Here is a 144,179-nt window from a genome sequence, read left to right on the forward strand (position 1 = left end):
ACAAAGAGCAGTACTTAAGAGAGGGCAACTGGCTGGAGCTCATATGAGATGTAATCATTACCAATTTTTGAAGAAAGATTTGAAAACTTTAAATCAAACCACAAATTATGATGCGTCACCCTTCCATAAATCTTAATTGTGGTGACTTCATTTGGTCTTAAGCAGCAAGCAATATGCAACTTCTCAGTGAAATTTATAGTCAGTGTATCTCCTCACTTAATGGTACAAATTTGCAGTTCATTATTATTATTTTTTTATTTTTTTTTTAGCTTTCCATACACTTATTTTATGGCTCACCAATCTAATTTGACGCATATGACATGATGTCTTCAGAGCAGGGACCTACGCAGTTCACTGTACTTAATAAACTTGTACTAAATATCCATTGCTTGACTGACATATTGAGTTTTAGCTTTTTGGATCACAGCAAGACATTCCATATTGATTAAATATCACCTAATATAGAGTCCATATTCACATAGCTCCAATTGCACATGAAAACTCCTTTACAGCTATTTTTAGCTAGCTTTTGACCTCTAAATCTCTTATGACAAGAGAGTTTCTTATATTCTCATTTGTTTGATCATAATCTTCTTTAATCATATTTTGGCAGAGGTTGAACCTTTGTCCTCAAAAGCTAAGAAGGAATTTCATCCTCTAGCTCTTCTCTGTGGATAAGAATTGGCACAATTTGTCAAATCTATTGTGTGCCCAACACAATACCCTGTCTCCCACACAGGTTCCAGGTGAGGTGTGGGGAAGGGCAGGCAGTCTGTGTTCCAAAGCTATCCTGTGAAAATCAGCTATAAACACAAACTCACTCTGGTAATAAGAGCCTACACCTTGGTTTAAAAAGTAAAACAAAGATGTGAATACAGCTTGGTGTTAATAATATGTGTGACCATTTCCCACTTAGCTGATTTGTTGTTTTTTTTGTTTTGTTTTGTTTTGGTGAACTGCTAACATCTGCCACATCACCCTGAGAAACTCAGGTCTTTGCCTTCTAATATCAGCTTAGTAGTAGCCTTTAGGTAAGTCACTCAAAGTTTCACTTAAGTAGGACCAAAAGACTCAATAATTGAAGATAGAATTAGACAGATCCACAAATTATGTACCCCAAATTCTTCTTTTGTTATTTGGCGTCTCCCCACCCCCATCTTCCATATTTAAAATGTTTGAGAGTGCATGTGCGCCAGATGACTCATCCAAGCTGCTCTGGAAGTTGTCTCCGCTGGTGACAGTAAAGCTGATCTACCCTTTGCCTGCCCCTCTGTCTGGTGAAAATGCAGAATATCTGTCTGTGGCACTGCTACCATTGTGCTGTGGCCTTCTTTATTCAGGTACAATGCTCTTAGGCAACTTGCTCTCACGCGAAGCTTTTTATCTGATCACATTTCCTCGTTTCCATCTGCCTGTGCTACCCAAAGTGGGCGTGCTCTAAAAGAAGGTGAGGACCCACAGGTCTCTAGGGTCCTCAGAACCCACAAAACAGGCCCCTCCAACAAGTGGTCTCCTTGCTCTACAGTCTGCATAACCAAGGAGACTAGATACCTATTTCCCAGCTTTATCAGTGCAGGAGCCTTCCTCTCTCTTCCTGCTTCACTGAGATTCTCCTCTGCAAAAAGGTGCCAAAAATTATTTTCTTTGAACTTTCAGTAATCCTGGTACTGACTATATCAACAGAAATTCTGAAACTTCTGGTGGTACCAGCTCCTGGATTTCTTTTTACAACATGTGGGGGGCAGATCCCTGTTCTAAAGTTCAGGCTAACCGCCCTAAAAATGACTGACAGTACTTTAGTGGGAATTGCCCTTTTCCCCTCCCTTCTCCACTATCTATAGACTTTCACATTCTGGAGGAAAGCCAGTCTTTTTTTTTTTTTTTAACTGTAGATCTTCAAGCTAGCCCAAGCAGGCGTTCAGCTCTGTCTCCCTCCTCCCTCTTCTTTCTTTCCCCTCCTGGCTCCTGTTCAATGACTAAAGCTCTCCAGGAGTATTTATGGACCAGGGTATCTATTGTGACCTTGTGATTGCAATAATCCCTTGGCTCGAGGCTGCTCTGCACGGACTGTCACAGGGTGCTAGGGGTGGGACTGAGAGGAGGGTGCATCATCCAGGAGTGGTGTGTGTATTTATAGAACAGGCCTTGGCCTTTCCTTCCTAGAGTTGTCTGTCAAGGCAGCCGTTGCCGTATCCTCACAAACTTCCTTTGGGAGATAGATGATGGAGGCCCAGGGCTCCAGAGGTAAAGGCTAGCATTCTTGGAGCCAGGGTACCAAAGGACTGCTTCCCCCACCTCCATGGGACAAACCCCAGGAGGCCCAAGTTCCTAAGGATGAGCATTATAACCCTCAGAGCCCCAGCAGTGCAGCCAAATGCTCCTGCCTGGGGACACCTGACTCAATAGCCTCAGGGGGTGTGAATCAAATTTCTGGGAAACTCTGACCTCATTCTGGATGCATTTGGGGTCTGGTAAGCCTGACAATCTTTGGGGGGTGGGGAGGTGGGGTCTTTGAAAAGCAGGCTGGGAAATTGCTGTTAGAGTAAGAAAGAAGAAAGATGAAAGGGGGCCTGGCTTTGTCTGTTTTGTAGAACGGGATTACCACTATCTGGATTAAGAAAAAAAGAAAGAAAACCAAACAAAACAGGACTTCGGGAAAGGAGTGCGAATGAAGGCCATCTGAGTAAAGCCAGAGGAGAGCTCTTAAACTGACAAGGCCTACTTAGCCTCATCGCAACTTAGCACAATGTTATATGCCACATCAGGCGACTATGATTGCTTCTTGTGTTCCAGTTTTGACTCAACTAGACAGTAAATTATTTGATGGTGGGAACCTTAGGACGCAGAGCTGGATGCAAAACTAGTGCTCTGTAAGCCCTGTGAGTTCTCATATGTGGATTCTTCCATAAGTAATTACTAGCATTAACAAAAGTTTTTGAAGATGATGCTGATGGCAGAATCCTACAATAGGCAGGACCCCTGTGTTTTTTTTATTTCTCTTTTCCCTCTGCCCAGAGTGTATAGTATACATAGTAGGCTTTCAAAATCATTTGCTAGATATTTACTAAATAAATGATGATTATAATAGTTTCGTGTCTATCACATAGTACTTTTAGCCTGCTTAGTGGTGACTTTGACTGGGCTTGAAGCTTTTCTCTCTCTTAAAAAAAAAAAAGAAAAAAAGAAAAGAGAGAGAAACTTCTGTGCCTGGTGTTCGGTTCTCCCATATAGTCCCGCTGGACTGTGTGATACCGTAGGGTAGTGAGTGGTTCTCCAACTTGAGCCTTGCCAGGAAAACCAGCCTCACTTCTTCTCCCACCCTGCGTCTTGTGTAAGCACCCTGCCCTGGGCACCGTCTTCATTACCAGAGCTGTGTCCTTAGTGTTTTCTACTCTGTGACTTGCCTGGCCAGGTTATAAAGGGATCAGGAGGCAGCAGGACTGGTCTTTTGAATCCCTAATGCTTAGCGTACTGCCTGGATTGCAGAAGAAGTTTGGTGAAGATTTGTTGAATGAATGGAAATTGCTGAAGACTCAGAGGTAGCAGACCTCACACGGTCAGTAATTACATTGGAGACATTCTGATATAGAACAACAGAGGAAAAGAAACACAACAGAAGAAGGTAGGGGAGATTTGCAGGTTAGGGAAATTAAGGGAAATGACTGGGAAGAGAGGTGGGTACAATCCCCAGTATTCCCTTTAAGTCACTGGCAGTAAACTTCATTCCTCCAGCCTTTGCTTACCTGAAGCACAGTGACAAAGGTGGGTTCAGAAACAAAAAAATGAAGCTATAGAGGGAGAACTTTAGGCTCTGGCCCACAGTGGGGACAGGAAGTCGGAGGTTTTGCAGAAAGGGAAGTGGAAGCCTCCTGAAATTACAGCACCAGTAAGCATGGCCTCCTTGCCAGGCCCCTTAGCTCACGCAGCCCCTGGCTCCCCAAGCTTCCTTTCTTCTGGCCTGAGTGGCAGCATCTTTCTCATTCCCTTTTGATTTGATGGCCTTAGGTGGTGATGAGTGGCTTAGAGATCTGAATTCTATGTGGCACCTGGAGACATGAGGCTTCTTATTCTGCACTTAGTATATAAATCAACTTCATCTTTGAAGCTATTTTTATACTTGCAAGGTTGACTTACATTCTGTAGGATCAAGTTAATAATAAAGAACAAGACTGGGAAGTGGGAAACCGGTTTCTCTCTCCTCCAGTGCCTAGCTAGCTGCTTGCAGTTGGGCAGATGTATTTTCAATTTCCTTCCCTGCTGTGACAGTACTTACTAAGGCTGCCCACTTGGGTTTATTTATGACCCTTTCAAACCGACTGCATAGCTGTTTTCCATTCCTAAGATTGCGTCTTAGAAAACTTGGACCTGCTTTCTAAGTTCTCTCAGTGATATGACTCTCCGTGAACGCTAATGGCCAGGAAAGTATGATAAACAAAAGCAATCCCAGAGAGAGTTTCTCAAGTTCCAAATGTTTGATCTCAAAATCTGGCTGAATTTATCAGCTGAAACCACCATTGACAGAATATTTCTGGCTGACTTCTCTGCCCTCTGCGCCCACCACCCCCATTCTGAACACTGAGCTTCTCAGCCCTTCTATTAGCATCTGCACAGATACCTCCCCTGGGAGAGAGCCTATGTTCTTCCTGGAACCAATTTAAACCCAAAGGAGACTTTAAGAAATATATTTAATAGTTGGAGAGGATCCCTCTCCTTTTAACTTCTGAGCTCATTCCCTCTGGGAATCAAGTGACATTTAGATTCCGGTGTGCAAGTTGTTTTTTCTTTAGATTAGTTTTTGTGTAAACATTCCTCTGCAAATTATGTTCACATTTTAAGGAAACTTCTTTCAAGTGTCCAGTCAGACTGATTCCTAGTGTGTTCCCTTCACTACCCCCAACTCGACTCTCACAAACCAACTTCCCCATTTCTCAACAACTCAAATTCAAACTGATTCTACTGCTGGTTAAAATATTTCCCCAACTTTCTGGAATTTCCATTTTTCAAGGTTATCTCCCCTGGTCTGCAGCCAAAGGTTGGCCCACTGAGATGAATGAAGCTAGCATTGTTCTGCCCCGGTGGGGTCAGCAGGAGGCCAGAGCTGCCCTGAGGATGGGACTCAGGACCAACAGGATAGGCCCCCTGTGAAGCAGAGCACCAGCACCAAGGCCAGGCAAATGGGGTAGCAGCTTTCTGTTAAGAGGCTGACAGGAGCTTGGCAGTCATATATAGAAAAGCAGGCAAATTATGTCGTCTTCTTCAACCAGGAATTTTTTTTTTTAATCCCAAGTGGTTTATTGAAACAAGTTTCACATACAAGTCCAGGACAGAGGGGATGGGGCTTATAAACAGGAATCTGGAAAGGGGGCCTGAGGGCTCAGGATAGAACCCAAAAAAGAGTGAAATAAATAGAAGAAGAGAGTGGAGGGCCAGGAGAGGAGACTGACAGACTATCACACAATGATAACGACATGGGGGAGGGGGTGGGAGGGTCAGCCAGGAATTTGATAGCTCTTTGTAATTGGCTCACAAGAGTAACCTCTCCTCATGCCTTTTCTTCTAACGTTGCCATTGAAAACTTTGTCTAATTGGGTGTGATTTTTCTTATACAAATTCTTTATCTCTCAGTTTTATGTAAAACATGTCCATTTATTAAGGTCACCATGAATAGCCACATGGGCTAGTCACAACTCTAGGGGTCATCATTCACATAGACTACAATATAATTATCAAAATAACAAGCCACTTTTCCTCTTTAAAACTTAGAAACATCTTTCATTGTTCTTCTGTATGTTAAGGAAGGTAAAATAGTTGAGAAGTGGAAAGAATACCTAAGTAAGTCCTACGACGTAGTCACAAAATTACTATGTGGCCTTAGATCACTTTGCTATCCACGTCTCTCATCAGTAAAATAAGGGGGTTGGACTACATCATCTCTAAGGGGCTTGCCCTCTGGCAACAATATTTTCTCATCAGCAGAAAGTGACATCTTTTAGATCAATAAGTTACATGATGGAGAGTTTTTGGCTAATCATTTTCTTCCATTGCTACTCTGGCATTTTGAGTTGCTCAGCCTGGTTATGCTACATTGCAGATTTTGAAGTCCAGTGAATGTGGACTTAATGTGCCAATGCTTTTCCTTGATTTTTCTGAGCTTGGGTCTTTTCTGCATCATTAAAAACAGAGGCACTAATTTGAGGAATTAATTGAGGTGGTCACTTGAGGTCATATAGCAGCTGTGGACCTTCAGGGTCTCACTTTTGCAAAGAAACACACACACACACACACACACACACAGAGGCAAGAAGGTTGACCAGATAATTTCAGAAGCTTAGGAAACAAAGCATTCCATTCTAAGTTTTTAGCTGTGGGGACTGACTCACAACTTCTCCTGGGTTTTGTTCCCTATCAAATCACAACTTGGCCAATATTTTCTGGCAAAGATCATGGCCAGTGCTGTGGAGGACAGTGGAGAAACACTTGCTCGACCAATCCCAGACTAGTTCTGCAAAACCATGTCTCAAGAAGCAGGTTAGGGGGAGAAGTCTCTTTTTAGTTGGCTGCATTCAACAAGTCTTTGTCAAGGAGCTCTAGCTGTGAGGACACAAGTCTGGAAAAAGTACCCTAAACCTTGAAATTGATTTGTACTCTAACACATGTGCCAAATTAGAAAATTAAAGCAGTGCTTCTCAATCACTTGGAGGGGGTGGGGTGGGGGGATATTGCAAGTAATTTGTTAGTGCTATTGATACTTAGGGCACTACCGGTTCAAAGTGATTGTTTTGAAAATATACATTAGAATGGATTTAAGGTTATCTTTCAATATTCAGATTTTTTTTTTAAGTCCTCTGCAGGAATCCCTCTGAAGGAGGAAATTGTTTTTTATTTAGGAAAATGCCTTAAAGACACATTTAGGTATTAAAAGATGGGCTAGAGCCTAAAACAGCAGATCCAGTGGAGGAATTATTGAACTGGTCTGCATAAAAAGGGGGGAATGTATTTTTTGTTGGAAATAAGTAAACAAGAGGTGGAATGATAGTGTGGTCTCAGGAATGTGACTTAAATGAAACTCGAGAGGTAGGTTACCCAGGTTCACATCTAAAAAACCCACCATGATGCACCTTGAAATAAAGTAATTTCGATATAAGAGAAATGGTGCTTGGCTTCCACCCTCTGTCCAACTCCCATTTTCAACTAGGTTTAAGCTAAGGTTCTTTTTTTTTTTTAAAAAAAAATTGTGGTAAAATGTACATGACATAAAATTTACTATTTTAACCATTTTTAAGTGTATAGTTCAGTAGCATTAAGTACATTTACATTGTTGTGCTGGGCTGAGGTTCTTATTTTCTCTGGGGGAGAAGAGAATATGAAGGGAAAGGTGACACAACCTCAGAAGACAGAACACTGACATCCCCAGTGTCCTCCCAGCCCATCTCCACGGCACCACCTAACTAGGAGATTCCTGAAATTGCTGCTACCATCCTGGAAGTCCAGCTAACCAGAGGACAAGGAATTGGCTCTATTAACATTTAAGTCAGAGTGGCCAGTCACCACCAGGTGGATGGTGCCAAACCATAGCATGGAGTCAGCACAGCTGGACCTCTGGAATGCCCAGCCAGCAAGTTGCACAAGCTTACCCCAGTCACTTCAATAACCCCAAAATATGCAATCCTGCATTTTGGGAGACTGAAAATTTTGGACTCCATATATTTCTTATGGATGGGTCTACTGTGTGTCTAAATATTTAGGTAGTAAGTAGCACATAAGCACTCAGTGAGTACTGGATATTACCAGGCATATCTAATATTCAAATTTATGTTGTTGCATTCCTACTTTTTCTGCAGTAGTTTTACATCCACAGGATTTCTTTATTATTATTATTAATTATTATTACTTTCACGAAGATTAAAAAGAAGGTACTAAGGCATATATTTGAGTAAATGCAACTAAACAAAAAGCCATTAAACCGGTCAAGATGGTGGAGTAGGTAAATGCTGTGCTCACCTCCTCTCAGGACCACATCAATTACAACTAAACCATAGAACAACCATTATTGAAAATCACCTGAAGTCTAGCTGAACCAAAGCTCTCCAACCACGGACATACAGAAGAAGCCACCTCAAGGCTGGTAGGAGAGGCAGAGACAAGGAATAGGCGGGTATCACACCTGCATGTGATTGTTTAAAATTGGGAGGGATATCTTCACTGTGGAGGTCTTTCCCCTGAAGAGCGAGGGGTCCCACCTCCTCCCAAGCCCAGGGTTTCAGTACCGGGGAGAGAAGACCCAATAACTTCTGGTTGTGAAAACCAGCAGAGATTGTGACTGAGTGAGACAGAGGGCGACAGCATCCCAGGTGCTCCTTTTAAAGGGACTGTGCATGGACTTACTCACTGACAGACTCACTCACTCTTGCTCTGAGCTCCAGCGCTGGGGCAGCAGCTTGAAAGGCACCAGGAGCTGATGGGGGAGGAACTGAATTATCTAGCTTTAGGGTGAAGGTTGGAGGGGCAGCTTTCTTCCTGATGGATGAGCTGGCATTGTTTCCTTGTTGAGCCCTCCCCCTTCAAGCGTGGAGACGCACGCAGACGTCTTCTCTGAGTCTCCATCAAACTGGCCCCACCCTGAGACAATGCCCCACCCTTCAGGCACACCAAAGCCGTTTCCAGTGGCTTTTCCATGTAAATGATCTGTCTTGGTTCATGCTGAAGACTTTCCTAAAATCTTCACAAAACCCAAACAAGCAGCACCTGGTTTTGGCAAGTCCCATACCTCTGGCTGAGCAGCCCTAAGCCTGGCACTAATGACAGCTGGCTTTGGTCCATGGCTTGGCCTCTCAAGGCACCTCTAAGCACAGTGCGGGTGGCCACCATCTCTGGATTGCTTTGTGACTCATGCCAGGTGGCCCCAGGCAGGGCATAGACTGTGGCTGAACTTGGCCTACAGCAGGGCCCCTCCCAGGAGGCCCTGGGCCTGACAGTGCCAGTGGCCAGCTTCACACTGGGCAGAGCATCACCCAGTCACCTCCAAAGATGATACACCCAAAGGACAGACTAGGTAGTCTCCAGAGCCCTGATAGAGTGGACCCTGCTCTGTAGGGTCAGACACTGCACAACAGCTCCTACACTGTAGTCACAGTCAATACTTACAACCAATCAGCTTGAGGGTCGACCCCTTCCCTTGACTTCAAGTAGCAATCAAGTTTCAACTACAACAGGAGGGCACAACCCATACAAGGGACACACCTGGAGCACCCGGCTCTGGTGACCAGGGAGACTGCACCACTGGGTTCCCCAGGACACCTACTACATAAGGCCATTCTACTAAGACTGGGAAGCATAGCAGCCCTACATAGAAACAAACACAGGGAGGCAGCAAAAATTGGGAGACAAACAAACACATCCTAAATGAAAGAACAGAACAAAGCTCCAGAAAAAAACTAACAAAATGGACACAAGCAATCTATCAGATGCAGAGTTCCAAACACTGGTTATAAGGATACTCAGTGATCTCAGGGAAAACTTCAACAAAGAGATAGGAAACATAAAAATGGAGATAGAAAACATAAAAAAGAATCAGTCAGAAATAAAGACTATAATAACTGAAATAAAGGATACGTTAAATGGAATTAACAGTAGATTAAATGAAGCAGAGGATCAAATCAACAATTTAGAAGGTAAGGTATCAGAAAACACCCAATCAGAACAGCAAAAAGAAAAATGAATCCAAAAAAATGAGGAGAGTTTTAAAGGGGTCTCTGGTGCAACATCAAGTGTACCAACATTCTCATCATAGGGAAAGAGAAGAGAGAGAGCAAGGAATTGAAAACCTATTTGAAGAAATAATGACTGAAAACTTCCCAACCTGACAAAAGAAATAGATATACAAGCCCAGGAAGCACAGAGTCCCAAACAAGAGGAACTCAAAGAAGTTCACACCAAGACACATCATAATTAAAACGTCAAAGGTTAAAGACAAAGAGAGAACCTTAAAAGCAGCAAGAGAAAAGCAATTAGTAACTTACAAGGGAGCTCCCATAAGTCTTATCAGCTGATTTCTCAACAGAAACTGCAGGACAGAAGGGATTGGCAGGAAATATTCAAAGTGATGAAAAGTAAGGATCTATAAGCAAGATTACTCTACCCTACAAAGCTATCATTTAGAATCGAAGGACAGATAAAGAGCTTTTTAAAGATAAGAAAAAGCTAAAGGAGATCCTCACCACCAAACCAGTATTACAAGGAATGTTAGAGAGACTTCTTTAAGACACACACCAAAAAAAGATTTAAAAAATATGAATAATAAAATGGCAATAACTACATAGCTATCAAAAGTTACTTTAAATGTAAATAGATTAAATGCTCCCATCAAAAGATAGGGTAGCTGAATGGATAAGAAAAAGAAAAGATCCTTACATATACTACCTGCAAGAGACTCACTTCAGATCAAAAGACACATACAGACTGAAAGTAAAAAGATGGAAAAAAGATATTTCATGAAAATGGAAATGAAAAAAATAAAAGCTGTGGTAGCAATACTCACACCACATAAAATAGACTTTAAAACAAAGACTATAACAAGAGACAAAGAAGGATCGTATAATCCCACTTTTGGGTATTTATCTGAAGAAACCCAAAACACTCCCTCAAGGGGATGTGTGCATACGTATGTTCATTACAACATTGTTTACAGTGGCCAAGATGTGGAGGCAGCCTGGGTGTCCATTGATGTATGAATGGATAAAGAGTAGGATATATACATATATACATATATATATATATATATACACACATATATATATATACATACATATATATATATGTACTGTTATAATATTCCATTATATATATAATGGAATATATTCCATTATATATATAATGGAATATTGCTTGGCCATGGATAGGAATGTGTTCTCACCATCTGCAGCAGTATGGGTAGTGAAGTACATCAGAGAGGGAAAGACAGATGCAATGTGGTTTCACTTATATGTAGAATCTAAAGGACAAAACAAACAAACAAATAAAACAGAAACAAACTCAGATACAGAGAATATTTTGATGGTTGCCAGATGGGAGGGGGGTTCGGAATGGGTGAAAAGGGGGAAGGGATTAAAAAGTACAAATTGATTGTTACAAAGTAGTCATGGGGATGTAAGGTATAACATAAGGAATATAGTCAATAAAATTGTAATAACTATGTATTGTGTCAGGTGGGTCCTAGATTTATTGGGGTGGTAGATGGGAGGGGAATTGGGGGACAGGGTAAAAAGGGTGAAGGCATTAAGAAGTACAAATTGGTAGTTACAAAATAGTCACGGGGAGGTAAAACATAGGGAATATAGTCAATGATATGGTAATAAGTGTGTATAGTGCCAGGTGGGTACTAGACTAGTCAGGGGGATCACTTCTTAAGTTACATAAATGTCTAACCACTAGACTGTACAGCTGAAATTAATATAAAATAATACTGAATGTCAACTGTAATTGAAAATTTTTTAAAGCGGGGGGAAAAGGTGAAGGGGAATAAGAAGTTCAAATCTCCAGGTATAAAACAAATAAGTCATGGGGATGTAACGTACAGCATGGGGAATGTAGTCGACAATATTGTGATAGCATGGTGCGGTGTCAGATGGTTGCTGAACTTATCATGGTGATCACTTCTTTAGGTATGTAAATGTTAAATAACTACTGTGTACACCTGAAGCTAATATAATATTATATGACAGTTATATTTTAATAAAAAAATCTTTTTTTAAAAAAAGGAGAAGAAATAGCCATTTTATTTGAATTGAAGAGCAAAAATTCACTGGGGGAAGGAAGCTAGATGTGAAGCTCACTGTAAGAAGGGAAAGCGCTGTAGAATTCTTGGTGATCTGGGGGAGGGCACTGGACTTTCCATAAGCCATGGCATGGAGAAACAAGTCAATCTTATCTATGTCCTCAAGTGTCAAGGAGACGCCTGGGTGGTAGTTAAGCCATGCACGTTTGATGCTTTCTTTAATGGAAGAGAAGGGAGTGCCCTATGAGAAGTGTACTTATCCTACGTATTTTGCCCAAGGGGGTATGTGATGCAGATGAGTAGCATTCATGACATGCACATAGTACAGATACTCTGAGCCAGACTGTCCGAATTCTAACTCTGCCTCTGCCACATGCTAACTTGAGTCCTTGGGCAAGTTAACTGGATTGCTCATCTCTAAAATGGGGATAATGATACAAGATATCCATAATGTCTGGAAGCGTCAGTATACATAATGTCATCAAGAACATCTTCGATCTATAAAAAAAATATTTTATGGACACACTGTAATACAGAAAAAAAAGTGAAAAACTGAAATAGTCCAAAAAGAGCTTAGTGAGTGCTCACGTTAGCTCACCCATCTCTGTTATCTCCACATTTCATCTTTGAGTTCCTTTTCAACTCTGTGAATTGCAGACAACTGATACTAATGAAAATTATTCTTATTAATTAATTAATGAGTTTAATAGAAGGTTTGACAGGTGTTCATTTTACATATCTGCACGCGAGTGATGGTTATACCCTCTTCTAAAAATTCTTTTATAACACTTCATAGGGCCGTTGTGAAGAGGAAGTGGGTTAATGCTTATACAATCCTTAGAATAGTGCTTGGCATATAGAAAGCACTAAGTATTTGTGATTATTGTTATCATCTATATTAAGGCACTCTATATACTGTGCTATATTGTTAAGGCCTCTCTCCTTCATTGATTCCCTCTCTCTCTACAGTGTAAGGTCCATTAGGATAGGAACTTCGTAATGCCATCACAGAGAACAGTAGAACCAAGCACCAAGAAAGAACATTGGAGACAGTCAATAAATTGGTTGGAATAATATAACAGAGGTTGGCAATTTTACTTATTTATTTGTTTGTTTGTTTGTTTGCAGAGGACCAGACTCTTAATACTACAACCTGGGGGTCAAAAGGCCTCTGTCACAACTGGTCACCTGCTGTTGTGGTGTAAAGGCACCATCAACATTACGTAATGTTCAAGGCTATATTACAATGAAACTTTCTCTATGGACACTGAAATTTGAATTTTATATAACTTTCACATGACATGAAATATTCTTCTTTTTAAAAATTTTTTCCAACCATTTGAAAATGTAAAAACAATTTTTATCTTGAGGGCCATAAAAAAGCAGGGAGTAGGCCGGTTGGCGCCAGCCATGGTTTGCTGACCCCTGAATTAGATAATGGGTATATCATGGGCAAGAATTATGCCTTATTCATATAACCTTTAGTATAGTCCTCATGTAATAGATGTTCAAATAATGTTTGTAGAATTAAGTAACAAATGGATAAAAGCAAAAGGGAGCGATTTAAGCAGCGTGACTTGCTAAATTGTTTCAGAAAGACTCAATTTGTAGTGATGACAGGATGATGGCTGGCTTGGCCATGCCTGGCATATGGGTGGGGTGGCAGTGACTGGTCCCAACTGCATCAACCACGTCCTTTGTCAAAATCACTCCTAACTGAAATCTAAAGTGACACTGATGGCTATACTCTGCCTATAAACTGCCTTAAATCCTTTTTAGAACAAAATGGAATTATAAATAAGTCTAAATAATATCTGCTGATCAAAAAATATAACCAAGGGAGGGGGTTGGGGATGGGTAACAGAGAGGAAGGAATTAGGAAGTACAAATTGGTAGTCACAAAATAGTCGTGGGGATGTGAAATATGTATGGGAAACATAGTCAATAATACTGTAAGAACTATGTATAGTGCCAGGTGGGTGCTGTACGTATCGAGATCACTTCATAGATTATATAAACGCCAACCACTGTGCTGTCCACCTGAAACTAATATAAAATAATATTGACTGTCAACTATAATTAAATATATATATATATATATATATATATATATATATATATATATATATATAGTTACGGGATGTAAAGTACAGCATAGGGCATACAGTCAATGGTATTGTAATAGCTATGTAGGGTGTCAGATTATCACTTTTGAGGGGTGTAAATATCTAATCATTATGTTGTTTTGTACATCTGAAACTTATAAAAAAAAATTATGACCAGAATCGCATTACAAGATACCTTCTCCAGAGAAAGTAGAAAAATTGTCAGACTATATTATATTGGCATTGGTCAATTTCATAGACCAAAATTAAGAAATTTTCCAGAATTAGGACAATGGAAGAGGAGTGTCCAAAAGCACAGATAGGCCCAGAATTTGATCCACCTACAGACCTGAAATGGCGCCAGCTGGAATCTACAGATGCCGCCTGCTTTGCCTCCTGGTTTTCAGCCTCCCTCCCCCTCACTCATATTGTCTCCCGCAGAACAAAAGCATTTGCCTCCAGCCGAGTGAACCTCTCCTCCCTGAAGATGGTGTTACTGAGTTACTGTCGTTACACACAGACACACAGGTACACCTGTATTTTTGCTTAACGGTTCTTAATTCCATTTCTTTTTTTTGTGCCTATGATCTGATTTCATTTGGGGTTCAGGCAAATGTTCATTTGGTTGGCAGACTATCAAACAGGAATTCCGTAACAAATAGCATTTCTCAATGCAGGACTACGACCAAATGAATTAGGAGAACAGCTGTGACAGAACACATCTGGAATAAAAAGGAAATCGGAACAGAACTTGGAAAAGGGCTCAAGTTTAAATTTAAAATGTTAGAACACCTGAACACCTAGGGAGTTGTAGAAACATAGAGTCATTGAGTGAGTCCCAACTTCTGGTATTTTGTAGGTGAGGAAAGAGGTCTCCGGTATCACGGCGACTGTCCAGAGCCGCAGTGGTACTTGTAGGCCAAGTCCTGAACACAGCTCTCTTCTGAATTTGCCTCAAGTTCTTTGCATAGAAGATGCAGGAAGGAAAAGGAAAGGGGCCTTTCTTTCATTCAGGTGAATTATCACATATCAATTTGTAGCTTTGAAAAAAAATATTAAGGTACTAGCTTTTATTGGAAAAAGAGATTGAGCACAGTACCACACTTAACTATAAGCACAGTAATGCTTGTTTCTAAAGTAGAGATGAAGCACTCATAGTCCTTCCTCGTCCCTTTCTGCAACATACCACATAAGTACAATAATGCTTGAAAGAAGAGGTGGGCTGGTGCAGGGGAAAGAAATGGGCAAAGATAGCTTTCTCCCATCAGCACCTATCCAGGACTTGGCACATGGTAAATGCTCAATAAACACGCAAACCCTGTTGGAACCCCATAACCGTGGGGTGAGAAACAAGGAAGGGTAGAAATAGAGATCTAGCCACAAAAGAAGGAAAAAAAGTGTATAGCACCCTTGCCACTCTCCTGTAAATCTAATGTTATTCCAAAATAAGTTTAACATGTTTAGAGAAACTGGTGGTTACAAGTATTTCAACAAATATTCCAATTGACCAATTATTTTACCAGACCTCTGGAATTCTCTGCTTTCTACCTATGTGACATTGTGGTGAAACTCCTTATTTTCTCCTTAGGTTTATTTCCTTAATTCAAACTCTTGGATTCAACTTTAAATCTTTCACAGTTCTGAAAATATGTAGTAACGTGACTAAGTCACTTATTCATTTAACACACGTGTATGAATTCCTTGGGGTTACTCAATGGAAGGATAGCATTACTGGTAACAAAATCACTCAAAAGTAGTTAAGCTTTAAATAAGAGATCTTGTTTACCGTGTGTACATTTATAATTTAGAATTGAACAGTGCAAGAGAGTTAGGTATAAGAACCTGTAATCACGGAGAAGTCTTGCTTCTAACAAAGGAGGTTTCATTTTTTTTCAGATGTGAGTCAAGTCAGTTTTTAGCAGTAGTAGCAACACAGAAATGGGGCTTTGAACCTAAGTAGCCCACCATCTGCTGCCACAGGGAGGAGGAAAGGTTTGGGGGAAGGTAAGAATTTTGCTTTTCTTCTTCTCTCTCTCTCTTTTTTAATAGATTACTGTTTTTAGAGCAGTTTTAGCTTCATAGGCTTTTATTCTTCATATGCTTTCTTCCTAACTTCCTCTTTCCCTCTACACTGAGCATTAGAAAGGAATTTTTATGTCCTGTTTTCTGAATGCAACTTCATGCTCTTGTTCTAAAGTTTGGATTTTCTTCAAGTTACTATAAACTGTGATTGTTGATTAGTAAGTGTTCTAACTCTGTAGCTTACTTTTAAAAGATGGGTATCGCAATCATTTAGTTATTTTTTCACTCCCATAAAACTCTTGACTGATTCAACAACTCCTCTCCCTCATAATCTAAAATGAGTGACTTTCAAACTTTCAAAACTCTTTTTTTAACTCTTTAGGTTCCCAAACTAAGACATTTAAAATTGCAATCCAGTACACATATGTACATGTAAGTGAAATAAAAGTTCCATGAAACAGTACTTACCTTCACTATTTACTCTCACAACAAGTACTCTTCTATTCTCTTCTGATTCATATCCTCTAAAATAGGTTTTGACCAGTTTAAAACACATGGTCCTAAACACTGTAAGTCTTTGGGAGTGGAGCCCCCCAGTGACCATTCACACACATTTGCACTGGAAACTGATGGAGGAAATAAAATCATATTTCTGACATCATATTTTTGCCGAAAATTGGTGGTTGCAAAGATCAACTGAAAGGGAGAAAAGAAAATGTGTCTGGAAAAATTAGCACTTCGAAAATGACAAATTGCAGTTAAGTGCCAGTCTTTTGGTGAAAGAGAAGGCACATTTATTATTGCACATCACCAAGGTCTGGACTGGCCTGTCTGGACTCTTTTAAGATTTTAGTAAAATATTGTGATTATACCTGAATACACCAAATTAGCTAATGGTGCTGTCATTTTTGGTGTCTAGAACAAAAATGTGTTTCTAAGTCTGTACCATGTCTTACAATTGAGTATTTGTGATTATGAGTTTGCACATCTTAAGAACTCAACACATTTTGTCAATTTATTCTCATAAATGCAGACAATCTAGGCTGGCCATCCTCACAGGGCATGCAACTGCACCACTGAGTTTGGGGGTATATTGCTGGGGAAATGTTTAGCGTGTGTCAGCGTGAGTCATAGGAGGGGTGGGCTGTGAGGACACTCTCACTCTTGGGAGAGAACTTAGAGGATATAACCCAACTTCTTCATCCTGCAAACAAAACTGAGGTTCAGACTGGAGCAGTCGACCCTGAGAAAGTGAGACTACACACATGGAGGTGGGTTTGGGGCTTGAAACCGGGCCTTTCCCCGTCCTGTGAGATGTGGGCTGGAATTCACCTCTCTGAAAGCTACAGCCACAGTGGACATGGCAAAAAGTCCTGTAGACTCAACATCTGTGGCAAGTCCACTATTGTCAGTATATCTCAAGACAGGCATTTTCAGAATGATTTTGAGAGAGAAACTGGGGGTACTTCTGCCTTAATAGTTAGCACCTAAGGCAGACTTGTAAAATCACAAAATCACAGGAAGGGATGTCCTAGCTTTCTCAGTCCAAATGAGAGTGTTAAGGGCCTGCCCAACACAGTTGTCAAAAACTATGTAGGACTAGAAGCCATCTCAGCTTCCCATGCCAACGCTTTTTCTGCAAAACAAGGCGGCCTGAAAGGAGAATAAGAGTTCTGTTTTCCCTTAATGGTGCCTTTCCAATACAGTAACGAATTATGCATCTTTGATAGGTTTCATGTTCTCACACTGTTGAACTTTGGTGACATGATTCTGCAAAGGTTTCTTGGATATCCACTGAAATACTCCCACTTGAGATGAGAAAGAGGCAAGAAAATTCATTTAGTGAATACCAAGTCCTCCTTTGCCCTGTGAAGTGGGTCCCAACATGGAGTAGCCTTATGGAGAATGGGATTTGAGATCAGTGAGACCTGAGTTCATGCGCCAGCTCCACCTTCCTAGCTAACTGACCTATGCTATGTGCTTTTTAGACTCATTTTCCTTCATTGGTTAAAACAAACAAACAAACAAACAAACAATTCCACCTACATGGAATTGTTTAAGTAACATATTTGTAAAGGCACACGGCACATAGGAAACTCAAATGTCAATTATCCTTTTCTTTAATTGGCTAAAAAAGTGAATTCCTGTTAACTGAGTTGTATCTTCAGTCTGTTCTTGTATATGTATTTCCATGGGAACCAAACTTTGAAGGATGTATATCTTTTGCAAAGGAAAAATAGAGATCATAGAAACCTAGTATTTCATGGCTGGTACAGGTGTGGGAGTCTTGGAATTGTCTGGAACACACAGTGACTTTCATTCTCTATTTAACAGTTCAATCACCCCAACACTGGGCTCTGTCTCCAGCTAATCCTCGCTCCTCTACCTTCTACCAATCTCAAATAAAAGAACAAAGGTAATGCTTAAGTTTCCAACTCTTTATTTTTCAGATGGCTAATAAAACTAACAACAGTCATTTGGCTCTAAGGGGGAAGTCTTAGAAAATTTGAAAGTCATAAACTCGAGGTTTTCCGTGACGATAATCACTATCGTTTAAGGACCTAAGGCACTCCGCAGCATTACTGCTGAGTCCTCACGACCACCTCACAAGGTGGGAACCATCATCCCCAGTTAGAAAGTTGAAGGCCAGGAAGGTGAAATAACTGAGGCCGGGCCTCTCTGCTCCACCCGGTTTGCACGTCCTTCCCCACATCCAGTCCCTCCTCCCCGACTTCTGCCACGCTAAGTCTGTGTCACATGACTTCACAATTCCATGCCATCTTGTCCTATTTGGGGTTAGATTTATCTCCTACTTAGATTGTAAGCACCACTGTGTCCCCATCCTCAAGCACTTTAAATAATCTACAAGTCACAACTAGGCTAAGAAACGTAGAATAGAGATGGCTTTCTTCTGGAAAAAATAAAGGTTTAGTTAGTATATCGCATATTGTAATGAAGTTTCAAACTTGAAAACAATTTCTCTTTAGCTAACTAGCCTCAGAAACTTTTCATGTTTCACTTTAAACTTTGCAAACGCACTACTTGGTAAATAAATGAATGAATGTAGAAAAAACGTATTTGGTTTTGATTGGCACTTAAGAGCCTACAAACTTAGAAAATGATATAAATATAATACTATCCAAATCTGGGAGAACTTGGATTTAAAGAACTGGAAAAGGACTAAGCGGCAGTTAATTTTGTCCATTTGGAGTGAGGATGACAGTACTGATACACAAGCCGAGCGATCAGCCACGTCACTTCTCTCTGCGACTCCCTTTCTTCAACTGTAAAATGACTAACTTTAGTGGATCGAATTTTTTCATACTTTGACCACTAGCCATAGCAAGAAACTAATTTTCATCATGACACACATTTATATCTGAAACAAATTTCATGAATAACTTCACTTGTGAAATGCATTTTCATAATTCCTGTCATATTTTCTCTTATTAAAATACTGGCTGGCACTCACTAAAATGATCCCCTGATCCTCTATTTGTTAAAAGTATAAAAACACTAAGTGGTCTCGTATTATCTAAGAATTTTCTGTAAGAGAGTAGAAGGTAATTTCCATCTCATTCTTCCCAATAATTCTTAAGACAATGATGAGGGTTTTACTGTCTTTAGTATTCAGTAAATGGCAGTGTCACTTCCTCCAGTCATTGTATAGGATTCCCCTCCTGGCAGTTCAAGAGCACACTAGTGAAAAATGTTCTTTTTAGGAACTTTATAGGCTGTAATGTCTTAAGATGCAGCAAAGAGTAACAAAGTGACAGTGCTGATTTTTCTTAGTGCATTCCCCACCTAGGTAGTAAAATGGAGCCTCTTAATTTATCTTTTCCTGTAATAAAAATCATTACATTTCCTGCTCAGTCCCCTAACCCTTTAAGCAGAGAGTTGGCCTGGGCAGTACTGAAAATGTTTTTCCTGGTATTAACCTAGAAGAGACATCAAATGTCGACTGTTTTCTGTGGGACATTCTGCAATGTTTACAGTTCTAACTTGTCCCATGTCCTCCAACAAGTCAGAAAGCGTGGGGTGACTTGGGTTCTTATGCCTTGAGAAATGCCAGGGCAGACAAGCAGTCTCTAAACAAACCCAAGAAGCATCCAATTAACTTTGTTTACACAGATGCAAAAGCACGGAAATTTCTATGGTAAGGTCCAAATCACAGTTTTTGTTTTTAATTACACACCCAACCAAGTGCATAAAATCGCACAAAACAGTGCAGCAAAAATGTCATCTTTTCTATTTTCAGACTGGAGCTCGTAAAAAGCGAGCCTGTCATAAATTTTCACTTGGGGACAAAACGACTTATAACCAGGGGAAAAAAAGGCAGACACACACCCACATCTAACAGTGGTAAACAGTTTTTAATCAGGCAATGAAACATGGGAAAATATATTAGTAATCATTATAATAATTTCATTTGTGTGAGTATAACTTTTACAAATATTTACCTGACATATAAAAGGGAAATTACTGTGCATATAAAATTGACGTAGATGCTTCTTCCACACAGGACGATCCTGATAGCAGTAGTCAGTGCAGCGCCCGTCCCTCCTGACGAGAGGCTCCTCACACACTTCACGGCACCCGCGGAAACAGTGGAAGCAGATGTGCAATTAACACTTACTTGTTGGCACATTAGTACAAATGGGAATCTACTGGCAAACACACACTTGCTAACAACAACACTGAAAAGTTTACTGCTACCTCTGAGATTTGAAAGAAACGCCTGGATCCCGTCCCACCAGGTAAGAAGGACCAAGGCTGAGGCTGTGGGTGTGGTAACCAACAGACTGTCCTGGATCTGGGCTGGGGCTGGTTTCTAGGTTCAAAGTTTTATATGTTCACTGGAAAATTATTCATAAATATAGAATATAGGTTAACAGTGTGACTAGGAAATTGTTTTTGGAGTACATCTGACACCACTACAAGGCAGAGGGGGAGGAAGTGGCGTCTTTACAGTTCTAACGTGAAGCATCGATACAGGGAAGGTTCAAGCCACACCTCAGCTCCATGCCTGGCCTCCTCCAAATGAATTAAGAATGCCAGCCGCGCACGCAACACCTCCATATTAGAACTAAAACCAGAACATATATATGTAATAGCTGTAACCATATTATAGTTAATAAAATCATTCCTTAGGAATCTTGTTTGTCCAAATCTAACTGCATGCTAAGAGGCACAGAAATGGGATTGCATTTGGACGAAGAACTACGAAAAGTGCAATCTTTAGTCTCCAGAATGCTAGCTCTGGGCACTAGTAAGTCTTCCCTGAAATGCTATCGTTTCTATTACTATCTTCCAGAGGAGATCCTTAGAGAAGTGTCCAATTTCTTTACCTTTACTGTACGGGAGACTCAAGGCTTGAGTAATAAATTGCTTTTTAACACTCACTGGAATCTGGAGGCCAGTCAAACCTTTTTGGACAGAAGTCTCCTCAAAATACTTATTGATTAAATCTTTGAAGATCACTTCTTTGACCTTTGGCTTGACATTCTGGGATTCCCAGATTATGTTTGTTCTTTAATAAGCAAATAATAATTTTCTCTTAAATTCTTCAGAGTATATACATCTTTACTTTAAAATCCTTTGCCTGAATCATTTAATCTTTCAACACCTAGTTTCTCTCTCCCCAACAAGAGGATAAAGAAACCCAAGTCCGAGAGCAAGTGCACATGGTCACAAAACTACAACGAAAAGACAACAGTCGTGTACAGTTCATGAGATGGCCACTAACAGTAGTGAAAAACCAAAAGGAAATCAAAAGGGAGCTTTACAGCTTTTACACCGCTAGAAAAGGATATGCTAAATCTTTCCCAGCCAGTGTACACAGATTACCAATGCTTACTCTTTAAAAATTCCCTTTTGGGCTTCAGAGCCCGCAGTTACCTTTATTGAAAGTGAGTGCTTCACTCTGGCCGCTGTGAAGCAGCCCAGCAACATCTGCGGCAGTTGACTCTCCCTGTTTACAAACAGGACTAACTCAGGGCTGTCTGATCAAGATCTACGTATTTGTGTGAGAGTTGCACAAAGTGTGGGACAGATAACTGGCCAGAAAGAAAAGTCAACTTGAGCGATCCCCCAAAACCAAACATAAATCTTCCCTTAGATTCCGTATCATCCTGGAAGGCTGCCAGATCCTCAAGAGTTTTCACCATCATGTGCTTCTGCACTTCCTAATTTGGGCTGGGTCTGAAGTAGCCAGAAACCACGTGAGAAAACAGGGCTTTTCAGAATTTCCAGAACAGTTTTACAGAACACAAGGTTTGGGCAGGTCACCAGCCTTCAAGAGCTTCTCCTAATAGAGTAAATCTTGAGAGGTCTGACTATAAGTGACCAGCCAACCAAGTTACAAATTGTTCAGTCTCCACTTAAAATACTTCTAGATAAAGATTATCTATCTACACTTTAACAAAGTCAAAAATTGAAGAAATGGCTCTGGACCCAGCATCTCAACAAGATCCCCCAATGCTCTCAAATAACGGTCTAGACCAGCAACTTCATCTCTTTTCACTTTTGTAACAGGGTTTACTATTGACTAACTAACAAGTAACCTGGCCCTCTAGGGGCCAAAACACTAGGCTATATTCCTCCTCTCCAGAGTTCTAAAAGTTTGGGTTTTGTTTTTGGGTTTTCTTTGCTTATTTTTAAAGAAAAATAAACAAACATACTTCATTCTGTCCAGTCTATTATCTTAATTTGCCAGCTGCACAAACTACATATTTATTCTTGTTGGAGAATATCCACCTACTAAATTAGAAGGAAGAACATTTCCTTTTCAAGGTCATGGCTGAGAGGACGGGGGCAAATGTTACTTAACAAGGGCCCTTTCGTAGTCCTCGTGCAGCAACTTCATTCTAGGGTCTAATCTTCAAGGGGGTCTCTTTGACCAGCGTGCTAGGGAAGGATTGTCGTCACCTGTTTTTAACACATAGCTCCTTTTTTAAAAAAATATACAAAAAAGCCTATAAAGAGGACTATAGATTTATAATGGAGGCCACTACAAGCCTTTTATGCTTAAAACAGGTCAATATAAAACAAGTAAACATGGGTATGTCACCAAAACACAGCAGCAAAAAGGCTTAGCAAAGTTTCTGCAAAACTCAAAGTTAATTTCCCTAGTAGGAGAGGACGGAATGCGGAAATTGGCTACACCAGCTGGAGACAACTATACTCCACTGCTGCTATGACCACAGCGCAGCGTTCACACGAATCCAGTGACTGTTTTCAAAGCCCAAATGATTGTCAAGTCAGTTCTCCAACCACAGATCGTTTCTGTTGTTCTTTTTTGTATAAAGTGGTTAAGACAATAGGCTTTAAAATACAGCCTAAGCACCAATGATAACAAATGCATGTTGGTAAAACAAGACTTCTGGCGTTAAAAGACATTACTGACCTCCCTGGGGCTAAAGATTGCACCCACGTGAATAGTACACATCTAAAGAAAAATTCAGGTTTCAAGGTCTATAGAGGTTCTCCACTAGGCACAAGTTATTGATGAAGGTGGATCATGCAATAGTTTTACAAGAAAAGTACGAAAACTTACATGTACTGACTAGAGTGCATATCACCATGAGGGCTTTCAGGGTGTTACGATTAAGACAAAAGAGTGCTTTGAAACACTTACATGGATTTGGTTCTGCCTATCAAATGCTAGGGAATTCACTGGCATTACACGGAAATTTTCCATTTTGGGGTTAATGGCCCCACCACTCTGAACCAAGTCCAGGAAGGGCTTGAGGAATTTGGTTTTGTGAGTGTGGATCTGCTCCCTGCACTTCTCTCCTCCAGTATTCAAATGGCCTTTGTTTAAAAATATTCACAATGCGTTGATTTTTGGAGTGGTTCGCATGATTTCTACTGCCCATTTTATTAAAAATTCTATCTCAAGTTTGAAAGGACTTTTTTTTGTCTTAAAGAAAAAAATCTGAAGAACGAGGTATCACACTGGTGAAAAACCAACTGCTTCTCCAGCTTGTAATTGCTAATGGGGCTACAGATACCTTTTAATTATATACGATCATCTAAACCTTTTACCAGATTTTCTTGGCATATTTCAAAATATAAAGATAATAAGGAGTAAATATTGATTCTGCAGCAACAAATGGAAGCAGAGGAGATGAAATGGCTCTAGAACAGCCTCACCAAACCCCAGCTCTCAGGGAGCCCCACTGCTGTTCATGCAGAAGGCAGACACTTTCCGTCTGAGGACTAACCCCAAGGGGCTGCATTCACACTCATCAAGGCTGAGGAGTGTCCACATATCAGGGCAACGAAACATGCTGTAAAGTTTTCCCTAAAAGGGAAACATGAGCCTGGGGTTATGAGTCATGACAGACATGAGTCTAGGGTCTTCACATCTTCAATTGCCCCAAATTCTGAAGTTGGCCTTCTAAGCCAGAACTCTATCGCCAAATAGGGTTTTACATTTTGGAAAAATGCTCTTCAAATGTTCTTATTTGACTGTGCTTCAGAGAAAAATCAGCAGCACATGTAAATATATATGTAAGTGTGTGTGTATACGTGTATAAATGGGTACTGAGAGTCCTTCTTGTTTATAAACTGGAAGTAACAAAAGCAAAAATATCTCCTCAAATAACACAACTAATATTGAAAATTAAATTTAAAAGATGAAATAAATAGGTCACACACAAAAAAATCAGACAGGTGAACAGGAGATGATCCCAAATAGTAGCCATAAAATCATAAATTTAACGCACTTGGAAAAGTAGAAATGACTTTAAAACGAATTAAAGATAGAGAAATCACAAACCCAAATTTAGCAGCCTGTCTACCTGAACCTATTGACGGCAATTTGTGACAGACTGTAAAACTGTCGGATGCCATTCCTTTGTGACTGTGCAATACTCTAGGGTTTCCTCCTCCATGGCTGTTGCATCGGCAGCAAAGCGGGACAGTCAGCAGTAGGCATGTGCTTTTTTTTAGTTTTTTTTTCTCTGCAAAGGGGTGATTATTCCTGGATAAGGCAAGATAAGTGTGGTCACGAGAGAAGCAGCCAAATGCAGATCTGCCGAGCGAACAGGGGAAACTCAGTCAGTCTTTCCCAGCTTTGCGATCAGCTCGTCACAGATTTTCGTCAGTTCTTCGATTTCTTGGTTCTGGAAGACAAATGACACGATTATGCAGGTCATTTGTGTCCTGAGATAAAGGCAATTATAGCTAAACTGTCTCAACCCTCACTATACTCTACCTAAACCTCTTAACTCAGTGGTTCTTAACTTTTCTACATCAGAGACCTTTAGAGAAAGGAGAACTCTATACTTCTCCCCTGGAAATGTTCATGTGTTCACAAACTTATGCTTACATTGAGTAGAGGGTGTGGGTATCCACTGGCCCACTTTAGCTTGTACATGACCTCTTGAGTTCCCAAATTTTCTTGTGACCATAGGAATTACCTGGGGTACCTGTTAAAACGCAAGTATCTGGGCTCATGCAATCCATCAGTATCTCCAGGGACCTGCGATTCTGGAGTCCCAAGTATTCTAGGAACACTGTCTTAGGGGTTATGTGACCCCATGGCAAGAACGCTGTCCTAGCTGAATGGATGTCATAGGCATGAGTACTCAACTGGAGACAAATGAAAAAAAACACTACAGGCATACAAAAAAATGAAGTCCAGGAATCGCTGAGCAGTGAGAAATAGGAACCGCTGCTACCACTGATTTTTATTTATCTACTGAAGTCCCTGGACCGCGGCACCACGGGCACTTTGGGCTGCGTCAGGCGTTGTTGTGGGGGCTGCCTGTGCACTTAGGATGCTTGGCAGCATTTCTGGCCTCTACCCACTAGAAGCCAGTAGCATCTCCCAGTCGTGACAACCAAATATACCTCCAGTCATTGCCATATGTCCCCTGCAGAGTAAAACTGCAATGAAGGGAGAAGACGGCTTCACATATTACATAAAAAAAAAAACAGAAAGAAAGGGAGGCTCAGAGCCCGACTAAGCAGCTTTTGGTCCTCTGAACTTCAGCTAACACAACTTCCTTTCTGCACCCCGCCTGTGATGGGTCCCACCAATACACCTCTGAGTTTCACAGTTTGCCTTGTTTGTCTCCACCAGACTAGATGTCTGGGCAAAAAGGCAGGGCCTCTTTCATCCAGATCCGCGGCAAGCTAGCCACAGCCAGGGATGAAAACTACATGTCTCTGTGCTCACACCACACCCTTCTTGTACCTTCTGCTGAAGGGCCCTTTCCAGGGACTCCACCTTCATCTGTTCTTTCCGGAGTCCTGCGTGGAGAGCTGCACTCTCAGCCTTTGCTTTTGTTCGAACCTGAGCAATCTCTTCATTGGCTCTGTTTATGGTGTTTTGTTTGTAGAATAAAGGGACAAAAAGCACACAGTTAGTCATCAGTCCCACCTAAAAGAGTCAGGATATTAACCACTGACAACTATGAGACACAGACCTAAAAGAACTGAGTTCATGACAAGGGAAAAAATAGGATTCGGTGACCTAAGTAATTCAATTTTAATTTATAAACACTCAGCTTATAAGCAACTGCTAAGGAAATTTCCATGGTGCAAACCAACAGAATTAATCTCAAAGGCCACATTGTCCTTTAAAATTCATGTCACTAGAAAAAGGAATCACATGACAGTTTCCACAACAATCAAAAAAGTTTTTTAACCCAGTACAATAGCAGGAAAGATCATCTTTAGGATCATCATAGCTAAAGAGCCAAGATACTAACCACTGACATCTATGCCACACAGTCCTAAAAGTGACTTTATTCAGGAGGTGCAAAAGGAAATTAAAAAAACAACAACGTACATGTCAGTTGATAAACAGCCAAAGAACTGATGAAAGGATGCTAAAAACTCACTACTAATCAGAGGTATGCAAATTAAAGTGATAAACCTTTACAATTTATCAGATTAGCAAAAAGTAACAAGGATGATCTTGTCCTGTAATGGCCAAAATGCAAGGAAACAGATGGGCTGGTGTGCGAACTGGGGGAATGAAAACTGGCACTGTCTTCATGGTAGGAACGACTGTAATTTAAAATGTGTACCCTCCGCCCCGAGCCAGCAGTGAGCTTTTAGTCATCTACCCACAGCAATGTCCCCACTTGGCACAAAGGTGACTGCACAAGGATGCTCTCTGCAGCGCTGTTTGCAATGGAAAAAGTGTGACACCGTCTAACTGCCCCTCAGTAAGGAATGGAAGTCCTACAACCTAATGAAAATCAGACTGAACTATATGTTCTGACAGGAGAAAATGGCCATGATATACTATTAAGTGAAAAAGGAAACTTGTACTGTGACTCCAGTAATATATATGAAAAAAGAAAAACTTCAGAGCCATTTTGGGTAGTATTTGCAAAGGCACAAAGAAAGACTGGAAGGATACACAATAGACTTTAATAACAGTGCCTCTGGGAGTGGGAATGGGAAAGGGGGAACTTAAAAGGTTCCCCCTTAAAAGGAAAATGTACAAGTATGTATTACTTTTTAGTTAAAAAATAAAGTTGGATGCATCCTTCAAACCACTCCTCAGGATAAATTCCAAATGTGTCAGATTTAAGGATTTAAAAAAAGTAATCCATAAAAGTACTGAAAAGAAAACATGGGAGAATATTTCATATTCAGCAAGGGGAAGATATTTGTTACTATGACAGGAAATTCAGAAGATGTAAAAAAAAATGACTGATAAATTTTGCTGCATAAAAATAAATTTCTGCATATCAAAAAACACTATAGGCAGAGCCAAAAGATAAATGACAAACTGGAAAAATTATCCACAACTCATATCACAAAGGGCTGGCTTCCTTAATATATTTATATATAATATATAAAATATATAAACAGACAATAGAAAACTAGGCAAAGAATAGTCATTCATAGTAAAAAAAATATATGTATAGACAGCTGCTAAAATGTTCAATTTCACTCATAAGATAAATATGAATGAAAACTACACTGAATAAAATAAATGCTCTGTTGCTTGCTCCCCTCCCCCCAAACCCAACCAACTAAACTGAAATACCCTTTTTCATCTATCGTATTTACGGAAAACAAAAATTTGATCTGTTGGCAAAGCTACAGGGAAGAGACGCTCTCATACAGTGTATAGGGATATGAAGTCTAATGAGGGCAATTGAACAATATTTATCATAATTATAAATTCATATATATTTTGGCTCAGCAATTCCTTTTCTATATACAGATAACTCACATGCGTGCCTAATGATAATCACAAAAGATTACTTATTGCAGCACAGTTTGTAGAATATTTTAAATAACCTGAATGCCCAACAGGAGGGAACCCGTTACATAAATGATATATTCCAACAATTGAACACCACACAGCTGTTAAAAAAAAAATGAGGAAGCTGTTCAAGGATTGAAATGAAAAGACTTCCAAAATATACTTCTAAATGAAACAAGCAAGGTATGTTATCATCTATATAACTAAGGAGATTCTCACATTAAAAAAATGGTACTTATGTGACATGATGGAGGTGTTAGCTAACGTTATCACGGTGCAATATATAAATATATCAAATCAAACACACTGTACATCTTGAACTTATGCAATGTTATATGTCAATTATATGTCAGTAAAGCTGGGGGGCAGGGGAAGAAGGGGAAAAGGATATCTGGAAGGATAAAACTGTGATTACCCCCAGGTAAGAAAGAGGTGGGAACTCAGTGGATGGATGGGGTGAAGGGAGACACTGTGTATCTTATTCTTCTTAATGTTAGAACCACGTTAAAGATTATACCTACTTTAAAAGTTAAATACACACACACACACACACACACACACACACAAATGTAATATGGAGTTGCAAGACAGTGATTATTTTCCTTGCTTCCATCAATCTTCCCACAATACCGTGAAAAGTGAAAGTCTTATGTGCAAGCTCTTACTTGTCTAGTTTTTCTTCTGCGTGGATTTTCAGGGCCTGATATCGCTGTTCCTCTTGTTTAACTCTGGCTAAGTAATCCTGAGCACATTTTTTCAAGGCTTCTTCATTCTGTTCAAAAGTGACAATTTAAAATAAACAGGACATTTTGTTTTTCTCCTACTAGTAACATACCATGTATCAGAGTTCTCATTTTCTAAAAAATGAGAAAACCCAATTAATTCAGGTTCTTTACATTATACTCTATGGTAATTTGAAACAGGCACAAATGATTCCCATTGAAGAAATTCTAGAAAATTTATTCATGTATTAATTTTCAAATCATACAGTAAGGTTCAGTTACACTGGTATGCCTACTTTAAGAAGGTGGTTATTCAAAACTGAATGGCAATCTGATTCCCACTTTAGATAAACTGGTCAGTCTCATTTTTATTTTAATGTGTAAAAAAGAGTGTCCACTGTTATAAATGTGTCTTATTAATGGTTTGCAACTAAATTAAATCAATATGCGCATTTACATCTAAATTTGAAACATTACACTCACTTACTCTAGAATATGCAGCCTTAATTTTTCAGTGGTATGGCTAGAATCCCTTTACTTTTACTAATATTAAAATGGTGAATTATCAAAAAGAACATTTCTATAATTCTCCTAAAGTCTGAGGGTTCCACAGTTCTTAACTCCACACTACACTCTCGTTGTGTATGGGATTTATTAGCCTGACCCAGGAGAGGAATGAATGACACAATACCCTGCAGGCCAGATGCCTAAAAAAACCACATAAAGAAAAAAGGGGGGAAATTCTCCAGCTTCACTGGAATACAAGATACAAGGCCAAGAGGGGCCCTGAGTCCCTATTTAAAAGGCTACCCACACCCCTCTGGTATATATGTTTGAAGGTCCACTACCACGAAAATATACTCACAAGGAGATAAAAGGAAAAGGATATGCTACCTTCTTGAACCCTTCCAGAACGCCTTTCAGGTTCTCATATCTCCTGAAGAGATCAGAAAGGGACCTTTCCACAGAATTAAGGTCAGCCAGGGCCTGCTCTTTCTCCAAGGTCAGTTGCTGGAAGCTTTTCTGAGAGGTCATACTTGTCCTTTGTTCATCTTCTGTGAATCACAATCAAAAGCAAGGGCATACTCATTCAACAATAGTTAACGGCTGTCTTCCTGGAGCTAAGCAGTGTTTTAGGTGGTGGGGACCCAGCAAACAAAGTCCCCACTCTCAAGACTTACATTCTAGTGGGGGGGGAGATAAATGGTGATAAGTGTTGAGGGAAAAACAAAGCAAGGTAAGAGGGGTGGAGTTCCTTTTTTATACAGAGAGGCCTCACTCAGAGGAGTGATGTGAACGTAGACCCAAAGAACTGGGGTGAGAAGCTCCCTGTGAGAAGAATGTTCCATGCAAAGGAGAGGAACAGCTGTGACAAAGGTCATGTGCTGGGAAGCCATTAGGTGACGTGGAAGTAGAAAATACCATTTCAGTGCTGAAGTGCAGAAAGGCCAGACTATGATTTAGGACTCAGTCCTTAGAATGCTGGCAAGAAGAGGTTCTAAATTCAGCGCAGGAAAATCAACCACTGTCATTTCGGAAAGACACCAACGGGTCTGATACAAGTCAAGGAGAGCTTGCAGTGGAGTTAAGGCCACTGCACCACAACCAGAGAGATCCCACCTGGTGGGGGCGGGGAGCGTAATGAAGGACGTGGCTGGCTGGGCCACCAAAGCTCTGGGTCCTGGGTGGAGGGACTTTTCACAGAATCTAAGCATCTGCCATCCTCTAAAATGAACCTAACTACAGTTGATCCTCATTATTAGTGGATTCTGTATTTGTGAATTTGCTTACTCCCTAAAATTTATTCATAACTCCAAAACCAATACTTCTGGTGCATTCCTGGTCATTCACAGACATGGGCAGAATGGCCAAAAAGTTGAGTCACCTGATATACAATACACATTCTCAGCTGAAGTTGAACAACGTGACACCGTCTTGCTTTATACTGTAAACAAGTATCCTTTTCACAGTATATGCAGTGCTGGTTTCTTTTTTTGCATTTTTGTGATTTCTGTTGGTATTTAAAACAGCTATTTAAAACAGCCCCAAGTATAGTGCTGAAGTGCTTATCTGGTGTCCCTACGTGCAGGAAGGCTGTGACATGCCTTACGGGGAACTTACATGTGTTAGACAAGCTTCATTCACGCATGAGCTACAGCACTGCTGGCCATGAGTTCAATGTTAATGAATCAACAATATATTATATATCAAATAAAACATCTTCAAACAGAAACACACATAAGATTATGTACTGACAAAAAAGCTATGACTAGAGGCTTGAAGGAATCTAACCTTGTATTTTCCCTAGAAGCAGTATTTCAGTATTTGCTAATTCTGTGTTTGTGGCAACTTTATAGACCATAACTACCACAAATAGTGAGAATTAATTACATCTAAGTGATGGACAAATTGAAGTTTGTATCCTGATTTGAAAATCATCTATGGATCGTATGGTTGATACCCTAGAAAAAAAATTTCCTTACCAATCATTTGGGCAATGGTCTTTTCATATTCAGCCACAATTTTCCTTAAAAATAAAAAATAATAATAATAAATTATCAGAAGAGAATTTTTAGACAATGGAAGTTGGAGAAATGCTGCCCCAATTAAACACAATAATATATACTGACAAATTTACATTACCCACTTACCTGCTTTGGGCTTTCTCTCTTTTTTTAATGTTAATGCAAGATTTGTTAATGTTCAAAAGTTTTTTCTTAAGATTTTATGTTTAACAAGCCTTCATTCTCTTTGTAGAAACAAACCTCCTCACATTTCTTTGCCCCTATGTGAACGACCTCAAGGCAATAGATGAAGTTTGACAAATCAATCTTTCACAAAGTAAGTTACAGTTGTCCCCCTTTATCAGTGGTTTTGTGTTCCGCGGTTTCAGTTACCTGTAGTCAACTACAGTCTGAAAATATTAAATGGAATATTCCAGAAATAAAAAATTCTTAAGTTTTAAACTTTGTGACATTCTGAATAGCATGATGAAATCATGAGCCACCCCACTTGGTCCCACCTGGGAGATGACTCATCCCTTTGTCCAGCATTTCCCTACTGTATACACTACAAGCCACTTAGTCACTTAGTAGCTGTCTCCATTATCGTATCGACTGTTGTGGTATCACAGTGCTTGTGTTCAAATAACCCTTATTTCACTTAATAATGGCCCCAAAGTGCAAGAGTAGTGATGCTGGCAATTTGGTTATGCCAGAGAAGTTTTGAGTGCTTCCTTAAAGCGAAAAGGTGAGTATAGTACAATAAGGTATTTTGAGAGACCACATTCACATAACTCTTATTACCGTACATTGTTGTAATTATTCTAATTTATCATTGGTTATTGCTGTTAATCTCTTATTGTGCCTAATTTACAAATTTAACTTTACTGTAGGTATGTGCCTTCGTATAGGAAAAAACAGTATATATAGGTTTCACTACTATCTGCAGTTTCAGACATCTACTGGGGGAACATATCCCCCATGGATAAGAGGGGCCAACTGTAATGACATTATTGGGGCTTTTCCTAAGAGATCTAATCTGAGTTCAAAATTTCCTGACCCCAATCTACCCACTATTTCAGGCATTCTGTCCCCTCTGATTCAGTGACAAGTTTTATTGTACTGTCTTAATACCAAAAGTACTTCAGTTATTGAAAGACTTGAAAGATCAGCCTGTCGTGCTAACCTTTCTTTTAGCAAAATGCAATGTTTGCCTGATCCTGCCCAGTGACGGGCGCTCTTTCCTGTGACCCCCTCCGTGAGAAACGATGGCTCCCCCAGCCCATCACTTTGACCCCGCATCCAAGTTTCTTATGAAGGCTTTGTGAGCTCTCCAAGACAGGGGCCATCCCTTCTTCTCCACCACACACAGTACAGGGCCTTATTCCCAGTAACCATTCAGAAAACAAAACAAACCAATAAACCAACCACAAATTAGTGTAGACATATTTAAAATATTTCTTAATCATTCAAGTGCTGACTGTACAGTATATAAATTATACTTTTTAAAAATCTTCTTTGATGCCATCTTTAGTTATTTCATAGCTCCCGACTCCCTTCCAGGGAGTGAGCAGAAACATAAAAAGATTTCATTTTAAAGATGTCAGTCAATTCTGTTTCCCATTAACATGCTTTTTATAATCTCTTTGGTGGTTAAGAGATTTGAAGCTACCGCATATAATTAATTTTAGAAAAGTATTAGGTTGGTGCAAAAGTAACTGGGGTTTAAAAGGTTTTTTAAAAAAAAAAATTGCAAAAGCCGCAATTACTTTTGCATCAACCTAATATTATGAACTATGATGCCTCCATAACTATGTCAGTAAGTCTTACTACTCTGTGTTCCAAATGGATATTCTGGCACAAATTCTTTTTTCAAAAGATAAGAATTATGTGGGTCCTGCTTATTTGTAACGTACTGAACACCCCAAAATAAGATACAGTATTTGAAAATATAATAACTGGTCAGCAATACTCATGAAATGACATCAATCACAAATTAAGGTACAAATAGCAATGCCCTCAAATTCTCAACAACTGGTTCTTTGGTAAGCAAATACTTTCACCTCTCTATTTGTGTTAAGTCTAATAATGCATAAAAATATCCAACCCCATGCCCGAACCTCCACTCTAACCTCATCTCCAAGACTTCTTGTCGGGTTTCTTCGTATTTTTTCTTCCATTCATTTGCTTCAATCTCTTTAGTGATTATCTAGATGATAACAGAGATAAAGCTTGGTTTTACCTACTCAATCTATTGCAATTTAAATTTAAGTTTGGAGACTAAAAGAAACACACAACCAGGTCCATTTAAGACGTTCAATATACATTAAAAGTATAAAACCTCAACACATATATAATGCTCAAAAGCATTTGGAAAAATGGACTCTTAGCCACACAGGCTGCTGGAATGTAGCCACCAGAATAAAAGTGAATAGAACATCTCCTGGGAAAATTCCAAGTGGTAATTATAATCTCTATAAATTTTACCTCAGTCCAGGGTCTGGCTCTCAACTCTGCAGACCCAGAAAACTGATCGGGACAGGACACCAAGAGCAAAGCCATCCGTCTGGCAGAGACTCACCTTACCAAAGTAGACGCTAGAACACCAATTTTAGCTAGGATGAGAAATGAAACTGCCACAAAATCAGAGTGTTAGGAGTTGGCATGACCAGCATATTCTCTTTCTATAGAGATTTCTGATTGCTTGATAAGAATGGAGTTAGAAAGAAGGACTCAGAAGTTCAATGCCTCCAGCCAGATGTACCCATCTCACTATAGGCAGGATCTTGTTAGTCAGACCAGAACCCATGTCCCTATTTGGAATGTCCTTGCTAACTCAAAAGAAATACTCTAAATTCATTGCCTTAAACTCCATTTGCCCTGGACAGGGCTTAGATGGACATCTGTTGTTCTCCTTTTATTTTACTTCTCTGTGCTTCTCTCTTTCTAATTGGTACATTTTTCATTTTGGTGCTTTTAACCAGGATCTCAAGATCCTAAAACCAGTCTCTCTGCTTCAGGTTACTAGGCGCATCTTTGCTTTTATCCATTAGGTGGTCATCTCATAGTTTAACTCTCAGGAGGAAGATGAAGTTCTTTTTCTCATTTACAAAATTTTGGTGGGCCTCCTTACCACTGCTCCCAAGTTTGGACAATAGGAGTAGCTGACATCCCTCATTACCAACCTAATACTTTTTTTTAAAGCTTTAAGAGACCTATATCAGAGGTACTTAACTACTCTCACCATATTATAAAAGTAAAATTGCTACACCAAAGGAATTACCTTCTTTAAAAAATGGTGGAATCATCAAGCAACACACAAACCAAATATATAATATGTAGCAATATATAATATATATTATAAATAAATATATTATATATTATATATAATATATAATATATAATGGGAGAGGGGCAGTAACTGACTAATAGTATATAAAGTGTTTCGTATTTTTTTGATCACCCAAGAAAGGACTAGCAGTGACCTATTTTGAACAGAGACTGCTCAAGAAATACAATATAGGAATTTGGGAGTTGAACAGTTTAACTATAGAATGGATGAGGGTAGGCAACAATTTTATATTACTGCAAGTCTAGAATTTAAGGAATTTTATGCATGAGCATATACCCTCTGTAAAATGAAGACACTGATTTAGTTACATATGTGGATAAAACTGGCAAAATTCTGTATTCAAAACTTCAAGGCTATGCACCCTATGTTTACTGCAGCACTATTTACAATAGCCAAGATATGGAAACAACTGAAATGCCCATCCATCGATAATTAGATAAAGAAACTGTGGGACGTATATACAATGGAATATTACTCTGCTATAAAAAAGGATGAAATCTTACCATTTGCAACAACATGGATTAACCTAGAGGGTATTTTGCTAAGTAAAATAAGTCAGACTGAGAAAGACAAATACCATATGATCTCACTTATGTGTGGAATCTAAGAAACAAAATGAATATACAAAACAGCAATAGACTCAGAGATACAGAGAAAAAACTGATAGTTGCTACATGGGAGAGATTGGGGGATGGTGAGAAAGGTGAAGGGATTAGGAAGGGATTAGGAAGTACAAATTGGTAGTCACAAAATAGTCATAGGTATGTGAAAAACAGTATGGGAAATATAGTCAATAATGATGTAGAGATTACGTAGGGTGTCAGATGGGTACTGGACTTATCGGGAGGATCACTTCATAAATTATACAAATGCCTAGCCACTGCACCGTCCACCTGAAACTAATAAAATAATATTGAACGTCAACTATAATTAAAAAAATATATAGTCATAGGATGTAAAGTATTATACAGCATAGGGAATATAGTCACTAGTATTGTAATAGCTATGTGCGGTGTCAGATGGGTAATAGACTTGTTGGGGTTACCACTTTGTGAGGTGTGCAAAAGTCTAATTGCAATGTTGATTTATAAACCAAAAACTAATAATAATAATAACAATAACAGAAACTTCAACACTAAAAGATAAAGAAGGGTACAAAATTGTTAAGGATATTTCAAAGCGTCAGCTTTTTTCCCTGAACAGCAGAATGTCAGGACTTCAGCACAAATGCGATGTTTTACAGGGAAACCTTTATATGAGCTGAACAAGCTGTGGGAAATAAAAACTTCCAGCCGGGGATAACTTGGGCCAACAGAGATGGGATCTGCCTGCTGGCACATGGGCTTTACAAAGAAATGGAGTGATAAGTGGACAGAACAAGAAAGCTTTTACCTCTTCTCTTATCAGGGTGAGCACGGCTGTCTTATCTGATTCACTGAGGCAGATGCCATCCAGGGGGCTCTCACCTCCACAGGCCACAGACACGGGGGCCTTCTCCATAGGGGACTCCAACAGTCCCTGTGGGAGGGGAGAGGTTATATTTAATATGTTCAGTCTTCAGCTTCTTAATCCCAAATATTTCTTCAATGACATCCTCATTTCTAAATTGATCACAAGGTTTAAAAATATGTTTGAAGAAAAAAACTGAGGTTTTTAAAAAAATAAAATAAAATCTAGTTATAGTGTTATCTAAAGGAAAAACTTGTTCTAATGATTATGGGGGGGGGCACTTAGCTTCTGCTTAACAGATAGCCTAGAGAAGTATTATTCTTATCTCAAAAGGAGAAAGTGTAATTATCATAGTGGTCAGTCACCAAAGGATTGCATGCGTAAAAGAAAAAACCATCCATGGTTAATGGCTCATTTTTCAAAGGGTTTCTGGGGATGATGTGTTCCATGTAAATAACTTTTCCAAAAAAGTGTCAACTGTCTTTTCTTTCTTTTTTTTTTTTACATATTGATGCTTTGTGTGTCTTTTTAGTGACTCTGGATGGAAATGTTTCTAAAGTGTATTACTAACTTGCAGGCCTAAGGAAGTGGAAATGGCGCATGTATCTGAACCCTGCCCTACCTGCACCCCCGATGATTCAGGATCATCAGGACTTTGGATGCTCTGCAGTGATGGGTGGTAACCCCGCGCTGCCGTCAGGTGTACACCATTATCTGCTCCTTACAAATTGGCCACGATTTGCCCCTGCACGTCCATTTTTGGTTCTTTCTTGCTATTAAATTTTCAGTTCCCTTCTGGTTGCACTTCACCTTCTGATGTAACACCTTGCTTTTATCATAAACTCCTCAGGTTCCAGAGAGCCATATTTGGTTAATATTTTGTTTTTCACAAGAATACAGATTTTGTACTATTTTCATTCTTAGAAGGCATTTTTGGGCTATTTCCCTCACCTATATAAGTAAACCTTTTGTATAAATGGGGAAAAAGCTTCTCTATTAACATCCAAAATGCCAGCCAAAATGACTTGGGAATAATCTTAAATGTCTGTATAACTGATCAATTAGTTATTGATTAAAATCAATCAGTTCTGATATCTTATTTGAACCAAAACTAAAGTCCAAGGTCAACTTAGACCAGCGGCTTTTAAACTTTTCAGGGTTATTATAGACTCACTGTCTCTCTAGAAAATGCTCAAAAACACACACATAATATTTGCATACAGCTTCACATACCTCATTGAAGGGCCCAGTAGAGAAACTCTAGGCTTAGGCCACAGAAAAGGGAAATGCGAAGCCATAAGCTGGCAGTGCCCATTTCCAGCAACATTTGCAGGGAGGGCAGCCTACTATGCCGACAGAAGTCCTAGGTCCCCCCAGAAACAAACTCCCTATCTTAGGATGTATCGATCACTAAAGCCAGAAGTCACTGGTGGTGGGCAGCCTCTAAAAGGGCCTCAATGACCCCGATCTCCTGGTACCAATGCTCTTGTGCAATCTCTTCCCCTCAGCTGGACCAATGACTCACTCCAAAGAACAGAATATGGTAAGTCATGGAACATCACTTCTGAAATTAGTTTACAAAAAGACTCCAGATTCTATACTGAGAAGCTCCAAGAAAAGGCCCAGGTGGCAAGGAACTTGTTTCTGTCAACATCTAGGACAGAGATGTGGCAACAGCCATGCACGTGAGCCTGCAAGGAGACCCACCCCACGTCGAGACTGGAGGTGACCGCAGCCCGGGTCAATACCTTGATCACAGCCTGTGAGAGACCCTGAGTCAGAGGAACCCAGCAAGCCGTCCCTGGGTTCCTGACCCAGAAATGATGAGCTAATAAATGTTGGTTGTCGATAATTAATACAGCCCTGGACATTCCAATCATCTCATGAATTTCCTGTACCATGTTTCTGAAGAGCCTTTCTCTCCATGTAACTTGCCTGCAGGGAGATAATACCCTAAATTAAGCTGACACATTTGGTTCACCTTTACTGTTACATTTCTGACCTAAACTAATACATTTAAAGAAGTCTTTTGTGAATGTTTATTATTCTAAGTCAGAATCCCCAAGTCAAGTCAACTCTAGGAAATAGTCCCCCATGCCTCCTGTGACCCTTATGTTAGCAAAAATTTGGAAAATAAGCCACAAGTTTTATTAGTAAGGAAAATATCAACATGTATTCCGGAGTTCAGCATCTCCTTCATTTGTTGAGGGGAAAAGGGAATTCAGTCCATCTATGACATCCTTCCAAAAGGGTCCCATTTCACTGTCCCCTAATCCTTCTCCCTGTCCCACAAAGCATCCTCAGCTGAGGACTAACAAAGACTTGTCTCTAGACAGTGGAATTCAACGGAGTCCTGGTTGCCAGTTTACAATGAGCACAGATGCCACAAAGTAATTCTCTGCTCAAGGCTTTGCAGGGAGAGAATCAGCATCACGTATCTGCCTCAGCGTGCTGCGTGTGCTCATCGTCAATTGTCTTTGAATCCACTGAACAGGACCACCCGTGCACGCCGCTTCTCCAACAGCGACATGCTCAGAAAGGCCAAACAAGTTCAACTTTTAAGAAGTTTAATAAGACTTCTTAAAAAAAAAATTAATTGATTCCTAAGTGAAAACTGCTGCAAACCAATAGCTGAGAAGCAAGAGAGACTTAATGCCCACCACTCACTCTACTCTGGCCTTAGTTATTTTGCCCTGGCCACCAGCTATGTTGGGCATGAGAATGCAAAGGAACGTGATTGTGCTTCAAAGCAACCTAGAGAGACTTAAAACAGTAAAGGCTAGGTTAAACAGATTTCTTTATTCGACGTTTAGAATATTGCCATTTATTTATGCAACACTTATTCAACATTCTAAGAAGTAGAAAATTTATTTCAGGAAGTTCAACTGGGGTTACTTTTAAAAGACCACAACATACATATGTTCTTTACCAGATGGCTCTAGAGACAAGTTTCTCCATTTTTCTTTCTCACTTTCTTTCCCACCCTTTACCTAGCAACATCACACCACCTTACACTAGTCGAGCACTTTACGGCTTCAATCTTCCATGCCATTATTTCATTTTATCCTCACAATCACTCCAATAAGGCAGCTAGGTAGAATCCACTAATAGATTCCATAGAATCCACTAATTCTATGGATGACTAAGTTGGGAATCCAGAAGTTTAACCCGTCTGTTTCAAGAATTGGGTAAACCACCTAAATCTGTAGCCACACAGACCAATGCTTGGTGCACTCAGTACAGCCCTCTTCAATCATCCTTTTGCTATTTTCACACATTGAAAACGCTCCAAGTGCTCCCGTGGTACTTGGGAAACTTCACAAGGAAACGGTTTCCCCAAGTGCACAACCAAGCTGTTCTAGTGGAGTGTGGAGTCTCATCGGCTCAGGCGTGGGGACGGAAGGCACCCCTCTCTCTCACAGGCGAGGAAACCCAGATGTAAGCCCATGAGTGGTTGCACTGGGATTACATGGCCTGGCTTCCAAACAAGCTGAGGATCAAATGAATTTCTAAGCAAAAGTGATTTTGTCCAAAAATCAATGTCTCTAACGTGTGAGGCCCTTGTGACCGGACAATGCTCCCAAGTCCCTTCATGTTATTGGCGCGTCTTTCTTCTGCTCACACTTCCACAGGCTCCTCCTCTACCATCTACCTTCATATTTGCTCACTCTACCTCCTCTAGGGAAATACTGGGGTCACAGCCCAACAGTGAATCCTGAAAACAAGCCAAATGAAAAAACATTCTGGGCGAACAGATGGCTCAGTTGGTTAGAGCACGAGCTCTCAACAATAAGGTTGTTGGTTCGATTCCCACATGGGATGGTGGGCTGCGCCCCCTGCAACTAAGATTGAAAATGACAGCTGGACTTGGAACTGAGCTGCGTCCTGCACAACTAGATTAAAGGACAATGACTTGGAACTGATGGGCCCTGGAGAAACACACTGTTCCCCAATATTCCCCAATAAAATTTATGAAAAAAAAAGATAAGACATTCTATAAAACAACTGACCAATACTCTTCAAAAGTGCCAAAGGCAGGAAAGACAAAGACAGACGGAGGAACTGTCGCAGATTAAAGGAGACTAAGGACGTGAGAACTAAATGCAATGTGGGATCCAGCACTAGAAGAAAGCCATCACTGGGACACTGATACAATTTAAATATGGTTTATGGATTAAATAATACTTTATCAGTGTTAGTTGATTTTGGTAACTGTACTGTGATTATATAAAATGTTACTATTCGAGGAGTGAAAGACTTACAGGAATTTTTGGTACTGTTTGTAAGTCTAAACATTTTTGTTTGTTTGTTTTTAATTACTCGGATTCAGCCTTCCTGACATCTGCCATGTGGTCGGTCAGCCCGGATCCCACAGCCCCACTCACATTCAGTTATTACATTCAGCACAGGGTATTGTTGGTCTCCATTTTGCATCTATTACCACTGTTATTCAAAACAAGTATAACGTAAACCACACGTAATTTAAAAATTTTCGGTAGCCACATGTAAAAAGTAAAAAGAAACAGGTGAAATTAATTTTAATAATATAGTTTAGCTATCATTCATTATCATATTAACATGTATTCAATATAAAAACTGAGAGACATTTTATTTTCCTTCTTTTTGTTCTAAGTCTTCAAAAACTGGTTGTATTTTACACTTACAGGTCATCTGAGTTCAGATTAGGTACCCAGTTCACGTGCTCTGTGGCACGTGTGGCCAGTGGGTGCTGTATAGGTCACCTTGGGATAGATGACGAGCCCCTCCGCTAAAGAAACTGTGTTTTATTTATACTTTATCCTCATCACCAAATACTCACTAGGATTTATTAAATGATTGAACATGGGCTTCAAAACAAATACTGAAAAAACCTGAGCTCCACTTACCACCCTACCCCCCAAAGTTTAGGAACTTACAGGCATGGCAGATCCATCTTTTTCCATCTTCTGGCACGTCTCTTTCTCTATGCCTAAAACACAGAGAGTAATTTTTGTAGATATCCCAAGAAGTCAGTTCCTTTCCTTCCTAGTGAAAGACACTTGGAAACGCCAGTGCAGGCCCAAAATGACATCTATGAACACATGAAGGGCATTTCAAGATTTTCAGAGGAGCACTGGCTTTCTGTTGACCGCTGTGCTGTCCATGTTAAAATTCCAAAACATTCAGAAGAAAGGGGAGTGCACAGTTAGCCAGTCATAAACAGATGCACAGTCTTCAGGTGGAAAGAACAGCAAGGCTGCCCCCTTGTGTCTGTGTACTAACCATGAGATTATTTCAGAAAGGAAACCGGAACACTGAATGCTATTTTATTACCAAGTCTGACTGAATTTAAATTCCACCCAAAACGGTGCCCTCAATCTAAGTAGTGTAGCAGATAAAATAACAAGCTCTAAATTTCAATGCCTACAAAACTAAATTCATTTTCTACCTCCCACTCTACCACCAGAGGCAACATTTAAAAAAACCCAACACTATTGTTTTTTCTAATTAAAGGAATATCCACTCACTGAAGACAATTTGAAAATATGGAAAAGCACACAGCATTTTAAAGCTATAATCTTCCACAAAGCAATAGCGAATTTCTAATTTAGCGTACTCTCTATCAATAGTGAAGCATTTAAAACACAAATGTGACCATCACTACTGCTTAAAACCCTTCCACAGCTCCCCTATGCCTACAGGATCAAGCCCAAATTCCTCAGTACGACCTTCTTTTCCCACTTGCCCTGTATTCACAGAAAGCTGCTGGGCATTTTACCAACACGGCAGGTTCCTGCCCACGCCTGCGAGAGATTCTCATCCCCTGGTGCACACCTTTCTATGTCTGGATCTATCAAGACCTAGCTCAAAGGTGATTCTCCCCATAAATGGTCTCTGATTCCCGCCAGAGTTGGTCCACCTATCCACCTCCACACACCCCACCCCTGCATGACCCGGACCTCTGCCTGCCCCCATGACATGGCTAATTCGTCACATACGGTGTAACACGAGCTGCTCACTGACTTTGACGACAGCACTGTATCTAAGAGATCCCCAGCTCTACAAATTTATATTGAAGGAATTTCCTCTTAGTGAGGAAGAATAATTCAACAATTATCTACCAGGCACTGCCACCAGAGGAAATTCAAAGATGAATCACTCATAGTCCTTAGTCTTAAGAAGTTTTATCAAAGACACCCTTCTCTAAAAAATACACAAAACAGGACTGGTAAGACGAAATGTGTTGGGAAGCATAAAGCACAGTGGGGGCCTAGTGACATTTTTGAGACAGACATAAAAGGATGGGCAGAATTTTTATAGGAGATGGCAAAGAAAGGCATTTCAAACACAAGAAACAAGTGTAGGTACAAGAATACTAAGGATTATCTGCATGCATAACTGGGTAAAGGGGCATAAAGGGAAATGGAAAACGAGGTCTCGGGAAAGATGTCAGAGCAGAAAGAGGCCTGGGAAGAAATCTGGAACAGTGCTTGGCGCGTTTACTCGTATTTTATAGATGGGAAACTGAGACCTGGGGGCAGACAGGAGGCTGGGGGAGTAACTCACACACAGTCCAGATTGCCATCCACTTCCCTGGTTTGATAGATCATGATTTTTTAAATTCTAAGTATAAAGCCCCAAATTAAATTATGGTTCTTAAACAAGTCACGTTTAGGGCCATAAATACAACTTGGGACCTGGAAAAGGGCCTCAGTTCTAGAATGTTCTAAGAGTCCAACAGCAAGAAGCTTCAGCACAGGTTAGTCTAGGTTCTTATTAGAACATTACAGAGGACTTTATCAAACATTGGTCAATTTAAACCTACTACATCTGTGAGCAGGAAAATTTGTAATAGTCTCACATAATGAAAACAATCTCTTCACACTTTAGCATCGTGGTTAAAAGACCATGGGACAAGACTGCTGAGGTCTGAGTCCTAGTTCTACCTTTTATTAGCCATTTACAAGTGACCTTGGCCGAGTTACTTAATTTCTGTGTCTCAATTTCCTTTTCTAAAAAATGGGGGGGGGGGGGAAATCGTACCTAGCGAGGAGGAGAGTTAATACACGTGAAGCACTCAGAACAACGCCTGCACGTGGTAAGACAATGCACATGGTAGTTCTTATTTCTGTGAGCTGAACAATGGGCACCATAACCACAACCTGGTCATAGGCCTCTGGTGGACACGTTAAAGTAAACTATGAAAATTCAAGCAGTTTCCTGTCTCCTGAACATTCTGCAACAACTATCCATATGTCCCCTGGGATTTGATAAGACACCCTTTTGTGTCTCTTTTCTAGGTAAAGAAGCAAAGCAAAGATCAGCATCCTAAATTCATCCTTCAGGCGACCCAGTTCTCTAAATCTCTCTAAGGCATCTCCTACTTTAGGCTTTCAGGCATTTCCATGCTTACGTACATTAGAAAGATGAAGATATGCTTCCATACCTGCTTCTGAGGATGAAAACGCATGATTTATGGTAGACACAGGAACATTGGAACATTCAAAGTACTCCAGGTCTTCCTCTGGCTCACCTTTCACCTCGGCCCCAGCTGATTTCTGACCAGATGAAGTAGACGCCAGTTTCTCCTCATCTGTAGCATGGCCGTCCCTACTAGAAATGTCTGAAATCTGGGAGATCACTGCTCCTTCGTCCTGGGATATGCAACAGAGAAGATGCTACCATTTAGGAGGACAGTCAACGGGACACCTCAGGGACGGCAGAGCAGCCTCCATTCCATATAGATGGATATTGATAAGAGTTAACCACAGATTTGGGTACAAATCAAGGAAGAAGCTGGAGTCTCTCAATCATAAAATGTGTTTTCTAGAACCTAGCTTTTGTAATTCAAACCTAAGGTTTGAAAAAATTAATCTTTTCTAGCCTAAATTTATAAGCAAGAAGTTGAAGAAGTCCAAGGTAGTGGTTTTCAAGTACCTCCTAAACTAAAAAAACAAAAACAATCTATGGACCCCATTATATTTTTAGGTGACACCTAAAAACTCTTCAGCATAAGTGTAAATAATTGCAAAGGATGTAACATCTGATAGAGTTTAAATACTGACCTTGCCTAATTCAATGTTGCTACTCTCACGGTTTGATATCCTACAATCTATTTAACAGTGACCTGAGCAACCTCCTCATTAGTCATAAATTTACATCATTCCTTTTCCTCTCTGAATTTGTATTTCCATTCTACCTCCATCAACTCAGGTTCTCCTATTTTGCTGAAAACAATGAGTTGTTGGAAAGCCATCTAGCTTAAAAAAACAATTATAATCAAGTCATTTAGAGTCAATCACCTCCTTAAAACCTGTACCAAGGTTTCAAATCTCCCGTTTGGTGCCCCAGAGGTTTCACGCCCAGTGGTAACGCACCCTACTAAGACTTAGAATGGATGCGAGAGAACTTTACCCCCTCAAAACATGGGGGAAAAAAAGGGAAAAGGGTAATTATGAAAGAGTTCCCCGGTCCTGAGGGGGCCTCCTCAGCTTAGGAAGTAAAGCATCTGGAAATTGGTTTCCTTAAAGCTGGGTACTCAGAGGTCTAGTGGGAAGTCTTCATTAACCACCGCCCCCACACCCTGGAGAGGGGATGCAATCGCCAATTTGGGGACCACTGGACTAAGAAACGTTCTGGAGATGGGCACAGACTTACCTGAGAACACCCATCCAAAGCGAGAGGCTGCGTTTCATATTTCTTCACCTTACAGCCACTCCTAGAAAAAAAAAAATAACGAGGTTGGTTTGGAACTACACTGACAACTTCCAAGTTAAGAGATGGAGCAGAAAGCAGTATGTGCAGATAGAAGCCAAGGCATACGCGTCACACAACTCATACATCTACGTGTCAGCGAGGGGAACACCTGTGATGTCTCGGAATCTTCTCCCAAGAGACAGGGCAAGTGGAGAACTACAGTTCAGTTCATTCTCTGAAAAGACCTCCTCACGTGCTTCTGTAGGATGTTCCCCACAGGAGGACTCTGACTCACCCTACAGCTTTTAATCACACACCACCAACAGCCCTTCTGAGATATTCGGTTCATCTGATCCTTACTCACTTGGCTTTGACATTCATTAGAAAAATTACCACGCTGGACCAGATTCTTTAAAAATTCTTTATTGTACTAAAAGCCGCAGATGTCTGATTAAGAAGACTCCAGACCTGTGTGCTAACAGAAAAGAACTATGGTCAACAAGAAGTATAAAAACACAAATATCTGCGTAAACTCTTACCATTCCTATTAAGTAGTAAGAGGGAAAGGAACGTCACAGCTGAAACGAGGGAAAGCTCAAAACCACCTGTTACTTTTAAACTAGCACAGAATTTGTGATCCAAAGACTAGTTCAGATTCTGTTTAGAAACTTAAAATTTCTAGTAATGTCACTCTGACAAAAATAAAAATTTGTAACTTTTTCTCCTGTGGGGGGAAAAAAAGGCAAACATGTTACCAAAATGTACGCAACCACCATTATCTAGTTTATGATTTTCTTTCCTAATTTTAAGTGCCACCAAACTTGAGTTGACTCAGGAAAACGTACCCCCTGCTCCAACCCAGCAGCCCTAGCCTGTCAAAAATGCCAATTATTTCCATGATTAAATAGCAGAGCCGTCCCTCAAACCATGGCTGCGCTGATCTCGGGGCCAAGCCAGCACTCTATCAAAGCGCCACAGGAGACGTGCCAAGGCAGCAGGGAGGAAGCTCTCGCACCTGACGTGGGAAGGCCGAGCTCCACTCCTTTAGGCACAGACAAGTGCAAGGCTAAGCTGACTTATGAAGTGGCAAATGAAATGCAAAAAAATCATCCGAAGGTCAAACTCAGAAATGCAAGCCAACATGCTATGGAGAGATGGTCTGGGGAGGGCGGAGAGGAACTGCCAACAGTCCCCGGGACAAACAGAAACAACAGCAGGAGTACTTACAACAGAAAACAGAGAAATTTCACTTGTTCAGTAGTCCTGATGCACCAACAAAATTAGAGACAGGAAAGAGACAGACAGATGGAGAAAAAAATCATGTAAAGCCTGGAATATTTATCTCTAGTTTGGTAGATGTACAGGCTGCAAAGTTCTTTCTGTGAGGTGAGATACAAATTAAAAATGTCATATTCATGAATGTTCTCACTGGTGAGTGAATGATCATCAGGAACCTCAACTCTAACAGCGTAAGAGTGGTACACACATTCAAAAATGCCACATATTCAAATTTATAGATGAAAAAGTAAACATGTTACTGCTGAGCACATTTACTCTTAGATGTCTAGTCATCTAGATCAAGGCAATGCGTGAATTAAAATATAGTTAAATATATATCTGCTTATTCTATTGTAGTTATGTTTTACTTAGATGTTTAAAATTATTTTTACATAATTTATCTTATTTGGTCCACAAAATCCTACTCATAGTATGATGTTTCCATTTTACAGAAGAATCTGAGACGCCAATTACAAACATCTTTTAAAAAGTCACACAAGTAACCTGCTAACAGAAATTCTAACTCCTCCCTAGATACCACCACATGTGTTATGTATTTTCAGTCTGTCCTACCAACGAAGGCATTTGCTAAACAAAATCCCAGAGTTACACAGAGATCGAGCAGCCTTCTTGGGAGAAAAGAGTTTTGATTGCATAAAAATTGAAAAAAAAATCTATACGGTATATTAGATCAAGAAATTCACTCACCAAAAAGAGAATAGGAAGAAAATGCTACCAGGGTGGTAGGACTCAAAAGAGGGGTAGGATAATTTCCCTCCCTTTGGCCCAGATTTAATTTTATCTAACATGAATGCATTGGCTACATGCCTTCAACATGCAACTGAAAAGAAGTCTCCCCGATGGCACCTTATCAACCTTGCTAGGCAGAAGCACCCCTATCTGGAAGCACCAAGGCAATGACCTGGTCAACAGGTACCCCAAGCACTATGTAGGCAAAGGTAACTAACCTTAGCCACAGAAGAGCACTCTGAGGACAGCTGATCAATCATGCTTTCCAGCAACCACTTAACTGCTCATACAGACTCAAAGAAAAGATCAAGAACTACTAATGGCATTTTATTCCCCTTAGACATTCTGGGGTTGCTAAAAAATGGATTCCTGCATTGCTCAAGCTTCTTGGTGCTGACTGTACTCTCTGTTCTTTAGACCTTTCCCTTTAGTATAATTCACCATGGCATCTAGCATTTTTCTTTAAGTCATCGTAATGCTGAAAATTATTTCCCTGATTTATGGTGGTAACTAGAAATATGTACTTCTTCTCATTCTCCCTTTTCACATTTTGTCCTCCCTGGCATTGGTCTTTCTTGGTATCTAATTTTTAGGGTCACAGTGGGATATATTGTCATCGACTCAAGTCTTGTGATAAAGAAACCCAAATTTAAACTGAACCTTGGCGTGGAGTATGGCCTGAGGTGATCACTCTGGAACTCTATGGACCCTGCAGAAGTGGCTCCAGGCTTTCCAAGAGAAGGGGAGAGGGGAGACAACACACAACAAAAGACTAATTTAGTCAGATTTATATCATCGTTTAAAATGTTCTTGATTCTTTTTGGAAATTCACCTCCTTACTGAGGGAACCAGAAGCTAACCATAAAGACATAAGAATTCTCACCAACTTGTCGTGATAAGTTTGTTTCCAACAAAAACCACAGCTTTCTGTTTTAAGTGAAAGACTTCTATAAGACCCTTTTGGACCATTTTCTACAAGTTGTTGCTACTAGACAGGTAATCCGTAGGCTTGGAATTTTTGTTTTATCCATAGAGAATCTGAAGATGGTGGCTGGCATGACACCTGAATTCTGTATATAAAGCGATTCCTGACAGCCCAGATAGGATTTCTGAAAACCGTCAAATCCCTACCTGCCTATCTATCTAATGCCATTTTTTTAAAACAAGAAAAAAGTACCCAAGGGTGAGTAAGCTGAGGTTTCAAAAGCCAGGCAGACATCTAAAAAGGAAAGCTTTGGTATTTCTGATTCCACACAAGAGTTGGGCAAAATAGTGACGACTGTTATATAAAATTATAAGATTTAATATATAGTGATGACTGCAATATAAAATTGTAAGATTTGTGTCTGCCCCACTGCACCGCAAAGATAACGTCAGTCCACCAAAACCCAAAGCGGCCGGCTGCCAAACTCTCAAAGAGTGTACACAGAACACAACACCCAAACCCATTGTCACTCACGTTATTAAACGCGACTTTGCCTTCTTGGGTGATTCTAAGATTTCATTAACATGATTACCAGCAGGAGAACAAAAGTCACTGCTTGTTAAAGTTGTAGTTGGTTTAAAGGGATCCATGGATTCATCAAAGTGGTAGGAACCTTTAGAGGAGAGGGGAGGGGAATTCTGCAGGGTGGAGTGGCCCCCAAAGGGACTGGAGCTGAGGTTATCCCACTGACTGGAATCCGGCTTAGATGGCGCTTGGGAGAGAGGAGCACCGTCCGCAGCTGGGGCCGGGGGCGGTTCTGCCCCTTTGGTACCTACTGGCTTACTGGCTCCATCTTTCTGTACCTTGGGAGTCAGTTTGTTACCCAGTTTTCTGCCAAGTTTCCTCGGAAGGCCTTTCCCTGACTCTACATTTTCCACATCTTCTATGAAATCAAACTCGAGTTTCAGAGGTGAGCTCGACTCCTCCAGCAGTTCAACCCCTGAATCATTGGTGTCACTACTGGGAGTGCTTGATGTTTCCTTCATGTCAGGGACAGGTTTCTGGATGCCGGCGTCTCCGAGAAAAGGACTGGTGTTCCCATCCATTCCATCAGGATAGGATACCTGGGGGAGAGACATGCCCTCCACAGCAGTTTCAGTCTCTAAGAACTCGCTAATTGTTTTCTTCCTCAGAGAGACGGGCTTGGGCTTTCGTAGCTTGCTTCTGCTGGGCACAGGCTGCAGACAGGCACTCCCAGCCTTTAGGTCAGCGTCTGTAGAAGCCTCCAGTGGAACCCCCATGGTGCCATCTGTCATCGTCTTGTCCTGGATGGCTTCCGGTGGGCTGGAGGGCAGAGCCTCACCTGCGACTGCAGTTACACAGCCATAAGCTGTTTCTGTTCCAAGAGCTGCTGAGATATCTGCAGAATTCTTGGTTTCTATTGAAAATGGTCTCACTACTGAAATTTTGCTAATATCATGTTCAGGTTCTTCTTTGAAATCCTTGTCTGAGTAAGAATCAATAGCCTGCTGTGATGCCTCATTTTCTGAGGGTCTAGAACAAGTCTCAGATGCACATTTTTCAACCACTTCTGCTATCAGCTGTTCATCAACTTCTTGTGATTCTACAACAAAACACAAAAGCCATCTATTAAAGAAGAATCTTTCCGGCATTGGTAAATATTCTCTACTTGCTGGATCCACATAGATAAACAGCAGGTTCTTCCCTTTTTTGTTTTTATTAAGCATCTAAGGTTCGATGGCAGTGCCGCCTAAAAGGGGACAGTTGGTACTATACCCAAAAAGGAATTTTCCCATTCTAAACTGTGAATATGTATTATCCAAGTGATACCAATAATTATACCAAAGAGAGTTATTTAGGAAAAAGCTAAATAGATCAAATGGGTGTACTGCAAAGACTATTCATATGATGCTAAAATTCCGTAGGTTAAAATAACTGGTCTGGAAACAACTTGAGACGCTGAGCTTAGGCACAGGGATCAGGTCTGACACTGACACAGCTCCCAAGCACCGCCTGACAGTTTCAGGGTCTGAATTTCACGCAGCAAGATTTTAATCTTCGGATGTTAAAAACAAGTACTCCCTCTTCCCCAAAATAGAATTTAAGTAATCAGACTGTTCCAAAATTCAATGAAAAACCCATAATGTCCAGCTCAGAACAACTTCTCTACAGACTTAAAAACTAAAAGAACAACAAAAAGACTAATTTGAAAAGCAGATACAGAAAATGGCTTTAAAAACAAATAGCCCTTATTTTACTAAGACACAAATCAAAATACAATAAAGTTATTTTTTCTTTAGAAGCTCTATCTCTAAGTGGGACTAGGAATTCTCTGAAATCACTTGTGAAAAATAAAGAACCTGTTTAACTGGGGTCTATTAGAAGAAATGCTGCAATTAGGAAGGTGTAATGAGAGTATTTCTTTAAAGCACAAACTAAGATAGTGTTTCCCTGACTTAACAGATCTGAAATAACAACAGAGTAGCAGCAAAAACTGAAAAAACTGATTATTTTAGTATCTCATGATTTTGAAGGAAACTCAGAGATGACCCTCCAATCCTACTTCCTAATCCTAATTCTAATCCAGGATCAAAAACTGAGCATCACTGAAAAAGTTCTGGAAAGCACTCACACGTCTTTTTACATGACTCCTCTATGACTGGAATTGGGCAGTGGCTTCCACCTATAGTTCTAGAGATTAAAGGGTTTTACCAGCTTCATCAGAAGGCGAACCACCCACCATGGTAGAGTGAGGAAGGAAAAAAACACCCCTCCCTCTTCTGAATTCAGTTACCCAGCCTGAGCAGGCAGTGAAGGAGCTCTGCCAAGAAGACACCTGCCCAGGCATTTCTTGGCTGTCAGGCCAGGTGCCAGGTAAGTAAGCTGCCCTGTCCTACCCTGTCACTGCAGACACCACCTTGGTCTACTACCTTCAGTCTCTATCAGAAAGTATTGACGGGGAGGGAGGGAGTGGGTAGGAGCGGATTGCTCATCCACTTGAACCAGTTTGGGGAGTTATGAGAGTGTAAAACAAGAAAACAAACTAATCACCTAACTGAGAAAGGTATGTTTGAGTATGATTTTATTTGCATTTGTACTCTAAATCAGCAAGTGTCCCAGTACCAGCTGACCCCACATCCTTCAGTGCTGCCCCAAAACAGAACCTCAACTTCAAGTGTCCCACCACAGGTAACCTTCAGTAAGTAAAACACCCATTTGCAGAAGCTCCAGTTCCCAATCTTCCATCAGTTAAGAGTCCTACCACAGCTATCAGTTCCTGTTTTTCATCTGAAAACACTGTTATATAACTAACCTCTATTCATCCGTCCATTTTTGACAAAAATTCTGTATTCCTTAGAAACTTTCCTCCAGGTACTAAAAAGCTCTCTCCCTGGAATGACTTTGACAAGCACAGCATTGCCTGGTGGCTTGGGGATCACAGACAGAGATTAGGTCAGTAGATGAATTCAAAGCAAACACAGAGGAAATCCAAAAATAGACCAACATTTATTTCCACTTCTGCCGCATTTGCTCCTGTTAATGAAACTCTTCCTGTCAATCATCTAAAAGGTTATGTGAAGCGCCCATGGCTGCTCTAAAACAGGAGATGCCTTTTATGGTTATTCAGGATATAGACTATTCTCATGTAAAAAGAGTTTCCCTCCTCTCCCTATATAATACTTTTAAAAGAAAAGGCATGTAATGCCAAAATTTGAAAGACTGAGGTAACAGCTTGACACTCTGGTTTATACTCTGGTATAATGAAAATATACTGGGTTAATATATACGTTTGTGAAAAATCATGAAAGCATTTGCAGAGGGGAAATGCCATTATACAAAATATTTTTGAAATTCAGAAATGCATACTGCTGGCTAGCTGCTTTCACATGTATAATTTCACTTTAGAGGAGAAAAAATGGCAACCACTTGGAAAACAAGGCGTATTACTTCAGATTTGGCATTATTTTAAAAGATCCTTGACTTTCCCTTTTAGATTTTAACTTTTTGGTGAACCATTATCTGCAAGCTCCTTTCAGATCAACAACTTCCTCTCCTTTAGCTACAGATGGTCCCTTTTATGGTTTTCTAAATACCTGATATGTAAAGTGAGAAAGCTGCCAAAATTTGAACATACCTCCTGTATTGCACAGACATACACACGCTGGCCTCTTTCTAACCTCAAAAGGCACAGATAGTTACCTAGCGTCCAAGTCTAACACACAATGTCTGACTCTAAGGCAAAAGCCTTAAAACAAAATCTCAGAACCAATACATGACAGTGAATGTCTTTTATAGTAACTCAAGAAGGGTTCTTAGATAAATTTTCAGAAGGTACCCGAAGACTGTGAAACTCAAGGAAATCTTGTGTGAGCTCATTCATTGTCTGGTGGAGATAACCCACACACAGCCTTCTTCATAGCCTGGATGTAGAACCACTGCTCCAAGAAGACTGTATTTCGGGTCCTCAGAAGGACTCCTCGCATTACTTTGTGAGGGGTGTAAATATCTAACTATTGTTGCTTTGTACACCTGAAACAAATAAATAAAATAAAATAAAGGGCTCCTCTCATTACTTTATAGTTGTGACTTCAATCCCCACCTCCAATCACTACACTGGTATTTAAAAACTCTCAAGCTACTGGGGGAAAAAATCTCAACATCAAAGAATAAAACTTGTCACCTCTGGGAACAAGTTCAAAAGGAATGTGTTCAAGTGCTGTTTTAAGAAATTTTAAGGGTGGACTAAATTTTTGAGAGAGAACACTCACTAAAACACAAATTCAAATAGGTTTGTTTAAACAAAATTCAGTCACCTTACTTCATCCATGTTGACATTAAGACCCCGCTGAAGGGACACTAAACATCAAGTGCAAGTTCGAGGGGGAAATGGTCTTATCAGTACACTGGGTGTGGTAGGAAGAGCCACGGGGCAGACAATCCTGGGAAGAGAATCAAAAATCCCCATGAACACACTTGAGTAAATAATTTCCTTCTCTGGAGGGTGGTTCAGGTTTGTTGTGTGGAGCGAAGGTCAAGAAACAGCCAAAATTTGGCAAAGTCTGCAGACCTTTCTCCAGTCTGTACTTACACAGAGCTCTCCCTTCTCTTTAATACCTACAGTTAAAGCACACTGATGTGAAGGGGGCGCCAAACCGCTAGCCTGCCCGCTGCCCTTGGCCTTGCGCTGCCCGCTTCAGAGGTCAGTACTGTGCCCAGCACCCTGGCAGACAGGCTCCCACACCAGATGTGCAGGAAGCACTGCAGTCACCATGGCTCCACACAGGCAAGCTGCCTCCCACAAGACCCGGTATAACGGGAGAGGACAATGCGAAGGACAAATGGGGGGTGGAGGGGGTGGGGTGTCCAGCACCGACTGCTGTGTCGTGCGTGTGACTGAGCATTTTACCACAAAACTCCTGTGCTCCAAAGGAGAACTGAAGAGAACACACAGGAAGAATCCCGTCTTAAGGACGACACAAACTGGAGCTAGTGAGCAACTGGACCATAAATCCTCCTCCCCGTTTTCCATGTAAAACAATACTGTCCCTGGTGTCTTCCATTGAACAACTGGAATTAAGAATAAATTCTGCATGATAAAGGGTACAAGCAAGCAATTTTTTAAAAAAACGGACAATACATATTTGAAAAACATGCTGACTTTCACACAATTAATAAACAGGGTACCATTTTTAATCCATTAGATTTGTAAAAATTAAAATACTGACGATAGTAACAGTTGCTAGGCAAGGGGGCCAGTAGGCATCTCATACATTTCGTAGGAAAGTGTATTATGGGATCTTTCAGGAAGTTATTTAGAAATACCTACCAACATCCAAAATGAATAGATTCCTGAACTCATCAATCCACTGCTAGGAATTTATTGCAATTATGTACACAATTATGTACACAGGTACACGTACGTATAAGGAGGAGGATGTCTCCTTACGCCTTGCTTCCCACACACTCCTGTGCCATTGTGAAGCACCACAGGGGGCTGACAGCTACTTTAGGGCGCACCACGGAACACGACACAGTGTCCACAGTGGCACAGGCCTGCATAACTCACACGCGAGGATGTCAGAAGTGCATTACGTAGAAAACGGGGAAGAACAGTGTGTAGACTGTCCGTCCTTGTTCAATTTAAACATAGAAAGACATCAAACTGATATGCAGAGGCCCAGAATCCTTCCTATTAAGCACAAAAATCGCTTCTTACCCCAAACCTAATCCCCTTCCTCCCATTTCTCTTGTCTTCATTTCACTACAGGATTCCGATTTCCAACCCCAACCTGCTCTACCTCGACTTCCCCCAAGACCGCTGGTTAGGCAAAGCATTCTGATATGACACCAAAAGCATGCAGGACAAAAGAAAAAATGGGTAATTTGAACTTCATCAAAATTTAAAACTTTTACACTTCAAATGATACCCTCAAAAAAGTGAAAAGACAACCCCCAGAGTAGGAGAAAACATTGAAAACATTAACAATCACATATCTAAAAAGGGACTTGTATCTAGAATATATGAAGTGCTTTTACAACTCAATATAAAAAGATAAATAACGCAATTAAAAAGTAGGCAAAGAATCTCAATAAATACTTTGCTAAAAAAGATATACAAATAGCCAACAAGATGCTGAACAATGTTAACCACTTACGGAAATTCCAAATCAAAACTAAATCAAATCAAAACCACAATAAGATACCATTCCACACCTACTAAGATGGCTACAATCAACAGACAGGTAACAATATGTGTTATCAAAGACATGGAGAAATTCAAACCCTCATACACTGCTGGTATGAAAGTAAGATGGTGCAGCCCCTTTAAAAGTTTTACAGCTCTGCAAAAAATGTTAGAAATAGTTATCATTTATGACCCAGCAATTCCACTAGTAGCCATATACCCCAAAGAAATGAAAACATACATTCACTCAAAAACTTGAACATGAATATTCATAGCAGCATTACTCATTAAATAGCCTCAAAGTGGAAACAACCCAAATGTTCATCAAATGATAAATGGCTAAACAAAACACAGTATATCCATGTAGTGGAATACCAATCCACAATAAAAAGGGAATGAAGTACTAACTAATACATGCTACAGCAGGAATGAGCCTTGGAAACATGGTAAGTGAACAGAGCCAGTCACAAAGACTACATATTTGTATGAAATGTCTAGAAGAAGCGAATCTGTTGAGACACAAAGTAGATGATCAGTTGCCTAGCACTGGAGGGTGGAATGGGAGAGGATTGGGGGTGGCTGCTGATGGGTACAGAGTTTCTTTTACAGAGTGATAAAATGTCCTAAAAATTTGACTGAGGCAACAGTTGTAGAATTCTGTTCATATACTGAAAACCATTGAATTACACACCCTTTAAATGGGTGAACTGTATTACTTGTGAATTACATCTCAATCAAACTGTTTTTTAACAAAAGAACATGGAGGCTCAGAGGGTAACAGCAGGAGCAGTGCCCTCAAATCCCTAATAAAATGTTCTACTACACCACAGACTTCGATTTCAGAAAATGCTTGAAATAGTCTTTTATGTGTATCACTTGCAGGGACACATACTTAAGAGAGGTGGTAGGTCTCACCGTCACACCATTTGGGATTTTAACTCTCTCTTGAGGAAGCGGATGATGTGCTAGCTAAATTCTATTTGCAGAAAGAGGCAAAAAAAAAATAAAAATGACATCACTCCTCTCTCCTGCAACAGATACAGCCAAATATATGAACTACCCTAGGGATACGACAATTGTCAAGCTCAAAAGGCTTTTGTGGGTTTGTTGTTGTTGTTTAGGGAGACAGTTGCTTTTTTTTTTAGTTCTAATTTTTACCATTTCACTTTTTCCAAAACCTCCTTCACATGTTCCCTTGTGAAACTACCTATTTGCTGTGAAAACTACCTACTTGCTGCTAAAATGTCTGGGGAAGCCAAGGAGTTAGAAGGCAGCTAGCTTCCTCCAGACTCTGAGCTCTGCGGAGGACTTACCCCTAGTCTCCTTTGTACCCCCAACGCAGAAACCAAGCGCCCCAAACAGAGCTGATGCTCAGAGTGCCCACTGCTGAACAAATGCGTACACATAAAGGATGCCCTTTCACGTGATTACCTTTGTTTACACAGAAAAAAAGTGCATATAAGTAGTGAGACAGCCATTCAGCTCTACACAACAGCTGCCAAGGATCAACATTTGTTCTTCTTTGATCCCTTTCCTTTGAAGACCCCTCCTCCTGTAAATGGGTGTTTGGTTTGCCCTCTCACCCCCTACTCTCCCAGGTTTGAATTAAGGGCTTCAAGGGAAATAAGTGTGATTCTGGCACTTGTGCCACCCTTTCTGCGAGTGGTCTGACCTGAGGAGACTGTTAATAAGGTACAGGTTAACATTTAGGCAAGTTTGAGGGTTTTTTTCAGTTTCATGCCTCTGAGTTCCCAGTCTCACGGATTCCCCCAAAGTTGAAATACATTTTACACATGTACTTTCTCCACCACTAGGTCAAGGCATCAGCCTTAAGATGGAGCTGATGTGAACACTATGCGTTGTCCAGGGGCAGGACAACAGGAAAAGCAGGCCTTTTCCAGGAAGGCTGGGTAGAACCTAAGGGTGTGAGCTGCAGAGCTCACATTCCCCTGACAACCACTGGGCCCCTAGGTTGGGGTTCCAATTGAGTGAGCAAAAGCAGGAAAAGGCAGATCCTCTTAGGTATGCCAGACTTCAAGATGTTACTGCTTACAGCAGAAAAACAACATCAACACACACACCCCTGGACCAAACCCAGCCAACAAGCTACCTGTGGAAACTTCCTCCTCCCCACCCTCTAAAAAAACACCAAACAAAAACATTACCCAGGAACTAAGGATAAGGGGAGGGTGGGTTATTAATTGCTTTTTGTAAGAGACGGGGCACCACGTTATATGTTGTTCTCGGGAGATAACCTTCTAATTCCCAAGAAAGGCTCACTCTAAAATATAAGACTAAAGAAGCAAGTGGAAGGGCCAGCCCAGTGGCTCAGGCGGTTGGAGCTCCGTGCTCCTAACTCCGAAGGCTGCCGGTTCGATCCCCACATGGGCCAGTGGGCTCTCAATCACAAGGTTGCCAGTTCAATTTCTCGAGTCCCGCAAGGGATGGTGGGCTGCATGCCCTGCAACTAGCAACGGCAACTGGCCCTGGAGCTGAGCTGCGCCCCCCACAACTAAGACTGAAAGGACAACAACTTGAAGCTGAACAGCACCCTCCACAACTAAGAATGAAAGGACAACAACTTGACTTGGGAAAAAAAAAAAAAAAAAAAAGAATCAAGTGGAAAGCCACTTAAAAGACTTTGTTTCCCAGAAAATAAGACCTAACTGGAAAATACGCCTTAGCATGATTTTTCAGGATGATATCCCCCCAACATAAGCCCTAATGCATCTTCTGGAGCAAAAATTAACTTAAGACCCGGTCTTATTTTGGGGGAAATACGGTACTAAGAATAAAGGAAGAACTTCAAATCTCAAAACCAGCACATTATGCTATTTTATTTTAAAAGAGAACCAAACCATCTCCTCTGAAGGCCAAGATTACGAGGTAAGAGGGCGGGGCTCACTATTCAAGAAGTGTCTGCTCACCAGGAAGCCAAAACCTCCCCAGAGAAGCAAGCCTAACAATGAATAAGTCCTCCCTTCTCACACAGGAGATGCCCCTGAGTTTTGGAACCACCTGGATTTGTTCAAGGTGACATTTCCAATGGAGTAGACACCCCCTACCACAGACAGAAATCATAGAGGGCCCTCCCCACACGACTCCTCCTACATCCATCCCCAAGGTATTGCAACATGAAGAGCAAGGGGAGAAAGAGCACGTGCAACCAGATGGGACTCCTTTGCAGAGATCTGAGATTGTGTAACTTCACTGTGTTGCTGCCAAACAACCATAATGTGCATCGCTTCAGAAATAATTACTGGAGAACTCAAAATACCAACTGCCTCTCTCACAAAGGAGCAACCGCCCACACAGAGCTGGGAAGCTGATGCAGGATACAGAAAAAGAGGCCGCAAGAGAGGAGCCTCCAGACAGAGCAAAAGCAGCCAGTACATTGGGCACATGACATACCTCCACCAACACCGGGACCCTGGCTGAAGGCCACGCCATTTTTCTGCCTCTTTTGCTCCTCTACTCTAAGAAAAGGGGCAGCAGGAAGGGTGGGGAGACAGTGAATAGGCCCCGAAGGAAGAGAGTAATGAAAAAACTTTGCAGTCTTTGAAATTATACCCTTTGGTATAAACCATTTTTTTTTTTAGAGTAGAAAAGGGCCTTAGGGTAACCAGCCTCCAAGATGGTTCCCAATGAGTCCCACCTCTTGGTAGTCACATTCTTGGACTGACCTGTGTAACCAAGAGGACACTGTGGAAATCACAGTGGATTTCTCATCAGTCATTTGTTGTCACACAAGACAGCGCCGCTTCCATCTTGCTCTTGGGTCACTCACTCTGTGGGCAGTTAGCCGCCAGGCTGGAGAGGCCCACCCCCATGGTGAACCGAGGCCTCCCCCAAAAGCACTAACTTGCCAGGCGTGAGTGAGCTGCCTGAGGACAGGACCCCTCGCCCCCGTCGGGCCTGCAGATGACGACATCCTGGCCAACACTGACTGTTCTAACAAGTAACCCTAAGCCAGGCCACCCAGCCAAGCTGCTCCCAAGTTCCAGACCGATGAAAGCTATGAGACAATAAATGTTTACTGCTTTAAACTGCTAATAAGTTTTGGAGTATCCTGGTATGCAGTAATAGGAAACTAATATAGGCCTCTTAGAAACACCTCTTCCCACCCCAAAATAGGTGCAGAGTCCCAGGAGGCTGCACAGCCTTCCTGCTGCTGCCTCTCCTCACCCACACATGACTCACAGGTGGAAAGGAAAGCAAAGCGATTACTCAATGTGTCTATTTCCTCTTTATTTCTCACTGATGAGCTGAAGCGAAGCATTAAGGAAGTAAAATATTTTCTATCCAACAGCACTGCTTACCCATTGATGCTTTTTTTTTTTTGCTCTGACTCTGTACCTAAATTGTGCTGTAAACTTCCAAATGTCTGATCTTCAAAATTCCTAAAATATGTTTTATACTTCATATGTTATATATGCCAAGTTATCAAATGTGGAAGATGTATCCCCTGCAGAATTAAAAAAATATATAGGTACCACTTAAAAGGATACTTAGGAAGATGCTCTCCCCCATCACACGGTTTGGGCAACATTTAAGAACCTTTATTTCCCCTGGTAAGTCTTCTCTTCAGTCAGTGAAAAGAGAGATTCGCACATTCTCTGGGGAGAGAAGCTGTATAATATGTTCCAAAAAGCTCTGGATCTTTCATCTTAAAAACTGAATTTAAGACTCTGCTCTATTACAAGCAGTAAAGGCTCTGGCCTCAATTTTGCATTCTGTGGAATGGAAATCACGTGTCCCAGCTTACAGCATTGTTATAAAAATAAAATCAGATGCTGTACAGAAACAAACAAAAAAAATAAGCTACTTGCTTCCAGTACATCCAACAAATACAGCTGAAACAGAAAGTTAGTGGTCTGCTAGGGGGGAGTCTTATAGTGGGAAAGCTGGAGATCAGTAATTTGTTATATTTCCAGCATTGACATAGGAAAGAGGGTACCTGGAGAGTATTTGTATCTGCCAAAGGTAACTGTCAAATTACTTTTTTTTAAAATTTGTGAATTAATGAAATACTCCATCCAGTTACTAGTCCCTTGAATTTGGCCATCATCAACCTACCCCTGGGGATCCAATCATGTTTGTGTGAACTCAAAATTAGGTTCATGTACACGTAAAGGTGAAGGTGAGATCTTGAACTTACAAGCAGGAATCCCTTTCTAGGCCCAAAGTTAAAAGTTCTTGAACAACCTAGCAATCCTTATTTATGAACTCCTACCGAGACTGCTGTTTCAGGCGCATCAACCATGACCTTCCTTCCCATCACTGCTCCGAGTTTAGGAGACTGTGACAAACGGTTACCGCCAGGGTTTCCTATGAACAGTATTAGTGGTCACTTGAAAAAGACACTAACTACTCTTTAACTGAAATATTTAAATGGTTTTAGACCACACCCATTTGTAGGTGGAGCACTAAATAGTAGCAGCAATTTTAGAAGGGTCCCCCCACAACCCACACACATAAAAAATGCTTCCACCACCAGAATCTGAGTTAAGTTATACTGCTTTATTCAATGCTCAGGTACGCCCAAAACTGGGGACTGTAAGTTGGAAACGAATTTAATCATAATATTTCTTAAAAAGGTCTTGAATTTATTATTTACCTTAGAAGAAAAATACAGCTTGACAGTTACTAAAATCTTTGCTTTTGGCAGGCAGACTTTGCCCCTGCCCCTTAGTTTTTTATTCAAACACTGTGCGGTTCCACACTCTCTGAGGTCTTTGCTAAAAACACTATACTTTTTCTTCAAGAAGACATTCTTTTGGGGTCGAGCACCATACAGAAGTAGCGGAGCTCCCTAAATGGCTCATTTACACGAGGATAAATAGAGCAGCAAAGAAACATGGTTCTGATCCCACTTACTAACTAATTCTACAAGTTGAGAACGAAAAACATATGGGGGAAAAAATGGAATTGTATCATGTTGCTTAAGTTTTCAAGCCTTTAACATCTTACGATAATATAAAGAAATATAATATAAAAATTTAAACTGTGTAGGAGTCAATCATAAACAAAAATTAAAAATAAAAGCATTACCCTAGGATGTTGTCCAAGGAGCCACGTGGGTTGAACTGTTGGACTAGGTAACATTAGAGGGCCTTATTAGTCCCATTATTTATAGGAAATTTGAATAAAGCAATCCCTGTTTAGGGGCAGGGAGAGGATGTTAAACTAAATCCCCAGGAGAATCATTCTCATAGATTTGACTGGCACACTTCAATGTGTACCTAATAAAAAAGTTTGCATAGCATTCACTCATACATCTGACCCAAAGCCCTAAAATGGAAAATCTGAGGCTTAGATTTTAATGAGATCTCCCTTTTAGGTCTTACATATGTACAGTCTAAAACATTCCAATAAATGAACCATCCCAACCATACAATATACGAGTATACCAACAATGTCGTATCAACAGTCAAATTACAAACCTCAAATACCCAAAGTTACATTAAAAATACTTGATAGGCAGAAGTTAAAAGTCTGTATGTCTGTACTTATAGTAAATAATTGCAAAATTCTCTCCATTCTCCCCTAATTTCCTTTTGTCATAACTCCTGAGATTTTTTGTCAGTTGAGAATCAGGTACACTGACAGACCAATTACATCATTTCCGTTTTGCAAAAGAGACAACTAGCCAGCCCACAGTAGTCACTCTCTAAAGCCTTACCTGACTTAGGAGCCTACGATAGTGGCACCCCGCGCCCACAGTTCATTTGTCAATTAATCAGGTATAGCCTCACCACTTTTTTAAAAGTCATTATCCCAAATTACTTACACTTTGTATTTTTACCAAAATTGTCAATTGTGGATCTAAGTCAGCAAACTTTTCTGTTAGGTTTTTCTGGCTATTTATTTGGTCTCTGTTCCAAGTACTCAGCCTTGCTATTACAGTGTGAATGCAGCCACAGACGACACCTAAATGAATGAGTGTGGCTGCCTTCCGACAAAAGTTTATCTATGGGCCCTAAAATTTGAATCTCATATAATTTTCACACATTGCAGAATTTTTTTCAACCATTTAAAAATGTAAAAACAATTCTTAGCTCTCAGGCAGAACAATAATAGGCAATAGCAGGCGGCAAGCCAGATTTGGTCTCTGAGCCATAGTTTGCTAATTCCAGATCAAGACTACCAAAATTGTGTCAACAAACAACTCTGCATTCTCCACAAGTTCTCCAGGAGTAAATGTCTGTGGATTGATCCTGTTTATCTCTTTCCTTCTATTCTGGAGGACTACAGTAGTCTTTGAAATACCTAGGTGTCTAATTAACACATCAAACAAGGTAGGTTTAACTAGTTGTTCCCAGGGCATATCAGAAGTTCTGCATGATTTAATATTGTTTCTCAAAGATTGGTAACAATCTGTAAGTAAAGGTGGGTGTGTGTAAGTGGGTGGGCCTCAAGCAGTAGAGGACATTCACTGCAGATTTTGTAGTCTAAACTAATGGACAAAACCACAGTCCATAAGCCTCCCCGCCCCAAAGAAAAAGGGCGGAATGAACTTGAGATTGTACTTCTTTCAAAAGTCCTTTCTTAGCAGGTAGTCTCCTCACTGATACATCACCCAGCAGAGAGAAAGAACAGTAACAGCAGCAGCTTAAACACCCTTTGTGCGGGAAGGCAGACAAACAACAAACACAGAACTACCAGAGCAAACACAGCCACCACTCTGGTATTTTTAAGAAACCTCTTTGGCTATAGTTTCATTTTACCAGTTAGTCTGAAACCGGCTTCTATTTGTAGCTTAAAAAACAAAAACAAAAAACCCACAGCTTCATCCACTGTTTAATTTCTAAAATGGCATACAATCTTGTCTTTAAGAAATTATTACAGAGTTCAGATACTGCAAGTCCCTAAAAAGCTTCCAATAAGAGAGACAATTAACTTCAAAATAGATGTAAGTGTTTCCCTGAGTTCAAAGAACTAGACGGAGGCTGGGGTGGGGGCCATGGGTATGGCACAGGGAGGGACAGAGCTCCCACATTTGAGGGCCATTATGTACCAGGAAGCTAGAATCTTTTACATGTCAGCTCCAACCCGACTGCGTAACACATAACTCATCACTCCAGTAGATACAGGCTTATATAATCTACACCTGCTGTTGCACCATGTCCTGGAACCACAGAAACATGAAAGACTAACTTTATCAGGAGCCAAATAACCAATGATTTTCGGAAAAACAGAAGCATCCAGGCCCAGAATTTAGACTTCAGTTGGAAATGTCTCTCCAGGAATTTTTGCCCACTGATTTTTATCCTGGTCAGACCTGTGCTTTGGCTGTATTTTTATGTTTACTGTGGATGTATGACAAGGCCATCTACAGGACTCTGGCCTAGCTCTAGAAGTTGGGCAGAAGGAACCCTAGAAGGCAGGATACTACCAGGTCAATGAGCAATCACGCTATTATATAAAGACCCTAAAGTAAGAAATTTCCTAATATGCAATGATTGTTTCCTAGACTCTACACCCCACCCCCCCAGTCCCCCTACCATATACATAGTCTGCAATCATGAACTGCACAGAACTTTCCTGGTCCATGACTCTATAAAAGTTTTTCTCCAAAAGGAAAACTTTTAAAGAGAGTGACAAAGAGAGTGTAGTTACCAAAACCAGTAATAATGAGTCACGGCACTGGAAGGACCAAACAATTGGGTCTCTATGGCTCTGGAGGCCTGGGCCATACAGGCCACTATTCAACTAGCAAAGAATCTGTCAGGATGAATCAGACTACAGGCTGACAGAATGGTGAGGAAGGGGCTGCCCAAGCTGACGGAAATTCAAAGAGGCTTTCAAATAGCTACTTAACAAATCTTGTGAGCTTTATTTCAACTTGGTGGGAAGGCTACGAAATAGTTTTTTCAAGCTTTTAAATCTTCCTTTCTGATCTGCCAATCTTGAGAGAAGAAAAGGGAAGCTCTGAAAAACAAGTGGCAACTTCGGGCACTGAGAGTGCTACAAAGCACTCTCCAATCCACAAACTTGCCTGTTCCCACGTGGTCTCTGCCTAAAACAACGGTAAAAAGCAGCCCAGGGAGAGGGGAAGGTAGTCTCAATTCTCAGCAGGGGGCGCGCAATATGGAGCTCACAATTTAAAGCAAAAGCAAATCACAGAAAGCTGGTCTGTATTTCACCAATAATCCAGCTTCGTCGTGATGTCTACCATAGAGAAACTGACTTCCCTAAGCAACCTGTGAAGAAGTTACGAGCAATAAAATACAACAACCATTGGGGAAAAAGAAGTCATAATCAAATAAAAAACTAGGTAACTGGCTAACTGAAGGCTGGCTCTATCTGCCACTATAAGGTGACAATGACATACACTGGAATAGGGAAAAACCATCCATTCTAGAGTCCTTTTAAAAAGAAAGTCAAAGCACAATCCCTCTGCTCAAAGCCCTCTGTTGTAAATTGAATTGAGTTCTCTCAAAAAGATATGCTGAAGTCCTAATTCCCCCCACCCACCTGTGAATGTGACCTTATTTGGAAATAGTATCTTGGCAGATGTAATCAAGTTAAGGGGAGGTCATACTGGATTAGGGTGGCCCCTAAACCCAGTGACTGGAGTCCTTGTAAGAATGCCATGTGAAGACATAGAGACACACAGGGAGAAGACGGCTGTGTCAGGAAGGAGGCAGAGACTGAAGTTATGCTGCCACAAGCCAAGAAACACCAAGGAGTGCTGGCAACCACAAGAAACAAGGAAGAATTCTTCCCTAGAACCTCTGGAGGGAGCATGGCCCTGTGGACACCTTGATTTTGGAGGTCTGACTTCCAAAACTGTGACAGAATACATTTCTGTTGTTTTAAGTCACCCAGTTTGTGGTACTTCCTGAAGGTAGCCCTAGAAAGCTAACACATCCTCTAAAGGCTTCCTATCTCACTCAGAAAGAAAATCAATGCATCATTACAACATGATCCAGAAGTCCCCTTACCTGGCTGACTTCAGCTCCTACTGCTCCCTGCCTATCACGCCACTGCAGCCACATGGGCCCCTTCACTGCTCCTCAAACACGCTGCTCCTTTCCCACCTCAGAGCCTCACCCTGAGGCAGAATGGTCCTGTCTCAGACCTTTACAGATGCCATTCCTTCTGCTGGAAAGATTGTCTCCCCAAGAATCTGCAAGACTCCCTCCATCTTCCTTCAGGGCTCTGCTCAAGTCTCCTTATCAGGAAGGCTCCCTCTAATTACCCTTCAGCATCTCCTTTCCCCACCCCATACACCCTATACCTCCTTCCCCTGCTTTATTTTTCCCCATAATACGTAAGACAAGCTGACATATATATTTTGCTTGACCTTTAACAGGTCCATCACCTTCCATCATGTTAGCTCGGTGAGAGCAGGACTTTTTCACTGCTAAATCACAGTGTACTCTTATGTACTGAACACATACATGAATTCTATCAGGACAGGTGAAATTTTACTCAAAACTGGCTGTCTGACAAAAAAGATTTCTACTAATTAAGTGGAACAGCAGAAGCTTATGTAGATGAAGGGCAAGCTCAAGGTTGGTCTCTGAGGGGCTAGGAGAGAATCTCTGTGCCAGGTTTTCCTACGTAGACTGAGGGGCTCCCCACCATTTCTGCCTGGAAGAGGGAGGGGAGAGGGAAGCAATTTTGAAACAGCCTCTTAAGACTCCTCCTTATCTAAAGAAAGTCAACTCTTACCTGTAATTTTTGTTTTCAGCCACACCCCTGCAGAGAGGGAGGGACTTAGCCCAAAAAATCTGTGAAGCCAAATGTAAACACACCTCACCACTGCATTCCTACACACATTTTTGTTTTGTAGGGGCTGAGAGGAAGGGCCCAGCAGGAAGGTTTAATAATGATAATCTCATCCTGCAAATGTACAAACTACTTAGGAAAGAAAGCCTCTGACACCACACTCCTAAAAACAAACATACATTTCAAGTAAACCAGGAGCTTTAAAACAGCTCTTTTCCGGCAAGGAGGCAATCCAGACCTTTTTAAACGGCCCTAAGTTAACTCTTTTCCTTCCCCCGTTTACATTTTCAAAACTTCAAAACAAAAGGGGCAAAAAATGAAAGTTTTTCCTTACCTTGGGTTTTGGCCCCATGTCCTGCTAATCCTAGTGATGAGTCACAGGTTTCCTTGAGAGGTGATCTGATTGGCGTTTCAACTTCAGGGGTCTCAAAATTACCTTCAGAATCCGAGCTGCCAAGGGGGAAAAATGAGGAATTACCACTTTCAACGGTATTTCCGACACCCTTTATAATCTAGATTTCCGCAAAGGCTAAAATGCAGAATTTTTGCCTAACTTTACAACCCACTGATCCTCAGCACCGACTGGCCTGTGGGCGATGCTACGGGTGTTCTGGCAGGGCTTCTGTCTGGCATCCTGTCTCCCTGAAATCTCCTCTATCCTCTGGAGCTTTGGCTCCAGCACCATTTATTTTGATGTCATCCTTCCTTCCGACACCCAAAAAAGGCGCTTTCCAACAGACTCCTTTTCTCACAAGAGCCCTCTCCCCCTAAAAAACTAAACCAATTCTCACCACGATGCCTTATTCTTTGGCAGGCCTCTACCTGTTTGGAACTCACTCAGCTCGAGGCAGAGAATGCTGTCACCTGCTTTCCGCAATCACACGGTGACAGAGCAGAAGAGACCACCATTTCTCACCAGCTGCCAGGGGCCTGTCATCACGCGACCTTCTTTTACCATGACTGTATTTTAGGGACACAGAGCGACTTCCTCCCCACCGGGAGGCCCCCAAATTACACCGGGTGTCATCAATGACTGTGTGTGTGTTGGGGGGCCTGGGGGATTGAAGCTTATAGAAAGTGACTGAGGTAAACCGGGATGCGGAGAGACTGCAGATTCTAGGTTAGGTTCAGAAAGCTCGTATTGAAACGGGGGTAAGAAAATACATAGGACGACAGAACATCCTGAACTTTTGAATGCAGAGCGAGGACCTGGTTACAGGCAGGGACGTAGCATTGCCATGAATATGGTTACGCGGGTGGGCGACCACACACACGCACAGAATGAGCGCAGATGGATGGATGGCAGCACGTTTGCATCTCGGCAGGGATGCGTGTACTTGCCTGAAACTCAAGGATTTGGTCTCGGCTTGCGAGTCCTCCTCCTCAGGGTCGCCCTCCGGCCCTCCGGCCTCGTCCTCTCCGGCGCCCCCGCCGCGCACCGCGGACCACGTCCATTTCGCCCACTGCACGGGGGACAGGATCTGCCAAGGACTGAATGCCATGAGCGCGGCTCCTCCCGCTCCAGCTCCTAAGAGTAGGGGAAGGGGGAGAGCCTTTTTTCCCTTTCAAAATGGAGGGAACCGGTGACAGGCGCCTGTAAGCGTTTCCAGCGGAGGCGCGGATGTGGTTAAACGAGCACCGTCGGGGGCCCGGGTGGAAGCGCTTCCTCTCAGCCCGCAGGCTGTGCCGCTTCCTCCTGGTCCTCCTTCCCAACCGGTGCGGCCGCGGCGCCGCGGGAGCCGAGAGACTCCCGCCGGACAGATGCCTCTCCTGGGGCCTCCTCCCGGCCCTGGTCCGTAGCGCCCGGCGGCACGGGGCTCGGGGACTCCGGGTCTCAGGGACTCGGGCTCCAGGGTCCCGCTTACCCGCTAGCACGGCGCGCATCAGCTGCCGCGGGAGCCGCGCCCCAGGAGCCGCCCCCTCGGACTGTACTACTAGCGCGCGCGGGGGTGGCGGCGGCGCAGGGCCTTTGAAGTCTACGGCGCGCCCACCGGATCCCCCCGCCCCGGCGCCACTCTGGTCGCGCCTGGACTGCGGGAAAGGGGCTTCCTGGCTGCGATTCTGGCAGCGGGCGCTGGACCCTCGCACCCCCAACAGCTCCGTCAGTGTCAAGAGCAGGGAAGATCCATTTTTCTTGGTCCGTGCACGCTGGGTTTTTCCTCCTTCCCTTTTTAATTTTTTCATTTTACCACAGTGATTTAATGGTGTTGGTGATATTGGATCACACAGAAGTTAAGCCCCTTAATAATAATAATAAAAAAACTTTGAGGGCGCTGTTGACTGGTGTTTTTCCCCTCCCTGATATTGACAGCGTGGAAGATTTCAGCCTGTTCACCTTCAACCCTATCACTCCCGAGACTTCGAAATCCCTTGTAGCGACGCTAGTTACAAGAGTAGCCGAGGACTGGAATTTTAGAGGCTTTGACCCTCCTTAAACCGCACTCTTGGACTCTTCTGTGGCCAGGTCTTGGGTAAAGGATGCTAAATTATCCTGTGAAATTATAGCCTGATCGGTTACCCATTCTCTTTTTTGAGGCTTTCTTTTAATAACTTCCAAGTCTTTGATTTCTGACTTAGTTTACTGCTTCAGAAGTATACCCACAGGCCTGGTGAAGGCAGCCTTCAAAATAACCCTCTTAATGCTTGAAGGCAGAGCTCTCCGATGTTCTTCATTGTCCATTTAGGGATTGTCCCGCAGAGTCACCAAAGCACCAAAGTCACCAAAGCACAACAGGCTTAATGGTCTCCATGGCTGGATAAGGTGTTTCTTGTACTATTATAATTTCCCAGAGTTATGGTGAATCTGTGAAGTGGTTGCAGGTTCCCACAGAGAGACCAGCTCCAGAACTTAGGAACAAAGTCGTTGGCACGTTGATGAATCATGATTGTTTTACACATTCAGTAACAAAAACAAAAGCAAAACTAGTACTAGATAAGACGAGGCAAGTAGTCTCACCATAAGAGAAGGGCAGGGATTTGCCTGAAGTCTAGATGAAAGTGTTGGGGGTGTCAGGATGCTTACAGAATTCATCCAGCTCCTTCCCAGAGATAAACACAATTGTCATGACTGTTCTGGAAACTACGAAGATGTGAAGTAAGCAGGAATCATTTTGTCTTAGGTCCACATGAAATATACCACAACACTATCCAACTGTATTTTTAGGTTTATGGTTTACCACATAAACCTTCAGATTATAAGGTTCCCCAGATTCCTATATTTAACACAAGTATTTTGTTGCCTGGAAATATTACCCAATGTAAATCAGTAACTGGCATATGTTAGGTCCTGTTCATTCTTCCTCTCCTGAATAGTTCTTGAATCTTTTCATTCCTCTGCATCACTATTTCTCACAGTTCTACTATAAGTGTCTCCCAACTGGTTCTACCTCTGAGGGTTTTGTCACCTGGGGTCACCCCCACCTGTCTAATCTGTGACTTGTGCTCTATCTAGTCTTGCTGTTCGTGTCCCCCTTTATTCCCAGCCTTTGGTATTCCTAGACATAATCAGTAGAGAATTCGTTCTGAACCTTTCATATGCTCAAGAATCACCTGAAGTGCTTCTTCTTTAAAAACAAATTCAAACTGCGAGTAGGATCTGGAAATCTGTATTTTTACCAAGTGTCCTGGAGAATTTTTTTCACAGGATAAATTTGGGAAACAAATTTAAACGAATTAATTGCTGCTTCCAGAGCAATCTCCCTTTGGCCTGCAGTTTTGCACATTCCTCTCCCCTGCCCCCACCTTAAACTCCCAGACCTTGACTGCCTGAACTTCCTTATCACCCAGCTCAAGTACCTTCTCTGGGAAAGCAGGCTGATTTCTCCTTCCTTTCTACCATCTTTATACCCCAAACATCCACAGATACTTTTACCATGGTCCTTAGGTAGTTTTGAAAGGGGGCACTATTAAGTTATACCAGGACATCGGTATAAACCAGGAAAACCCAGAGCTTGAGGTCACTCTACACTTAGCACACTATATATAATCTCTTTGTTTACTCATCTGTCCCATTTCTGGACCATAAGCTTCTGAATGGCAGGGACCACATCGTATTTATAATTCATTTTTGTTTCCTCAGAGATTAGGACAGGGCCACACACACAGTAGGTGTTCAATAAACATGCAAAAAGATGAATATTCTAGTTTACAAACAGACCTTATGAGTTTGGCTAGAGTGACATAAATTCCTAAAGTCTGACTCCTGAAGAAATCGAGTTTTGAACCAGCATAGAATGGAACCCGGGACAAGTGATGACCCCAGTGAGATAAAGCCCGAAAACCGGAGAAGCAAATGCTCAGTTTCTGAAAAATCACTCCTCCGCAAACTCCTGGACATAATGTGAACAGTAATAAAGTAAGTAACTACTCAATAGTTTGAATTGATTTTATATCATATCATATCATATATCATATCATATCATATCATGTTATATTATAAGACCCGGTCTTATACTAAAATAAGACCGGGTCTTATATTAGTTTTTGCTCCGAAAGACGCATTAGATCTAATGGTCCAGCTAGGTCTTATTTTTAAGGAAACACGGTATCTGGAGAACACTGGCCTTGGCTAAGGGGTGGCCCTACCCAGTTGCTGGTGCCCAGCGTTGCCATCTAACAATTTTCCAAGAGAAACCAAAATCCTGGATTTCATTTTTAAAATCTTCCAATCTTTAAAGTGCTTACTAGTTTAAATTGTTTTAAACCTTGTGAAGGCCAGGACAGGACAAACAAAGCCATCTATCCGTGTGCCTGAATGGCCCATGGAGCCTGGAGGGGCAGAGGGGCATCTTCAGGCTTTTAGCAAATAACATCTCCAATTAGAAAGATCATTCTGGTAACAACCTGGGAGCTGTGAAACTGCTGTTTTCCTTGCTTCAAACTGCCCAGAGAAGGGGATAGCTTCTTCCAGAGAGTAAAAAAGGCAGAACTGGAATGAGAGTCCTCATCTTTCACTCCACTTGTTCAGTGCTGTAAGCAAACCTCACACAATGGCAACACTTTAAAATGGAAGGAAAAGAAAACCGCTACTGCTAAGAAAATGGAGTTCCTGGCAGCCAGCAAAATAAAAAGGCATCTGTGTAGGAGACGATGTTGAGAGAGTGGAGGAGGCAAGGAGGGAGGGGAGGGTCAGGATGGCACAAAGGACTCAGAGAGATAAAGTAACCACTGAGAAACCAGAAAGGTCAGGCAGGCTGACAAAGCCGTCAACTTATCCGTATTTTCTAACAACTTAAGAATTTGATGAGCAAAAGATATATCTATTTCAACTAAGATTAAATGCCAGATTGATGACGTAACCAAAATGGCTGGGCAGCTCTGAAGGGCTTAGGAAAAGCACTGGCCTCGTATGACATTGAAACAGCCAATGGCAGCGACGTTGAGATGCCTCAGTGGAACCTCAATGGACCATCTCCCACTCCCCAGCCCTTCTTTCTGAGAGCCATCCCGTTCACTGGAGGAGGTTTCCAAGACATGATGGGGAATTCCCTGCCTGTGGTTCAACATGATCATTGAAAGTCTTCACCCCACTCACCAAGCTAAACACCCTCAGCCCTTAGCTTTATGTTTCTCAACTATTTAAATGAAGGTCTTTATGATGTAGTGATAATAGTACCTTATATTAATAAAGTTTCATCTGATCCTTATAATCATTCTTTCACGTAGCAGGACAGGTATTCTCATTCTCAATTTGCTGATAAGGTAACTGAACCAGAAAGGGCAACCACCTACCAGAAGTCCCACAGTTAGTTAGTGCTAGAACTGAATCTAGAACCCTCCTCTCCTACCTTTCAGTACCTTCTGCACTGTATCAAACTGGAAGAAAGCAGAATGCCCTCTCAGCTACTCTGGAGCTTGTGATTTTATCAGCTAAATACTTCTCTCAATTTGTTGCTGCTGCTACAGTCTTGGCTTCCTGCTTACCTGACACCAGCTGCAAAGTCAGAACTGGGTGGTAGCTGTACTATTTGGAGAGCAGATAGTACAGCGCCCTCCAGTGGAAAACAGCCATTGGTACCAGGAGGCCTGTTTTTCTGACCTACCTCAGTTTAACCAGGCAAGAACATGCTGATGTCTGTACAAGGCAGCATTGCCAATAATGGCATCTGACAACATTCAACTATTAACATTACAATCTTAACTTGACAAGATCTGATACTGTCTTTTACCTATAGGCTATAATCACCTATAGAATCTTCCCTGCACTATCCAAACATACCCAAATCAGGGAATTTGTATTATGCATTCTCAATGGAAAATGTATCATAAAGAGAAACTCCTTTCTAATTTTTTAAAAGAGAAAAGCCAGATTTATGTCCATGGCTAATTAATACGCTTTCAGAGCTTCAGGAAGAGTAAAAGAGATCCAGATTGCAACCACTAACCACTTGGCCGAGCTCCCCACCTAGGCCTGCTCAGAGATCCTTGTCCAGGTTTTGCTCTGGTGAACAACTCTTGTCTGATCCACCCTCTGATCTATTCTGTTCTGTATCACAAAAGTGAAGTTTGACTCCCCCAAGTTGAAAGTATCCCATTCAACTTGGGTCACGATGAGACCGACAACAGAACTGCCACATAGCGTTTACACTGTATCAGCTTTCAGAGAGTGGGAAAAAAAACCCACAAATATATTTTATGATGTTTACCCTAAACCAGCGTCATTTTAGAACCAGTTCTATGAGGTTCTCTCTCATCCCCATCAAATATCATGACTATATGTTAATTGACTTTATAAGAAAATTCACGTTAGTTCTTTACCTTGGACTGCAGGAGTATTAGAGAAATAGTTGTTGAGTACAAAAGATATAAACTGAATTAGGTCAGTCTGTTCATTCTACATAAGGAAAATAACCCCAATGTTATCCCTCATTCTTCCCGCCAACTACCACAAATCCAAAGTTGAAAACAAGCAAACAAAATAAGCACAAAAGATCCACTTAAAGCTGTGAATTATCTTTAAATTTAGAAATATTTTCTGTTCCAGTAGAACTGTTTGGTTTTTCCTGCTAAACAACATTGCAGTTACAGAGCCTGTTAAACATGCATATCATCTTGTAAAATGACTGTTACTGATTTAGCAGATTTTGTTTTCTTGAAATTACATTCCTTTTTAGCAGATTAGGCAGTAAGAAAAGCGGTCCCTCCAAGTCAGAGAGCTTTATATGTAAACCCTCAGACAAGAAAACCATCTGAAATTCTTTATAAGTTTATGAATTTCAGTTTCTAACCATGAACATTACTCCAAATTGGAAATCTACTTTACTTCATTTACCTGGGCTAGAGGGAGGGTGGAATCTAAGGTTTGAGTTAAAGAGGCTGAAAGAATTTAGGAATTTGAAATAGAATAATAGTCTTTCTCCTGCAGCCATTATATTCCCTCTTCTATCCCCTACCTCCAAAATAAAATAAATCTCTCAAATGATGCATCTAGAAGACTAGAAGAACATTGATCACATGGCCTGGATTTTCTGAGATTATCCTGATATCCAATATTCTACCCACCATCCCTGTAAATACACGTCCTCATTTTCGATGTGTGAAACATTGTCATTTAGAAGTTCAAAGGTAAGCGACTAGGAGAGCATTTGGAAAGGGCAGCAGACATTCACTGATAGGAGTGTGTGGGGAAAAGCATCCACCAGAAGAATAAAACCACAAAAAGCTTTCCCAAATAATTGGGACACCCACTCTGCCTAAATCCTCACTCTGGGGACTTGGGGGGATTCCATCACAGTAATGCATGTGTTTGTGACGGATAATCTTCCTGGATAATCTTCCTGTATTTCTAAGAGATTAAAAAGATGGGAAACTAGGAAGCAAACTCCCTGGCATGATATGTGGCCTCCTGTTACTTCCAGTTTTTATCTTTTTAGAGTAAAAGGTTAACTGCCATATTTTGGTTCTGAAACTAGGTGTATGTGAAAATTGAAGGAAAATATGTTCTTTTACTTCTCTGTTATAGTACAAAGTGAAGAGAGGGGAAACCTGTCTTTTTTTGCACGTGTTAAATTTTTTTAAAAACTCCAAATATTAATATATCACTCATTTTATTCACTAATAAAGATAAGCTAAACAACTGGCTGAATAAATGGAAAGACGTTAACAATGTTCCAATGTGGTAAAATTAAATATTGTAAAGATGGCAATACTACCCCATTAATTTATAGGTCTAATGCAATTTTCATTCAAAATTCTTAGGGATTTTTCTTAGAATTTGTCAATATTTTTCAAAAGTTTATCTGGAAAAATAAACTGGTGAGCATATTTTAGATTCTTAAAAAAAAACAACAGAGTCAAGATGGGGATTAGATCTATAAAATAGTAAGATACATTGATGCAAAAATAGGCATAATCTTATTGTGTGAAACAGAACAGAAAGCCCAGAAAAAGACCTTACAAAATATAGAAATTTATTATATGATAGAGAATATGTTACAATACAGTGGGGAAGGGAAGATTATTTAATAAATGTTGGAGAATAATTGGTTGTGTGATTGAAAAGGGGACTATATAGTAAACCTGACAAGCTCAGGGGGTGCTACATGGCAGGCCTTACAAGTTCAGTGATCAAAAGTAACCCCACAGGATGGTCTGATCATAAATTGCTAACTGGGCAGGCCATGGCAGGTAGTCATGTTCGAGACCTACAGTTTCCTTAACAAAGGTCAATCTTTACCTTAAGCGACTTGTCCATTGTTCTTACACATCCATCTAGAATACCATACCTTTGAAATGTCAATAATTTTCTTTTCCAGACGCCTGGAGGGCATAACCGTGGGCACCAGGGCACAAGACCACCAGAGCAGGAGACCACAAAACTCCTCATTGTTATCTTGTTACCCACATACCATCTCTATTTACTATAAATATTAAATGTTAACTACACTATACCCACAAATGTAAAAGAAGTATGTTTCTCCATTTTGCTTTTAATCCAGTCCTAGAAATTTCCCCACTTTGCTTTCTCCCACCCCCTTAATCCACCACCAATGGATTTCATGTAATCTTCCTTATATTTTTTCCTTTGATTCTAAATGCATAAAAAGAAGTGCAAAATTGCCATTCTCTGGAGCATTTTTTCAATCCATCGAGATCTTGCTTCTGGGAATGCCCTTAAAATTTTGGCTCAAATAAACTCATAAACTTTTTCTATAGGTTTGGACATTCTTTCGTAGACAGTTGGCAATGGGAAAACAGACCAAGTTAAACTTTTACCTCAGAGCCTAAACCAAGATAAATTCCAGATGGATTAAATGGCTAAATAATAAAATAAAACCATGGGGAGAAAACAATGTAGAAGCAACAGAATCTGTCAAAGCTCTGTTGGAAGGAAAGTGTCCAAACTTCGAAGTAATTAACGAAATAACACACAAAATAAAGATTGCAGATTTGGCTACGTAAGAAGAGTAAGGCTCCTAAATGTTTGCCTTCAAATAAAAGAGCAAATCAACAGGCCATGGAAAATAGCAGCAACCAAAAGCTAATATTGTTATATCCTAAGGAACTCATGAAAACCAGTAAGATCATCCAAACCCCAACAGAGAAGTAACAACTGTAATTCCTTATTATGGGTCAGACACTATGCTAAGTGCTTTACATGTATTATCTCATTTAATCCCCACCCTCTTGCCCCGTAGGCTCATGAGGAAGGCATTATTACAAACCAGTCAAGTTGGCTACATTTTCAACTTCTACAGCAAGGGTTCCCTGATCTGGGTTTAGCAAGGAAGGATTTCAGAAGATCATATCCTCCTTGAAATTACTTGCCAAATTATGTGTGTGTGCATATTTGCATCCATCTCTCCCCTTCCTCTTCTGCATATACAGTCAAACTCCACGCCAGGAACAATGCTTTAGGATAAAAGATTACTTTTCTAATCTGAAAGTGGAACTAACAGAAGATTCTCTTCCTCTAACAGTTACAAGAAAGTTCTAATCAAAGGGGCCCTTACTCGGAGAACCCAGACCTACCGGAAATTAATACAAGCAGCAGCAAGCTTGGATGACACGCAGCGGGTGAAAAGGGAAAGAATGCCCAGTGGGCAGCCTGTGGTCTAATCTAAGTGACCTGCTGGTGACGAAAGTGTGACACTCTAATTACATTGAGGCATTTGCCTGGAGAGCCAAGGTGCCATTAAAACAGAGATTTTCCCAGGAATTCCTATTGCTACACATGAGAATCCTCAAAAACACCCACGTAGGCCAGGATATAAAAGGTGAACTTTATGTGGTAGATGCAAAGAAAATCAATTTAAACATCTCTCTCTTTGGGGTGCTTTCGCTTTTGATGTTCTTCCCTTCAGGGTGGTTTCTTCCAAGAAACTATGTGGATGAGGCAGAAGGGACAACTACAAGCCTCTTCCCTTCTGAAAAAAAGTTGCAAGAGTGGTGGAGCTCAGTGGGGGAGAGAGGCATGGAACAAGTTGGCAAGGCCCAATTTTGCATATCAGGAAGCTTAAGAATTTGGAGAGCTCTCTTTAAGAAAAATATAAGAGGACCTCATGAACACAATGCTAGGGCCCCTTTGGAAACCTATAAGAGGGCCTGTACAAGTAAGGGGTCCTGAAATATAAGCTTCATTAGCTTCGTGGTAAATTCAACCCTGCCCAGAGGGCAAGAGCGATCCCTGTGTCTTAGAAGTGATGCAGCTAGCTGCAACTTGGTATGTGAAAATATTGAGATACTGAGGGAAGGAGGTCACACTGACCTCTTCTATCTTTTAGAGGAACTGAAAAATGTTAACTGTTGGAAACTTGATAAAATTGTCAAAAGATATCTCCTACATGAATTGTGAAACATAACTCATAGCTCTATTCCTTTTGTACCAGTGAACACACACACACACACACACACACACACACACACACACACACACAATTTTAATTAAGATTAAAAAGAAGAACTGTAATGCTTCTTTAGCATTGTGTACTTCATGTACCTTTATCCTTTGAATTTCTACAAGACCACCATGGGAGACTCTAACCTTCTAACTTCCCCCTACATCCATTATTTCCTTATTTCTTCCAGTAAAAGAAGGCCCAGAGTTTTTGCTGGGTACATGGCCACTCAGCTAGAGGCCACATTTCCCAGCTAGAGCTCTTCCCTGCAGCTAGGCATGGCCTTGTGACTCAGTTCTGACCTCTGTGATGTGAGACGATGGCAGATGCAATTGGGGGGCAATGTCTTTAAAAAAAAAAAAGGCTTGTCTTGCATTCTCCTTCCCCCGTCCCATGGGCTGGGGGTGAGACAGTTTCTATTCTGTGAATGAGGATGAAGGGGAGCAGAGTAAGCCAGAGCAAAATGTGTCACTTTGACACGTGGATTACTTTGACCTGAAGACAATCAAGACCCAACAGGCTCAGGAAAAACTTTTACTTCTTCCTTAACTACCTAAAAGAATTTAGACGGGGGCTTGGCTCAGAAAGAGAGCCATTACCAGAGATACGTGTGTGGCAGGGCAAACTTCTAATTTCCTTTGAATTACTCTCCTCCGTTTTGTAGCCCCTGGCCTACCTGCCTTTGGGTCATATTTTTATGGGTATCTTGTATATATAAAATTAGTTTTTCCCCTGTTGAACTGTAATATGTTATTATACCAAAGAACCTGGATGGGAAGAAGAGAAAAACTTCCTCCCCTACAAGGACCACACTTGGGAGATGGTGAAGAAACAAGACAGACGGGGCTAGGCCAGACTGAATTGCAGAGCAGCCTGCCACCCTAGGCTAATCACCACTGAGTGAGGACTGCTGAGTGAGAGAGAAATAAAAGTCCATCTTCTTTGCACTGTTGTATCATTGGGTCTCTATTATGGCGGTCTCGCCTCCCCATTAACAACACAACCTCTTTCAGGCATTTCAGCATCTAAACTCTTATATTTAGAGTCTTCAAAAATTCATCTTACATCTCAGTGGTGTCCTTTTCGTAAGGCCAGAAAATTCCCCAACCATGAGACTCAAGCCTGCCGTGTGGATGAGCTGGTCTAACTATCCTGAAAACAGGACTGAGCCCACCTTTCTCCTCACTGTAATGACTTCAGTTGGAATGATGCCTTTCTGGAAATTAGGCAGTTGCATATTTAAAGATGACAGGTGTGGACAAAAAAGCTGAAGGGGGTAGGGAGCCAACACTTAGGTTCCAACCTAAGGCCAAGTCTTCCAGGCAGAATGTATTTGGATATTGTACGAAGGACGTTATCTTCTTTGGGGAGAAAAATAATATGATAAGTCCAGAAATACTATATAATAAATATGAGTATTTTTCCAATTCAAAGGCTAAAATAATTAACTGACCCACATTTTATAAATGAATTAATCATTATTGTTCTTTGGCTTTAACACTAACTGGTATCAGTGATGATTTCCTGTACTTACCCACAAAATATTTTTTTAGAAACTGTTTTCCTAAGGAATCATAATTCATCAAGTTATTTTGTTGTATTACAGAATTAGCATAAGCAGGGCTATTCTTCCTGCTTTTCTCGGTACCTCGCCACATTTGGTTTTGAAGGGGACGAAAGCGTTGCCACCCTAAAGCTACCCTCTGGGATATTGATTTTAAGCTGGTTAAGAAATAAAAGAATGTTTATTTCAGAAAGAACATTTGACCCTACCCCTTTCCTGCCTAAGAGATTCAGATGGAAAGGCCTGCTCCCGGAAGGAACTCTTAGGATGTCCCCGTTAGCGTAATTTGAATTAAATATGGTGGATGGGAGAATCCAGGCAGGGGCCTGGTCGCTAGATCACACCCTGTGTCCCACTGCAGCAAGAATTCGCCTGCCATGTGTGTCCCGCTCTTCCTCAGTTACCTGTAAATCACCCATTCTCACTTTTGAAACCTAAGATCCCGTTCCCCATTTTTCTCTTTTGTCCAAAATGACATATGTAGCCACTTTTGCCTCATTGTCTTTGGAATTTTCATCTTATGTGAATTCCCCATGCACACATATTATTAAATTTGATTTTCTCCTGTCAATCTGTCTCTGTGAATTTGATTATCAGCCCAGCTAGAAGAACTTAGAAGGTGGGAGGAGAAGTACTTTTATCCCCCACAATACAGTAATATCGTATGTATTTTTTATTTCCTTCGGCCAAGGCATAGATAGCTACTGAGTAGAATGTATCTGTTTTAAATAGTTTTCAGGACAAATCAGTGACTGACTCCAAACTTAAGCATCCACCCCAGACCTCACTGAACCACAGGAATTTTTAGTTGGAAACGACCTCTGCCACAGGTCACTGGGCCCAATATCCTGGTGTTTAGATGAGTCCTTGAGTCATTAAGGATTGCCCGAGGAATACTCAGGCACCAACATTTGCACAACTAGGACTCATGGATCTTGGATGAGAAGTATGAATTCTAGGTTTTCTCCCCAACCCTGAAGGATATGCACACCTGGTACGTGTAATACAGATACAATGCCCCCCTCAATTCACCTCATCTTAAATGGCAACATGAACTATGTTATAAAGCATAGAATTCTTTTGTATACAAATAACATCGTGGTTTGTTTTAAAAATATTTTAAATATTTGTTTAAGGCACAATAATACATCCGTTCATTCTTTCATTCAATCATTCCACAAGTAATACAAGTGACAAAACGGACCCAGTTCTTGCCCTCATGGAGCTTGCATTTTAGTGAGTTTAGCTGGCAGAGAAATAAATATGTAACTTACAAACTGTCATGCATGATATACAAGAAAAGTGCAGGGGGCTATGAGAAAAGCCAAAGAGGTCTGGGTGGGGGGGATTAGTGGAGACTAATCGGAGTCAGGGGGCAGCTCTGAGGAAGTGAGCCTGGGAAGTTTGAGGGGCAACAGGGTCCTACAGAAGGAACTGGAGCCTTGGCTTAGGAGCAAGGGTGGCTAAAGCAAGCGCGTGAGGGGGAGAACTGTCATACTTGTGCTTAGGTCGCTGAAGTAGGAAAGAAAGGCACAGGTTATCAAAAATTCCACATTAAGGATGACGGTCTTTGAAAAAGTGAATTTTTGATGACACGGGAAAGTACAAAGAAAAAAAGCTTACCCATAGTCCACATAGGCCACATTAAGGATGACGGTCTTTGAAAAAGTGAATTTTTGATGACACGGGAAAGTACAAAGAAAAAAAGCTTACCCATAGTCGTGCTTTTAATAGTCACTGTTAAAATGTCAGTGAGCAGATCTGGGGTGGATGCTTTTATCTTTTACATCTGGAATCAAATTATTTATGTTTTTCTAATTATTATCCGTCTTTCCCAACTAGAAGTGTTCTGTACGAACAGAAAGCACCTTGTCTATCTGGTTCTGTCTGATCAATTGTATCTGGTGACTGAATAATAGAGAACTGCTCCAAATTCTCCTCTTACATATACACGAAGTCAAAAAAATAAAAACGTATACGCAAGCATGTACTTACAAGCAGAGATAGATAGTTGGATACAGATACTTTTACACAAATGGAATTTAAATATAAATACTGTCCTCAGCTAGAGGTGAGGACACATTCCCTACTTCTGTTTTCATCATAGGTCTGATGGGGAGGAGGAAGTGGGAGGAAGTGGGGAGCAGGATCTGCAGCCAAGACCCTTCCTGACCCCAACACAGGCCAGGGGTTCTGATCACCTTCTCTTAGCTGCATAACAAGACTGTGTGTTTATATAATTTACATCATTTGCTCTCCACGGAGGGGTATTTAGGGGATTCCTTTTTCCTCATTAGAAATGATACCGTGATGAACCACCCTAGACATGCATCTTTTCACACATACACAATTATTTCTTAGAGTTAAAACTCTAGAAGTAAGATTGTAGTGTCAAAACACATTGTATAGTTGGATACATAGAGCCAAACTGCCCTCCAGAAAGGTTGAACTAATTTACGTTTTTAAACAACAGTGTATGAGACAGCCTTTTCCCTAAACATTAATTAACAGTGAGTTTAGTCAGTCTTCTCAAACGTTGGCAAATAAGTGGAAATGATAAACGATTGTTGATTTTATTTGAACACATTTGATTATTAATGAAGCCTGAACATCTTGTAACGTATTTATTGCAACACTGGCTGACTTCCTTCTTCCCCTCCCCCCCTTTCCTTTCTTCCTTTCCTTATTTTTTGTAAATGGAGTTTAAGTCCTTTGCCTTAAATCAGCAGCACTAAATGTGTGGTCCCTGGCCAGCAGCATCAGCATCACCTGGGGATAAGAAACCCCAATTTTTTTTATTAAAGTTTATTGGGGTGACAATTATTAGTAAAGTTACATAGATTTCAGGTGTACAATTCTGTGATACATCATCTATATATCACATTGTGTGTTCACCACCCAGAGTCAGTTCTCTTTCCATCACCATATGTTTGACCCCGTGTACCCTCTTCTAGAGCCCCCCCTTACCCTCTGGTAACCCCTAAACTGTTGTCTATGTCTATGAGTTTTTGTTTCTTCGTTTGTTTGTCTTGACCTTTTGTTGTTTTCAGTTTTATATACCACATATCAGTGAAATCATATGGTTCTCGACTTTTTTCTGTCTGACTTAAGGAAGTCCAAATTCTTGAGCTCCACCCCAGACCTACTGAATCAGAAACGTTGGGGGTGGCCCAGCCATCTGGGTGCTTTCCTGACGCCAATGCACGATGCATGCTAGAGTGCCTTAAATCATTGTTTTTTCAGTCACACTATAGACTCCCTCTGTATACTGAAAACATGTCTCTAACCTCCAAACTAGAGACAAAAAGCTTTCTGATCAACAGCAAGTTCAGTATTTCCTCCTCAAATGGTATTTATGGACTGAATAGCATTTGCTGTTTCCTTTCACCCACAATATTCTGAATGACCTCAACAAAACCCCTGCGTCCATAGCATCACTCAGCACCGAACTCACAACAGCCGAATTGCAGCCCTTAGAGGTGTTTCCCTACCCTTGTCTGTCTAACATCATTCCCCCTTCTTTCAGCAACAATCCATCTTTTCTTTGAGGACTCCCCTGCCCCCCACCCTCAGGGCTTGTGGTTGGGACATCCTGGCTGCTCAGGCAGGGGCAGGAAAGTGACTCACGCCTGACTCAATAGTACATCCCACCACCACGTCCCCATCCTCCCACCCCAACACTTGGCGCAGCGCAGGCATATGACCCAAGTCCACCCAATTGATGTTTCCTGATAGCGTCTCTAAACATTTTCACCACTACCCCCCTATTTTCTGTATCAAATCTGGGGCCTCTTGGCAGGATTCTGAAGAAAACCCAGCATCCTCAGGGAGGAGGACATGCAAAAAAGCTGCCCACGAAGCCACCTGTAAGAGAAACGGCCTCTACCATGGCAACTGCGGTGTATCCAGCAGACAAGCCCACAGTCAGGCAGAGTCTGTTTCAGTGCTATCAGCAGACCGTATGTGCAGAAATATGACTCTGCACTGGGATTAGCCAACATGATGGGCATTTTCATTAGTTGGTTCAATGATCCCTTTATTTTAAATGCTCTGTAAGCCTCAAGTAATGACAGCTGGTAGACACATTTCCCAGGCTGCTGGTGCCAGGAATGGATACACAGAGATTGTGTGGCAACATTCTTTAGCCTCATTCCAGAGCTCCTGGTACATCTATCTGGTAAAAAGTTGCCTCAGATGTTCCCAGAATTCACTCTCCCTCACCAACACCCTCAAGAGCCAAATTTAAAGAAATTCCCTAACTCTCAGAGATATTCAAGTGTCTTTATAAGTGTAAAATATCCTGCTGGAATTTTTCTCCCCTTAGATGTTGGGTTTTTCTCCCCCTCAGATAAGATATTCAGAATCGTTTTCTGTTCAGCATCCACACTTTAATTAAAACCACTCATTCAAAAACATCTCTCAGTATGGGCAAGGCACGCCACGGGAACTGCTTATTCTCTCTGAACTCAGACACATAAAACAGGCACATTACAGACAGCATAATGCAAGGCGCTGATGCGTTTCGCACACCCTAAGCCTCCTCCAAGTGATGAAAGTAGGGGAAAGCTCAAGAATGACCAAAAAAGGAAACATGATTCAGCTCCCATAGAGGGTGCGAAGGGAAGAAATATGGGGGAGAGGGAGAAAGGAGGAAGGGAGGGAAACCCCAGGGTGGTGATGTTACTGACTGCAAAAGAGGAATGTAAACCCCAGTCCACTCTCCCCTCAAGATTATTTTGGAAGGCAAGAAAGCTACGGCTCCTGGGGAGATATTTTCATACTGATAAAACAATGCAGCATCAAAAACCTCTCTGCTTTGTAAAGAACGTGAGAAATCTGGCATTTGATGCTGTCGGCTGGAGTATTCATACTCTATACAAGACACACAAGACAGTCCTGAATAGAGCTCTTTGGTTCAGCAGGGGAAACCATAGTCTTTTGACATCTCGATGTGTGAAACTGTCACTGCTTTGTGGGGAAGAATTTGTGGGAAAGTCAAGGCTGGCTGCATGGGCACAGGCTCGTACACACGTGTGTACACACACACACACACATGTATGTCTCCCACACAGTCACACACACACACAGACACATACCTCTCACACAGTCACACACACACACACACACACACACACACAGGCATACAATCACACACAACTTTCTAGCACTTTAGTCACAAAAAAAATCCTCCAGCCTCACTGACCATGCAAACCGGTATGGAATCAATCAAACAAGACAGAGAATTATCAGGGGCTTAAAAACAACTTTTACTTAAAAGAAAAAGACCATAAACTGGAAAAGGACTGCCAAGTGAGAAACACAAAGAGAAATTAAAAAGTGTAGGCCTAGGAAAACAAAGACTGACAAAAAGAGATGTTGGAAGAGCCAGTCAAGTATTAGAATCATTTAGATATTGGTCTCTGAAGAATATTCCTCAGGAGCTGGGATAACTCACTCTTCTTAAGGGAGACTTGGCACCTTGCTAGGTCGAGGAAGAACTAGTCTCCCCCTTTCTGTCTGGGAATAAAACCAGTGTCCGCTATAGTACATACAGATTTGCCGGCCAGGAGCTACAGCAGCCACCAGAGGGCACCAGAAAGCCCTGTCACAAATTCAATCAACAATTGTTTTAAAGAGAATTCCTTCAAGATTTGTATTTCTGTAAATACAAAAAGTCACAATGAACCCCCTCTGAATCCAACACAGGGTATTTATACTACAATTCCATCAGTGAACATTAATGAACTACAGGAAGGAGGACGAAGACTTCCAACTTCTCAGAAGCCACAAAAATTATGCTCTGAACCAGGTGATTTGGAGGAGTGAAGAAAAAACACAGCCACGAGAGGTAGGATCTTAGCCAGCAGAAGTAAACGGAAGTAACAAAAAATTCAATTTCCTCCTACCTCGTTCCCTAATCTATTTTCTTTTCTCCTACTTGTACTGTAAGTTCGTATCAGATAACGTTCTCTTTCTATCCAACCCAGAAAAGGAGTCGGCTGAAGAAATAATCTTGCTCACCTCAGGCCAATCTCTACCAAAAACTAAGCAGACGGTGGCTGGCGCCCCCTGGTGGGAGGACTGGAGAACAGCGCTTTCTACCTGACAAGAAGCAAGGAGGTAGAAAACAGGGTGAAAGAGGCCTGGCCTACTCCAGACTACACTTACTACTTCTGTCTTTCTTCCTCTTTGCTATTGTCAGCTACTCCTAAAATTTGGGTACATCTCTTAGTTTTAATTTCATCCGCAAGGGAACCTGCCAACCTACACTTGGGGTATCAAATGAAAAGGTGGCCCATGTTATTCTGAACTTGACTTGTGTTCCCAAATGTCATAACTTCAAGCTACTGGACATTTATTAGGAATCATGGCTTCAAAAATGGTGAAATCAGTGAATACACAGGTTTGAAAAGGCAAAGGAAGGAACAGGGGAAGGGACAGAGATAGGAAGACACTATTAGACTCAGAGAAATGCTTAGAAAGTGATGTGTGGCAGGTAAAATGTCAGTCATCTTCCCACCATTATATCTTGCCCAAGCCTTCTTAGTTTTGTTTTCTCAAACCCCCTATTTAAGAACAATTTTGATGTAGCCATAGAAACATAACATTCTGCAGTTGTTAAGAAAGCAAGGCTCAGACAAAAATAATTCAGCAAAGAAACCCAGGAGAGGCATTCTATCTGCTCTGTGTAAATGCAATACAACATATGGATATTTATCTACAGAATGGGCTGGACAATGTTTTCTCAAACATTTACTTTCCTGAAACTGTTATCAGTAGGGAAAGAGCCATAAAAACTTATTTTCTAGCAGATAAACAGAAGCCTCTGCTGGTTAATGAGTTGCCTATGTGGCAGACCCACTCTGGAAATTACTGGTAATTTTGTTTCCTCTGCTTCAGCCAGGTTCACTAGATCAGAATCCCAGCTCTACCATTTCCTAGCTCTGTGGCCTTAGTTTCTCAAATTTTCCAGGCCTCAGTTTATTCATCTGTAAAATGGAGAAAATAAAATCTACTTCATAGGGTCCAAGAAAGTATTAAATGAGATAATACATAAGCCTCAGGATCTCTGACACTCATAACTTTTATATATTGCATATATGTATATTTTCATTTGGAAAAAGTCTATAAAAGTTATGTCATGTTATCAAGGGATCTGTGATCCAAAGAAGTTTTTAAGAGCTATGGCTCTAAAGTAAAGCAATTTTGCAAGATTCTTAGTAGTTCTCATCAGTGACATACCCTGTCAGACTTTTATGGAGACATGCAGGACGAGACAGATGTATGGGTTATATTACGGGAACTATCCTGCTTTCAGAAAACAGATATGACTCTAAAGGTTCTATGTAATACCCCTAAATTTCAGAGGGCCAAATATAATTTTTTTTGTCTATAATTGTTATTATAACATTTGCAGCAGACATACCATAAGATTGGTCAAGGCGAAACTACAACATACAGGCAAAAAGAAAATTATATCCAAAGTATTCTTAAAAGTAAGAATTCTGAGAACGAAGAAATGTGAAAGTGAAGTATTCTCTCACTCTCCAAGAAACTCTCCAAGATTCTCAAGTTGCCACAGAGAAAAGAGGTGGAAGATAAAGGAAGAATACAGAGTAGTGGTTTACCATTTGCCAATCCTTACATAAACCTGCTAGAACTTTATATCATACTAGTATGAAAAATAAAGTCTAGACTGTACAGGAAAAATGTAAGCCTGACAAAGCATGCAGATATCCTGAAAAAGTTTGACAGCACCACTGTTTCCACATAGGAAACTAAATTGTTTAAAATGAAACCTTCAAATGGACTACAGATTGATCTAGGTCCATGTAAAATCTATAAGAAAAGCTCAGTCATGAATGTCCTTTTTGTCCAAGCTCCATTCACAAGGTCACCTCCACTTATCTGACTGGCAAATGTCCTGTCCATGATACTACAAAAATTTTTCAAATTTTGTACATTTAGAAATGCTTTCCTTTGCTTATGTAAATAATAAATAATATTCACAGTGCCTGAACATAAGAAGGCAGTCAATTAATATTTGTTGAGTGAATGAAAATGGAAAGAGAAAAACCATCTAGAGTTAAACAGAAGAGGCTATAATATTGAATTTTTAAAATGATGAGAAGAGAAAAAGATTATTTAATATTTCATACTAGTACTGGAGTAACTGTTTATCTATTTTGAAAAAAAAAATGTTAGAGCCTTATCTTACACTAATGATTCTAGAAATTTCAGATAGGTTTGTTATAAAGAGAAGGAAGTCATAAAACAACTAGAAGAAAAAAGTTATTTCATCTTGGGATAGGGAAGAGCTTACGAAGCACAAAGGCAGAGCAAGAAACCCTAAAGGAAAACATGATAGGTTTCTTTACATTAAAGAGTAACATGAGTACTAAATGTAATGTGGCATTCTGGAACAGAAAGGGGGTATCATGTAAAAACTAAGGAAATCTGAATAAAGTAGGGGCTTTAGTTGATAATTATATACTAATGATGGTCTCAGGAATTATAACAAAAGTACCATTCTAATATAAAATATTAACAATAGAGGAAACTGCTTATGGCGTCTATGGGAACTATCTGTATACTGCATAAATTTTCTCCAAATCTAAAACTGTTCTAAAATAAATAGTTAATTAAAAAGTACCTCCCCCTCAAAACTAAACAAACAAAAACCAAAAATGGTGGACAAGGTTTAATAGATCTGTGCACAATGCCTAGGCATACAAATGTGTGGATTCAGGCTATCTAGGTTTAAATCTTAATTTTGTCACTCTATGAGAGCTTGGGCAAATTTTTAATCTCTCTGGGCCCATTTCCTCTGGTATAAAACGGGAATTTAACATCACTTTTTAGGGTTATATTGAGAATCATATGAGTTAATGCATGTAAGAGACTACCGTATTCCTAGCACATAGGAAGTGCTCAGTAAATGTTGGCTGGCTTCATCATATAAATAACTCTCCCAAATAAATATAGAAAAATTAGTATCTCAATAGAAAATTGGCAAAGGGAAATAAATAAGAAATTAAGGAATTACAAATGGCTAATAAAAAGGGACTAATAAAATGTACCAGCATAGTGACAGTCCTCTCTGGGTGGTGAGATTATGGGTGATTTATTTTCTTTACAGTTTTCTGGGCTTTTATAGATTTTTCAAAATGTACTTTATGATTATAAAAGAAGTACGTGCCTGTTATAGAAAATTTGAAAAATCATTAAAATGAAAATGTTTATACGTGCTACTGAATTGCTAGTATACAAAAATGAAGACAAGGTAAGAAGTTGAAAACAAAACTCTAGCCCCCTGAATGTGCTGCCTGGGGTAGGCAGTGAGGTGCTGGGGATAACCACAGGAAGCTGTGTTTCAGGTACCCCCACCATTTGGTTGAGCCCCTCTGTGAGAATACCGCTCCCCAGTTTAGTCCAGGGCAACATGGTGACTTGGCCAACCCCTCAGCTGAAAACCTCCATCTATGGCTGCTAGAGTTAAGTCCAAACTCCGACCTGGCCACAAAGATCTTGCACCCAGCCTTATCAACCTCTCCAGACTCACAGCTTCCCAGTCCCCCCCCCGGCCCATTCCACATCTGCCCTCCCCCCAAATCCTCACCACTGCCCAGATCTGGCAGGCCCCTGACAACACCGGGTCATGTTTGCACATGCTTTCCTATCATCTGGACTGCCCTTCCCCGACCCCTCTACCTGGCAACTCACTCATCCTTCTAGACTCCTTCAAAGGTCACTGTAGTCTCTGGGAACAGGTGGATTCCCTGAGGCTCATCACTCAAGACCTCTGGCCCTCACAGTGATTCCAGTCTCCTGCCTGCCTGCCTGTCCCAAGCACCTGCCCACAGCTCGGTCCTCTTTGGATCCTCAGTGCCCAAGTCTGGCTCACAGCAGATTCTCAGCAAATATCTTAGGGTGAAAAGTCTGGCTGCAGGTAGGGTCGCAGGAGGGCAGGGAAAAATATTTTAGATGGCATACTGCCATCTGAAGGCAGTCTAGCATTCTTTCATGCAAGGCTGGCAGACTGTCACCAGCCAAGAAGAAAAAGCCAGAGAGAGAGAGAGAGAGAGGGGGGGGGAGAGAGAGACAGACAGAGAGAGAGAGAGCAATTAAACACACACACACACACACACACACACACACACACACACACTCAAGAAACCCCACACAGCCAAAACAATCTTGAAAAAGAACAAAGTTGAAGGACTCATACTTCCTGATTTTGAAACTTATTATAAAGTTATAATAATCAAAACAGTGTGGTACTGGCATAAGGGTAGACATATAGACCAATGGAATACAAGAGAGAGTCCAGAAATAAACCCTCACATATACAGTCAATTGATTTTCAACAAGGGTTCTAAAACCATCCAATGGGGAAAGGATAATCTTTTCAACAAATGGGGCCAGGAAAACGGGATCTACATGCAAAAGATTAGAGGAGCCCTTATCTTACGCAGTATGCAAAACTTACTTCAAAATGAATCAAAGACCTAAACTTAAGTGCTAAAACTATAAAACTCTTAGAATAAGACGTAGGGGAAAATCTTCATGACATTGGATTTGGCAATGATTTCTTGGATATAACACCAAAAGCACAGGCAACAAAGAAAAAATAGAAAAACTGGACTTCATCAAACTTAAAAACTTCTGTGCTTCAAAGGACACTGTCAACCCAGTAAAAAGGCAACTCTCAGAATGGGAGAAAATATTTGCAAATCACATATCTGATAAGGGATTAATATCCATAATATGTAAAGGATGCCTGTAACTCAACAACAAAGCAAACAACCTAATTCAAAACTGGACAAAGGACTTGAACAGACATTTCTCCAAAGATATACAGATGGCCAAGAGACACATGAAATTACAATCAACATCACTAATCATTAGGGGAATACAAATAAAAAAAAATGCCACTTCACACCCATTAGGATAGGTATTAATAACAATAGTAATAAAAGAAAGGAAAAACAGAAAAGAACAGATGTAGGTAAGAATGTGAAGAAACTGGAACCCTCATTCATTGCTGGTGGGAATGCAAAGTGGTTAAGTTCTATGGAAAACAGTTTGGCAGTTCCTCAAAACGTTAAACATAGAGTTACCACATGATCCAGCAATTCCACTCCTAAGCATATACCCCAAAGAAGTGAAAGCAGGGACTGGGATACTTGCACACCTATGTTCACAGCAGAATTATTCACCTAATGAATTCCCCTAATGAATTATTCACAACAGGCAACCCAAGTGTCCATCAACAGATGAATGGATAAACAGAATGTGGCATATACATACACAAAATGGAATATTATTTAGCCATAAAAAGGAATGAAATTCTGATACATGCTACAACATGGATGAACCATTAAGTGCATTATGCTAAGTTAAGTAAACCAGACAAAAAGGATAAATATTGTTATGATTCCACTTATAGGAGACACCTGGAATAAGCAGATAGAGACAAAAAGTAGAATAAAGGTTACCAGGGGCTAGTGGAGGGGAAAAGGGGGAGTTACATTTAATGGGTGCAGAGTTTCTGTTTGTTATGATGAAAAGTTCTGGAAATGGATAGTTGTGATGGTCATACAACACTGTGAATGTATTTGATGCCACTGAATTGTACACTTAAAAATGATTAAAATGGTGAATTTTATGTTATACACATTTTACCACAATAAAAAATGCAGGAAAAAAGCACCCCACAATAGCTACCATGAGCTTCCCTTAGAAGCTGGACCTCCATGTTCCATGGTCATTCGAGATGCTACCAGTTCATTTCCTGACCTTGGGTTAACAAACTCATACATCCTGCAGCCCACTCTGGCTACTAACCAACTCAGACATTAGATAATCTTCTTTGCTAACTCAGGACACCAGCAGCTATGCCCCCCTTTTTTTCCTTTTCTCTTCTTGATTTTTAATACGGAAACATGTACCAGTTGGGAGAAACTGTGGGGTGGAAGAAAGGTTGAGGTACAGTTGGCCATAGAAGCTAAATCAGAGAAGACATTGTAGAACGAAACTATACTTGAACCCCCTTAGAATTTCAGTCCTTCATAGAGTATCTACCTTACTTTTCAATGATTTGCAGAGAGGGATTTTTCTGCCTTTATTAACTCTTTTTACTACTTCAACTATTACCTCACTCTAGAAGTTGTGATATCTAAGCTCAACACAAATAATTCCCTTGACATGCAATTCAAACCATTTCCTTTTAGGTTGGCTTCGCCGAGATGGAGCCAGCCAACATCCCTTAAAAACTATATATTTCCATGTCTCTCAAGTCCCTCCTCCACCTTAAATACTATAATTCTTTGAACTTTTCTTCATATAGATGGTTTTTCTGGGTCTTTCCCACAAACTTTCTCTAAATCTTTCTTTTAATTGTATACTAAATCATTTCACATGGACATTCTGTAGCAACTTAAATGTTTTTAATGACAATACAAATTGGGTGGTGAGAAGGTAGAGAAAATATTATGAACTTGAAAGCAATGGGTTTCAGAAATATGGTTCCCTACGTTTACTTCTTTTGAGTCATGTTTTCCTGTGTCTGAAACTTCAAAGCCAGCGCCTTCCTCTTCATGTCAGGGACATCTGTCCCACAGTGACTTCCCCATCAAGACGCACCCCAGCCTCGTGGTTGCTGACTTTGAAGTTCACTAGCAAGAACACTGTAGAACCTGCATCTCATTCACATGATCCGAAAGGTGCACGGCAAAAACACTCCAGACCTCAGAAACTCCTCCTGACTTTGCCACTGACCAATTATCCCATTATGATATATTCCAAGTGCACATAAAGATTGGTCTAGAAACTTAATGAGAATTGACAGCAGGTGCACATCTTGCATTCCAGGCAGACAAGCTCAACAAGCACGAGATGAATTAGTTCCACACCATATTCCCTAATGAACAATCGACTCTGCTTTGTGGCACCCTTCAATTCTCTCCACAAATTATTTACTGCTCTTAGGAAACCCATGCTGGCCACATTGCCGAAAATAACCAACTAAGGAACTGGCGACTTCAAATGTTTCGCCAAACTACCATCTCCCCAAACACATGTCCATCCTCTTGATCATTCTGGAAAATGGAAATTAACGGAGGAGAAAATTAACTCGAAAAGGTTAATGCCTTGCTTCTGTAAGAGGCCTTGCTGAATTAGCACACAGATCAGCCTTCCCTTCAGAAGAGACCCTGTCTTACTCAAAAATATATTTCCCAAAGAACCTTGCACAGAGTCTGCTTTACGGGTACATATACAGGTGAAAGTCCATAATAACTCAGATATCGAGCACTCATTAAGTACCAGGCCCTGCACTAACATTATACACCATTTTAAAAAGTAGGTATAATTATTAGTATTGCCATTTTAAAGATGCCGAAATTTGCCCAATGAAAGAGTAAAACAATTATTTTCCAAAGCTTCCTAAACTAAGCTAGCAAGAGATCAGCTGGAATTTCAACCCCGGTTGGCCTCACTCTCCAGCTTCTGCATTTAATCACCATATTGTGCAGCCTCCCTGAATAAATGAAGTGAAATTTCCCCTAGCTTTCACCAAAGCCAGCTCATTTGTTTCCTTGGGGAAGGTAGACAGCTACAATTCTAAAAAATAATGAGTTTTATCTTAAAATCAGACATTTCTTTTCATGTACATCCATACTTGTTTGTATTTCACAATAGAGTTCTGCTTAGAGATTTATCTGGTTACATTTAGTACTTGATTAAATTATTCCAAAACATAAATTGGGAACATTTTGAAACATAATTTCTCCCTCAAAAGAGAAATGCCAGCAGTAATGCTTTCCTTGAGAGATTTTCATGTATTTACTTTTTTAAAAAAGGAACAATAGATTTTGAAAATGCAACAGCCTGAGTATGAGAATTTCCTTGAGGTCAGTGTTATCCATGACAGCCACATGTCCGGCAGGAAATCTGCAGCTGTGTGACATTAATAATGAATTCCCCACTTTCTTAGACCCTGGAGAGACTTGTGGCTTGTAGATCTGAACAAGGAAGGACTTGGATAAAAAGCCTACTTTTTGCTTTTCATGTATATTACAGGCGTGGAATCTCATATTTCCAAAGGGACTTTCACCAGCTACACGCCAAGTGGTTTGCAGGGTTGACTCATTAAGCAGAGCCCACACACTGATGAGGCCAGTGACCCCAACACTGCCTGCATGCACTTATGTGCTTCTTAATGTACTCACTTGAGTAGCGTAGGGCATCCCCGGGCTGTAGTCCCACGTGAAGACCAATGATGGGCTTTTATGTTCATCTTTTTTTAGGTAAGCTTTGCTACATATATAGGGTACATGCAGAACTTATTGGAGAGAGATCCTCTATCTATTGCCAAACGACGAGATAATTTAATTGAGAATCAAATTCTTCACCCTAACAACTGAATCCTACACAGAAAGCACTGAGTTCATTTCTTCAGCATGCTATCAGTGAATGGTTCCAATATTTACTTTCAAGTTACACAATAAAACCAGCCACATGTTTACAAAGATTAGTCAACTTTTACCCTTGGTTAAAACAATATAGTGTTCACGGATAAAACTATAAATGGTTATCCATATATATGTGATCTTATGTCACCCTCAGAATGGCCTATGAAGCATTATTTTCATTCCCCTTTTACAAACAAGGAAACAGACACAGGGAGGTTAAGGAACAGATAAAAGGAGCAGAGCCTAGAATTAAACCCACGGCTACTTGCCTCCAAAACTCTTAACTTCATCTCAGTGTTCTATTGCCTCTTATGTTTGTTGTTTAAAAAGTTAAATCAACTTTGGCCCTTTCCTCTTAGTATTAGGTCTTAAGCATTGCTAATTCAGATTCCTCCCTTATTCAGGAAGAACTAAAGAAAAAAAAATGGGCTGTGTTCTGCCAGCCAAAATAAAAGTTTGTTTCTAGGTTAGTCCCACCTCTCCTAAAGGAGGAAGCTGCACTATGAGCTCTGGAATTAGACACCTGGGGTCCAGCACTTCTACCTGTGTGACCTTGGACAAGTCACTTAATCTCTCTGTGCTTCAGTTTCCTCTCCAGTAAAATGAGGCAATAATAGAAACTCAGTGTTCTTGGGGATTTGTAACACTATTTAGAATAGGGTTTAACACATTTTACATGCTCAGTCATTCTCATCTTATGATTAATAAGCTGACTGAACTAAGTTTAGATTAGTGATCACACACAAACATCAGGAGGCACAACTAACATATTTAATTATCATTTGGATATTTGGAAGATATTAATACTTTGCCTTGAAAAGATGACACAAAAGCCCTCCCCTGGTCCAGGCTGCCTACAAGTGATGACTGAATGTATCTTTCTCTAAATAGCTTTTGCATTGTCTGAATTAAAATAGACTATGGATTCCTTGACATTACCTCATCTCCAAGATACTCTAAAACTTTTTAAATTAAATGCTTAAAGATTGTTTGGGTTCTCAAATAAATAGTTATCAACAAACACATCCTCTCCCTAGCAAGAAGCATGGCCATCTTTCAAACCGTGCAACTTGCTCTAAATCACATTCTCTAAAAATGTCCCTTCGCAGCTTGCATTTCAGTACTTGGTGTCTGTCCCTAATTGTTGCCGTCCCAGAACAAAAGCCTAATTGCTGCTGGTACAATACAGCCCTTTCTCTGAGATCATCAAGAAGCCCTCGGAACAAACAAGAGAGGGAGTTCCTGTGAGCAGCAAGCATTGCATCAAAATCCCTGGACCCTGAAGGCCAACACGAGTTGAGTTATCTTTGCGACTTGAGCTCCTTACTGCTCTCTCCCCCTCCCTGCAAATAGCTCTGGCTCGTGAATGTTTCGGAGCCCTTTAGGACACGTGTATTCTCCTACTGGGACAAGTCTGGAAAAACTCGGGGTCCCTTCTCCCATCCGCGAGCGTGAACAGGGCAGCAGCCCCGCTTGGGAGGGATTTTGTCATGGTGGGATCTTGGCCGGGCGGACGCCCCCAAAACCTCGCAGGGTGAGGCTTGAGGACGGGTGTCCCACCAGGCCAACCCCGGAGTCCCTGCGCCCCTGCGGACGCGAGTGGGAACACCACCTTCCCAGCCCTGTGGGACAGGCGCGGAAGCTTCCATTCCGGGCTGGCACGCAAACCCCCAAACAGCGGCCCCGGGGAGGGCTCTGGGACTCACGCGGTCTCTCTGGCTCTCGGGGGCCTCTCCCCGGCCGGCTCCCGGTCCCTCGGGGTCTGAGAGTGGGAGCCTCCCATGGCTCGGAGCTCGCGCCTTGGCTGCGCCCGGCCCGTGCTCCACGGCGCGCGGGCCCGACCTGGACCCGAGGCGGGGAGGAGGCAGCGGGGCGGGAGGAAGGGTGGGGCGAGGGGTGGGCGGGGGTGGCGGGGAGCCCTGCCTCAGGGTCCCGGCCGCCGGGAAAGCCGGTGCTGGAGACTTCGCCAATTACAGGACTCAGCCTGCGCCGCAGCGCGGGACACCCACTGGGGAACAGCGCCGGGCGATGCTGATGCCCAGGTCACGCAGAGGCCCGGGTGGCGGGCGCCGCATCTCCCGCCAGGGAGCCCCAGGGCAGCGGAGAGCAACAGGTGGAGTGGACTGGACGCCTGGGCGCGCCCCCGGGGCCCCCGCGGTCTCGGAAGATGTCGTTCTCTGCTCTCCCAGTCCTGGGCGACACCGAAGCGCTGGGGCAGCGGGCAGGCACCTAGGGAGCTCCAGCGCGAAACTAGAAGCGGGGCTGCAGGGAAGAGGCCGGGAGGGGCAGCTCTGCAGAAAGCTGCCAGTAGGGGGCGGTGTACTCCGGGATGAGGACACTGAGGCTGTCTTTCCAAGCCAGCAGCTTCTGCCACCCGCCACCCGGAGTGAGACCTGGGCTGAGTTCTACAGAAAACGGGGTTAATCTTGGTTCTGTCCCTCACTAGCTGAGTGAGTTGGGACATGTTACTTGATCCTCTCCGAGTTTTGTTTTTTTCATCTGTAACATGGAGTGCCTCTTATTTGGTTCTGACAACCAATGAATGAATGCTCTTCTAAACTGTCTCAGAAAAGAAATGCACCCTTTCCTTCCCATTGCACTTATGATCACCTAATAACTCCCCTTTCAGAATACTGCATGCTCTTTCTCATCCATTCCTGTCTCCCACCTCCTCCTCTCCTCCATCCCAGCGTTTTGTTTTGTTTTTACAAAGATTGGAATGCCCTTTTCTGCTAACACCTATTTACCCTTCCAGATGCAACTCAAACCTCCCTTCTATAACACTAGCCTGCATCCTGATAGCACATCATTTTTGTTATTGACTGTTTCCTTCATGAGAATGTAAACTCAGTGAAGACAGGATTTTATTTTTTCACTGTTCCCCCAGCATTGCTTGGCACATAGGGGACACTCATAGTTGCTGATAAATGCAGTTGTCCTATATGCATGTTATCACTTTCCTTCCCAGAGTTCCGGTAGCACTTGTTAATCCCTTTAACATAGCATTTACCAATCTTATTTTGTAATTTTCTCTTCACTTGTCTGTCTTTCCACTACAATCTGAGTTCTTTAATGGCAAGAACGTTTTCGTATCTCTATATCCAAGCTCAGTGCATGGCACAGTGCCTGTACCGTGGCTTGTATACAATTATTTGCTGAATGAATGAATGAGCCTGTGGCTAGGCACACAGAATGGTATTCAACATTAACTATCATTCTTGACTAGAAGCTCTAGGACAATAAAGATGTATGTGGCTACATTTTAATGTTTCCAGAAAAGACCAGGAAACTCATAATAGAGACATATTTACAACAAATCTCTCTTTTTTTATGTCAAACTTTGACTTTCTGTCTATACATTATCTTCACTCTATTATAGCCAGAGGGTTCATAGAGTCACGATGCTACCACATTGTAGACATATACATCGGAGTATTTGGGGGTAGGAAAATAAACATTAATTAGTAAAAGTGTAGTGAGACCAGAATTGAGATTTTTATGGGAAGCATTTAAAATAGTTGAAGAAAAGTTGACTCTTGGTAGATAAATTTTTTTTTAAGTCCAAATTCTTCACACATTCTATCTGGAATATTTTGGCAATGTGATTGAAGCGCCATTGATAATGCACACATAACCCTGTGGTCCCTTCCGGAGGAGCACTCAACTTCTCCTAGTGAAAACGTTCCTTTATTCCCGGTGGGTCATTCCAAGGGAACATGGGAGGGGAAGTGACAGGAGAGGAGGGTAGGAATGAGAAAGTCATCTTTCTACTGAGTAAACCAGATGGGCTTTTGGGTAGAGTTTTATTACTACTAGTGCCGAAAGGCACAGGGTAGTGCCACTAAAATGGTTTAAAAGGAAAAGAAAAAAGTGAACCCCATATCCTATTGTGTGGTGCAGAGAAATTGAGATAATGAAAGGGAAAGGAGTCTGTAAAATAATGTGAAACATCTGTATGGGGCCCAAAGTGCATCTCTGCGGAGTCGCTTGTGTTTACTGGTTTTGCTGCCCTGGCTGGTCCAAACATATGGCCAGTTGAGGCTTCACACTCAGGGAAGTGAAGACAGTAAAGTAGAAGCCTTGTCTTTGAGAAGTAAACTTGCAAGGGCTTAATTTTGAGGGAAAATGCCCAGGATAGACCTCAGAGCCCCAAATATATAATGATTTGTCCTTCCCATGGAAGCAGAGCCAAGATCTGTTTCTCTATCCGGGAGACTGGCTGCAGATCGCCAACAAAGGAAAAGACTATGGGATACCTGCAAATCCTCTGTTTACAGTCCCTTGGTTTAAAATTCTACTTGCCTTTTATATTTTAATTAAAAAATGAAAAGTCTCAGGATCCCTAATGAAGATACAGAATTGTTACCATGCAATCACAAGTTCTCTGAGGGAAATTACTCAAGAAATGGAAACACCTTCTCTCCCTTGGTGTGGTTCTGAAGTTGTGCAGTTAGAGGCCAGCTCTAAATGTGGACCACTCTGTTGTCATCTGACCCATTAACTGAGCCAATAATGCCAGTTCTGGGACACACAGATGAAGAGTTCTTCAAGTGGAAGGCAGGAAGAAAATAGCTGAGGGCCACTTGGTATTGCATTTGATATGGAATAAAGGGAGAATAAAACCTGACAATTTTATGGTGTCCTGTACTTTCAGACTAATGTGACAAAAGAAGGAGAAGGAAGAGAAGAGGAGGGGGGCAGCCATGTTTTGCAATCCCTGGGTAGATGGGTTACTGAACATGATGGACAGCTGCGGTTGAAGGAGATAAATGGCCCATGGTGGAGTCTAGGAGGGGTAGTACTTTACACCCAATATTAAGGTTTCCATCTGTGCATTATAGTTCTGTCAGTAAGGCATGTTTTTAAACATTGAGAAAACAGTACAGAAAGAAAATTTAAGAAACTGAAATTCAGGATTGCCCTCGAGATTGCAAAATACACCCTTCAGTCATCAAACCCTACCCCCCAGAATGCTACCTAGGGATAGGAGCTAACAGGCTCTTTGTTTGGTGGTTGACAAAAGAAACCACAGTTATAACAGCGGGAAATGATGGTAACAGTAGGTAATATTTGTTGAGCTCTTTTTATGTGCCAGACTCTGTTCTAAGGGTCTTAGATTTATTAGCTCATTTTAACGTTTGCCACAACCGTATGGGTAAGTATTTTTAGGATACTCAATTAACAAATGAGTAAAATGAAGCATAGAAAGGTGAAACATACCCAAGGCCACACAGCTAGAAAGTGGCAGAGACAGGATTCCAACCTAGATAGACTAGCTTCAGGGCTATAAAATAGAGCTTAGCCTCCATGCTACATTTCTTTAAGTCTTACACTGTGCACACCATTTTAAGATGAAGAAACTGAGGGTTAGAGAGGTAAGTGGCGATCCAGTATTCAAAAACAGTTCTGTCTTGATTACAAAACTGATGTTCAAGATGGATTCCCCTCCTTCCCCCGACAATCATGCCAAATGGGTACTACCCTTCAAAGCAGCCGTCTTGGGAAATTATATGCTTATCACAGATTTGCACCATCTTTCTTTTTTTTGGAAATTATTTAAATGCAAATTTATAAAGGATAAATTGGATTTACTACTGAAGAGCCACATATTGTTCTTAAAATCAAGTGGTGTAAGTGCTCCAACACTGTTCATCTTTTTCAAAATAGTTTTCGCTATTCTAGGTCTTTTGTCTTCCCGTATAAAAATTAAAATAAACTTGTAAATTTACTTTTTTAAAACCTGTTTGGTTTTCCACAGGGGTTATTTTTTTAAGTTTTGGTCAATGGGATTAAAACAGAAGTGTCAAGTTCAACTTCCAGGAAGCATCATTAATGGGAAGTGAAGTGATACTAGTCTGAATGTTGGTGTCCCCTCAAAATTCTTATGTTGAAATCCTAACCCCCAATTTTGAAGATATTAGGAGACTGGGTCTTTAAAGGGGAAATGCTTAAGTCATGAAGGTGGAGCCCTCTTTCATAGGATTAGTACCCTTATGAAAGATGCTCTGGAGACATCCCTTGCCCCTTCCACTACGTGGGGACACAGAAGGCACTGGCTATGGACTAGGAAGCGGGTCTCACCAGAATGCAACCATGCTGGTGTCCTGATGCTGGATTTCCAGCCTCCAAAACCAAGAGAAATAAATTTCGGTTGTTTATAAGCTACCAAATTTGTGGTATTTTGTTACAGCAGCCCAAATGTATTAAGACAGAAGGTGAGCCCTTTTTTTGGCTCTTTCTTTTCCCTGCTGGCTGAAATGCTGATGGGATAGCTGGATTCACACAGCCCTGCTTAATCCTGAGGTTGAAGGAGCCTGACTCCATGATACCATGGAGCCTCCGAGCCTGCCTTAGATTGCCTACCTACAGATTTATTTTATATGAGAGAAAAATAAGTAGTATGTTGATGAGTCATGAATATTTTGGATTTCTATGAGACTCAGCCATTGTAAATCCTAATCAATATTCTGGTCATCAAATTGGGGAGAAAGAGTCCCATTATCTTGTTGTCAAAACACATATACCTGGAAGAACTATGTCACTTAGCAGCCTGCTGTATCACTCCATCCTACTCTATAAAGAATGCTAATTAAATTAGCCCAAACCCTAATATAGGCAAACTTCATTTTCTTGCACTTTGCTTTATTGCACTTCGCAGATACTGTGTTTTTTACAAATTGAAGACTTGTGGCATCCCTAAGTCTATCAGCGACATTTTTCCAACAGTGTTTGCTCACTTCGTGTCTCCGTGTCACATTTTGGCAATTTGCATGATATTTAAAACTTTTAAATTATTTTTATATTTGTTATGGTGATCTGTGATCAGTGATGTTTGATGTTACTATTGTAATTCTTTTGAGGCACCATGAACCATGCCCATATACAATGGCAAACCATATACGATGGCAAACTTAATTAATAAATGTTGGGTATTCCAACTGCTCTACCAACTGACCATTCCCCTGCTTCTCTCCTTCTCTTCAGGACTCCCTATTCCCTGAGATACAATAACATTGAAATTAGGCCAACTAATAACCCCACAGTGGCTTCCAAGTATTCAAGTGAAAGGAAGAGTCACGTATCTCTCACTTTAAATCAAAAGCTAGAAATGATTACACTTAGTGAGGAAGTCATGTTGAAAGCAGAGACAGGCCAAAAGCTAGGCCTCTTGTGCCAAACAGTTAGCCAAGTTGTGAATGCAAAGGAAAAGTTCTTGAAGGAAATTAAAAGTGCTACTCCAATGAACACATGAATGATGGCAAAGTGAAGCCTCCTTATTGCTGATACGGAGAAAGTTTTAGTGATCTGGATAGGAGATCAAACCAGCCATAACATTCCCTTAATCCAAAACCTAACTGCGGTGGTCTGGAGCAGAACCACAATATTTCCAAGGTATGCCTGTACTTCCTGAAGTTTAGCTCTGGCTGAATCTATCCATAAAATGCCCCCAGCCATCATTACTAAGCAAAATTATGCCCTATCCCAATTAAACCCTCTAACTGAATATTTTCATCCTCTTCTCCCTTAATGCTGCCCTGATTCATTCATTCATTCGCTCACTCATTCATTCAACAAATACATATAAATGCCTACCTTGATGACTGTCTTAATCTGAATTCATCTTTGCAAAAATGTTGGATGAGGTGAGAGTCGCCTGAGGCCTGCTACCAGCTTCAAGATGACCTTCTTGCAAATCTATATCCGAGTTCCACTGCACAGTATTGTTTTGGCACTGCCTAAACATAAGAAAATCAAAACTAAGAGACTGATGCCTAGGACAGAGATGGAAAAACCCTTACAGGCCACCTAGATCTACCTTCTTATACAGAGGGTGCCAAAAAAAATGTATATACATTTTAAGAAAGGAAAAAACTGTATTAAAATTGTAAAAACAATGGATGACACTAGCATTCATTTGATTAACACCATCTTTTGAGTGAAGGTCATACCACACATTGCAACTGTAATTCAATTCGATTTTGAAAAGTAATAAATAGATAACATCTCTTAAAATGTGTACATTTTTTGGCACCCCTGGTAATAAGTGAACCAAAATCATAATGTTAGACACTTGCCCAAGGTTACAGAAATAGCGCCAAAGCTGGAAACAGGACTCAGATTTTATCCACCCCTACCTAGTCCTTTGTTCTTTCCTGGATCGTTATTTGCTTCATTCACACTTAACCTAAATACAACGATTACATAGCTGTTATTTTGATTAGAAAATAATTTTTTTTTTTTAAATTTAAAAACCATTCCAGTTACACTCAATGTCAAAGAGAGAAATTCCCTTTGGTGATTTGTCTTTGAATTTATTCTCAGTTTACTTTGAAGAGTGAAACTGCCAGCGACCCAGGCAAGGACCTTTTCGCTGGCCTCAGAACCCTTGGGACTGAAGAAAATTAAGTCAGGTGAAAGTCACATGCTTCCTAACTAGGTAGATTTTCAGTGCAAATTTCCAGCCAAATGTTTTCTGCCTAAGGCTAATTCTCAGAAATTCCTCTATAATTCTACCAGTCACTCTGTGTGTGACTGTTCTCTAACACTTTGTGCCAGCAAAACTGAATTCTGGCAACAACGACAACAACAACAAAAGTCTTTGTTCCCTGTTTCAAGGTGATGCAACTGTCACCTGTAATAAGTTGACAGTTTCAAGAGACCTTGTGCCTCCGACCTGTGAGCCTGCTCTCCTACTGTGGAAACAGCTGCCAGGCTCAGAATTTCACTCTGTCTTCAGAGGGAGAGGAAGGAAAGCACCTTAAAATAAAAAACTAAATACATTTTTTAAAAACCTCTTTTCTTTTTCATTTCATTAACTTGTCATTTCTAGTCCTACCTAATGATTCAGGGACAGTATACTCTTTGTGTGTTTCTCATTGATTTCTTTTTTTCTTTTTTCCTTTTTTTTAAGCAGGCTATTTTTTGTGCCCTGGTGTTGTTTTCATAGACAGAACCTGCCTGTGAAAACATCCTGGACTCGATAACCGCAAGTGTCTTCTTGGAATATTAACTCTTACTACTTTTGGGGGTCTCAGAAACTTTGGAATAGTGACTCACAGTAACCTTTAGGTATTTAAACATGGATTCCAACCCCATTGTCTGGTCTTGGGAGTGGAGGGTAAGGAGAGTTCATCCACCAATACTTTATTTCTACTGTCTGACCCAGCAGGTTCCAGCTTTAGTCATTCCACTGAGAAATGACAAAGCAGACAGGAAAACCAAAAGGCTGGCAAGAGTCCTGAGGGCCTGGGTTCAAGGAAGCACTTTAATTTGTGAATCTTTGAAATTAAAATCAGTATGCACGGTTCATTGTATAAAAATAGCAGCATGAATGTTTTTTAAAATGCTACTGTTCTCTGGCTGGGCAAAACAAACGGAGCCTGAAAATGCTACAAAGAAAGCAGAAGCAAACATTCAAAGGAAATTTCTAAAGAGAGACAAAGTAAATATAAAAAGTTCCTTAGGTTTGGAAGTTAAGATTGTCATAAGAGGTCATGTGGAGACTTTAATTATTTACCTTAGGACATTTGTGAACCAGAAAGAGCTGCCAAGTTGCAAGAATAAAACAGCTTTTGAACCTTAAGCAGGTTAAATAAAAGTAAGAGTAAGCACAGGTAGAACAGAACATCAGAGCCTCTCTTTCTTCAGGAAGTCTGAATGCTTCCACCTTCCTGCAGAGAAAGGTCAGAAGTGCTGCAATGACTCTGCACCTGCAGGGGAACATCCCAGGGCACCCACGGGCATGGGAGTCAGCATGGGAGAAAATAAAACTATCAGACCTTACCAGGTGTGGTATATGCATAGATCAGTAAGGAACAGTGTTGTTTTGCTTTTTCTATGTTCCAGGGAGGGGATACATCCGATCAGGATTTGGTTTATGTAGTCTTTCTTAGCTTTGAATTTTTCAATTTCAACTCCTGAGCTTTTTGTCTATGCTCAAATCAGTGGTCCACATTGCTACCGATACTGTGACCATTTCCTTGCACATCTGAGATCTAAAAAGGTGTGGGCAGCAGAAGTGGGGGCCATACACTCCATCTTTTGGCTCCCTGGCACCTCCATGAATAGTCGTTGGGAGAAAATTGGAGCGCTGATCCTACCTCTAGGACAGAGCAGGGCAAAAAGGGAAGCAGGGGTTTGAGCAAAGTGGAATGAATGTGAGACAGAATTCCTGGTTGCCTGCATCACACCAGGTTTAAGGACAGTCATATGGCCCAAGAGCTGAAAGGGGATCATCTGATTCCAAACCCCACGTGATACACAAATCCTCTGCTCAAGATTCCTGGCCAATGGTTGGCCAATCTCTGCCTTTGAATTTTCAAAGATATTTCTGGCAGACACAGTGTTGTGGAACTCAGTTCCCTCTCCAAGCAAGGACTTAGCTACCCAGCTTCAAGGAATGTGGTTATCTGACAATCTCCAGCTGTTAGTGCCTGCAGAGTCTGCCTCTGCTTTCGAGCTGAGCTGAGTCTTCTCTGGCAGTCCTCGGGCAATGGCTGAGCCAGGTGATGGTATAAAGGCTTAACCATTTCTCCCAACATGGGACCCCAGTAACAGGCAATCTTTGCTTAGGAGCTCTGCATTTGGAGCTCAGGCAGAGACTTAATCCAACCTGCATCACAGTCTGAAGGCTTTGCTGCCCAATCTTGCTTTTGCTCCTTTTCCTTTCCCAGGTTTTACTTCTCGATAAGCCTTAATACATGAAATACGGGATTTTTTTTTTTTAGGGTATGAAACTATTCTATATGATACGATAATGGTGGGAACATGACATTACAGAAAACCCATAGACCTTTACAGCCCAAAGAGTGAATCCATAATGCATAATGTGTGCCAATTAAAGAAAAATCATTTAGGAGATAATTTAATCCCAGGATTGAATGCAGACTGTGACAAAACAATCTAACTGTATTACAAATGTATAAAAACAACTTCACTGAAGGGGTTAGAGAGGAAAAAGGTTCTGATCTAACTAACTTTGGAAATGAGTGGAGTCTGTAAAACTAAATGCAAAAGAAATTGTACATAAACACTGTAATCTAGCTGATAAAGTTGTTTCCCATGGGAGCAGGTGTTAACAATTCTTATACCACATGCATATAAAGCACTTAGCACAAGGCCCAGCTCAATAATACACACATATTGCAATTGAACAACAAGTAAATGGATGGCAGATGGTGGAAGCCAGGTTTCTCAATGTTGGAATAGGAAGTCATAGATAAGCAAAGGGAGGTCTAGAAAGATCCACATAGTAATGGATTAGAGTTGGACATATCAGTATGAATTCATGTCTTGCTTAATATAGATTCAGATGGTTACATATAGAAATAGTTATAAATGTGTGTGTATATACACAGGTTAGTATACACACATACATCTTCTTACTCTATCAGCTGAAACAGCCTAGGAGCAACAATGTCTCAGTAGCAGCAAACATCCCTACTACCCAGATCTTGGTTTTCAATACCGTTCTCCGATAAAAGGAACCAGGACTACTTGAAGAAATGGTTGATTCTAGGATTGGGGCAGGAAATATATAAGATTAACCTGGAGTATCTTACAGTGGCAGAATATAAAGAAGTACTCAAAAAACAAACCAACAAACAAAAACAACACCCAAACCCTTTGTATGTGTATAACAAAGGGACACAGAAGCCAACTGAAAGAATTCCCAATAGTCAAAGCTGGAACAAATTGAGCAATAAAATTAATAAATTAGTATTTGATTATAACCTGAAGTATAAAATAAATAAGCATGAATCTCTACAAATATAAATAAATGACTTAACAAATAAATAAATCAAGAGAAGAGACAAATCTTCCATGAATAAGAATTCCAAATAATCTATATAGGTACTCCACACTCACTGAGGCAATGCTTAACTCTCCATTCTTTAAGCGTGGGCTGTGCATAGTGACTTCCTTCTAAAGGGTACAGTATGGAAAGGGGAAAAAAGAGTGACTTTACAGTAGAGAAGTCTGACAAACATTACCTCAAGCCAGGTAATCAAAGTTAACACCAATAGTGATAAGTCATGTTGATAGTACGTACCCTTGATATGAAGCAAGGAAATGGCATTTTACTTCTGTGGTCTTCCTTCCAAGAACCCATAACCCCAGTATAACCATGAGAAAAACATAAGATGAATCCCAGCTGAGAGACATCCTACAAAATACTAGATCAGCAGTCCTCAGAACTTTCAAGGTCATCAAAAACAAGGAGAAACTGTCAAGCCAAGAATAAATAAAGGAGTCATGACTATAGATTTTCCTTTCTCTAATAAACAAAGCCCCATGTATCAGTCAGGACCCTGGCAGGTAACACTCTCCAAGTTGAAAAGGGACTGTTTACGAAGGCCTGAGTAGAGTCTGGGAGATCGAACGGTAGTGCGGTTCCCCAGGGCTGTACAGTGTGGAAGACTCTGCTTCTGTCCTCTGCCTAAAGGGTCAGGGGGACAGAGCTGTGTAGAGAGGATCATCTCACAGAAGTTATGGTCTTCAGTCAGGGGACACTACTAGCCCACGACAACCCAGCCGGAAAGGAGTAAGGGGAATAAATACCTACAGATCACTCTCTTCCCTCCCTCTGATTTCCTGCCCATGGTCTCCATTGGCTGAACCTAATTGGAAATCAAATGCAAGGGAACCATTCAGGTCAGGCTCCTGGACACAGAGGAGAGTGGGGGAAGGATGGTGAATGACTTTATGAGGGCAAATGGAAATATCCAGCACCCTTGTAGCTTTCTGTAATCTCTCCTCGAGACCATCTGCATTACAGATTGGTTTGGTGAGATGGAGGGGCACTGGGAAAGTCACTACTCCTCTAGGCCTAATTCTCCTCATCTGGAAAACGAAGGGTTTAGAGTAGAAAGTCTCTGAGATCAGAGACTTTCAGTCCTAATGCACACGATTCAAGAAGCAAACAAAATGCCTTACCAGGCTACATCTGATACGTGCCTGAGTCCTGACAGCTGTTTATTTACTAAAGTATATACAGGCCTCTTTTTTCCATGACGCATCTCTGCATCTGTGCAAGGCTGTGCATACTGGTTACTGAGCCAGCCCAAGGAAAGGAGCAGGCTGTGCTCTCTCACGCATGCAGACATACCACAGTCATGCTGGAAGAGGAAACACGAGACTAGGAAATCACATTGGGCTCTAGACGACCAACTGCAAGAGGCGAGGAGGCAGGCAGAAAGGCAAGTCACTCACCCAACGGCCGGGTAGCAGTCAGTGGGCCTGGCTGCTGGTTTCTGAAGAAAACTTGAAGGGGCCTCAGCAGCTGGCGGCAGCTGGTGCAGCCCTGAGGCTGGCCCAACAACTCAATTGGCAGGCCCTGCAAAGTGTCGGCTGCCAGCAATCACACAGATGGTAATAATTAGCCAGAAAGTCAAACTACAGAAAGTTCTAGGAGTCCAGGAGAGCCCCATGTTGCACAATGAACATACAAGCCTTCCCCTGCTGCCTTGAGACATTTTGTCCTGTATTGTGTCTAGTTTTTCAACTAGAAACCTCTTTTTAAATGTAGAGGGTAAGGCTAAAGAAGAGAATAACCCTATTACCCCTCCATGGCTGAAATTGCAAAAGGGGTAAAACCCTTTGTCTTCATGCCCCCCCCCCCCCATATATCTTGGGTGGCCTGGGATATAGAACAGATTTCCTCTCTTTTCCTAACTCCATCCCTAGTCATTAAACTAGGACCCTCCATAATTACTGATGGGCCCCACATGGGTACTGATTTATAGTGTGTGTGATTTAGGGGGAGGCAGGCATCTAAGAAGGACCTACCGTATTTTGCTGTGTATATGAGCACTTTTGGGCCCAAATTTGTGATGGAAAAATAAGGATGCGCATTATACATGGGTAGTACTAATTCCATATCTATATAAATGTTTTTAATTCTTTTATTTATGCTTATGAGTTAAAAGTGTAACTCTAGAAATAAATAATGATATCCATATGCAAAATAATACTCTGGAATATGATAATCGGTTTTGTTGAACTTCCCACGAACTTGCAACGACGAAGAATTCTTGGCCTTCTATGATGCAGAAATATCGTAAATTTGTTACTGCTACATAAAATTTCTTGTACCTTATATCTGTTCTTGTGTATTGCAAATATTTGTTACATAAAATATCTTGTACCATAATATGTTTAAAAATAAATGCTAAAATTCCTTTATAAAACAAAAAACAAGTACCTAAGTGTAAACAAATAAAAATTTGAATTAAAAAATTAAAACGACCCTCAGCTAATCTCATAATTAATGGTGAAAAACTGAAGCCCTTTGCTCTACGTTCAGGAACACGACAGGGCTGTCCCCTATCACCTCTGCTTTTCAACATAGTGTTGGAAGTCCTCCCAAGAGCAATCAGGCAAGAGAAAGAAATAAAAGGCATCCAAATTGGGAATGAAGAAGTTAAATTGTCACTCTTCGCAGATGACATGATGCTATATATAGAAAACCCTAAAGACTCCACCAAAAAGCTATTAGAAACAATCATCGAATACAGTAAAGTTGCCAGCTACAAAATCAACATACAAAAGTCCATTGCATTCCTATATACTAACAATGAAATCTCAGAAAAAGAAATACAAAAAACAATTCCTTTTGCAATTGCAGCTAAAAAGAATAAAATACCTAGGAATAAACTTAACCAAGGATGTGAAAGACCTATATGCTGAAAACTACAAGATGTTTTTAAAAGAAATTGAAGAAGACACAAAGAAATGGAAAGACATTCTGTGCTCATGGATTGGAAGAACCAACATAGTTAAAATGGCCATATTACCCAAAGCAATACACAGATTTAATGCACTCCCCATCAAAATCCCAATGGCATTTTTTAAAGAAGTAGAACAAAAAATCATCAGATTTGTTTGGAACCACAAAAGACCCCGAATAGCGAAAGCAATCTTAAGAAAAAAGGATAATTCTGGAAGTATCACACTCCCTGACTTTAGCTTGTACTACAGGGCTACAATAATCAAAACAGCATGGTATTGGCAGAAAAACAGACACAGAGACCGTCTAATGGAATAGAATTGAGAACCCAGAAATAAAACCACATAAATATGGACAGATAATTTTTGACAAAGAAGCAAAAAACATACAATGTAAAAAAGACAGCCTCTTCAATAAACGGTGCTGGCAGATTTGGATAGCCACGTGCAAAAGAACGAAACTGGACTGCTATCTGTCACCATGTACCAAAATTAATTCAAAATGGATCAAAGACTTAAGCATAAGACCTGAAACAATAAACTGCATAGAAGAAAACATAGGTACTAAACTTATGGACCTTGGGTTCAAAGAGCATTTTATGAATTTGACTCCAAAGGCAAGGGAAGTAAAAGCTAGAATAAACGAATGGGACTATATGAAACTTAAAAGCTTCTGCACAGCAAAAGAAACCATGGACAAAATAAAGAGGCAACCAACTGAATGGGGGAAGTTTTTTGCAAACAGTGCCTCCAATAAAGGGCTGATATCCAAAGTATACAAGGAACTCATGCAACTCAACAACAAAAAAACAAACAACCCAATTGAAAAATGGGCAGATGACCTGAAGAGACATTTCTCCAAAAAGGACATACAAATGGCAAATAGACATATGAAAAAATGTTCAACATCACTAATCATCAGAGAAATACAAATAAAAACCACAATGAGATATCACCTCACCCCATTCAAAATGGCTATCATCAAGAAGACAAATAGTAACAAGTGTCGGAGAGGCTGTGGAGAAAAAGGAACCCTCATACACTGTTGGTGGGAATGCAGACTGGTACAGCCATTATGGAAGGCAGTGTGGAGGTTCCTCAAAAAATTATGAATAGAATTACCATATGACCCAGCAATCCCTCTCTGGGTATCAACCCAAAAAACCTGAAAACATTTATACATAAAGACACGTGTGCTCCAATGTTCATTGCAGCTTTATTTACGGTGGCCAAGACATGGAAACAACCAAAATACCCTTCGATAGATGAATGGATAAAGAAGTTGTGGTATATATACACAATGGAATACTATTCGACAGTAAGAAAAGATGAAATAGGACCATTTGTGACAACATGGATGGATCTTGAGAGTATAATGCTAAGCAAAATAAGTCAGACAGAAAAAGCAGAGAACCATATGATTTCACTGATATGTGGTATATAAACCAAAAACAACAAAAGAACAAGACAAACAAATGAGAAACAAAAACTCATAGACACAGACAATAGTTTAGTGGTTACCAGAGGGTAAGGGGGGTGGAGGGTGGGAGATGAGGGTAAAGGGGATCAAATATATGGTGATGGAAGGAGAACTGACTCTGGGTGGTGAACACACAATGGGGTTTATAGATGATGTGATACAGAATTGTACACCTGAAATCTATGTAATTGTACTAACAATTGTCACCCTATAAACTTAAAAAAAAAAAAATTAAAAGGAAAGATTTTTTCCCCTGAAATTTTGGGCCAAAAACTTGGGTGCGCATTATACACAGCAAAATACGGTATATCCCAAAATCTTTAGAAACCCTTCCCAAACTGCTAATTGATTCCTAAATTCGAATGTTATCTTGTTTCCAGGAAAAAAAAAAAAAATTCATTCTTTTTGTAAACACACCCACACTGGGAGATGACTGCTTTAAGATTGTTCAGTGAATTAAGGGCCTGAAAGCCTTACTAGAGAAGAAGAAGGGGATTTGAAGGGTTGAGAAGGTGGGTAGGAAAAGGGGCACTAGGAAAAAGAAAAGGACAGAGTGTGCTGGGCACTGCGGAAGGACATCCCATGCGAGTACTTCACACTGCTGCCTAGAGCTGTTCTAAATGTTTTGAGAATTCAGATAAGCAGCTTCTCTATCATGTAACACACTAAAAGCGTGCAATCTGGACTTCAGACCCTCAGAAAGGAGTTTGTCTTTCCAGCTTTGAAGCAGTTAACAACTGTGGAGTGTGGTTAAGGGGTGCCTGGAGAGTCTCCCTAACTCCAAAATGCTGCTTCTGTTCACGGCCACAGTGAAATCTAAAACTCTCCCACTAGAGCTGTACCTGCGTATCCATTCATTTATTAATCACTGTCCAGTGGTTTGCTAAAAGTCAGGCACCGGTCAAAAGGGGTTTTGATGGACAACAAATAGGTAAGCTAATTTTAGATGTGAGATACTGAGGGTATCAGGGGCAGAGCAGGGCTCAGTGGGAGGCCACAGCTGGGAACTTCTCTGTGTTTGTCAGAGTGCAGAGATCCCTTCAGAAAAGGAAAGAGGAATTCTGGAGACAGGGGGGGCCTGAAAAAAGATTAAGAAGACAACCTGCTCCACAGGTTGATCCACGGCTGGTCCTGCCTGGCGCACTTTGCTAGCTTAGATGCAATTGCATTGTGCCTCCCCTGTCACGTGCCCTTTGCATCTTCTGATGCCTAAGAGTGTTGTGTTCAGACCTCCTGCTGTGAGAGTTACTGCTCCCTCCATCCACTTCCAAATACAGCTGACCCTAAAAAAATGCAAAGGTTAGGGGCACTGAATCCCTGCACAGTTGAACATTCACATATAACTTTTGACTTCCCTAAAACTTAACTACTAATAGCCTACCGTTGACCGGAAGCCTTATTGGTAACACAGTCGATAAACACATGTTTTCTGTGTTATTGTATTATATACTGTGTTCTTACTCTCAAGTAAGCTAGAGAAAAATGTTATTTAAAAATTATAATAAAAAAATACTCGTACATTTACAGTATTTATTGAAAAAAATCCACGTATCAGTGGACCCGCCCAGTGCAAACCTGTGTTGTTCAAGGGTCAGCTGTACAGCACCCTTCAAACAAATAGAAATGGCTTAAATCAGGTAGGATTAGATTTACTAGAACCTTAATGTAAGATTTAAGCACCCATAGCCAAACCAGACCGTCCTGCGATAGAATCCCAACCCTAGCACTTAGCAGCTGTGTGTTTTTGTGCATATTACTTCCTTCTCTAGATCTTGCTATCCTCGTTTGTAAACTGGGGGTAATAATAGTACTCAACTGATAGGTGGTTATGAGGATTAAAAACATGCATATGAAGCACTTAGCACAAGGCCTGGCTCATAATAAGTGCTCAATAAGCGTCAGTCATTAATTTATTTCTTGCCTACTTTTATGTCCAGTAGTGTGTTGGCCAACAGAACACACTACTTCCAAAATCATTGCAAATTTAATCTAGACTTAGGGGGTGCTCAAAAGTTTAAAACGCTCAAAAGTTTAAAAAGTTGTTGTTTAAAAACGCCACAAAATTCTTTTGTTAAGTCATGATCTCCTTACTGTTTTGTTTTGTTTTTAATCAGCTATATTTGGTTCTTAAATTTTATATCTCAGCTTGAAATACTAAAGTCATTCTCTGAAAATACAAGTGGTTCAGTCAATGTCATTTAGTCATTGAAATGAACAAGCAAATTCTTTTCAAATAACAATAGGTCTAACTGTTGGGAGTAATTTCCATAACTACAAAGATAAATACGTTATAATTTATTTAATCAAAGGATCCAATTTGGCAAGGCTAACCCTAAAGACTTGTTGTTTCAGTTCTACCTCTTTAACGCCTGGAAGAACATCTATGCTGTTTTTTATAGGACCTAAATTGTCTCTCAGAGACCCTGGGTCCTTCTGGGCTGAAAACCACTTCTCCCCAGCTCAAAGTTGAAATTGTTGGTGCCCATTGCACAGTCTCAAACACTAGTTACTTCTTATTTCCAGACTGCCACCCAACTATCTTACCTAAATTTAATCCAATTTAGGTAACCTTTTTTACACATAATAACATATTTATTGAATTCTTACTCTGAGCCAGACACAGTTCTAAATACTTTATGTGGACAAAGTAATTTTATCCTCATAATATATTTGTGAAATAGGTGTTGTTATTATATTGTCATCCCTCTACATAGGATATCCTTATTTTGATAATTTTCCCAAGATGATCTAGCTGATATGTGTGGCAGAGCTGGGATTTGAACCCAGGGAGTCTGGCTACAGACCTGGCTCTTTTCCCTAAACTCTACAACCTCTCCAGAAGAGGTCAAGTTTATCAGGGATACAGTTTGGACAAGAATGCTGACTCCACTTTTTCACAAAGGCACCCTTCCTTCCATGGAACATACTGTCCTGGCCTTTTCACTCTGTTCTTCCCAGCCTATTCTCGAGCACATCCTTTTCCAAAAATATAAAATAACTCAACTCACACAATAGCCCCCTTACCTCTGTCAAAAAGAGCTGCAAAAATACTCAAGGCAGTGTGCTCGAACTCAGGGGATGGAGCCCCAATCCCACTTTCACCACTAACTGACTGGGTGTCCTTGAGTCACTTAATGTCTCTACCTTTAGGTTCTTCATTAGCAAAGTGGGGATCATGCCGAAGGGGGCTTTACGGGACTTTTGTGAGGAGTACATAAGCTAATCTGTGTAATGTGCTCAGCACAATGCCTGGCTCAATAAGTAAGCTGTTGTCATTAAAGAAGATCAATAATCGCTATCACGATTATTGAGCACGCAGTCCGTAACTGTGAGCAGAAGTGAGAAGGGCACATTCGGAAAAGACTCAGAGAGAGGCCAGGTTGTAATCTAAGCTCTCTGGGGTTCTGCCCCTTGTCTACCCCTGCATGTGAGGATGGGCTACCGGAGATGGAAGAGCTCACCTCCTGAGCCTGGCTGGCACACGCCTCCAAGTGGGCTCCCCAGGGCAGGAGATGATCATTAAGTAGGAGGCGGATGGGGAGGGCAAAGTAAGAGCCTAGACAGGGGCAAGCTAGAAATCCATCTATAAATCAACTCCGTTCCATAAGCAGTCATTTTCAGCCTACACAAAACATTCCTTGTTCCAGGTGAGCAGTTCTTTCAACTGACACCCCAACATATGTCAGGTTAAGATGCTTTGTTGGAAGTGGGGAGAGGAAGCTCCTGGAGCACCCACAGGCTCCTGGTTGAACTCTTCCCCAAAGGGGACCCTGCGCCCTTTCCGAAGGGCAACGATGTCCTTAGACCACAACTTAAACATTTTTCTAAGAAAAACAAATGTATATAAGATACCATCCCTGCATTAGGGAGCTTAGAGTCTAGTGAGCTAGTGTTGCACTAGCTGGCAAGTGAGCTCCAATGTCCCTGGTGGAAGGTACAAACCTAACAAGACATTGTTGCTGCTTCCTACTGAACCTGGAGACTTTTTAGTTACAAGGGATCCCTCCACGTTCATAGTGCACACTCTCAGGAATGGGAAGAACGCGCTTACATTGTTCACTTGCTTCAGTAAAATAATCTTTTAAAATTAATTTACCTTTCACAACACCTCTGTGAGGTTGGGTTATTACTATCTCATTTCACAGATAAGGAAACTGAGGACATTTACATTGTCAAAAGTCATCCAGCTAGAATGCTGGAACCAAGATTCAAACCTCAGTCTTCCTGGTATCGGAGCATGGCAGCATGGACTCCAGACTGAGGCTACCTCAGTTCAGATCCCTCCTCGGCCACTTACTACGTTCTGTGTCTCCAGCCTCAATCTCCTCATCTGTAAAATTGGGGTGATGATGATGATGATTCCCACCACCCTTGGAACGGTGGTTGGCATACAGCAAGTGCTCAACAAAAGTTAGTGGCTGTCTTGGGATCACCAACTAATAGGTTATGACTAGTTTTGTTCAATTCATTCTTCCACTCGTATTTAGCCTGTTAGAGAATGGTGCACAGCAGCATGTGACTAAGGAGCAAAATGTGTGGTTCAGAGAAGTCAAAGCCATAGGAGTGCAGAGAAAGGGCATTTGAAATGCTTCATTTATGACTGCTTCATAAATTTTCAAGTACTCCTTGTGCAGAAGCCATGCTGAGTTCTCTGAGTCAGTCCAATGTCAGCACATGTGTTGCCAAAGCTAGCCTTCCAGCAAGGACAGCTGAGAGCACGTCCCTCAGGAAGCCAAGGGCCACATGCAGCTTTCTGGGTACACCAGGTATCTCTGCCACAGGCAGCTAAGCCTCACACAGTGGAGCCCATAAATGTACAGATGTGGCTCAAGGTGCCACATCTCCATGCCTGGAGGGACAGCTCCCATACATGACGGTGGGCAGGAGAGAGGGAAGGACAGATCCTCAGGCCCTGGGGAACAGCGGGCTCCCAGTTCATGGTGGCAAAATGCCTTTTCTAGCCCTTCCACTTCAGTCATTTCTCTCTGAATCTATTCAAAGCCGAAGGTATTGTATTTACGAATGCTCCTTGACATTCCAGGGAGTCCACAAAAAAAAAAAAGAAAAGAAAAAGAAACAAAGAAAATTAGGGAATTCCCAGAATTCTGCCATAGCTCTTTCCACACCAGAACTCAGACAAAACGTGTGCTTCCAAGGACCCAGGAATTCAAGTTAAATTTGGAAAGAGAGTGGGAAAAGAAATGCCTGACTTTAGCCTCTGCGTCCACCCACCCACGACACACACCCATCAGCGAAAATGCCCTCAGCCCAAGGTTTAAAGGACAAGCAACTCATTTTGCTCAATAAACGTCAAACGATAGCAAGAACGCCCAGTACCCTGGTTCCTACCTCTTCGGCGGTGGTTCCAAGGTAGTTTCCCTCTGGCTTTTGCACCACCTGCTATAGCAAATCCATCATCTCTCCTTGGGAAGCCGAGCTCCACTGGTCAGGGAGGGGTTCCGCGGAAGGAAGCAGAGGGCAGGACTGAGATCATTGACGTGGGGAGGGGATGGTCTCCGAACCGAGCACTTGGTCACAGGGAAAGGATGTTTTGTAATTTTGGGCTTGAATTTCCAGAGACAGAACAGGAAATGTCCACTGGGGCTGGGACCTCAAGAGAGAAATCAACTAGAGTCTGCTTTCAAAGGGGGACCTTCTCGAGTGCTCACAACTGCGGCCCGTCTGGAATTTAAAGCTCCGTCTGAATTCTGGTGCCTGTTCCCCCTTACTATTTCCTCCAGCACTTTTTTTTTTCTTAATGGAACGTCAGCTTCGTTCCTGACATGCTGGAAAATTTTTCCTCTGTCTAAACTTGGCTCAGGAACACTCTCTCCTTGTGAGAGAAAATATTTCTCCTGTTACACAGTTCAGCTTTTTTTTTTTTTTTTTTTTTTAAAGAGCAACTTGTTTTGCCAACTTTTGTACTGGGGACATTTTTTTTCATGGATTCCCTTCCCCCTTCTCCACCCCCCCCCCCCAACCTCTGGATTCCAAGAAATATACACACCCACATCCTTCTGGCTATTTCCTCCCCTTCTGATTGAAAAATAACAATAATAACTTTTAATATCTGTAGTGAAAATACCCTTAAACTATGGTCTGGTAGGTTTCTGACCAGGTCAGCCTTCTGCATGTGCTCATAAGGGCCGCAGTGCAGTCTGTGATGTGTGGCAGGAGGGGTAAGGATTGTCTTCAAGGCCCTCTCTTAGTTCTAGGTCTTTCTATGATGCTAATACAGGAATAGGCTACCTTTCCCAAATGGGGTGCAGTTCCAGAGTACAAACTCTGCCTCCTCAGCTCCCCCAGGAATGGGGCTGGAAGACTCCTGATTATAATTCTGGGAGGAACTGGGGTGGGGATACATGAGGATGAGAAGCCATCCTAAGATTCATTCGTTGGTTATCGCCTGAAGGGTGGCATATCTGTAAATTGTCAAATGACATCAGAAATTGGGAACCTTTAAGGTATTTGTTGACCCCTGCAATAAAACCTGGTAGTTCTCACAGTGCTAATTAGAGATTTGTTCACAAACAGGAAATGAAAATATCTCCTCTGTTCTATGAATTAAAAGATGGTCGGTGATAAATAAATTGTGTAAACAAGATTATAAGAAAAAGAATTTTTTGCCCATTAGTCAGATTAGAAAGTTTCAAATGTTTTAGAAGTATCCTTCATTTACAAAAATTACACTGTATACATAATAGACTGAGGCTAGTAATTTTTAGATTGTTGAATTGATGTACTGATTACATATTATTTTTATCTAATCAGTGAAGCAGGACTGACCTAAGTGATGTTTTTTCATTCTAGCTTGAGTCCCTGAACTTAAAAGTAATTGAAATGCATTTATATTCTGAAATTTAGAGATTGTAACATTTCAAACTCATTTTAGTGTGTGTGGAAATAATTCCAATAAACAAAATTTAAACCCATCATTAAAAGAATTTAACTGGATGCCTATTTTTAAAACATATTTAAACATAATAATAAAATAAACATAGAACTTCCTCACTTGGTTTTTGTCCCCAAATAATCAAGAGTCACACTCTAAAAAGAGGAAGACAGATTGAGTCTATTTGATATGTAAACAATAGACAACACATGTTTTTAAAAAATTGATTGTGCCCTCAATTGAGGTCAAAAATCACAGACTTGTAGCGCTTGCAGCTCCGGCAAGCACAGCTCACCACCGGGATGTGGAGATGTTGCCAGGCAGAACTGGTGAGGCGGCACTTCTAATTCTTACCTTGAGAGCAAGATTCACTGGATTAGTCACCTCTTTTTACTCGTTAAACTACTGTGTTTCCCCAAAAATAAGACCTAGCCGGACCATCAGCTCTAATGCATCTTTTGGAGCAAAAATGAATATAAGACCCAGTCTTATTTTACTATAAATCTGGGTATAATATAATATAATACCGGGTCTTACATAAGACTGGGTCTTATATTCATTTTTGCTCCAAAAGATCCATTAGAGCTCATTGTCTGGCTAGGTCTTATTTTCAGGGAAACACGGTAGCTACTTTGATATCACGAATGTAGACACAAGCATAATGATCTCACACTGTGCAGCAAACGACAGAGCTGAAGGTGAAATGAACACCCAGTCTTTTCAAGGTCAAAGGTAGACAATATTTCACAGAAGACCAAAGCTTGAACTGGTTTGTGGATGAGGGGCCTCTGAATTTAATTGCCTACAGAGCATTGATTGAGTACTGACTGTGTGTGCCAGGTCTGTTTGAGGCCTCCTCACATGAAAACAGTTTTTAAAAAACTTTTATTTATTTTAGGTGTGTTTTTCCAGGACCCATCAGCTCCAAGTCAAGTCGTTGTGTCAATCTAGTTGTGGAGGGTGCAGCTCACACTGGCCCACGTGGGGATCAAACTGGCAGCCCTGGTGTGAGGAGCATTGCGCTCTAACCAACTGAGCTAACTGGTCGCCCCGAAAACAGTTTTAATAGGACAATTCTGTAAGATGTTGTTGCTCTCATTATACAAAATGGGAGCTGACGTTCTAAGAGGTGTATTTTGCAATTTTACTTGTCACTGTTAAAACTGTTCATGATTTGAGTTTTTAAAAAAGATTAATTTTATTCACGCTGCCCATCTAGTCCCCCAAGTCTCTACCCCGTATCATGTTAGAATTGCAAATATCATCTATTCATTTATTTCAGTCAATGAACATTTACTGAACATCTATGTACATAGCACCGGGACAAAAGATGAATGCCTCAAACACTGCCCTGGGGATGTTTTTAATCCAGTAGGGAGAGGAAATAAACATGCCTGTATCATTTGACGCAGCAATTCCATTCCAAGGTATATACCCAAGAGAACTGAAAACATATGTCCACACAAAAAAACTACACGAATGCTTATAGTAGCTGTATGCATAATAGCTCCTGTGGAAACAACCGAAATATCTGTCAACTGATGAAAAGGTAAACAAAATGTGACATAGCCAAACAATAGAATATTACTCAGCCATATAAAGCAATGAAGTATTGATACATGCTACAACATGGATGATTCTTGAATGCATTATGCTAAGTGAAAGAAGCCCGTCACAAAACACCGCATATTTTATGATTTCATTTATATGAAATGTCTAGAATGGGCAAATCCATGGAGACAGAAATTAGGCTGCCAGCAGCTAGGCTGGTGGTATGCCAGGAGTGGAAGCTTGGGGATTGATAGTTAAAGGGTATTTTCTTTGGGGTTTTCTTTCTGTTGAATATGTTCTAGAATTGATTGTGGCGATGGTCGCCCAACTTTGTAAACATACTAAAAACCACTGAACTGTATACTCTAAATGGTATGTAAATTATATCTAAATAAAGCTATTGAAAAAAACAATACAAATAACTTAAAAATAAGAGCAATATCTGTTTATTTTGTAACCCACTCCAACTTCTACAGTGCCATATTCCATGTACAGTTTCTTGCTTCTTTGGCCAATTCTCTTTGAGGTTTTACTTTGAGGAATTCAGGACACTGTCTGAGGAAAGAAAAGATGATGTGGGAGATTCAAGGAAAGAATCATTACTTATAGGAACAAATCATTCTGTATACAGTGATTCTTTGACAATCTTCCTTCTTTAGGGAAACAAATATCCCCAAGCTCTCTCCATCCTGACTTCTACCAAAATTCATAGTCAACAGATTTTTAAAATGTAATTCCACTGAGATTTAAGGAGCCTGACAATGCTTACTATATGTACCTTTAATTAATGAACATACTTTTGATTGTCTTAAGCTAATGAAATAAATTCACTCTAATTTTTCATCTCTCAGAAATGATGAAAACCCATTCTATATTCCAGGTAACCTAAAAGGTACAAGAGCTAGGAGTCTAGCAGAGGAAGCAAGCAAAGCAACAAATGTAGTCGGCAGTTCCAGATGTTACTATAGAAAATACGGGTACGACAAGGGTCCAGTGAGGGCAAAAGTGCATGATGTGGGGAATGGCTGGAGCAGCAAGTGTGGTTGCAAGGAGGTCCTTGGAGTCACTTCTCTAACTGATGGGAACCACTGAAAATTTTAAAACCAGAGAGTGTCATGTTTTAGAAGAGATGTTCTGGAGGTACTGAGAATGGTGAAACTGGTACTTTCACGCTATAATTTCTGGCAATTGGGTGAAAGAGGTTTCTTCTTGTTGTTATTATTTTGAAGGATAGATTATGTAGGCATAATTTAGGAGCAACTTTCTGGCTCCTGAAATATGATTTGCACGGTTACAGAGGGGGAGACAATTCAGCCACCCTTCTTTAGAATCCATTACCCGGATACACTTCATTTCTCTGTATGGGTCAGATGTCATTCCTGCATACGTCCAGTAGATGGAGGCATGGCTATTCCAGCCAGAAAACTCTTTATAAACTTGGTCTTGCATATCGCTCTAGGCAGCTGCGCACCAGAAACGGCTGCCATTTACTCCTTTTTGTACTGCGCAGCAGACAAGACGAGTAGACCAGAATTACGCAATGGAAAGAGCATGGGCTTTGGAGTTGGATGAAGTTGTGTTGTAATCGGACTCTTTGCCTTAGTGGAGTGACCTTAGGCACATTACTTTATCTCTCTGAATCTCAGTTGACACATCCAAAAAGTGAGGATTTCGTAGATCCACAGTCTCTTGTCCACCATTTCCAAACTCCCACACTCTGCAAACCAGAAGCATTTCATAACTCATTCAGCAGCAAGACCTGGCCTATTCTTGGTGTGAATATTCTTACATTTCACTGCAAAAAGGGTTTTCGTGTTTCATTGCAAGGTGCCCCTTAGCCCACTGGGGGTTTTATCTAATATAACATATATTATGCAGTATTACCTTTCCAAAATATGAAGCACACCTGTCTCTGGGGTAAGAGATTGTAGACATGCAGTACCAGCTGTGGTAAAGATGGAAGGAGATGAGTAGTGCAAAGCATCTAGCACACGTTTAGCTCTCCCACCTGAGCCATCAGGTTTAGGTTCTGGAAAACAAAAGAAGTCCGAGGGGGAGAAAAGGCAAAGAATCCATCTTGATGCATTCGTATTCATTCACACTATAAAGATATATTAAGCACCTACTATGTGCCAGAAACTTTGTCATTGATAGGCTTATAGTCTTCTGCTGAGCCTGTGCTGCCCTTGGGGATAAACTCTGGGATTGTCTTGGTTGGGTTCCACACAATGGGAAACCAGAGGGTCACTGGGTGAGGCAAAAAGTAAGATACAGAAGGAGGTAGCTATGCCAGATGCTGTGGAAAGAGAAGAGGAAGATCCTGTTCCTAGACTCAGCCATACTGTGGCTGCCTTTTCCACCCATCCCTAAACTTTTAATATCGTCTTTGATTTTCACTCAGGATTCCACCTGGTTAAGCTTCTACCCTGGAACAGGGGTGGCTGATGGAGTCAGAGGGAAGAAGTTGCTCTTCAAACGCAGCTCACCCATAGGCATTGCTTGATACTGGAGTAAATAGCAGAAAGTCCTGGGGAATCTCACTCGGCTACCGATTTGATGTCTATTATAGTTTCACCACCAGTGCAACAGAGATAACAAGACCTGGCTCTGCCCACTTCACATCCTGTCTCTCACTTCTCGCTCCCTCCTGCTCCATGTTCCACTGATACCAAGTGTTTGCATTCTTCAAACATGCCAAATTCTGCTCTCCTTCTTTGCCTTGCACATGCTGTTCCCTTCTCCTGAAACCGACTTCACCATCCCTCCTTTCTCTTCTGTTTAATTCCTGATAGTCCCTCAGCACGCCCCAGGGCTCAGTTGCTACAGATGCCTTACGTACCCTTTCTTTCCTGTCAGTCCTGGGTCATCCCAACGGATCCTGTGCACACTGCCACCACAGCACAGCACACACTTCATTGGAATCATCAAAGTCAGTGTCTCCCCACCCCCACCCCATCCACCACACTGGCATCACCTCGAGGGCACACCCTATTCATTGTATCCTTAGAACCACTGGACTTGCCACTCAGTGTTGGTGGATTGAATCAATGGTGGTGGAGATCCATGGTACTGTATTTATGAAAGAGCTTTGAGCTCTTGGGAGGTAGGATAAAGTTCTACAGAGCAGAAAAAGACACGAATCTGCAGTCACTACAAGAAGAAATCTGAGCCCTATTTTAGTGTCAGGTCCTCACCCAGCACGACCTATTGTTTTATCCCTGGGGGAGAGACTCTGCTTGTGGGAAACATACTGGGCTGGAAGTCCCAAAGCCTGGACTCGGGAACCACATCTATCACCAGCCAACTGTGTGACTGTGTGATCATATTATTGACCATCATGTAGCAGCTTAGCCTTCTCTTCCCTTATCCGGGCAACAGAGAGTCAGAGCAACTGCTCCCTAAAGTTCTAATATTCTGTGGCTTTATTTTGAGGACATCGAGCTGTGGGTTTATAGACTGCACGATGACATCTAACTGAATTTGCTAGTTCTAAAAATAGAATTGTGAATTGCACCGAAGTGTGTACAGAGACAGGATCATGGATAAGGACACTGGGAGTGTGGGTGACGGCCAATTGGAAGACTGTCACACGTTTCCCTTTACAGATTAATTCTTCGTCTGTCTTCAGGAAGTCTTCTAAAATTCAAATACTTCTGGGTCCCACCTTTTTACCTTAAAATCATAGAATTTCAAGGCTAGAAAGGAGTTTAGTAGATAATAATATCTCAGTTATCCTATCAAAATCTTGAGGGATAGCTGATGGACAACTAGTATGGGACAGGCTCTAAAGGGCACTGGGTAGTGAGGCCCAGTGACACCTGCAAGCTGTTGACAGGAAAGGAAGAAGGTAAGTAAGAAGAAATTTCTCCTACCTTGTTAGTTTCTCCTCTAGCCATTATCAGTAATGCAAGCAGTTTTACAAAAGCAGAACTTCTGTTCCAAATACAAGGTATTCTCCCCTTTCCCATTCTGTTCTCTAGCCTTTCATCCACCACACACAGTTGCTCAAACCAAAGACCTAGAAATTATTCTCTGTTTTCTCCACCTCTAACACTCAATCCACCAGTGCATCCCATCATCTTTTCCTTCAAATATATCCCCAGTCTGACCACTTCTCACCACCTCCACTGCTGAAATCCAAGTTAAAATCACTGTCATCTTGCCAGAACTAATGCAACAGCCTTCTAATTGGGTCCTTGTCTCTATTCTTGTGCCCCTAGACGTCATTCTCTATATGGCAGCCAGAACCATTTTCTCAAGCTTAACACAGTCCAATGGCTTCCCATTGCTAGTATAGGAAGATCCAAAATGCTCATCATGTCCCATGGCCGCTGCCCACCTCTCCAACCTCACCTTCCAGGCTGCAGCTCACTGGCCTTTCTGTCTCTTCAACGTGCCAAACATTTTGCTGTTTCAGGGTCTTTGAATCTATTATTTCTTCCCCCACAGATCTTCATACATAGGCCCACTCCTAACATTAACAGGGATGAGGAAAAGGGTATAAACGGAGGCCCACATACCTCTAAAAACTGTTATATAAAATATGTTCTATTCTCTTACCATGACAAATGCCTTCATAATAGCAAAAATTGAAAAATATGGGTAAATGTATGGTTTTTATGACTTTAAGTTAGCAAAATATAAAGGATAATTGAATTTAATTATTATTGTGCATATTTGAGTGTTCTGTTGGTTGGTTCTGTTCTAAATGAGTAACAGAGATATACAACATTCGTAACATATATGTCTATTTCACAAAAATTTATTTTTGGTTTTTACTTAAGTGAAATTATAAAAATAATCATTTTCAAATAATTGTACTCTATTGAGATGAATGATATAAAAGATTTTTTAATATTATTGTCCTCAGTATACAAAATTTAAGTATACTATCATGAAAAATATAACTGAAAGTAAATATAAAAGATAAAAACCAAAATATTTTCACATATACTTTCAAAAAATTTATTTTTCTCAATCGAAATTATTTAAAATTAAATAAATGCATATTATAATCAATGGATATGAAAATTTTTACTTAGAATTATTTAAATAAAGCTAAAGAACATTTTTGGAAAATTTAGCTAAATTATATTAAATATTTTTATTTCAAAAATGATTCTCAATATTAGTATCTGATGTCCACGTGGTTGTCAAGATAAAGAATTGGTATTCTTCAGGCATTTTATATCTAGATCAACGTGCATACAGATTTAAGAGAAATATGAATGATTTAACAGTGCAAATGTTCCTCACATACCATGTGCCAATGTTGCAAATACTGCTCTAATCCATGAGCATCTCCAAAACACAAAGAAGAACCAAAAAAAAAAAAAAAGTATGCTCAGAACTCTGGGAAACAATTCTTTATGCAATAATCTATTGTGTTGATGCTATCTGAAAAGAAGGACTTAACAAATTAATTTGTCCTTTCTCTTACCTAAGCATTTGTGCCACGCTCATCCTCTCCATACTAGTTTGCATTTGGATGCAGAGGTGGAAAAGCATTTCCCGGGAGCCCAAACAATATTAAGTAATGAGGATGCTCAGGGTCTTCTTAAACAGGCCCAGGGCAGGGGCCTCTATGCCTTAATCCAAGGGTAGTTGTGTTTATAAGGTTACTTCCTTCCCTGTCTCACAGACATAAAAAGGCCTTCCCTGACCACCCTAATTAACTGAAGCGTGCTCACCTCCCCACCCCAGTCATCTTTCCCTATTGTCCTACTTGCTTTTCTTCATAGCAATTAACGTTCTCTGGAATTACATCATTATCTTATTTGGTGATTGTTTATTATCTTCCCCACCATCACCACCATCAATTTTGTCACACCTACTTTATATACTCAGCCCTTACAAGAGAGTGAGACGCATGATAGGCCTCAATAGTTATTTATTAATAATCAAACATCTCCAATTTTATACTTCTAGAAGTACTATAGCAGTGTACATTTATTTACGCGATGCTTCTTCCCTGACACAGTGCCTGCTCATCCATGCCCACAACCGCTGAAGTACCAAGAAGTGACTGGGGCTAAGAGAGATTAGGACGTTTGTCAGTGTAAGCAAGTGGTAGAGCTGGGACTTGAAACTATGCTGCTAACCATAAAATTAGGGTTCTTTGCCTCATACTGCTGGAGTGAAGAAGGGGCCTTGAGGGTTTGTCACACTGTGGTGAAACATACACCCACGGTGAGCAGCCCTGTGCATTTCTTCCCCTAGAGGGCAGTGGCTGCACACACATGGACATCTGACAGATACTATTATAGAAGGGAGTGATGGGTGCCCACATCTTCACCTAGATTTTAGGAGACCCTCAAGACATTCTGATCACACAGAGACTGTAATACTAGTTCCCTAGATCTTATTAGCTCAGTGTGTTTCTAAAAAGTTGGGAACCCCCTGCCTTTACCCCATCTTTTTCCAAGTAGAAAATTACAATGTAAAGCCAAAACATCTCTGTTCTGCTTTCAGATACCTAATATTATCAGTGTTTCTCAATCTTCACACAACCGACATCTGGGGCTAGAAAACTTTTTGTTGTGGGGGGCTGTCTTGTGCATTTTAGGATGTTTAACAGCATCCCTGGCCTCTAAACACTGGTTGCCAATAGCACTCACTACCCACTCCCCTGCCAACACACACACACACACACACACACACACACACAGACACACACAATCACATAATTGTGACAACCAAAATGTCTACAGATGTAGCCAAATGTCCGCAGAAGAGAGGGGTGAAATCACCCTATCACCCTGGTTTGAGAACCATTACCTCATTGTTGTAAAAAACAAAAAGCAAACTGCCCATGGAATAGATGTCATAGGAGTCTAGTTGTAAATTGTGCTTCAGGAGACTGCTGAGGAGGAATTCGCAAATGCTCTCAAAACAGGATCTCACAATTTCCATGTAAACTTTTCTTCTAGCGACATTTATTTTTTAACATCTCCAAATGGCAATCATTTGCAAATTAAATGGTGTTTATCCTCCTGGCTATGACTCTAAAAGGAGTGCAGGGATTTTTTTTTTTTTTTTTTTTTTTTTGTCTGCACAGTTCTTAGTCCCTGGGAGTCATTTATCTCCCTTTTATTATTGTTCCTCACTTGGCTTCTTCCTCCACCAGACAGGCTTAATAACTGGCAATCATCACATCGCAGGGCAAAGTGGTGGGCAGCCACCCCCGCACTGGGGGGATCAGATGATCCACAGATCCTGAGCTCGCTGGAGCCATTGCTTCTTTTGTTTTCTCAGGCAAACTGCAGTTTTGTCTCTTGGCTTTCCCTGAATGAAGAGAATCTTAAAGCATCATATGGCTGCAAATGGCTTCTTATAACCTGGAAGGAGCAGTAAACAGGAAGTCAACAGCAAAGGAGAAATAAAAGTGATCAGTCAATGAGGTGGTTCAATCCCCCCTAGGCATCTTTGGGGAAAGCGGGGCTGCGTTAATCAGGCCTGGGCACACAGGCCCAGAGCAGAGCTGCAGGGAGCCAGCCAGGGGAGTGAGTGCCAAACCCCTCCGACAGCCAAAGATCTGCCAGGAGAGGCAGAACAATGTGGCCCACATGCGCGCATGGAAATCATCACAGCCAAGTTGCAGAACTTACATGACAATTTTTTCTCCTTTCCTGGACGCGGATGAAAGGCTGCACTGTGAGTGGAGAGTACAATTGCCCTGGCATTCCCATCCCACATCTGGCTGCTCTTGTTGTACCCTAGATTTTCACATTCAGAGAGAGACAACCCACAATGTTGTCTCTCACGCAGGGCACTCAGATTCCAACTGTGCCTTGGAGTTCACTTCTTGGGGCCCCCGACTGCCCTTCTTGGGCCACCACCCAGCAGCTATGGCTTCCTTGCCCAGTATCCTGACCCAGAGGTGTCCCTCCACAACAGGAATCACTGCCACACTGGTCCATCCTGCCTACAGTCTTTTCTGAAAGTAGCATCACAAGAATTTGAGGGATGATACAGTGACTTCTTTGATGTCATTCTTAAAGGGGAGGGATGCCTCCCAAAGCTAAGAGAGAAAAAGAGACGGAGAGACACCAGGCTCTTGGTGTCTCATTTCACAAGGAAGTTCAGATTGTACAGACAGGGAGTTTTTTTGTTTTCTTAAAAAGAAAAAAAGAAAAGGATGTAGGAGGTGGCAAACTAATTTGAGTTCAGAAAGATAAGAAACATATCTTTAGGCCAGTTTCTAAGCCTACCTGGAGGAAGCAGGGTTTGCAACCTATAATACACTATGATTAAAAAATAACTCCCTCTCCAATCAAAATTCCTCTGGTCCATTTATTTTGTCACAGACTATACTTCAAACATGGAAGTGGCCAGGGTTATGTTCTATACCAGAGGCTCAACCATGGAGAATGGGGACATTTTGAAGGAGGCTCTTGAGAAGACTCAGGTTACGTATGATGTAAAACAATAGGATGATGGCAGAGCTCTGACCTCAATGCTCCTGAACTAGAGTCATAAGCAAGTTGTTTTCTAACACTTGACACCCTTGTGAATAGACGGAAGAGCAGAGATCCTGACCAGGTGTGTGCAGGTGGCTGGTCTCCAGCTTCTGTTTAAGCAAAGGCTCACCTTCCTGGAAACACTCTTGCTGCCTGGCCCTGGGCCGATGTAGCAGAAACACTTGCAGGAAGCAGCCATGGCTGCCCTCCCTGACTCACTGCATAGGGAGGGGTCCCTGAGGAGGAGGTCACGAAACCTCCAGCCCAGGCTCAGACTTCTCAATTTTATCACCTTCTGCATGATTCTCCATCTTCTCCATAAGCAGTCTCAGCAGGAATTGAGCAATCACAAATACATGACTTCGGACAAGAAGTTGGACGATTCTGTGGTAAGCACGGATACACATCTGCTGCATGGGGAGTGTCTCTCAGTATAACTTCCATTTCCCAAGTAAGCTAAGTGCTAAGACTTGACACAGCTGGTCATCATGGACTGTAGGTGAATCAATGAGCTTCTGCCATGTATCTGGGCTGTGTTTGGTACTGTGGGTCATGTTACAGAAGCCAAAACACGGCCCCTCCTTCTGTGAGGTTACATTCTAGTTCAACTCACAAGACTAACAAACATGCAAGGCTGAGAACATGATATAAGGACACATGACCATTTTGGCCCTCAGTGAGCTCAAGCCTGAACATTTATGTAGAGGTTTGGCACTTTGTTCAATAATACCTCCCATTGTTATTTAACTTTTCTTTTATGTCCTATATCACCCATTAAGTTATAAACTCCTCCAGAGTCGGAAACACAAATTACCCTTCTTGGGGTCTCACCACACACACACACAGCTTCTCATGCTACACACACAGTTAGGTACTTGTTATGCTGTTACTGAATGCTTCAGTACATTAATTGCGTGGAACAGAATATAATTGCAGTAGGAGTTTATGTCAGGGAGCTATCTGGGTGGGCAGGAGTGATTGGAGGACAGAGACTCAATGGAGATGCAAGAGGCAATTGACAGTAAACAACTGTGGTTCTTTGTTTTTCCTTTTGAAAGTAGTGATTAAACATAACATTTAAAAATTGTAAAAATGCACATATTCATTATAGAAAATTTATAAAATAAAGAGAAATGAAAAGAAGAAAATTCAAAACACAGGTAATTTGACTTACAGACATTAGTAAACACACAGAATATATAATTATAAACTGTGGTAAGTGTTATGAAGGAGCAGATAAATAAGAGAATAAATAATGGAAGACCTGATCTATGAATAAAGGAAGCCTCTCTGAGGGTGAGACATTTAAGCTGGGACCTGAAGGATGAGCAGAGGAGGTTAGACAGGTGAAGGAAGGGAGAAAGAACATAACAGGAAGGTGTGTGTGTTACAGAACATATTTTTTAAAAGGTAAATCATAACTCTCATACAAATATAAAATGAACATATGCCAAAAACTTTATTTAACTCGGTAATTAATGAGGGAACCAGTAAGATGTTACAACTGGTTCAAATGAGAATTCAAAGTACCATACTTATCCATCAAAAATGCTGAAATAAAATATAAATAGATGCCAAATTGGATGGAGGAAAATCGGCTGTCCTTTCCCTGAACACAATTCACTGGCATATGAAAAAAATTATAATTTGCATTACTCAGTTATCTACAGCTTATAGAACTGTAAACTAGCTCAGATAAAATGAAAGATGGAGATAAACAGGATGGGTAAGCTGGTCAGGACACCCATGATTATTTATCCTTATTTCAAAGTATTTCACAGTTTTTCCTGACATGTGCAAATGCCCTGGGGAAGGAAAGAGCTTAATAAAACTGAAAGAAGAGGAATGTTGCTGGAATATAATGAGCAAGGAGGAGAGTGGGTTGAGATAGGGGTCATGGTGTACCTTCCTGCTTGCAGTCTGCTCTTTTCATTTAAAAATACGGGATGAACATTTTCCCATATCATCAAATATCCTTGTGAAGCATGATTTTTTTTTAATGGCCGCACCATGTCCCCTTGTAGTGGACTCACTATAATGTATTTATTAACGCCCCCTCCCACTTGTCCATTTAAGTTGTTCTGTATATTCTTGTACATGAATCTTTGTTCTCACATATCCCTGATTATTTCCTGGGGATAGATTTCTCGAAGTAGAATCTCTATATCAAAAATTATTTTGAAGGTGTTGATTAACAAAAACTGCTTTCAAATGAAATTAGGAAAAAATTGAAGTGTGGAGAAATGGAAGCTCTAAGATTACCTAGAAGGCCAATGTACCAAGGAGGTGTGAGTTGGGCGGGTCTAACCTAGGAGAGAACAGGGGGGTGGAGAGGAGGGTCAAAAGTGAGAGAGTTTAGTAGCAGCAGCAGTTTGGGGGGCTGGGTGTATAGAGTGAAAGGGGGAGGAGGAGATGAGTTCAAAGCTTTAGATTTGTATTTGCCTTAGACACACTTTGGGAATGGGGATGTTTAGAAAAGAAACTAACTTGAGGGAAGGAGACATTTATTTTTGGATGTGGAAGGTGTGGGGAAATCATAGAGCATCTAGGAGCACAGGGGCAGAGTCTGGTCTGGAGAGGTCAATTTGGGAGTCGTACAGAGATCTGCTGGTTCAAACCAGGAGAGAGGGGATGCCTAAGTGAGAGGAGCCCTGTCAGAAACCCCGCACGCATGGTAGCTTGGAGGACCAAGCAAATAACCAAACAGGAGAGAGGAAGGTAGGGAAGCGTGTACACAAGGCAGGTAATTAACAATGTCAAATATCGCCTTGAGGTCAGAAAGGATAAGGACTAAGGGAAAAAGCCATTGTATTTAATTAAAGAAAGTCATGGTGACCTTAATGAGAGAAGTTTCAATAAAATTGTGGAGGTGGAAGTCAGTGGTTAAGGGAATAGGAGATGGAGGCATTGAGTGTCGGCCACAATGTAGAGGATTTTGGCAGCAAAAGGAAGAGGAAAGTCTGGAAATTAGCTAGAAAGGAGGAGAGTCCAGCATTATTTTGTGAGAGGATGTGTCTTGTTCATATTCCAATCCAGCATCTTCCATCTGCCTTTCCACATCCCCTACCACAGTTTCCTCCTCTTAGTTTTCAATCCCAAGGATGTTTTAACCTCAGAGGATATATGTGGCTTCATATGACAAGCACTTAACACAGGGCTGGGCACACATTAAGTGCTCAATAAGTGTTAGCTATTGTAATTATTTTCATTACGAGTCCTTAGGAACAAAATATGCAAACAAACAAGAAGAAAAGTATGCCAGGGAGGGTAGAGTAAGATTGGGGATGAGGTGAAGGAGGAGGCACTGTCCTTAGAAGGAAAACGTTAGAAACAAAACAGGCCATTTTTCTTTTCTTGGCCTTAATTCCAGATCTATTGTTGACTTAATTCTAGGTGTACTGTTTCTACATAAGATGTCTCAAGAAGCCTGTATTTTGTTAGTTGGCATGTAGCTTTGAGACTCATCTCAAGGATTTCTTTCTGCGTTCTCCTTCAGTGCTTTAGGGTCAGTCTGAATCTGAGGTCTGGCCCTGCCGCCCCCTGGAACTGTGGAAGAGAACAGAGGAGAACTCCCAAAGGGACAGGATTTGGGTAGAGAATGCACAGAGGAGAGATAAGCAAACACCAAACATGTGAGCCACTTGCAGCAATTGTAAGCATGGGACAGAGGAGCCCGAGTCCATGTATTCAGGAGTGGATGGAGTACAATGACAGCCAGTCATCAGCAGGGAGGGCATGGGCAAAAGCAAAAGCCCAGAGGGTTCTGTGTACAGGCCAAGGTGTAGGAACAGTGTGCGTTAAGGAGCAGAGCAATCAGGTCCTACTTTTCCTGAAGCAAGATGACAGATTAGCCCATACTATAGCGGAGCTGTGCAAAGAAGATACAATTAGTTTATTGTGTCTATAATTTCGCTGGCCTTCCCCTGAGCCCTCCTCACCCAAAGATTGGAAGACAAAAAGCAACTAACTGTCCAACCTAGTTGAGAGCTTCAGTAATTTAAACAGTCCCTTTAAGTAGAGTTCGATGTCTCATGGATAAAAATGTTCCTCCTCTGTGTCACCCTAAGATAGCATCTGGGATACAGAGGAAAAGCTGTGTGTGGCTTACATGTGAGGGCTGCAGACGCGTCTTCAGCATCCTTGGAGGTCCAGGAAGCTTTCTTGTATCTTCTTGGTTGCTATTTTCCCTGATGGCCTTCTCAGGTGAAGCAGAGGCTGTTTATACGTGATCTGACATCTCTTGGCTTGACCAGAGCTCAGAGCACTCCCCAATGAATTGACTTGGGTCTCCTGTGGCTGCATGTCTGTCTGAGTCGATCTGTGACTTCCATTTAGGTCCCCACTGCCTGGATTCCACTCTGCAGCCCTGGCTACTGAGCCATCCTTCCCAATGATAACTCTTGTCTTCCTCTCAGGGACAGCACTGGTTGCATTTCTTTTCAGTAGCAGAAGCCTTACTATTACAAAAGCTGACTGTCTCATTGCTTGATTTTATAACTGGGTTAAATGTCAACCTGGGGGAGAAAATCTGCTATTAAGGCTACCCATATAATGAGAACTGAGCTGCCTGAATTCCTCTGCATTAACTGATGCTTCAGACCAAATTAGTTGAACTGATCAGTCGTCTTGGCATCTGGTGGAGATGGCTGTTTTTGGCCAGGCCTGAAAACCTGAGAGGTCTTTTATTTCAAACCCTCTAAATGTTGTGCTCAATGAGGATGGAAAGTGTTGCACGTGGAAATTGCCTGGGTGACTGGGATAAATGTTGCCAAAAGAGAAACTTTCCAGTTCTTGGCTTTCAAAGTGTGCACTGTGCCATATGTCATGAGGTAATACAGATTCCTTGAATGGGTGCACCACAGCCAATGAAAGCAGTGACTTGACAGTCAGCAAATACAGTTCTAGTCACTAATCACAGGCAAAAGAAGAATTGGTAGGAAAGAGCAAAAGAAGAATTGGGAAGAAGAAGCGAAAGAACAGGCAACCAAGAATCTCAGCAGCACAAAATGGAGGGAAGCTGCCCTCGGGGCCAGAACTTCATTTTGTTTAGGAGAAGAAAATAAGCTTGAAAGTGTTCCTGAAGCAGCAGTGCTAACGTTAACAGATACCATCTGGAAATCAAGAAAACTCAGATTTTGTTTTTATAGATTTGTACTGAAAACCAGTTCCAGCCAGGGAACCTCAAATCTCAGAAGTTTCCAACAGGGCACTAAGATATAAACAATCATTTAGCAAAATCCGCAGTCAAAATGACAGACGAAGGCTGTTGTCTTCTCCTCTGTATTTAAATCAAGAGATGAGGTCAGACGTGACCCAGTGCCTGGAGATGGGATGGTCTGTGGAGATGCATTTTAAGTAATTTTTCACATATAGAGACCAGCCTCCGAGACAGGCAAAATTTACCTTCAAGACTGCATCCCCCTCAGTATCTGGTGTCCTCACTTTGGCCCCTACTTAATTACCCTCTCTGATCCCACCCTCCCCCACAGATTACAGTCCTTGGAGGATAATGATTTAATGGGTTTGTTAGCCTTTTTCCTCAACTACCCTACCCTCTCCTAATATGTGCATTTTAACAGGGCTTTTTGGAGATAATACCTCTTGAAGAATTGTCTAAGTTGTGGGAATTTTAGGCAGCAACCTGGTGGGTTTGACTGGAGGGAGGGGATTGCATTTGGGGAGCTGGTACATCTCTCAAACCACCATCTGCAGACAGTGGCCGCCTGCACATGAGCATTCCCTGGTTTCAGGCTGGCTGTAACTTCCTTTGGCAGGGCTCTCATCTCCTTCCATACCCTGGCAGGTGTGAGCAGGGATATCTGTGAAAGTCGTGCCCTCCTGTGTAATGCAGAGCATGAACTATTCAATGTTGTTGGCTGAGAACAATTAGTGTGGATTTCCCTGGGTAAGTGGGCAAGCATGAGGCCTCATGCATAATTCCTTGCCTGCCTGTGTGTGGCTTTTTCCAAACAAATTTTCCAACCAGAAGACCTCAGCCTCTCAGAAAGCCCCCCTGCCTGGCTTCTTTCTTTGGCCCTGTCCTGAGCTGGGATTCAGCAGCTAAGCAATTCCAGAGCTGCCCAGATGCACTTGGGTGCTTCCTGCTACTTCACACTGAACTGTGGGCCATTCCGGTGCTAGGGAAGGTTAGAGGCTTATTAATTAAATGGAAAGCAAAGACAGACAGGATACAAATTTTCCTAGAAAGACACTAGCATGTTGTGATGTCAATACTATTTCCAAATTTTAGTGGTGATTATGGTCACTACCCTTTCCTGCTTCCTGAGGACAACAGTTCAACATGACTTCCAGCACAATTAAAACGAACTGCTTTAGACAGAGTCAGTGTTAAGGGGGATGTAGGCCTTAGAGCCACAATGCATTAATTTTTTTCATTTGACTTCTCAAGGGAGTGTTCATGCAAAACTACAATTGGGAATATACAGAATTTACTGGTTTTAGTTTTATTTGTATGCAGCATATATTTACGTGATACAGTGTTTTTGGCAAGCACTTTCAAATTCATAATCTCATTTGAGCCTCACCAGAATCAGTTGAGGTAGGTAGGAAGGGGATTAATCTTTCCCTTTGATAAACGAGATATCTGAAACTCAGAGAGCTCCCGCAAGCGCTAGTGAAAAGGTAGGACTCACTAATCCCAGGTTTCCTGGCTCGGGCCATGTTTCTATTGCGTCAAATCGCATTTCATTAAGACCCAGAGAGAGCTGTGGGTTGATCAAACCCCATCACATCAGCTCAAGTGGACATGTGCTCTTTCTCTGCCCAGCATCCCTCTTTTGGGGATCACCCAAACCCCCAATTCTATAATGTTCATTTAGTTTGGCTGTAGCAGAACCCACCATGTCCCTAACTGAAGAGATGGACTAACGCCTGGCCAATCAGAGTTTTCTATTATCCTGGCCACAGTGATTGGCTAGGGCATGGGCACATGACCTAAGCTGGCCAATCAGTCTTCTCTGGGCCTTTTGTTAAGGCTATTTGGAAAGATGCACTCTCTTTCTCTGGGTCCTTGCTGACATAAAGCAAGAGTATGACTGGGAATGAAAGTAAGCAAAGGCAACCAGAGCTGAGAGATGGAGAGAGTTCTGATGTTATTATTTGAACCATTGAGTCCAGCTGTGCCTGAAACTTCACTGAGCCAATAAATTTCTTTTTTGCTTAAGCCAATTGGAGTTCTGTTTATGACACTTGCAAATGAAAGGAGTTATTGACTAGTAAAACTGCCATTTCTCTCTCTCCCAGAATTAAGAAATTACCTCTTTAAAGCTGTTTATTTGTAGTATGCTTTATCCCTCCCCACACAAAAAAATCTGAGGCAGTTTATAAAAATAAATAGGAAAAATAGGCAAAAAGCCAAAAATCAAAGGGTAAATTTAATACATAAAATACTTATCATATGCATAGCACAATCTTTATATTAAATTGACAAAATTATTTTTTAAATTATAATACCAAATATTGTTGAGGGTGCTAGGAAATGAACACTATTGGAGAAATTATATATTGATGCAAACTTTCTGGACAGAAACTTGACATTGCTTATTTATATCCCGTGCTTGTTTGTAACCAACAATTCTAGTTTTAGGAATGCATCTGAAGGAAATATTAAATGAAAAGGGATATATGCAAAGATTTATCTATAAGAATGACTGTTATAATCACCAAAAATTGGGAAACAGCCTGAATATCCAATGATAAGTTATAGGTCAAAAAAAGATGTCTATCCATTGCAATCTTATTTAATTAATTTAATAAATACACTAATGTATTTATTAAAATAATGATGTGGACCTTTATTTACTCACCTGGAATAATATTCATATTTTGTAGAATGGCTTTGGACTAGCATGTCTAAATTCTCCCTATGCCACAGCAAGATTCAAGTAAATGGTTCACTCTTAACCTCATGTATTTTCTTAAACAAGACAAAACAAGGAAACCTTTTTTAAATTTGTCGGTTGTGGTAATTGAAAATGGGAAACTATAGAAATGGCAAAAATTGTTATTCTATTCTTATAGTTTGGGTATTCTTGTTTGGGTCAAATTCGGCTCTCCATAAATGTGTGCTTAATTATCTCTTCTTGCACCATGTGCTATCTATACACTCTCCGTTTTTAAACACTTGACTAGTATTGCGAGATTATTTATGGACAGTGAATTGCAACTCAAGCATCATGTATTCTAGACTAATGGTTACCAAAGTGTGTATATGTTCAAAACAAACCACTGGGCTATAAGAAGAAAATTTTAGAATTTCTATTTATAAATAACCCTTTTATATTTTCTATTTCTGATATGTTTTATAATGTATATAATATAACTGGACAGTATACAACAAATAAACATACAAAGATTGCTAAAATGTTTTTGATGATAAAGGTGTATTTTGGTTGTCTATGACTGTGTAACAAATAACCCCAAAACTGAGTGGCTTAAAATACCACTTCGTTTTGTTCACAATCTTGAAGATCAGAAATCTGTGAAGCACTCACCTGTGCAATTTATCTTTGCCCCAAACAGCATCAGTTGGAGCAACTCAGCTAGATCTAGCAGATTCACTTCCAAGATGGCTTACTCACGTTTTGGCAAGTTGGTACTGGTGAGTTGGGACCTCACCCTGGGTTGTTGGATGTCGGGGAAAGGGGAGGTCTCAGTTGTTTTCTGTATTGCTTCTCTGTTGGGGTGCTTGGGCTTCCTCATGAAATGGAGGCTGGAGTCCAAGAGGGAATGTTTCAAAAGATGAAGTAGAATTTGTCAGTCTTTTAAGGTCTAGAGCAAGAAAATAGTGTCACTTCCGTCATATTGTATTGGTCAAAGCAATCTAAGAGTCCATCCAAGATTCAAGGGGTGGAGGCATAAATCCCATCTCTCATTGAGTGGTCTATCAAAGAATTTGTGGCCATCTTTAATCCATCACATGGTATGAGACCACTAATTTAAGTAAACAGAATGTGTACTAGCAGCTCAACCCCGACTGGGGCTCAATTCTCTTACAAGAAATTCTTGGCCATCAAAAGCAGATCTGTACCCACTGGTGCACTTCCCTAAGGCTGTTTCATCAGAAATGAGGTTTAGGTTTTTCTCTTAATGGCTTTTTCACTCCAAAGCCATCCAAAGAATATATGCAGGATAATGCAGGGAGAAATAGAGTCTAACTCTTATGGGTGCCACTGCTTTATCTTGCTTAACAAAACAGTTTGGTTAATAGTAGAAATAAAACATTTATCTGGTCAGGTCTTGGTAACTTGTACAAAAATTTCTTTTATATATTATACTTTAAACCAAAATATGTTGAATACTAACCTAAATATAATCAGAATGACTCTTATGACTCAAAAGGATATTTACCAGAAATTTCTTACCAGAAATTTCACAGTGCATAGGCTGATACCTGCTTTTCTTTTCTCACCAATCAAGTAAAATAAACACAGAGCTTAAAAACTTTTCCTATATATTAATAACATAATATACTCTTGAGTAAAATAACGTGGGTTACTGAACAGTATAAACCCATATTTGTACAAAAATGTGCGAGAGAGACAAGAATAAATTTTTCATTATTTACTATCCTAACTTCTGCCATTAAGAAGAGAGGATACTGAGAAGAACCTGTTTTCCTGAGCAGAGTGGTGGGTGAGGGTACAAATTAGAAAGATCGAGGTAATGAAAAATTGGTTTTCATGAGAAAAGGAAGATATGGCTCAGTAAGGCACAAGGAGAGAGGATGAGTTGTTTAAACAGGTGGGTGGGAGATAATTTTGGCTGCAGGAAATCTCTAGGTTGCCACAAACTGTTCGGTAAAATCTACATTATTCAGTAATTCTTTCTGGTGTTGGATTGTGTTCTTTCAGAGAAGATTCTGAGTGATATTTGTTGATGTGCACTGAAGGCTGACCCAGGCCAAGAACAAGGGTAGCCTAAGGAAGTTCAAGTCACTTGTGCATAATATCTGAATAGAAAAAGTTCAAGATATACATACATCAAGTTGTGACAGCAAATATCTCTGGATAGTGAATTACAAATGGTATTTCTTGCATTCCCTCTTCATTTTTGTATTTTTAACATTTTTCTATCAGTTGTGTTGTTAAAATGAAATTATTTTAGAAACATATAAAGACTTTGCAATCAGACAGAACTATGTTAGACCCCAGCTCCACTACTTCTTAAATTTGTGATTTTGGACAATTTCCTTAAATTGTTTAAGGTTCAGTTTCCTCATTTGTATAGGACGGATAATAATAGTACCTTCCTTATAGGTAGGTGAGAGGATTAAATGAAATAATCTGTGTAAAGTTCTTTAAACAGTGCCTTAGAGCTGAGAAGGCATACAATAAATGTGCAAGTTATTACTGTTGTTGCTGATAACTAAAGCTTGTTTGTGGTCCTCAGATCCTGAAAATGACCAGCATTTTCTACTCACGGCCAAGAAGTTAAAGCAGCAACTGGCTATATTTATACCCTCTAAAGAACCAACAGAGTAAAATTAACCAAGTTTTATCCCTATCACCATAAGTCACATAACATACAAGATCAGACAATTAAGTTTGCGAACTCATCCTAGAAAAAGTGCTACATACCTCATTGCTGAATATCACTATGGTAACCTTCGAAGTACTCCCCTTGGGAAGTTTTGCACTGATGTCAGTGCTTAGTCCACCTTCAAAGCAATTTTGGAACTCTTTTTCTGGAATGGCCATCAGCGCTGTCATCGTATTACCCTTGATGTCCAGAATATCATCAAAATGTCTTCCTTTCAATATTTCCTTTATCTTGGGTAAAGAAAGAAGTCATTGGGGGCCAGATCAGGCGAGTAAGGAGGGTGTTCCGACACAGTGATTTTTTTACTGGCTAAAAACTCCCTCACAGACAGTGCCGTATGAGCTGGTGCATTGTCGTGATGCAAGAGCCGTGAATTGTTGGTGAAAAGTTCAGGTCATCTAACTTTTTCATGCAGCCTTTTCAGCACTTCCAAATAGTAAACTTGGTTAACTGCTTGTCCAGTTGGTACAAATTCATAATGAATAATCCCTCTGATATCAAAACAGGTTAGCAACATCGGTGCAACAAGTTCGCAAACTTAATTGTCAGACCTCATAACATTATCATAAAGAAAAATCTTCTTCAGTACCTCTTGTGTGCGGGTCATTTAAGTTCTCTAGAAGTTAGATGCAATAAATGTGGCCTCTATCTCACAGCCAGGTCAATTCTGGCCACTAAAGCCCAAGTGTCTCCATTCCTAATTCAAAACACTGTAAGGATAGGCTGTACTTAGGCCTGGGCCCACATGTTCTTAATTCCCAGTGCAGAACACACATTACTTTTTGGGACTTCTACACTAGCCAAAGCGTTCTGATGTGGGGTTTGAGTTCCTTGGCACTGTCATGTGACTGGCTTTTTGATGTGGTTTCTGTTCCAGTAAGTTAAATTCTGGCATCTCAGAGCTGGCGTAGCCTGCCATGCTAAAGATGAATTCTAAGTGCAGACTAAGGCTGAATCTGCATGCCTGCGGATGGACAGGACCACAAACTGCCATGGGGTCAATTAGCTAGAGGCTGTTTCAATGTGGCATGGCCCCACTATTCAGGGTTCCCTATTTGCTGCCATGTAGCTTGGCTATCTAAGACAGTGCTACTCGACACATTTTTGGTTTTTGATCTCTTCAGTGAGAGGAAAAGAAAAACTTCTGAACCCCACATGTTCCTGCTTGGGACTACAGAGGAAAACTTACTGAGATTCATGAAACATCTTGCCGCTCCGAGTGAGAGCTTCCCTGTGGTGCCTGGTGTTTATTCATTCTATGAAATAAATGAATAATCCATGCCTGAAACAAAAGAATAGGCATTACAGTTAATATTACTAGTACTCACTAGTACCTGGTTTTTCTCTTTGCTGGCACCCAGAAGACTAGAGTGCCCAGCCCTCTGTGGTTGGGTGGGGCCATATGACATATAGGCCAATGGGGTGTGAGCTGAAATGACACCTATCACTCCTTGGCTGAAGTGTTGACGCACTGAAGAGCAGGGGAGACATCCAATCTCTGTTTCCTGCCAAGATAACCAAAGGAATCATGTGTTCTAGATGTTACAGCTATAGATGGTAGAGCATGCATCAGCCTGGATCCTTGAGTGACTGACAGAGCAGAATTTCCCCCAACACACACACCCCTACCCTTGACTTGCAATGGACATGTAGCATATGCAGGAAATAAATCTTTCTTGTGATCCCAAATAAATCAACTTTGGGATCTGGGGGTTAATTTGTATCAGAGTCCAACCTAATGTAACTAATAAAATTATCTCGTAAACATTAGTAATACCGTGTTTCCCCGAAAATAAGACTTAGCCAGACCATCAGCTCTTATGTGTCTTTTGGAGCAAAAATTAATATAAGACCCGGTGTTATATTATATTATATCATATTATATTATATTATATTATATTATATTATAAGACCCAGTCTTATAGTAAAATAATTATTGTAAAATAAGACTGGGTTTTATATTATTTTTTGCTCCAGAAGACGCATTCGAGCTGATGGTTCGGTTAGGTCTTATTTTCGGGGAAACACAGTATAAAGACTGGTCTGCAGGTCACCTGTAGGACCTGTCACTGGGGTTAAGCCAAGGCTGTCTACAACAAAAGATAGAGGACAAAAGGAATGTTTTCAAGGAGGAGCAGTAGTCCAAATTACCAAGTTCAAGGGGCGTGGAATACTGTGGTCTGCTCTGGGATGGTAAGAGCCAGGGCAGAACTTCCAGGTGATATTGTCTCTGGAGGTGCTTATCCCAGACACACTACCCTCCAGAAGCAGGTCAGCCACGTAGAACAGCCCATCCCTCAAGGAGGGAAAGCATTCCAGGAGACTGTCTACCATGGCCTCATTGGTTAAGAGCCTATCGGTTGGTAGCATGTCTTAAGAAAGTGAACAATGTTTCATAGGTCATTTCAGATGCGTAGGGTGTTAGACCATGATGAGACTCTATTGACTGGTCTGTATTGGTTTCCTTTGTATAGACCCTGAGTGCCAATGATCCAAATGGGAATTAAGATATACTCACACAGTCCTCACCTAAGTTTCTCCAAAATGCACCATAAGGGATAAACTAGCAACCCCAATGTAAGGGATGTCAGTGCTGCACTTCCCATTTCTAAACCTGAAATGACGCAGCTGCCTTATCTAAAATCATGAGTGTTTCAGTGAGCCGGACAGGAAGGAACCTGGAAAGAAAATGAGGAGAACCTTTTATCTTGTTATCACTGACAACACGTTTGTAGTAACGGAAAGTCAGTCTTAGCACTGATCTTCTGCTTGATCAGCCTGAAATAAGGTGATATTCATTTGATAGCAGCCGCATGAGGCACGCACGCAAATCAATCATGATACCAAACTGCCTTTTTATTAAACTAGAAGAAAGAAGAAAGGGTGATTGGTTAATCTTCTCATGATTCCCTGGGCTGCAATTGTTGAAGAGTTTATACTTCTGTATAAAATTCTTTGTAGGAATCTACTCTGAATTTGTTGGGAATCTGGCAACGTTGAGATGAAAGAGTTCACAGGGACCAAATGCATTTTTGCTACTTAGCAGAACTTTTATGCCAAAATGTCTCAGGGTTTTTAATTTTTACAAGGTAATTATTTCTCAAAGTCAAAAAGGCGCAGTTTCTCTTACTGAAAACCTCCTGCTGCAAGAGAAATGGGACCTTGTTACAGATTACTTAAGACACTCTGCTTCCACTGTCTGAATCCACTCTGCTGGGCAGGCTAGCTAGAAGACTGAAAACCACAGCTTCATTCCCAGGTACACTGCTGCAAAATAATTACATCAGATGTTAATATAGTGAGTCCATTTAAACAGAGATAAATTCCAAATGCAAATATATCTTTACTTTGAATGTAACGCACTTGAAAAGAAAATGCCTGTGCTTTCATAATAGAAGGCAGATTTCTGACCGCCCCCACAATCCCGATTAAATCAAGGATTCAGAGAAGATGAATACTTTCAGTTAAAAAATAGTAGCAAGAACCTATCTAGTGGTTCCCTACCTTTTAAATCCACGTCAACAGCACTGAAAGTATACGAATATTTTAAATATGATTTCCAAGTTACATGTTGATACTCTGTGAAGTGAAAGAAAAATCCCCACCTTCTGTAATATACCATAGTCACATTTCATTTTTCAGGTGCTCCAAAAGTGCCTTATTCCCCAAGGTTGCTGATATAAGGATTCCTGGGAGCCAGAGTGACAGGCAAAGCCCTTGCTCAGAGCCCCAAGGCCTGAGCCAGAACTGGAGCCAGTTCCATCTACTATGATTGTCACAGACCAGGAGGAGGGGGGCCAAGGACACACCTTGGTTTATGGAACTATACATTGCACCTGGCAGGTGGAAAACTTACCCCTGACTTCAGACTTGTCCTGCGACTGAGGTATATAGAGCACAATGGCTACACCAAGTGGATATTCAGAGCAAAAGTTAGGAGGCTTGTGCCCCTTTTCAAGCAACAATTCCAATTTCCAATACCTAAATTGAGCTTTTAAGTAAATGAATGTAATCTCCCAAAAAGTAAAAGCATGCAAAGGACCAATGGAAAGAAGGACAAAGGGTGTGGGGGATGCGAGGGCTATCTTTCCGCCATGCCAGATGAAGGTGATGTTGACTTAAAGTCCTTGCTACACTTGGGTCCAAATCGAACTAAGTTCTGGAAAGGAACACAAAGAGCCTAAAGAAACAGAGCTCACGTAGCAGATGGCTCGTCCTTGCAGCCTAACGCAGCACACCTGATTGAAGGGTGCAGCGAACTCTGCTCCCACCTTGCCAGCCCGGGAAGCTGAGACTGACATGCAGAGTGGGAACAGGAACCCTGGGCTTCAGGAGCAGTTTGAGGTCAAGTCAGAATGTGTTTCTGTCCTGCCTTTCAAAGCTTTGTTTTTTTATGAACCATCCATACGAATGACTGAGCTTTGCTGGACGGAGGAGGGCTGGGGTGGGCACCTTTGAGGAGATGCAGTCCAAGACGGACATTTATTAGAAATGAGGAGGGCTGGGGCTTTTCCTAACAGAATTCATTAGAGCTGGAAATTCATAGTTTAACCACTCACCTGGCTACTCTACCTCCACCCCTCCAAAGCCCACCCTCACCCAGTGGTTCTCCTAACCAAAATAAATAGTGAATGTGTGAAGCTCCATAGTGATTTCATTCAGTTACTGCCACCCATTTCCAAAGACCAGGCCAATGTAAAGTAACCCAGGACTTTGCTTCTCTTCAGGGGGCTACTCAGCATCCTCTGAGGCAATTAAATCCTGGAACCTGTGCAAATAAGGTTTTGATGGAATGAATCGAGTATTCATACTGGTCAGCACACATAAATGAAGTATGGTTCTTTAATCTACTAATGATAACAACTAATTAATACCTTTCCTTTTTTATAGAGCATTATACTTTACAAAATAGTTTCCCATGAATCATCCCTTTTATTTTCAGAACCCTATGATAGGTAACACGTGCATTATTAAAGTAAAAGGAAACCAAGACTTCTTGGAGGTTAAGAGGCTTGCTTTGAGTAACAGAACTAATTGATATTGGATGTAAGAAGAAAACAGAGGCTCCAAGTCCAATACTTTTTCCAATCCACCCTACTGTCTCTACGAAAAAAATCTTTCCCATTCTTGAAAGCTTTGAAATTTATAAATTGTTTTAGAACTTATTATTTTATTTGATGAAAATAAAAAATAGTAAACATTTGTTAAGTCATTACTAAATTGAGTCTTTGTAATGAATGTCAAATTCTCAACACAAACTTTCTCATTTATGGGTTGGAATTATTATCCCCATTGTGGTAGATGAGGAATGAGCACAGAGAAGTGTTTGTAATTTGCCCAATCCACACAGCTAGTAAGTAGTTGAGCAGAGATTTGTAACCAGTCAGCATGACTCCTTAACTGCAATGCTACGTGATCCCCCATCCTCACATCCACCTGGAGAGGTAGGCTAGCTTGTGACTTCTTTCATGGACAATTGAAGAACCATAGGTCCAGTTGCTAGTAGACAGAACCATTCACATTGCTAAGGTGTTTGGCATCATTTGGGTCCATGTTGGTTGTTCCAGCTGGGAAGCCACGCTGGAACCAATCAAAATTACCAATAACCGAGAATCAATAGAAATAAACCAAATAACCAATAGAAATCAATCACCTGCTTTTTGATGGGGTTCTTCTCCTGCTCCTCTCCCACCCATGATACACCTTTCCCATCAGCCAGTTTTTTCTTCACAATGGTACCACTATTACTGCTATTTCTGACAGTAAAAACCATTAAGTTTGCTCTCCCTCACTTCCCATATCCAGTCAATCATCAGAAATTCCTGTTTCTTTGTTGTGTGTGTCTCTAGAACCTGCTTTTACCTTTTCTCTCCTACTACCGCTACCATAGTCCAGTTGAATAACTACTAGACGATAACCTCTCCAGCTTCAGACACTTCCCATTGTATGACCAATCTTGTCCCCAGTCATCCTGAAAGCACAGCGGTCCTCATCACGTTGCATGATATTAATCTAAAAATGGCACCCTATTGTCTCTATCACAAGCCCTGTTTTCTCATATCCTCTGTTGTCTGTTCTACTTTTTCTACCAATCCGTTCTCTCTCCCTTCTCTTCTTGTCAAGTCTGTCTCCTCACAGTCCCCAACAATGTTCATCTCCTCATCTCTGTACCTTCATTGTTATTTTCCATCTTATTTTATTTCTCTTCTCTCATACTTATCCCAATCTAGACATCTCGCCACTCTTCTTAGACTAGTCTTCCTTCTTGGTTTCCTATTGTTCCTACAGAAGGCGCCACAGAATTTAGTGTTTAATCTTGCTTTCTAATTGTCTCACTATTAATTTTATGTCCTCTCTAGACTGTAAATTTGTCATGCGGAGTCGCAGCTCCCGCTCCCCGCACAAGAACTCAGGATACGGTGAGGCCAAAAGGAACATCAATGGAGCCACAGATAGGGGAGTCATACCACTACAGTCTCGCTGGAGGCTGGGCGAGACACAGGAAATAGGTCAACACGATCCGCAAGCCGCCATCTGCGCTTCTCTGCCTGCCAACGAACCAACCCTCTAGCGTGGCCATGGCACTTATATTAGTGGCTAATATGGCTAACTGGTAACAGCTGATGGCCACCCAGCCACAGCGGATGGCCATCTGATTACAGCTGTCGGCCATCTAATAACGGAGCCGGCACCTTTCCACGTGAGGCTGAGAGCCTCGAAACTGCTCTCTGGGACTCTGTCCCCACGAAGTTTCCCAGATCAAGAATATTCTCTGATTTTTTCGTGATCCTCACTGGGCATAACAGTACTGAACTCAGAGATGGAACCTGTTTGGTTGACTGATTTCACTTGGTGGAGGTAATTTGCATCAGACCAGAAGGCAAACTAGCAAAGGCTGATTTCATAGCTCTGATAAACAATCGAGGGCCTTGCTCTGGGAGGGTTATTTCTCTAATACTTGATACCACCATCAAATTCATTTGAAGGTCAGGAAATTACAAAAAGGCCAATTCACTTGCTGTAGTAGAGTTGTCTGTTTGTCCACCTTCTTGAGCAGCTAAGGAATCCATCTTCTTTGCTTCCTTTCCCAGGTCACAGTAGCTGTTCTCTAAGGAGGCATGATAATGGAGGGGTGAGGGTAGGGATAAAGTAAGTTATTCAAGTGAAAGACCACAGCAAGTAGAATCTGATTTATAATCTCCAAAGTAATACATTAGAGAGTGGAAAGTAGCTCAAGGCAGATGTTTTAGAATAATTCATGAAACAGTTTTTACCAGAAGAGAAGTTGTTGGATGCTGCTAAGCATTGTTCAGAATCAGCATGTTAAATGGCCATTCATCAAAGTTTAAAGATGCCCCAGGCAGATTTCTGAGGCTAGCGCTTTGGAAATATAATATTGATAATAATAAAGTTAGTACACATGTACACATTTGAAAAATGTTTCACACTTTTCAAACTGCACTGTCAAGCACCATCTTAGGAATTCTTTTGTGTTGGAAGGAGTTATGAAGGTTATCTAGGTGAAATAGGAATAATAGTTTTTTAATACTATTAGTATATTTTTATCTTTTGTATTTCACTAATTGATCCTATTCCTTTACCTTCCCATTTTCTCAGAGACAGAGGCCTACATTTAGATTTGTACAGAATGAATGCAAAAAAAGAAAAGTTAATGTGTAGGTGTTCACAATCAAAAATGAAATGTTGTAGGAATAATAGTTGCAAAACTAGGCTTTGTGGAGAGAGAAATAGGATTTTCTAAATTTCTTTAGCTCCCATTTTAGCATAACAAGAACCAAGACCATAGGTAGAACTCAGATGGTAGAACTGTTTCCAAGCAGACAAGTATTGGTTCAGTCTGTGATGACTAGGCCATGAGGCTAGGTGCTTTAGGGTAAGACGAGAACGATGAATTGTAAGGGCAGGAAGCCTGCCCTTTCTGGTCCTAAATGACCATGAGAAGGAAAAGGGAGACAGATGCTGCAAACACATTGACCTTGATTTTCTGCCTCTGGGCTGCCCAGAGAGGAAGATGTGTTACATAAGGTAAAATCAACACAAGGCCTTTCCCCATTTGAGACTGCATGGAAACAGACTCCCCACATTGATGAGGAGTGGCCACATCAGAATAAACTCAGCAGTACAACATGGTTAGGCACTGGAAGGGCTAGAGTTTAGCTTTCCCAAGCCACCCTCAGTTCCTGTGTGGTGTGGAAGGAACTCAGAATTTCCTGCATGCCCCTGGAATGGGTGGGGCACAGATGCTAGCTGGAGTCTGGCTAGGGGATATACCAGAGAGGGATGACCATGGTAGGCAAGATGGCACTGTGGCCAAGGATGCAAAATGAACTGCCTGGGCCCTGACCTCACAACCAGACCCAGAGGCCCATAGCACCACAGGAG

General features: G+C 41.1%; 1 protein-coding gene across 17 annotated transcripts; it reads right to left on the minus strand.

Annotated features, from left to right (window-relative positions):
• Positions 1–20,254: 20,254 nt before the first annotated feature.
• TACC1 (transforming acidic coiled-coil containing protein 1) lies at positions 20,255–114,018 on the minus strand. Of its 17 annotated transcripts, XM_033104693.1 has the most exons (16): positions 113,664–114,018; positions 99,701–99,843; positions 66,576–66,762; positions 65,569–65,684; positions 48,326–49,415; positions 46,066–46,101; positions 44,800–44,860; positions 43,589–43,796; positions 41,079–41,131; positions 36,106–36,231; positions 33,494–33,570; positions 31,344–31,387; positions 29,755–29,915; positions 28,804–28,910; positions 26,105–26,225; positions 20,255–25,028 (listed from the first exon to the last, which is right to left on the minus strand). In XM_033104693.1, the coding sequence occupies exons 3-16, from the start codon at positions 66,734–66,736 to the stop codon at positions 24,960–24,962; spliced, it is 2,430 nt and encodes an 809-aa protein (XP_032960584.1). In that variant the 5' UTR covers positions 66,737–66,762; positions 99,701–99,843; positions 113,664–114,018; the 3' UTR covers positions 20,255–24,959. The 17 variants fall into 17 exon arrangements, with proteins under 17 accessions (XP_032960584.1, XP_032960585.1, XP_032960594.1 ...); XM_033104694.1 differs by lacking the exon at positions 99,701–99,843; XM_033104703.1 differs by lacking the exons at positions 99,701–99,843; positions 113,664–114,018 and adding an exon at positions 93,814–93,960.
• Positions 114,019–144,179: the final 30,161 nt, after the last annotated feature.

The sequence above is a fragment of the Rhinolophus ferrumequinum genome, chromosome 4 (assembly GCF_004115265.2).
Source record: "Rhinolophus ferrumequinum isolate MPI-CBG mRhiFer1 chromosome 4, mRhiFer1_v1.p, whole genome shotgun sequence".
NCBI classification, from domain to species: Eukaryota; Metazoa; Chordata; class Mammalia; order Chiroptera; family Rhinolophidae; genus Rhinolophus; species Rhinolophus ferrumequinum.

Coding starts and splice junctions, on each gene's coding strand:
- TACC1 (XM_033104694.1), bottom strand. CDS start 66,736: ATGGCATTCAGTCCTTGGCAGATCCTGTCCCCCGTGCAGTGGGCGAAA. Junction 33,571..36,105: donor TCACCCTGATAAGAGAAGAG/GTAAAAGCTTTC, acceptor GTTATCATCTAG/ATAATCACTAAAGAGATTGA. Junction 25,029..26,104: donor AAAGGGCCCTTCAGCAGAAG/GTACAAGAAGGG, acceptor TTTGTCTTCCAG/AACCAAGAAATCGAAGAACT.